This window comes from Gopherus evgoodei, chromosome 3 (genome assembly GCF_007399415.2).
Source record: "Gopherus evgoodei ecotype Sinaloan lineage chromosome 3, rGopEvg1_v1.p, whole genome shotgun sequence".
Classification (NCBI taxonomy): domain Eukaryota; kingdom Metazoa; phylum Chordata; order Testudines; family Testudinidae; genus Gopherus; species Gopherus evgoodei.
In genome coordinates, this window is record NC_044324.1 from 214047369 (window position 1) to 214191547 (window position 144179).

At 44.0% G+C, this 144179-nt stretch overlaps 1 protein-coding gene and 1 pseudogene across 2 annotated transcripts; one reads left to right on the top strand and one right to left on the bottom strand.

Annotated features, from left to right (window-relative positions):
• Positions 1-1880: 1880 nt before the first annotated feature.
• On the bottom strand, positions 1881-99785 carry SNAP25 (synaptosome associated protein 25). Of its 2 annotated transcripts, none has more exons than XM_030558007.1 (8): positions 99489-99785; positions 43958-44093; positions 41483-41524; positions 27883-27931; positions 16106-16223; positions 11642-11767; positions 8950-9094; positions 1881-3185 (listed from the first exon to the last, which is right to left on the bottom strand). In XM_030558007.1, the coding sequence occupies exons 2-8, from the start codon at positions 44027-44029 to the stop codon at positions 3117-3119; spliced, it is 621 nt and encodes a 206-aa protein (XP_030413867.1). In that variant the 5' UTR covers positions 44030-44093; positions 99489-99785; the 3' UTR covers positions 1881-3116. The 2 variants fall into 2 exon arrangements, with proteins under 2 accessions (XP_030413867.1, XP_030413865.1); XM_030558005.1 differs by lacking the exon at positions 16106-16223 and adding an exon at positions 15850-15967 and having other exon boundaries at positions 99489-99769.
• Positions 83376-84046, top strand: LOC115649441 (annotated as a pseudogene).
• Positions 99786-144179: the final 44394 nt, after the last annotated feature.

Consider the following 144179-nt stretch of genomic DNA (forward strand, 5'->3'; position numbering starts at 1 on the left):
TAGCACAGGCCAGTGAAAGTCTCCAAAATAATTCCCGTTTGAACTACGGCAGATATTTTAGAAAAGACAGTTAATCTTGATTTTAAAATCGCCTGTGATGGAGAATTCATCATTTTGGTAAGTTATTATTACTCTCACTGTTAAATATTTACACCTTCTTTCCAGTCTGATTTCGTTTAGATCGGTGGTTTTCAACCTGTGGTTTGCTGACCCTTGGGGGCCCATAGACTATATCTAAGATTTCCAAAGGGGTCTGCCCTTCTATTTGAAAATCTTTAGGGGTCCACAAATGAAAACAGGTTGAAAACCACAGGTCTAGATTCAACTTCCAGCCGTTGGATCTTGTTATACTTTTGTTTGGTAGGCTGAAGTGCCCATTGTTAAATATTTGTTCCCCATGTAGGTACTTACAGAGTGTGAGCAAGTCATCCCTTAACCATCTCTTTGTTAAGATAAATAGATGTTTTCCAATCCTTTAATCACTTGGGTGGCTCTTTTCCTAACCCTTCCAGATTATTAACATCCTTCTTGAATTGTGGACACCAGACCTGGACACACTAGTCCAGCAGTGGTTGCACCAGTGCCAAATACAGAGGTAAAACTACCTCTCTACTTCTGTTTGAGATTCCTTCATTTATGCCTCCAAGGATTGCAGTAAATCCTTTTGGCCACCGTGTTGCACTGGGAGCTCATGTTCAGCTTTTTATCCATCATGAACTGTTCAGAGTCACTGCTTTCCAAGATAGAGCCCCACCAACATGTAAGTATGACCTGCATTCTTTGTTCCTTGGCCCATATTAAAACACACATTGCTTGCTTGCCCAGCTTACCAAGCAATCCAGATCGCGGGGCATGAGTGACCTGTCTTCTTCATTATTTACCACACCGCCAATTTTTGCGTCATCTGCCAACTTTATCAGTGATGCTTTTATGTTTTGACAATTTGCTCACTTATTTAGAAGGGTGTTAATAACATCAGAACATGGGGCCAGATCTTCAGGGGGTATAAATCATGTGAATGTGGCTTTAGGACTCTCAACGTAGACACCCATTCTTGGAAATCTAAGCCTACGGTTTTGCGCATTTCCTGAGTCTGATGTAGCTCTTTAATTTTAGCATCATCTGATCCATAATAATGTTTGCCAGAAGTTTACCCTTTAGTGAAAGAAAGTGGGGGAAATTATCTGCACAAATGGAATGATAACAGATACTAAAAATAAAGAACTGCAAGAATGAACACAGCCAGGCATTTGCTTTCTTATATGTTTTGACAGAGGGCCATGTGAATGAATTGTTCATTCACGCAGAGCTAACAATAATTGGATTCCCCATAAGAAAAATACCTGGAAAATATACACCAAACCTATTTTTAACCATATTCATTGTCAGTAAATATTTAATCCTTTGTTAAAGGCATTCCTACCAGGCTATACAAATTTTACAGTTATTAGGGTTCTATGAATACTGCTATCTTAATAACACAAGGCCTGATCCTCAGCTGGTATCTATCAAGAACACTCCATTGACTTCAGTGAAGCTACACCGGTTTATATCACCTGGGGATCTGGCACATTGATTCTATTTTCTCCCCCAGAACAGGGAGACGGTTTCATCTCAGCATTCAGCGAGCTCCCCAAAACCAGGTCATTTAAAACTATAATCACATCACAGTTTGCTCGGTGCAAACCGCTTTTGTTCGGAATAGTTCCCTGTCACTTTAATTAGCATCCCCAATGGAAATCTTTTCTTGCCAGCCCTTACATACCAGTGATTTGCAAAGAGCCCTTGGACCACATCCCTATCTCCCTTTTCACACGTGGGTGGAAAATAACAAGGGATCACTGACACACAGGCCGACAAATGGATAATGGAAGCACAGATTCCGAGGTCTATAATTTTTAATAATTTTTAAACTAGCTACAAAATGTCAATCACATCACAAACTGACAGGAGACAGAAAGAATTTCATATTACATGCGGCAATAATATTTATCTCACAGTTTATCTAGATTTCATTCATGTAGGTTATTTTTTATTATTATTTTTCATTAAGTCAGCTACTAAACATCTTAGCGATTTGGTGTGCATAGCCCTAGGTAAGCAACAGAGAACTGTACTGATAACAAACCACACGAGGATAGTGACTAGTAAGATAGAGCCTTATAAAAAATTACATCTCTTTGCATCAATTCCTATGGTAGTCGTTTCCTCCAAAAGATAATCTTCAAAAGCAACAGACAAACCCAATATATTACACCTATTTCTTTTTGCCTTTGACATATTTTCAGCCAAAGGTTCAATTTTACTGGTAATGATGAAATGGTGAGTGCCCAATCCATCTTTTTTTCCATAATTAAAAAAAAATGATCATGGTTAAAAACTGTATATAGATCAACAAGAAAAAAGTGGCACTACTGCATACTTGCTGGTATAACACAGTCCCAATACCGAGCATGCTTTTGTTGTCGTTTGTTGATGTGCTACTGCCATGGGAAAAGTCTTGTTCAAGTAGGAGTCTAGAAGTCTAGTTATTTCTCATGCATAAATGCATAAATCACATCACTTTTTAGTGCAATGCTTGTTATAGTTATATAATTCCACATTGTCTTATCATGAAATTATAACAACAGATGACAGCAATGGAGAACAGAAGACAGTAAGGTTAAGTGATGCCCAAAGACAGGAGTGTGGCAGTAGCTCTGTGGAATGTCACAGTTTTACAAGAACAATACTGTATATTTAAAGGTTAACAGCACAGTTAGCATTCCAACATTGTTGTCATTCAGCAAACATGATAAAAGAAAAAGAAAGCAACCCAAAAGAGAGAGAATCTAAACAAACAAACAAAAAAAACCCCAACCAAACAATCCCCCCCAAACTTCAAAGTGAGCTCCAGCCATCAGATCAGCACTATGTACAACCTTTGGAAAGAAAGATATCGAGAAAAAAATAATTACAAGTATCATTTTTGGAAAGCTGACAAACTACACAGGACAACATTTACAATGGGGGCTGATATGTGCATGTGTGCAAACCTAGTAGGTAAATACCATGAGAAAAGCATGAAGAAACTGCCGTCCGGGACAGTGCTAGGAGGGAAATGCACTACATGGCATTTAACCACTGCCCAGCATCTTTGTTGCACGTTGGTTGGCGTCATCAATCCTGGTTTTGTTGGAGTCAGCCTAGGGGGAAGGAAGGAAAGAAACAACTGATTACATAGCAGAGAGAGAACATCTGCTTTGCTAAATATGTAGTGGAGTATGTCACCCATCCGGGCCCTCTCTGCTACCTACCTCTCTGCTTCCTGATCCTGGCCAACTCAGGAAGGAGAAGGTCAGAAATACCATGAAATTGGCTGTTCTTGTATTTTTGGGGGCCCAGCAGGAAGATTGGGCCCCTTTTGACCTTAAACTGTGTGATTCTGCAACTAATAGAAATCACCTGTTTGCATGGAAGTCCCACCCAAATTTGCAAGCCCAAGAGATTCAGGAAAAGCATCTCACATTTCAGGTTTTTCTCAGAGCTGCCAAATGCTAGGCCACATCCCTAGTGGGTGTGAGCTGACATAGCACCATTGAAGTTAATGCTAGGAATCTGACCCAGCATGAAATTCATCCATCAACAGTTGTAACAGATGTGCTGTTTTTACTGACGCAAGGCTGCGTTCAGCTTTGATATTATATAAGCATATGGGATGTCATGGATCTGGCTCTGCCCTGGCTGCATGCTGATCTAAAACTTCTCCAGGCTGCCTAACACTTTTGTTTTTGTTGCATTGCCAAAGCAGCAGAGAACCCATCAGGACAGAGAGCTAGATTGTGCTCTCATATAAAGCCATTGAGAAGAGATAAGTTTCTTTTGAAAATATATCAGACTGAATCCTCAGGCCAGAGCAGCACTTGCTGCACCTGTGGTGGGAAGGGAATAGGAGGCATTATGCCACCCTTTCACCCTTCCCACAAGATCAACTGGCACTGGTGCAAATTAGAGCAGCCTCAAGGCTACTCTAATTTTCACCAGCAGATAATAGCACAAAGGGGAATTGAGAGAGACCAAGGATCTGGCCCATCAGTTCCACTGCATGCTCTGGTGTCAGATGTATACAAGGACTTACAATGCTCCCAATCCTTTACTCCTCATATGTGGTTGCACCTCAAAATCCCATTGAAGTTAATGGGAATGTCAGGCAGGATTAGGTCCACAAAAAGAAGCAAAGAGATAAGATTTCTGGAGCCTCCTCAGACACTGGTTCTAAAAGAGACACTCAGCACACTCCCTGCAACACTTTGTAGAGCGCTCTATGTGGAAGGAAAGAGTCCAGGAATACAGGTTTCACCATCTTGGAGCTCACTGGAATATCATCATAAAAACAGGATGGCAATTCCTTTTGAGAAATGTAAATATCATTTGAAATAATCAGACTGGATCTTACTGAACACAGTGGGTTAAATTCATCTTTCGTATAACATCATTGTCGCCCAGTAATTTTGAAAATTAGACAATTCCCCTTTTTTAAGGCACTAAGGCTCTTTTTTTAATTGGATCCCCCTTTGACTGTGGGTTGTGGTAACTGCCCAAAGTGAGCTTTGGAGATAGAAGAGCATTATCGAAACGGAAGTCGAGCGGTGCAGCTGTATCCAAGTGGATGTTGCTACGTCAACAGCAGCTGAGGATCTAGTCCCAAATGTTCTTCAGTGTTGATAGCCCAATGTATATAGGTATGGGATGCAGGGTTGCCAGCTGGGGCTGTGTGTATTCCTGGAGGGTTTCACTGCATGACATAATCTTTAATTCAAGATTAATCTTTAATTCCTGGAGCCTCCAGGACAGTCCTGGGAGGCTGGCAACCCTCTGGGAAGGGTGAGAATGGCATTACTGCTCTGTTAGCATTCATTTCAAATGCGCAAGTGTCCATTTCATTTTATTAGCTCAGTATTGTCTGAATGTTGCTTTTCATGATGACTATCCAGGTAGCACTATGGTGACACAGTTCTGTCATTTCAAGGTCTGGTCCTGCTCCGACTGGTTTTGACGGGAGTTTTGTCCGTCATTTGTGTGGCCGGAGACGCGGGACCTGGGTTTATAAAGATTTCTGTATAGAACAAAACCTGGTGGAAAAATTGGTGCTGCAGTCTGAAATTATGGGTCTTTCTGGAGCCTCTTTCTGGCTCATTCGCAGGTACAAACATGCTGGGGAAGAGAACTTTTACCTCTCCTGAACAAACCAACCAGCCCTCCTGTTATGATTCTCCTGAGCAGAGGCTAGAGCAATGGGTTCTAGGCCTGGCTCTAGTTGGCTGTCCTTGGGCAAGTCACTTCCTTTCTCTGTGCTCAGTTTTCAGAGCTGCAAAATGGGGATACAGATAATCCAGCGAGCTAGATGAAAAGGCACTGGCTAAGAGTGAGGTTGTGTTATTTTACCACCTCTGTAAAGCGTTAGCTCAGCACTAGGCATTGTTTATTTTTCTTCACCTTTGATAAAGTTGAGCCATTAATATTAGACTCATCACCATGTTTTAGCCTTTGTAAACTGACAATGACATGGCAGTATTCTTTCTGTGCTATAGGTTAGAGAATGCCATGAATACTCCGATAACATTAATGCCTTGCTCAGGCACTTGTGAAGATTTTAATGGAGAACTCTGTACCTAGCTTTTGGAAAATGCATTAGTATTTCTGTGGTTTGCCTTTGTTTGTTAGCATCTGCTGCAGTCTCCAATTTTCTATGGCATATAAAATATGTTTTACTGAATTTGAGAGGTATGTACAGTTATCCCTAGTTACAGGTGGGGAAACTGAGGCACAGAGCAGCACAGTGACTTCTTCAGACATGGGCCTTTCAAGTTCTTTTTATAAGTGGCAAAATGGACATGCCGATAATCTTTTCTTTAGAGTCTGCTGCCTTGTGTCCCATAATTGATTTGATAAATGCTAAGCAGAAAGATATTTTTAGTACCATAATGAATGCAGTGCTACTTTGGTTTATCTGTGGGCCAGTCCCTCAGCAAGTGTAAATCTGCACAGGTCCTTTGACATCACTGGAGCATTTGTAGTGGATGTGGATTTGGCCCCAGGTATCTCTGGATATCTGCGTTTGTTCATGGCAAATGGTGTTTCTTTTCAAATGTTAGAAGACCATGAACAGTTTTCCAGGAAGAAACAGGAACAATGCTGGGGCAAGGTTATAGTTCATCAAAGACGCAGGCATGACAGTCTCCTTGAAAATGGTAAAGGCCATGGGTAGCCATTGAAGTCAGTGGGAGTCTTACAACTGATCTCAAGGAGGGCAGAGGTAGGCTGAAGCAGAGCCCTTTTGAAAACCCCACACCATATTTATGGCTCATTGTAACCCAAAGTCCTCTGGAGAATGTGTCAAATCTCCAGGACGTTCCTGAGTTTTTATATCTGGATCTCTGAGTTAAGAGAGGGAAACAGTAAAGGCTTTTATTTACCACTCTCCGTAGTTGGATAGGTCAGTCAAGAGCTCTGTCCTCTGAGGTAGTTTCAGGTTGCTCACAGATCCAGCTTAAGTCCAGTGCCATATAAGCACCCAGACCCGGCATTGCTGTGAACCTCTGCTTTTACAGAGAGTGGCAGCAAGGGGATTTTTAATGACTCCAAGTGAGCAAGGCTGCAGTTTCCCATCTCCTCTGAATAACAGCCCTTCAGCAGCACAGTGCCCCATACCACTAGGACAGATCATTAGTCCATTACTGACCCATAGGAAAGAGTCCTTCCTACTGAATTACCATCACCACTTCCAGGAGCACCTGGGTTTTCCATCGAAGTTGACCTGATCCAGCTTTGCTGGTCTTAAATCTCATAGCTTGAAGTAGGGTTAGAGGGAATGATACTGGTACTATTCCTTGGTTGTTTTCATGAGCCAAGGACTTGGTCAACTTAAGGATCCATTATTTTCTCTTGATCCAGAGTAGGGGGTTAACATGCTATATTTCTGTGATGCACTTACCCTGGTGAGCTGGGTGGTAACCTATTTTGCTGTGTTGGTCTGTATTGCAGGTGTTTGGTTAGAATGAAGGAACATGCTATGGATGGGAAAATGGTCTCCATTGACAATAAGCTTTAAGGAAGGATGCTGGGAATTTACGCAGAGCTCGGCGCACAGTGAACACTGCCTGGTGTGCAGATCCACTATTCAGAAGCACATGGGTCAGCGTTCTCAGCCAAAAGCTGAGAAACCAAGAATCCTGCCAAGTCAGTGCTGCACCTCCGGCTGGATTTAAATATCTGTGTTAGTTTAAGAAGCCAGATGGTAGCCTGTTGTGTACCTAGCTGTGTAAGAGGTTTGCACAGAGGGCCAGATCCCCAGCTGGTCTAAATCAGTGCAGGTGAAATAACGCCTGAACTACATCCATTTATACCAGCTAAAGATCTCGCCCCCAGGCTTTACCTATACAAAGTGCCTAGCCTATGTTTTCAACATCAGCCAGGATGTTTTCTAAGCAAGAACTGGATTCAGCCCAGCAACGGGATATTCCTAGCCAGTATTCAGTGCATCGCACATCCCATAGGCACAAATGCCACACACCAAAATGTCATCTGTGTTAAATCACCTACTGGTAAGGTTGTGTGAGTGTCGTGCTACTGTTGGCTGCTAGTATGCCACAGCATACGCTCCTGCACTTCATCTAAAAAAGCACGTGTGTACTATGCCTCCCATTTCCAAGACAGATATGACACATGCCATGCAACACTGTGATCCCTTCTCCTATCACAGATACGCAATTTTCATTCAGCACTGAGCTGAATATTAGCAATCACATAATGCCCCATGTCAGTTTTCCTCACTCCAGAAGTGTGAAGTTTTACAGGTGGTGCCGTGAGGACGGTTGTGCGTTTCTCAATGTATCCCAGTTCCCTTTCTTTATAAAGGTTAGCTTGCTCGTCTGAAGAAAACATGTCTTTTACATAACCTGACCCACCCTGATGTCCGTCACAGGTGCAGTCACTGTCATCAAATCATGAGGTCCTTCATTCATTGCTTCATGGGCTTGCAGTCTGACAAGGAACGTCACAAAGTGCTACATGTCCCCGAGTGTCAGGGTGCAGGAACAGTTTTTATAGTGGGGGTGCTGAGAGCCACTGAACCAAACTGTCAACCCTGTATTTAATGGAAACCACTTCAAGCCAAGGGGTGCAGCAGCACCCCTAGTTCCAGCACCTATGGCTGCGTGCGCATATGTCTTTCACTTGGCTCTCTGATTTAGTCAGTGGAAAAGCACATGCAGCCACTTCACTCCCTATTGGCCCCCCAGATAGGAGGCTCAGTAACACAAGTTATTCTGGCTTAGGTCAGCATTAACTTCTTGGGCCAGATCCTCAGATAGTGTAAATCTCCACTGAAGTCAATACAGCCACAGTGATTTACGCCACTGAGGTTCTGCCCCCTTATTTTCCTTTCAGTTCCCTTCGGGAGATCTGCCAATACAAAGGCAGGAACTATGTGGATCTTCAGATGTGAGGCTGCTAATGGATTCTTAGTTAAGCACGGAAGTTGTTGTCAGCTCTTTGAATGGAAAAAGAGACCCAAACTCCAAAGATCTGCAGTAGGGGTCTGGTGTTGAAATGGTGGCCCTGACTTTTTAGCAGGCATGGTTTTAATAGTGATTTCAAATGTAATATTGATTATTTGTATTGTAGTAGCACCCAGAAGGATTTTGGGGCAGGGGTGTAGAATCTGGCAGAGATCTGCCAGCTCCTGGGCCCAGCTCCCTCTTCCCAGAGCCAAAAAAATGGGTCTCTGCAGAGTAATTGCTGAAGGGTCTCTGTGGGGTTGGAGGTGGGGAATTGGCAGGATGCTGCAGGTGAAGGCTTGCTGAAAGGCGTGTGTGTGGCAGGGGCATTCTGTCTGGCACTACTGGGCAACGTGACTTGTTAGGATTAGTATGGAAAAGTTATTACTCCAAGAGGCAAGTCAGCCCTCACCTTCTCCATGATCCTGTCAATTTGGCGGTTCTGTGTGTCAATCTCGTTGCCCATATCCAGGGCCATGTGACGGAGATTTCCAATGATGCCGCTGACCTGTTCAAGGTTTTCGTCCATTTCGCCTTCTCGGTCGTCATTTGTTACCCTGTGAGCGAGTACACAATTCTTTTGAGTGGACATGGACTCAACCAGTCTGGGTACCTATGCAGCTATCCAGCAGCCCTCGTCTATTCAGCCCTGCCAGCTATCACCCATCCCGACATCTCTCTTTGCTCTGGAGCTGTTCAACCTTCCTCTGGGCCGTTCATCATCAACCACTCTAAGCCTGCCACTGCCAGAAGTACTGGGCTGTCACTACCAGCAGTGCTGCCTTTAGTGATGGTTCTTCTGAGCATTGCTACTCTTGGACTTGAGGTTTTGCCTATGAGTGAACAGAATATTTGGGAGCTACCTGTGGGGTGCTGAGCAAAGAGATCCCATCCACCTGTTACCTATGCCTAACTCATGATGACAGTGCTCATCTGGCAGATTTGAGCCTAATCAAAGCACTATGGAGGAGCTTTGGGCTTAAATGATGACTTTTTAAGTAATTAAAAAAATAAACAAGTGCATCAAATTTCTCTTGGATTCATCAGTGTCAGTATAAATTTCCCATTGCCCCCATTCAACCCATCTGATTTTTACAGCTTAAAGAGAAAATGCTAGCTGGTGGTAAGCAGACCTTGCAAAAGAACTCAGCTGTTGAGTCTTGAATTATGCATCAGCTCTAATAGTTGGCCAGTTATGCAGGGAGTCACTGGTCAGTGATTCAAACACTGGAAAAAGCTTGGCCTGCTTGAAAAGTCACTGCTTTTCACCATCTCTTGTGTTTCTTAATGGATCACAAAAGGTGGCAGATGGATAACCCTCAAGGCAGATGTCTTCCGTTTAGCCACAGAACAAATATTGCACAGGCAATGGCAACGTAAGCTTCCCATGTGATAGTCCACCTCTGTGTCACATACCTGACTGGGAAGGGACACCTTCTAGGGGTGAAAAGGCAAATGGCAGTCTCAGTGTACTTCAGTGGCAGCTGGGTCCCCACATCATAGAATCATAGACTATCAGGCTTGGAAGGGACCTCAGGTGGTCATCTAATCCAACCCCCTGATCAAAGCAGGACCAACCCTAACTAAATCATCCCAGCCAAGGCTTTGTCAATCTGGGCTTAAAAACCTCTAAAGATGGAGATTCCACCAGTTCCACATCCTCCTGTCCCATCACAGTACACACATCTCCCTTCATCACAGCATCCAAAAAGAGAATAGTTAGTAGCTGACAGAAGAATATTTACCTATTAATCCAGTTACCTCAGTCTTCACAGAGCAAAGCTTTGCGTACTAGTAGGCCTTTCTGGGGAGCAGCTGTCATTATGAACTTAACTGATAGCATTGCCACCTACATATCTGTTTTATAGACACTGTAATCAATATTTACCTACCACTGTCCCCTTAGCTAAAAGGGAAGGTTAGCAGGTGGGAAGTCAAGTCAGCACATTTTTCTGTTACCAGTAGATTTCATTTCAGCACCACATACCCAGAGGTGGCCATTACATGGCAACAATAAACTGCAGTTAGTGCACCACAGCATCCCAGATACTGCACTTTGGCCCCAGTTCAGCAAGGGGCATCAGGCTGTACGTAATTTTAAGCTTTGAGTAGTTCCACTGAAGACAATGGCACCACTCACGTGCTGTAAGTTATGCACTCGCTTGAGGGCCTTGTTGAGTGGGAGTCTGCACCGCTATTCCTTTAGAGAACATCTCCATAGCATGCAGCATGAGCCTTCCACCCCAGGCTGACAGCCTGGGGCTGGTGGGGCTCATGGTCCCATCCTAAAGATAGCTGGTGCAGGTGTTGCACCATGGGCTCTGGAGCCTAGGGAGCGGTGTGGACATCAGAGCCTGTGCTCCAGCCTCTAGCCCAAGCCACCACTTCACAGTGCTGTCTACACAGCCATTCTTGCAGACCTAGTGTGAGGTCTGCTAGCCCAACCCTGTCCACCCAGGCTGGGAGGTTGGATGTAGACATAACCTTAGATAGAAAATAAGGAGTTTTAAATCTGGTGGTGCACTCCAGTGCTGACGCTCAATGATAACCACTAGGTATCTTGGAACTGTAATAATAAACTGGCATTTACAGGACATTTTTCATCTTCAAAGTACTTTACAATCATTAATTACTTAGACTCCCCCCCCCCGTTTTTTTTCCGTTGTGTTGTGCCCATGCAGAAACCCATTAAAGGCAATGGGGACCATGTGGGCAGAGAAGTTGGCCTATGTGCTACACTTTGCAGGCTCAGCGCCTGAGTATTAGCAATTCTTTGGTCAAATAATTATTATCATTCGTCCCATTTACAGCTGGGGAAACTGAAGGAGATAGATTAACGGCCACTCAGTGTGGGTACATAGGGCCTGATTTTCAGATCAGCCGAGCACCCACAAGTCCAACTGATGTCAACAGGAGCGGCTGGTATTCAGCACCTCTGAAAAATCACAGAGTGCCAACTCTTCAGTAGAAAATGTTGGCCTAAGTAACTTCCCCAGTGCCACAGAGTGAATTAATGAAGAATACAGGATTTCAGACCATATGGAAGAAATCTAAATATATCAGCACCAGGGAAAATAGAAAGAAAACTGGATAACAAGGCTCACCTGCGGATAAAGCCACCACTGATGGCCATCTGCTCCCGCTCATCCACAACACGTGCTGGCTGGCTGGCTACAACCCCATCTTGATTATTGCCCCAGGCTTTTTTGTAAGCATCACTTGATTTAAGCCTATGCAAAAAAGAGGGTGAGCAAGAAAGCACCAAGTACAAAGAGACAAGTGCAAAAATCTTTACTTCTGCAAGCTAAGAGCTACATCAAGCAAATGAGTTTTAAGCTAGAGGGGCATTTATCGTATACCGATATATCATAAACCTCAACAAAACTTTTTTTTTCACTGCCACAACAACTAGAGTGCTCCGAGATTTAGTTTCCAATAGAGCGAATTGCAATTGTCGAGTCTGCAACATTGCACACTGAGGTTTTGGAACAATAAATAAATAAATAAATAAATAAAAATAACGATAACGGGGAGAACATTCAATTGTATTACAGCAATACGTGTGTACTTTGACATAAAACACAGAGAACACACTGGCAGACAGACTTAAAAACAAAACTGCCAAATATAGTGTGTACATCACATCACAGCAACACACTGGCTTAGAGAAAAATAGATTAGGCTAGATTTTAACACATTTTCATGCAAAAGAGTCCTTTTTTTCAAAACAAATCTGTGGCACAGTGGGCATCTCAGGCCCTAACCTTTCCAATGTTTTTTTTTAAATATATAGCATTGTGGGAGGAGGGACTTGTTTTTAGTGTTCGAGTCAGTGACTGTAATTTCATTCGATTTCTAAATAATATATCGGTACTTGGAAATAGTAACCATACATCGACAGTTGATGTACAAACCTTTGTCCACAGAGACAAAAAGTAAAATAGGCAGAAGTGGGATGAGTGCAGGCGAAAAGAAATACAAGCAAACTAGCATCAGAAAGGGAAATTCCTCTACACTGTCTTCATGCACCAGCTACAGGCATGAATAAGAAGTGACACATTCTCATTAAGCACAACTGCCCCAGGGGTTCATCATACTCTTAATGCACCAGCAGTAACAGCCTTCACAATGAACAACGCCCAGGCAAAAATAGATCTTGGCCTTCTTCAGGAACCTGAAACCTCAGGACTTAAAAAAAATTTGCCTTCCAACCGGTCATTTCTTTAGCTTTTGCAAACTTTCCAAGAGCCATTTTTGACTGAGTCGCCATATGAGAAAAATTAAAATCCAGGCATACCAGCAGTGGCAGATATTAAGATGTGCAGCATACTTTGGGTTGTTCTGACACTAAAGTGATCAGAGGATTGTGAGCTTTTTGGGTCTGTAACCAAAGAACTTTATTTTGTTCCAGAAACTGAGCCTGTTTTCAGCCAAGCTCTTGAGAATGACCAATTCCAATTTCCCCGTCCTGCACACGCCTATGACTGTGCGTGAGAAACAGCCCTGCAGCTTGCACTTTTGTGCAGGAAGTGAACAGACTTTAAGATGAAGTGGGGAGGTTCCTGAACTAAGCTTTAGATACTCCCATCACATAATTCCACACTCCCTGGATCTGCTAGGAATTTGTTTCGTGCTAAGATGAGTTACGTACCAAAAGGGTATCGATAAAACAGCGTTGAAGGGGATTTCCCGGAGAGTCATCAATTCTGCTGTTTTTACCTCTTAGAATTTAGTAAGACAAAAGAAACTGAGGGTTTTTTTGCTAGGTGAAATGTATGATACACCTTCATTTCTGGCAATGAATTGGGGAAATGTCTCTAAACAGGGCTAGTGATTATCACCCCAAATGCTGCACATAAGAATTATTGCTATGCATTTTCTTTTAGACCTGTGCCACCTGCAGAGAGTAAGATATCTCCAGTGAGTTCTTATATCCCACCCAGTGCCTCCTCCTACACTTTTTTTGCATGCCAACCTCCCATCCAAAATCAATGGGTGAAATCCTGGCCCTATTGCAGCCAATGGAAGTTTTATCATTGACTTCAATGGGACCAAGCTTTCACCCAATGAGAATTTTGGCTGCTAAAGGAAAGTAGGAATGGGCCCTAAATTAGAACACATGGTTCATTCAACGTTATTTACATGTAGCAGGGAATTATTATATGTGAAAGAGTCTCCTTGTTTATGGCTACCCAGGAAAAGGAATTGTGGGAACATGTTGTACTAGTGTTGGTATTTAGGTCCTTATGGATTTTTCTTCCTGCCAAATGGCACTTCTAATAACAGTCACCCTTTCTAAAGCAGTTGATTCCTGGCCTGACGTCTGTGAGAACTGCCGCTAAAAGCAATACGAGCCCAATTCTGCAGCCTTAAAATGTGAGTACCCCCACTGAATGGTCGTATCACTTGCTTATTGAGCCACTTGTGTTTGGCTCCATGTGATACTTTGAAAAAAGTAATCTCAATTAGTAGTGCAGTGACTTTAAAAACTAATATGTACCACCCCGAAACCTGCAGGATCCTTTCTGTATGCACTCAGGAGAATCCATGGTACTGCCATCACCGTGAAGTGGTAAATATTTGAGGGCCAAATTCTTAGGCAGTGTAAACTGACACAGCTGTGTGGGTGCCAATGGAGCTAAGCTGAATCACACCAGCTGATGATCTGGCCCTGAGTTTTTAATGGCTTTCCTGACAGATGATACAGTCAAAAAGTCAAGATTTACTGCAGTAGCCGATGGGATTTTCTGTACTTAAAGGGCTAACTTGTGGCATAGGGTTTGCAGAGGATTCCCTCCCCAACAGGAACTCCCAGAGGGATTGTACCTATCTCAGGTACAATGACTCCAGGAGAGCTGGAAAAATGTGGCTACTGATCTACCCAGTGAAAGGAAACACCATGTGCTCCTTCCCTGCAGCTCCACACCCCAGTGCAAAGGGGAGGCAGGGCTAGAACCGAAACTTCACACCAGTGCTAGAGTCCAGGTGGCAGGTAGCCCCTCACAGGGCATATGAGTGCACATGTGTCTCCTTGAGTTCTCTCCCTAACACCACCTCGTGAACCCAGGCAAGGTTAGACACGCTCTGGGGCAACATATATACCGGAGTGGGTATTTATACCTTAGTGCAGCACATCAGAGTAAGAAAATTGACTTTTGAAGTTCAACCACTGCATTTATGTCCCGTTCTCCTCTCCCAAACAAATACCAGGATTACATTTCCTCTCAAGAAATTAACTTTAAAAAAAACTCGGTGATTGCTAAGGGAAAAATGCCAATCCTGCTGTTCTTACTCAGGGAAAATTCCCAGGGAATTCTAAGGGAGATTTGACCAGTTTTGCTTAAGAATAGCAGCATGATAAGACCCCAGTTGTGAACTAAATCAAGCCCCTCAGAAGACTGTAACATGGTATAATCACCCAACCCTCAGTGAAACCTTTGGGTTGGTTAATTATAAATGTATTCTCCATAATCCTCTATTCTCAATATCCTTCAAATTGCCTGACTGCATGCTTGGTCTTTTATCATTGAGAAATCTGATCTTCCCAGTGTATCTCCTCACTTCCTCACCCACCCAACCACATATCACATTTTCTGCTGCATTTGAATTAAACTTCGTTGTACTTGGATAAGAGTTTCATTTGAGTGTGACGGCATGCAAGCAACTAGACACATTTCAACATTTCTGCTTAGTGTACGCTCTACCCAACGGAGAGAAATTTTGCATGATCAGTTAGTGGTTCTAAAATTTGATTTTTTGCAACAAGATAGTAAATACTGTAGGTTGAGATCAAATTGCAAAACAACATGTCTCTTTCAAGATCATGTCAAGGGAGATAGCTGCTGAGCAATGAGAAGATAGTGATTTCTCTTCCATAATTGTTAGAGATATTTGTCCCAAAGGACCTCTTCTGCATGTTTGAGCTATGAGTCTTAAAACTTTATTAAGCTTGATCATGACAATGTGTTTTAAAATTTAGGGTCTCCAGAAAAAAAACAGCCCTGATGTTACCATGATATTTGTCAGCTAGGTAGTAGTCCCACGGAGTACACTTTCTGTAAAATGTTGAAACTTTTATCATTAAACGGTGTTTACAGTAAAGCTTTCACTGCAGTATGCCTGATTTTAATGCATCTACAGTAATTCCCACTGAATTGTCTACACTATGAGATGAATGCATTGGAACCAGAATCGTTCTATCTGCATGCCACATGCTCATCCTGTCCATGTGTCTAGCAAGGATGAGTGTCACAAGGCTTTCAAGATCGGCCTTGAGTGCTCAAAAAGATTCAGGCAGGCAGGCAGCACCTACTTGTTACATGGACAGACACAAAGACCACAGAATTTTCCTAGGTCCGTCAAATTCTTTTCTGCTTCTTTCATGTCCTTATTGATTTGGTCCATTCCCTCTTCGATGCGTTCCAGTTGTTCTGATTAAACACAAGTATTTTATCCCCACAGAATGAAGCAGATGGAAAAGGACAAAGAAAAAAAAGACAGAAAACTTCAGACATTCACTGTGACAAAAAACTGGACACCACATAGCAGAGCCGGTACCCAGTACCTACTTGTTACAAGGACATATGAAAAGGCCACAGCATTTCCCTAAATCTTTTAAATTTTTCTCAGCCTCCTTCATGTCTTGGTTGATATGGTTCATGCCTTCTTCAACACGATCGAGTTGTTCTGGTCAGGACAAAGGGATGACAGCATGGAATGAATTGTATTTTTGTTGCTTGTTTGTTTGTCTTCAACAGAACATGAAAAATGACCATGGGAAACTGAATTAATAGCAATATTACAATGCATTAATCTGGGCTGATGCATTGCTGCTGGGATGTATGCCAAGCTAGATGCTGAAGTATGATGTCTTTTACTATCATGAGTAGAATAAAGCAAAACAAAGCAAAAAAAAAAAAAGAGAAAGAGATGTTTGAAATATATTAAACAAGATGTAATGATGTAGAAAGAAAACACGATCATAATCCTGAAAGTCCAGAAACATAATACAGTACATCCACTTACTAAGACACCAATGACATCCAAGAGAAAGAAAGAGATAGGGTTATCATCTTGCATTTATGGCCATTAATAAAAGAGAGAGTCTCATTCAATGGACAATACCTTAATTACTTACACTTACAAATGCCTTTGAATTAGACGACTGACAATGCAACTGGTTTGATTTGTGGGTGAGTAAGTGAGGGAACAGTTAGTAATGATGTTAGGGATGGGTATGAGCTGTCAAGTTAAAACCTAAGTCCGGGTATGCATTTTTGCAGAGACTGGGGGAGTTGAGATCCAGAAACTTGGTTCTGGTCCATCTCTAATCAGAAAATTCTTCTCTCTGGGATTCTGTTGTAAGTCAGTAGTAACGCTGCGGGCGTCAAGGGAGTTATGCAAATCTAGAGACCTGGACAGATGCTCATTGAAGATAATGGAAAGATTCCACTTGACTTCAGTGGGCTTTGTATTAGGTCCCTCAATGAAGTTCACAACAATTTGTTATGCCACTATAATTCCATTTAGTTTAACGGAGTTACTCCAGATTTGCATTAGAACTAGTCAGTGAAGTATCCAGCCCAATAATGTGGTTTATACAGACATTGACATCAATGGAGTTCTTGTTTACACTAGGGCTGAATTTGCTACACGGTTTTCTAGGTGACTCTGTGGCTGAGAATAATTTCACATAGTAATTTCTTAACTGAACTAAAGCTGAAAAGAAAAGGTCCAAATCAGCAATATGCAGTAATGTAAAATCCTAGGCCCAGATCCTTAGGTGCTGCAAATAGTCATAATTCCATTGAGATACTGGATCTTAACTTTGACTTCAACGGAGCGATAGCATTTTGCACCAGCTGAGATTCTGGGCTTTAGTTTGCTTTTAAAGGGAAAGAAGTATCATGTATTGGACAAAAATTGCTTTTTTAATCCATCAGAACTTTTAGTCAATTGAAGCAATCCTGGCTATATACAAATAAGGAATGATTAACAATGGTTAAAAAGGTTGAATTCACATTTCCTGCATTGGATCGAGAAAATACATCCAGACATTTCCGAGTGGTAGATCCAGGGCGGCGCTACTGTTTAGGCAGCCTAGGCAATCGCCTAGGGCGCCAGGACTTTTTGGGGGCGGCATTTTGACGGGGGGGGGAGAGTGGCAGGCGGCTCCGGTGGAGCTGCCGCAGTCGTGCCTGCGGATGGTTGGCTGCTCGCGCGGCTCCGGTGGACCTCCTGCAGGCATGACTGTGGCAGCTCCACCGGAACCAGGCACCAACGGACCCTCTGCAGCAATGACTGCGGCAGCTCCACCGGAGCTGTGGGATCAGCGCGGGGGGCGGCAAAATGGCTGTGTGCCTAGGGCGCGAGAAACCCTAGTGCCGGTCCTGGGTAGATCTGAGGGGAAAAAAGGACTAGAGAACACAAAAATGCAATAGAAGTGCAATGCGATGCCTGAAGTTAAATGGACCATGTCAACATAAAAATAATATATTTTAGAAATGAGAGCCCCGTCATGCCTCTACTGAAGTGAGTGGAAATCTTCTATTGGCTTCAGTAGGTAGAGGAGCAGACCTCATTTCTTCCTTGGGCTTCTGATAACATTTTGAGATTAAGGGTTTCAAAGACTCCTAGGGTATTTAGATGCCCATATCCCATTACAATTAATGTAATATATTTTAATTAATTTTAACAGGAGTTGGGCATTTTACCCATAATCTCAGCCCCAATTATTTAAGATGAAAGAATTCTAAACATTGAATTTACCATTCAGTATTTACACTATTTTCTTTTCAATTTGAAAGTGAAAGTAGGTGTGTCAACAGGCCGTATGTTGGTTTCACTTTTCTTGGTCTCATCCCATATCAGGATGTTCGTGTGTTTGGGTTCCCAGTGGTGCGGGGAACCAGGGCCGGCTCCAGGCACCAGTGCAGGAAGCAGGTGCTTGGGGCGGCCAATGGAAAGGGGCAGCACGTCCAGGTCTTCGGCAGCAATTCGGCGGCAGGTCCCTCAGCCCCCTTCAGAGGGAAGGACCAGCTGCTGAATTGCCGCCGAAGAATGAAGCGACGCGGTAGAGCTGCTTCCGATCGCGGCTTTACCTTTTTTTTTTTTTCCTTCACTGTTTGAGGCGGCAAAAAAGCTGGAGCCAGCCCTGCGGGGAACTGTCTGAATCTAAATTAAACCCTAGATTTTGGGGCCTAAATTACCTGACAGTGTTCTTTAGAAGGAATACACTTCACGGGGTTCAAGAATTAAACACTGATATGAAAACCTGAGCAACGTATTTCACCCCCTTTGTCAAATAAAACTGTTGAATGAAGAACCAAAAATAAAATGGGTGTTTTGCTTTGAGAAACAATATAATTTTGATGTTGAGGCTTAACAGAAGCTTTGTTCTGACAATTATCATTAGATTCCTCACATACTGAACTTAACTATCTTACTTGATCATCAGTTCTGTCTTAAAGTGGCACTTTCCTCGGAAAAGTGCCCACGTGATGTAAAAATGGCATTTCTGCTCACCTGCTCAAAGTCCTACCTGCTGCTGACTATTTGGCTAATGCTCTTTAGCTCTGAACAGCCCTTGCAGCTGTGGGAGTGTGAGCTGGATTCTATTCAGACTTATGCATCATGTCAAGAATTGCTAGCTAAGTCCCAGTTATGGGTTACTTATTACTGGTGGTGATGAAACAACTGGACTTGCTGATGCCAGACGGGGCTCTCAGTTAGAAGAACCATCTTTTTACTTGAAAATGTTGTCACGGCAATTGTTGAGAGAGGCAATCCATACAGAACCTTGTGGTGCCATTTTTACAGTTACTTTTCAGAGGATAACTGCATATATGTTCTTAACATAATTTGACCAATAGAAAGCATTGGGGTAAGGCAGCAAGGGTCAATCACAGATCAAATATGAATGATGAACCTTGAGAATGATCCTGCATTCCTCATGCAGGCAAACATCCTCTGAAGTCAAGAGTAGCAGGGGGCCTTTGAATGTTTACTCCCAAGAGATTCCCCATAATGTCCGGTTAGGCAAGGCTTAATAGAAGGGTGTATTTTATATGGCTCAAGGGCTTATCTTTAAATGATACTTCTCACCTCAGCTCTGCTTTAATTTATTATAGTTCAGTATTTGGGAGTGTGCTGCTGTTTGTGATTTCACTTGATGGCAGCCTTCATCAGAGCTTATGCTATTCCCGAGGAACCAAGGGCCACACAGACAATCTATCTTCCATTTAGGGAAACCTCATCAGTTCAAAAAGCCTGTATTGCACTAGTAGCCCAGCAGTCTCGATGTCTGACTGCTCCTTCTAAAACTGCTTGTTTAATTTAAACCCAACAGGCCAGATTCTTAGCTAAATTAAATCAGCCTAACTCCCGAGGCTTCAATGGAGCAATGCCAGTTTACACAAGCTGAAGGTTGGGCCACCAGGCAAGACGGATAAACAGAATTTTTATTCCATTACAGTGGAATAAAAGTGAAGTGGGGTTATTGTGGGTTACGTTGGTATAACAGAGCTCAGAATCTGGCCCAAACTGTTTTTTTTTATTGATACAGAATTTGATGGCTAACAAAAGATGAATGTCAGATATATTTAACTGTTTCCCCTAATCTACCATTCTCTCTATTGTACTAAATCAGCTGGGACAGAGGCTATGACAATTTGAACTAGCAAAGGGTCTGCTCCCAAGTGATTTAGTGTAACAGACTCTCCATCTCAAATGACTACAAATGATATGAATTCCAGCATTCCGGTCTGGAGATGATGGCCACATAGATCACCATGGCCAGAGCCTTATCGGAGAGAGACAAGGGTGCAATCTCCTAATAAGTGGAAAGAGAAGGCAGCTCTTGACACTGCCACTGTCTGGTCAGTGTGTGTCATGGATGAATCCACAGGATCCTCAAAGTTTTGTCCCACAGTGACCAATGTGGTACAGATGGGAGGGAAGCCAGTGTCCTGGCTAGTTCTTCAAAGCACTTCCCCGCTCCTGGCCAGCATCATTGTGTCTTGCCAAGGGGTAATTTAAGCCAGTTGTTCTTCTTCCAACTGTTGACATCTCTGTGACAGCGCTGGCGCCATCTGTGGAAAATGAGCTACAGCTGGGTGTGACTGGAAGGCTGTTGGTGGCAGAATTCTGGCATCTCACTCTCACTCCAAGTAGTCGCATGTAGGTACTGAAGGGGATAGGGACAAGGTCGATCCCTGTTGGACTCCTCAGGTGGAGTTGTCACTGTTCTGTCCTCTTGGAGAGGACTAATTGGAGCCTTTGTATTTATGCCAACACCTTCTCCAGCTCCACCCTGAAAGTGGGCCAGCAGTTCCTTTTGCTCAGCTGTGTCAAAAACTGCAAGGAGGGCAAGTAGTAGGAGCACTGAAATATGACCTCTGTTCGTTGCCATGTGGAGGTCATCCAGTAATGCTGCTAGGGCTGTCTCCATGCTGTGACCTGGTCTGAAGCCCAGTTGTGACGTAGCCAAGGCAGTGGCAGATGTCATAGGTTATTGGAGCTTGGTTGTCACTGCTTTCTCAGCAATTTCCCCTAGAAATGGGAAAGGAGACATGGTCTGCATCAAGGATTGGGTTTTTGAGGTCTGGTCAGCCCATGGCATTTTTCAATGGGGTTGACGGGTTCTCTTCTCTAAAGGGTTGATGAGTCCTGCTTGCTGCTGGGCAGATTTGTTCTTTGCTAGCTTTCATCATGCAGGAGAGGGCAAGGGTCTGTTTTCCAGGTGGTGGTAACTTACGTATTCTCACCATGTCTGATAGGGCCAAACACAGTCAGGCATGGTAGAGCAGCCAAAGCCATCTGCTCTGATGTAGATTTTTTTGCTTCATGGAGCTCATCTGGGTGATGTTATCTGTGGAGTAGGAAGAGAGCTTTTCCACAGAGGCCAGTGCTTGTGTCCGATGTTTGCATTATGCAATTGGGTTGATTAACCCTGTTTGCTTGGTACAAGGGCTCTTCTGGCTGTGCGTTTGTGGTTGCAGTGGCAGAGAAGGTTTGGCTTGTTTTACTGGGGCACTGCATTCCTAGTGGCTGACAAATGAGAGATGTAAGCATTCAACTGTCTTGTCTTGGGTGAAACCTTTGTGTTTCCGTGAAACCCAAGCCTTCCTCCTGAATGGTACATCCTGCTTTCACTGAAGTCAATGGGAAAACTTTCCCTGGCTTCAGCAGAAGCAGAACCAAGCCTGTTATCTCCTTCTGCAGCATACCATCAAGTGAATCACCGCACCATTTGTCAAGAATGGTAAGGTTGATATAGCCCTGTCTGAGGATGCTATCCAAGTATGGTGCTCCTGGGTGAGAAAGGGCACTCTCTCCACTTGGAAGGTGAGAACTACAGCTCTGGGAATGTTGTCATTCCATTAGGCTGATGGGTGAGAGCCAGGTTTCGCTTCATAGCCCCATCGCCCACTGTCAGCTTAAATTGCGAGGAGTGATATCAAACTACTTTTGAACAATTGTCCTATAACTACAGCTGCATTGTAACATATTTTTAAAGTTAGCATCTGTTGGAGAAATAGTTAATGAATGACAGCCATTGTCATTGCATAAACAATCCATTATCGCACCACACATTTGGAGTTTAAGATTTACATACAATATTTGAATGATTTGACAAATAAGGAAACTTCCATTTGTGGGTTGGGTGATCTGGCTTGGGCTGTATGGAGAACATTTTCAAAAGCACTTAAGTGACTTAATAGCCTAAGTCCCATTTTCACTTGACTTAGGGCCAGGTTTTTAAAAGGTATTTTGGGTGTCTATAGATTCAAACAGTGCCTAGAGGGATTTTCAAAAGCACCGTGACAGCTTACTCATGAGTCGTGACCCAGGGGATTTAGGTACTTAGCTGCTTTGGAAAATCTTACTAGCTGCCTGTCTGCCTAAATGCCTGGCCCTAAGTCACTTCTGAAAATAGGTCTTAGGCTGCTTAGTCACTTCAGCCCATCTCCTCAGTGGTATTCAGGTGCCTAATGCCCATTGATTGCAGACGTAATTTGGTACTTTCAGATGAAGTTTGGTTTGTAAAGCAAAATCTCAAGAAGCACCTTAAGGCATGTAACTAACACCTGTGATACAGGAAGGCCAGGGAGCAGTGAGAGAGTGGTGGAAGGGAAGTATATAAGCCCGCGGCTAATTAAGACGTGGTTTCCTGTAAACTAGGGAGGATTGCTACAGGTTAATTGGAGCACCTGTAGTCAGTTAAGACCCTGTTAGCAACCTAATAAAACCCCCTACTTCAGGAAGTCAGGAGAGGAGGACTGGAGCTTGGAGGTGTGCTGTAAGACTTGGAAGATCAGAAAACCGCAGTAAGGGAGACCCAGACCCCTCCCCCACTTCCCTCCTTTACTACCTTCCTGGGCCACTAGTGCAGCCCTTGGTGCCCCAAGAGCAAGGGCAAGGGGTGGCATCTTAGCCCCTCCACCAAGAAAAGCGCAGGACCTGCCATACTACATCGGCCATCTTGTCACACACCCTAAATGGAGAACACAAGAGTGCATTTCTTCCGCATGAGCAAAACATGAGCAAAACAATGTAGTATCTGGTGGCTTGACCCCGGGAAGGAGAAGCTGCAATCTTCACTGAAGTCAGTGGGTCAAACTCTGAGGTCCTCATACCACCTAGGCCTATGCGCAGAGGGAACCCTACATGCAGAGATCTCAGCATAAGAAAAAGGAGGTCCATTCACCTTTACTGCAGTGTCCGCTGTCCCCCCATGCCCTGCAGAATGCACAAGGACCTGTGAGGGCAGAGTGGGCAGGGTGGGAGAGTGGGGGAAGGAGCAAAATGTGCATCATTCCCCAGGAACCCTTCAGAGCTCAGGGAAGAAGATGATGTAATCTCAGGCCATGTTATATCCCACCCCTCTCCTCTGACACTACCATGCCCTTTTAAGGGGTGGAAGAAACAATTGCTGGTGGTGGGAGCTCTATCAAGCAGCTCCACTGGAGTCACTGGTGGGCTGATGGAGACCCAGAGCTGCATTTAAACCATGTGGCAGCTGGGTGGATGGGTGAGGGAACTTTAAGGATCCTCGGAGCCCATGGATGGGGCTTGCAGCATATTCCATAGAGGGGGGGAATGACTGGAATGAAATCTCCAGAAGGAGAACCTCCTCTCCCTTTACGCATCTTTCAGTGGATTTCCCCTGGAGAGGAGCAGTTTCTACATATTCCTTACTGAGGCTAATCCCAATGGCTTTGGAGGGAATATCTGGCCCCTCGGGAGTTTTGGGTACCAAGTATCTTTCTGCATCTATTACGGCCTGATCTAAAGGCCATTCAGATCATTGGAAAGATTTCGCTGACTTCAGTGGGCACTGGACCAGGCCCCTAGTTCTCATGGCAGTCACATTCCCTGGGGACCTATTAAAACAAAGGGCAGGGCGATGGCCCACCTTGCAGCAGCTGGCTGCAGGGATACAATGCAGCCTACTGGTCTGCAGACTAGACTGAACTCTTTCAGCCAAGAGGAGCTAGCCAAACTGCTTTTTACCCAGAAAACCATCTAAATACCTACTATTAAAAAGATGCATTGGCCTCTTTCCTCTGCAGTGATGATCTCAAAGACATTTGCTTACTGATGCCAGAAAGTGAGTTCTGCTCTGTGCTATTGAAACTGAAGCTGTCCCAGAAGAATGTCTCTAGTAAGATGTCTACAACATCAAAGCAAATACGTTGTCTAGAAAACCTACAAACAGAAAAATCCAAAGGGGTATTGAGTGGTTGGAAAGATTAGCTATTCTGTTAGCCACCCATTGGAAAGATCAATGTAATGTTCTTTGTCTAGATGGCACCTAATAATCTTAAGTAACTTGTGCCATCAGGTCAGCTGAAAAAAGATTACGCAGCTGTGTTAACAACTGCTTTCATTCATCTGATAATCTGATGAGACATCCGTGAGCTACACACACTGGAGTAACTGTAGGGTTTTAAAAGCCATCAGAGGTATATTTTGCCCAATTACACATAAGAAGTATATCACAATTCCAAAAAAAAAAAGTTGCAGCCATTATTATTAGAACGACACGCTGCTACAAATGACACAAACATAATTAAAATGCATTTAACATAGTGCCATGATTACTATATTTGGTTTGCAACATGATCAATCTCTTTTACTTGAGAAAGCTGTAATCTATAATTACCAGAGTAATTTACTGAAGCACTTAAAACATGACCATAACCATTTTAAGGAAGCTTTTATGTTATCTGAGTCTTTCCGGTTGTATTGACTGGCTGCGTACTTGATCATATAATGGCCATGTATGTTCAACGGGAATTTAGTACTGAGATTCCTGGATTATAAAGTGTCAAATGGCCCAATCCTGCAACCCTTATCTATGTAATCCTTGCTCAAGTGACCAGTCAATGGGACTACACACATGACTCAGGACTGCTTGTATGTATAAGGCTTTTCAGGAGCAGACCTAAATGGCAGAGGTCTGAAAACAAAGAATATTCAAGAGACAAAAATATGGTGAATGGAAAATAGCACTTAGATGATAATGTGCTATTTTAGCAGTTAGCCGAGTCAGTGGAAAAATCCCACTGACCTTTTCGGCTCAGGCTTTGTGGATATAGGTTGGGGTTTTCAAGGGAGCTGAACGTTGTTAGACACCAGAATCCTATTGAAATGTAATGCGAGGTAGGCTCCTGATTCCCTTAAACTATTTTGAAATTCCCAGTCTGATTCTAGTCTGGGTTCTTGTGCGTGGGCACAACTTTAATTAGCTGCACTTGAACATTTAAGATCCAATCATGGAGAAACAGCATCTGTCAATTTCCTAGCTCGTACGTGGATGTTTTAGCACTGCAGTAAGGTCTCAGCTGACTGGAATGAGAATTGCACGGATTGACTCATTTGGCTATTTACAGGTTTTCACTCACAATATTTGTGCTCATTGATTTATTTGAAAAGTGCAGTTCATTTCTATGCATCATAAAGGAGACATGTTATATATGCAGACACTATCTGTTTTGACACAGCTAAGCTTTGATTTCTGAGATCTCAGAGTCTCTTGGCTGGTATTATTCATGAAAAGTTTGAGCTGTGCAAACTTGATTCCAATAAAAATCGTATGTGAAAAAATGATTTATCTAATGCCTTAAGGATGAGACTCACTCCTGTGCAGAAAGTCTACATATGGCTTATGAACCACTTAAATTCCACTCAACCCTCAAAATTGGGCTGAAGTTGGACTTAAATGGTGCATAGATTTTGTGCTGCCCAGTAAAGAGGGGTGAATTCTGTACTAAAAGAAAACAGGCTTAGGAAGTATTCTCTCTTTGATCCATTCCTGAGACTCCCATTACAAATGTTGGTAGGAGCTCTGTGCGTGGTGGGAGAGGAGAACATATCCCTTATTTTAAAATGTGTTTTTCCTAAGATATGTTTCTGTACTTTATTATTCTGGATTTTACTGGTGTCTAAAGTAGAACTTAGTGAAACCCCAAAGCAGATGAAACTCCAATGAGTTTTGTCTGGTTTCGATGCAAAAAGCTAGAAAACGAGGCGCAGGTTCATTCTAAAAGGCCATGAACCTTAGCACACTTTCCAGTACAGTTAGTTTGGAGTTTGGAATGAAACACAAAACATGAGCTTTCACTTTGGTTTCAGATATTTCACACTGCTCCACTTAACGATCGCAGGGCAAACATGAGAGGCCTGAACTCAAGCAGGTATACATAATGGTTACGGGGCAAATCCTGCTTGTTTTACTTATCAGATAGTGTCAGTGGGAGATTTCAGCGCCCAAGGAATGTGGTATCGGCCTCTAGACTTCTACTTGCAGTGCCAACTCCTGCCTGCTGCAGTCACACCTGTAGCCCCTTTGACTTCAATTGAGAGTTTTGGATGCCCAAGGGAGGCATGATCAGAAGTAGTCTGTTATTAACTGAGGATCATAAACGATGTTTATATTATGGGCTTAAAGCCTTTATAAGACTTTTAGCAAAGTGAGACACAAGACAACAACTACAACATTGGTGTAAATTGGCCCAGCTCCAATAGGATCTGGTCCCAAACCTTCCTTGTGCTCTTTGGCATAATATTATAAGCACATTCCCACTTTTCCCTTTAAAGAGAAATACTGGCAACACCTCAGTCAAGAAGCCCCTCCTTTCATTCATTTGTGATACAGAGCAGCTTACCCAGGCATCAGAATTCCACAGTGAAACAACTGCCTTATTACCAGGAGCTGCAAATATTATACAGAGGTGGCTCTGTACACACTGGGACTCAGATCTGAAAATTCCCTTTTTAGACTTAATAAGACAGTAATTTCATGGTGACTCACTGATCAAATATATGAAATTTTGCTCTTTAAAAAAAAGCAAGGAGGGAAAAATATTTTCTATTTAGATTCCACTATAATGTTGCATTCATCATAAAAACAAAATACAGAAGAAAAGGGCTGTTATGTTATTTACTCAGTCCCTTAGTAATACAAGACTGTTCTGGATGCTTTTTTCTGTAGTATAGTGTTGTTAAGTGTCTAGAAAACATTCTCCACTAATGTTTCATGTTCTGTTCTATTCAAAGATGTACCGAAGCCTCACATTGGAGGCTGGTATGAGATAGGGCAGCAGGAATTAACCGTACATCGGGGAATTTTTTTTGGACATACCATTTTGTTGCTGCTGTGGGACTGCAGCAAAATGGATGCTTCTTAATTTTATTGAAAACATTCCATTTACTGGTCATCAAGAATACAATGGGCAAAGAATGTCATTAAACACATCCAACTCTGGTTTTGCCCATATCAGATCCATACATTGAGCTCCCTCCTAATCCTATAAACTTCTGTTCTGTACATCCTAATGAGCTATATTTTGCCATCACTTTTCATGAAGAACTCTCATTGACTTCATCTGATGTGCTTGTTTGATTTTTCTCTGTGGTTTGGGATTGCTGCCTGCTCTTGAATCACAGCTAAAAAGGGAAAAATCATACAGCGCCTGTGTAAATTATACTGTATTTGAAACAAAGTATTCAGGGACACATTCTCTCACATTTGTGCGTTGCTACGGCATGATCCAAAGTCCCCTGAAAGATTTTCATTGACTTCTATGGGTGTTGGAACAGGTCCCTTTACCTGAATGGGTGCCATATACACACAGATCAAAGGCAAAATAGCCCCCCATATGCTTATCGTAGGTCACTCTATTACACAAAGAGGTTAGAACAGTGACACTATGACAGATATAATCTCATACATAAATACACACAAGTGTGTTTTAAGAGCACTAGTGATTATTTATAATTGCCCATAATTAATACACTTCAAGAGTGTTTTTATTTTTTGACTGAAGCAATTTGAACTTACCTCCTTGCTCATCCAACATAACCAAAGTCCTGATACCAGCATCTTTACTCTACATTCCAGTAATGGAAGCAAGATGAGAAGAGAAAGAGAGAGAGAGAAAGAGAGAGATCAGTGAGGGAACAATTAGCCCTAGATTTGGGATTTAGGAAGACAAAGGAAAAACAGTGAAAAGTATGGTAAGGTCATAAGGGGCTAGTTGAATAATTGGAAGCCTTCATATGAATGAATACTGTAATGGAAACTGAGAATTCTCCATGGCGCCATAAGCCACTTAGTACACATTCGAGTACAGAGCTACTACAAAAAAATGGAAAATACCAAGGATGCATTTGGAAATTAACATTTTAGATAACAGTCATTATCTTAACAGAAGGTTTAATCTTCAGGCTCCACAGGAGGCCATGTACATGTTGCAAATGTGCATTAATTCCCCAGGAGAAACTGGTAAAGTATGAGGACTGGAACCAACTGTATGAAACCATCAAGACATATTACTCTCCCTCACTATGTATTAGGAAACCTTTCAGAAAGCTGGCTAATACTCCAGATGAAAACAAGCAGTCCTTGGATTTGTGACACAGTTGGTTCCTGAAAATGGTATTTTAAGTCAAAAACATTGTAACTTGAATTTCCCAAAGGAATAATGTCGGCTTGCATGTCATAAAATTGAAACTGACGTTCTAAAGTGAAAACACAATCACAATTTATAAATGTCGTAAGTGCCATTCGTCATAACTCGAACATCGTAAAGTCAAGGACTGCCTGTATGCATCATTTTTTGGCACAAAGGTTTAACAGATGTAGGGGCTGATCCAAATCTTATTGGAGCCAATGGAAAGTCTCCTGTTAACCTCAGTGGGCTTTGGGTCTAGTTTGGAGAGGGATTTTCAAAACAACTCAGTGCTGGCCTAACTTTGCTTCCAACTGAAGTCAATGGGAATTTTACCATTGACTTCCAAGGGAACAGTTAGGCCAATGCTAAGCCCTTTTAAAAATCCCACCTAAGTGTACAAATGGCATAGTGCCCTTTACAAACACGGCTTTTGCCATTATTGTCATCGATTTGGAAGGAGATAAATTATATTGTTGGTTTTCAACCCTAAACTATACCATAGACCAGAAAGGCATTTTTTTAATTACTAAGGATAAGCTAGATTCTTCCTGCTCAGTGCAATAATAGTCATTGCGTATAACTGAGGGTCTGAAAATGCTCATGTCTGTTGCATTTCAAGAGCAGAGGAAACAAGTTCTCTATGGTCCTACACTGTAATATTGACACATTGCCAGGAAATAAGGGCTGCCAGCAAGGGGCCCCATGAAACTATTTTCTGCACAGTTTAACTGCCTACTTGGTATCTATTAACTGAGTATCACAATACGCTGGTGAGGGAGATAAGGATTATTAACTCCATTGTGCAGCAGTATAAGGAGATTGAATTCCTTGCCCAGGATCCTTGCTGTTTTGTAGCATGACGAATGGTGTCAGTTTTCAGCAAAGCCAGCCACTGCCAGGCTTAAAAATGCCAACTGCAGTGAAAAACATCCTTGCCAAATACTGGGCTGCCCAGGCTGACCCTGTAGCCCCTATTCAGGTGAGACTGGTAATGTGCATGGGAGTTGTGCCTGAAGAAATACTCCATGATTTGCATTTGGTGGCAAGTCCATCTGTTCAAATCCTTTCACGGAGGAAAATGAGTGCAACTTTCTTCTGCCTACCTGACCATAGCTGCCGTTTCTGTTTGATCAAAAATTTCTACGTTTATTACCAAGGAGGCCTGTTCCACAGGCTGCCACAGGGTTAATATAGAAGCAATCATCCAATAATTTATTAAATGAGTGCACAGCGGATATATTTGTGTGCATTCCAGGCCTGATGCAAAAGCCACTGAAACTAAGAGGAAGGTTCCCGCAGGTTTAGATGGGAGCTGGATCAGGTGCTAGGTGATAATCTACTCATATCCCAATATTCTTTTATCATTTGTTTTCAGCTGTTTTTCCTCCACACATGACTAAATGGCCCACAGTTTCAAATGAGCTCAGCTCCCTTACAGGGACTTAAAGAAGAGCCAGATTTTCACCCAGCACCTCACAGCATGATGCTGTGGATGTATCTACACCACAGGATGTGATTGCAGCATATGTCATCATAAATGAGCTCCTTTTAATCTAGTTAGTTCACAAACCAATAGCAGCACAGGCTTCAGTGTGGGCTAGTCACTTCAGTAATTACCCAAGGTCCTGGATACAGCCTGTGCTGCTGTGGTACACGAGCTAGCTAGATTAAAGCAAGCTTGGATAGGTTTCCAGGTGCTGCGCTCACATTCCAGTTTGCAGCACAGAGAGACAAACCAAATGACAGTGTCAGTTTGTTACAGACATCTCTGGCCAGATTTTCTAAACAGCTCAATGTCCAAGATGGGCTGAGCTTTTTTTTTGGAGACCTCCTCATTGATTTTGGTGCCAAAACACAGATGAGTGTCTTCAAAAATCCTCAATATCAGCAAACTGAGGATTCATCTGAAAATGTGAAACCATCCTTGATTTAGAAGAATGAACACTCACATTCACGTTAATGGGAGCAGAGGGCAGTGTGGAGTGCTGTTGGAAATCCCATCCTAAAAAATAAAGGGCAAATGGGATTTTGGTCATTAGAAAGTTTGTGTAAGAAGGTGACAAACTAAACCATATGCTTCTAGGGTAAGTCTGACTTTGCCAGGTTTCAGCCCAGAAGAATATTATAGCAAGTGGGTCATAAACCTTGAAAACAGGTTTTTAGAATTGGAAGTGCTGCTGACACTGGAGTGAGATAGCGACTTATGATTCAGAAACCAAAAATGCTCTCCAAGCCCACAAAAAACAACCACGAGAATTCCACACATGAGCCAAAATTCACTGTAGAGGTAAGAGGGTGAAACTCTGACAACATCCATTGAGTTGCACCCATTTATGCTAGTGGTGAAATTATCCTGGGCTTAAGGTCATGAAATTTGTACTTGTGTAATAGATGCATTTATAAAGACTCCAGGCACAATTTTATATTCCTTGCACAATGGAGCTCACATTCAAGGCAACAGGATATTTAGTTTCTTGATAAATGCAGGATCAGATTCTTGAAGGATCTCAGACCAGAGAGATATAGCCTATACACAGGACATGGGTCTCCTTTTGTTGAAGTAGCATAAAAGCAGGTTTTCCAAGTCTTGCTAATTAATTAAAATATGCAACTGTCTCTTCTCAGTAATACTTAGACTACCTTTGTTTTCCCATTGTACTCGAGAAAAGCATTTGGACCAACATGCTTTGCCATAGCATTATTAAAACTTGAACATTTTATATGTCTGGTCTTCAAAAAAATAAATCATCAACTCTAGGGCTTTTGTAAGGTATTGAACTGGTGGTTCTGGAGGCTGCAGTCCTTTGTTTATCCACAGGACAGGTACATCATGCGCAGCAGAAGGGCAATCTCCTCAGTACATTTCTCAACCCTGACTCTAGGAATGATTAGTTCAGTCTCCATGACCACACAGTCTTGGGTCTCTGCTGGGAATGCCAAGATGCCAATTAGTGCAAATTGCCACAGTATTTTTTGCGATGTGGACATATATCCACTAAAGACTGGCCTGACACCACCAACACATTTCACATAAGCCACCAAACAGCCATCAGATGGTATTGACCAAAGTCCCTTTCACAAATGGAACTTCTATGGAGGCCAATTAGAGATATTTGAATGGAAAAACGATGTCGTCAAGCACTTGAGCTGCATTTGAACTGGTGACTGATTAGTTAGAAATTAATTGCATTAATAGAATAGAAAACAAAAAATGTATAAGAGCAGTAAGTTCTTATTCTTCCATTATTCAATACTGCTAAGCTCCAGCATTCTAAGTACTCATAAAGTAGCCTTTTCATGAAGGGGCTCGTTCAGCAAAGATTTTAAACACATGCTTAACTTTAAGCATGTGAGTCAACCCATTGCTTAAAGTGAGACGCATGCTTAAATGCTTTGCTGGCTCGATTTCCTGATTAGAAAAGTACAATCTGGAGTGGCGTATGAGTTTAAAATCTATGGGTCAAATTCTGCTCTTGGATATATCGTTATAAATCTGGCATAACTTCAATGTAATCAGTGTAACCAAGAGCAGAATTTGACCCTGTCGGTGACAATGACATACACTACCCTCAATCTTTTGTAATGTTAACAATAGTTTTTTATTATCTGCTGATAAGTATGCCCAGTGGTCGGTGATGGGATGTTGGATGGGATGGGATCTGAGTTACTGCAGAGAATTCTTTCCTGAAGTGCTGGCTGGTGAGTCTTGCCCACAAGCTCAGGGTTTAGCTGATCACCATATTTGGGGTCGGGAAGGAATTTTCCTCTGGGGCAGATTGGCAGGGGCCCTGGAGGTTTTTCGCCTTCCTTTGCAGCATGGGGCACGGGTCACTTGCTGGTGGATTCTCTGCAGCTTGAGGTCTTCAAACCACAATTTGAGGACTTCAATAACTCGGACATAGGTTAGGGGTTTGTTATAGAAGTGGATGGGTAGGGTTCTGTGGCCTGCTTTGTGCAGGAGGTCAGACTAGATGATCACATTGATCCCTTCTGACCCTAAAGTCTATGAGTCTTATTACAGTCAGATTCAAAGCCCAATGAAGTCAATGGAAAGACTCTCATTGACGTTTCCACAGCACTTTGAAGGTGAAATGCACTGGTATATAACTGCTAAGTATTATCATTATATGGCTTAATTTCCCAAGGAGGGAATGATACTGGGAAGGACAATGTAAAACTATTCAAAAGCCCCATCAATCATTTCAGAAACAGAATGGCCCTGATTCTTCCTTGCTTTGCACCTTGTGCAGACATTAACACCTGTGCTAAGTGGCTGCAAAATACACCTTTTCTGATGGTCTACACACTTCTCCTTTGCACGGGTGCAAAGGACAACATAAGGTGCCAAGCACTGAGGAAATCTAGCCCAGAAAATATATCAGCTAGTGAATCAGAAATACAGCAAATGTTTTCCATACGTTTCAGTAGATACATTGAAAAATAAATATATGCTTGATCATGACCAAACCTATAGCAGACGTAAACATCCAGTTAAATAAAGAATTCTGTTTCAATCAATATGGCTTATAGACTTTGTTCTGAATAAATTAATGCAGACAATTATCTACCAGGACAGGCTGACATTGCTAGCAGTTCACAAAGACGCTAAAGAAAAGTGTCAATACCCTAAAGACAAAAGTCTGGCTAACAAAGCATTTTGTAGCATTATAGTATATTTCCTCAGCCCCTTTTTTGAGTTAGCAGTAGCTCTGTGCAGTGCAGTGTTGTCTCTCTAGGTCTGAGTAAAGGAATTACTCACTACAGGAATTCACCTGATAGTCCAGAACATCAGCTAGTGTAAATCAATGTAGTTCTACTGAAGTCTGTAGGCTGGATCCTCAGTGGGCAGAAACAGATATAGCTCCAGTGAATTCAAGGCAGCAATGCCAGCTTACACCACTGAAGGATTTGGCCCTGCATACTTACAATTGACACCAAAATTCACCTATTCCAAGGCCAGAGGGACCATTGTGTTCATTGAGTTTGACCTCCAGTGTAACACAGGCCAGACAATTTCTCCAAAATAACTGCTAGGGCAGATCTTTTAAAAAATGTCCAATTTTGAATTAAAAATAGTCAGTGGTGGAGAATCCACAATGATCCTTGGTAAGTTGCTCCAGTGGTTAATTACTCATCATCAAAAATTTACACCTTATTTCTAGTCTGGATTTGTCTAGCTTCAGCTTCCAGCCACTGGATCACGTTAGACCTTTTTCTTGATAGACTGAGGAGCCCATTATTCAATATTTGTTCCCCATGTAGGTACTTCTAGGCTGTAATCAAGTCACTTCCTTTAACCTTCTCTTTGTTAAGCTAAATAGATTGTGCTCCTTGAGTCTATTGCTACAAGGCATGCAATATAATCTTTTAGGATCCAGCTTCATTTTTTGGCAGATAACTTGCTTCCACAGAGATACATTAACTAAACAATACTCTTTCTTGACTAGGGGCCCAGTCCAAAGCCCAGTGACATCAAAGGGATTATTGCAGTGGACTTCAAAGGCCTTTGGACCAGGCCCTACATTGTCCAAAACATTATTTTATGTGGTGCTTGTTAGGATACCATTGAGGAACATTCAGAATGAAAGAGTGATATCATGCGGAAACATTTCCCTATTACAGATGAAGGCATGTTAATGTATATGAAAATCAGTTAAAATAGTGACCCTACATTAAACATCCAGCTTGAAATGGCATCATAGGATTATTCAATGAAACATTTATACCCTACAGTTTCCATTCTGAAATGTCAATGAGCTTAAATGTAAAACCAAATCTTATAACAACATGAGAAAACGGCTTCATTTGGTTTGGGGTTTACAAAGCAGCTCTAATGTCTGCATAAGAAAAGTGAGTGTCCTTGGTTTAAGTTTAGAGGCGAGAGAACAAGGGTGGTGTTGTAGTGGGAATCTGCTGTAGACCACCAGACCAGGAGGATGAGGTAAATGAGGCTTTCTTCGGACAACTAACAAAAGTTTCCAGATCACAGGCCCTGGTTCTCCTGGGGGTCTTCAATCACCTGGACATCTGCTGGGAGAGCAATACAGCAGTGCACAGACAATCCAGGAAGTTTTTGGAGAGTGCTGGGGACAACTTCCTGGTGCATGTGCTGGAGGAACCAACTAGGGCCATGCTCCTCTTGACCTGCTGCTCACAAACACAGAAGAATTGGTAGGGAAAGTAGAAGTGGGTGGAATCTGGGCAGCAGTGACCATGACATGATCATGGCAAAAGGAAGAAAGGAGAGCAGCAGAATACAGACCCTAGACTATAGAAAAGCAGACTTTGACATCCTCAGGGAAGCCTCCCTTGGAGGCTAATATGAGAGGGAAAGGTGTTCATGAGAGCTGGCTGTATTTTAAAGAAGCTTTATTGAGGGCACAGGAATAAACCATCCCAATGTGCAGGAAGAATAACAAATATGGCAGGCGACCAGCTTGGCTTAACAGAGAAATCTTCAGTGAGCTTAGACACAAAAAGGAAGTTTACAAGAAGTGGAAACTTGGACAGATGACTAGGGAGGAGTATAAAAATATTGCTCAAGCATGCAGGGGTATAATCAGGAAGGCCAAATCACACTTGGAATTGCAGCTAGCAAGGGATGTGAAGGGTAACAAGAAAAGTTTCTACAAGTACGTTAGCAACAAGAAGAAGGTCAGGGAAAAGTGGGACCCTTACTCAATGGGGGAGGCAACCTAGTGACAGATGATGTGGAAAAAGCTGAAGTACTCAATGTGTTTTTCGCCTCAGTCTTCATAGACAAGGTGAGCTCCCAGACTGCTGCACTGGGCAGCACAGTATGGGGTGAAAACCTAGACATGCACAAGTCCATGGAACCGGTGCAATGCATCCGAGGGTGATGAGGGAGTTGGCTGATGTGACTGAAGACCCATTGACCATTAGCTTTGAAAACTCATGGCAACTGGGAGAGGTCCTGGACAACTGAAAAAAAGCAAATATAGTGCCCATCTTTAAAAAAGGGAAGAAGAAGAATCCATGGAACTACAGACCAGTCAGCCTCATCTCTGTTCTCGGAAAAATCATGGAGCAGGTCCTCAAGGAATCCACTTTGAAGCACTTGGATGAGAAGGTGATTAGGAACAGTCAACATGGATTCACCAAGGGCAAGTCATGCCTGACCAACCTGATTGCCTTCTATGATGAGATAACTGGCTCTATGGATATAGGGAAAGTGGTGGACTTTAGCAAAGCTTTCGATACGGTCTCCTACAGTATTCTTGCCATCAAGATAAAAAAGTATGGATTGGATGAATGGACTATAAGGTGGATAGAAAGCTGGCTAGATCGTCGGGCTCAAAGGGTAGTGATTAAGGGCTCAGTGTCTAGTTGGCAGCCGGTATCAAGAGGAGTGCCCCAGGCGTCGGTCCTAGGGCTGGTTTTGTTCAACATCTTCATTAATGATCTGGAGGATGGGATGGATTGCACCCTCTGCAAGTTTGCAGATGACACTGAACTGGGATGAGAAGTAGATATGCTGGAGGGTAGGGATAGGGTCCAGAGTGACCTAGACATATTGGAGGATTGGGCTAAAAGAAATCTGATGAGGTTCAACAAGGACAAGAGTCCTGCACTTAGGATGGAAGAATCCCATGCACTGCTACAGGCTGGGAACCGATTGGCTAAGCAGAAAAGGACCTGGGGATTACAGTGGACAAGAAGCTAGATATAAGTCAACAGTTTGCCCTTGTTGTAAGAAGGCTAATGGCATATTGGGCTGCATTAGTAGGAGCATTGCCAGCAGGATAGAGGGAAGTGATTATTCCCCTCTATTTGGCACTTGTGAAGCCACATCTGGAGTATTGCATCCAGTTTTGGGCCCCCCAGTACAGAAAGGATGTGGACAAATTGGAAAGTCCAGTGGAGGACAGCGAAAATTATCAGGGGGCTGGGGCACATGACACGAGGAGAGGCTGAGGGAACTGGGGTTATTTAGTTTGCAGAAGGGAAGAGTGAGGGGGGATTTGATAGCAGGCTTCAACTACCTGAAAAGGGGGAGTTCCAAACAGGATGGGGCTCAGCTGTTCTCACTGGTGGCACATGGCAGAAGAATGAGCAATGGTCTCAAGTTGCAGCGAGAGAGGTCTAGGTTGGATATTAGGAAACTCTATTTCACTAGGAGGTGAAGCACTGGAATGGGTTACCCAGGGAGGTGGTGGAATCTCCATCCTGAGAGGTTTTTAAGACCCGGCTTGAGAAAGCCTTGGCTGGGATGATTTAGTTGGAGTTGGTCCTGCTTTGAGCAGGGGGTTGGACTGGATGACCTCCTGAGATCTCTTCCAACCCTAATCTTCTATGATAAGCTGCTAAGCAATTTCTTCCTGGGATTTCTGCAGTACCGATCTTGTTGATTTATTTTCCTCCTCTATTTTATGGCTAGAAACCAACTCCCTCCATCCCCTATAATAATAATTGATTTTCTCGAAAGGCCAAGCTGGTTTCATTTGGAAACCATGGAAGAAACATTGTCTTTTCCCTACTGGGTTATTCTGTATTTAATTATTTAATCAGCCCAGGGGTGAAAAGTGGGAACTGGAAAACATGAAGGATTGTTGGCTCCAAATTGTGCATGACTATAGCTTAGTTCCAGTCCTTCTGCCCCCATTAATTGCTTTTTTGGGACATAAACCCTGCACAGAAGCACTATAAAATATATAAATCTACAGCACATTATTACAACAATGGAGTGTCTCAAACTTAGCTTGAATAATCGCTGGTTGTTAGATATACTACATGTTCTGTGGGTGTTGTCAGTCTCCAGTTCATATCATGGACGAGACTGTATAGTCTGCCCTGCCAGAGGGTAGCTCGCTGCCCCAGAAGCAGACATGGGATGAATGGTGTCTCACTCACAGTCCCCTTCTTGCTTCTGCCATTGCTCCAGGGTGGGTAGCAATCTGCTCCTGGCAAAGAGCATTATAAAATATAGACCAGTAATGCCCTTCTTTCTGTTTCGCCTTGGTGCATCTCCCCTGACAGGTGCATTCTGTGCTTGCCACTCCTTGCCCATCTACACAGGGAGTGGCATCCAAACAGAGGTTGTTATCTATGTCCCATGTTGCAATGTGGATAGCCCATGCAAAGCAGTAAGGGAATGTTCTGCACCCCTACAGGGTATCAGAAGAGAAAGTCTCAGTCCTAGGTATCTGGAATACTGCTTAGAATTGCTAAGACAATAAGTTCTCTAGGGCAAGTAGTGTCTTCTTGTTACATGTTTATACAATGCCTAGCACAGTGGGGCCATGAGTGGGGCCCTCAGGTGCTACCATGACACAAATAAAGTATATTACCACTGCTACAAAAATATAGATGGATTTATTTTCCTAAATAAGAATATCAGATTTATCATATCAAGAGAATATAATCAAGAATCTTTGTTTTTCCTTCCTAAACACTAGACAAGTTCAATGAAGCAAGTTGAACTCAATTATAATTGGATTTTTGTCTCTTATTAAATCAGACTAGCGCAAGTTTGAGTTCAAGTGCACATGCCCTCCATCTATTCAACTTAGCTTGCTAAAACACTGCAATATTTTAAAAATATCTGGAAGTGCGGTCAGGGTAACCAACCAGCTGTTAGACTGTGGTAGGAAATCTGAAAGGCCTTCTGTAGTCACCTTAATGGAAATGATGCTCAGATCACTGTGAGAGATTTCTCCTGATGTCTCAGACTAACCAGTGCTATATTTAGAAAATTCTTTGACTGAATGGGAAGCTCCTGTATAAAGACAAATAAAAGACAGATCCTGTGATCTGCTGAGCTCTTCCCAAGAAGTGCTGGGCTCCTATATGGTCTGATCAGCAAACTCAATAATTCCAGTCTTCTTCTCATGGAGATCGATTGCTATTCTTTAATATTTGCATTCCAGTGGCATTCACAATAGGCTAGTCCATCCATGCAGGGAGATACAGTCAGTGGAAGGTCACTGGATTGAGATCAAGACACATAGGTATGATACTGACTGACTGGGACAAAGCATTTGCTATCCCTGCGGCCTTTGTCTGCCTCGGCTATTTAAACTTTTTGGGGCAGGCCCTGTTGGTTCTTCTGTGTTTGCGAGTTTGTTTGTGTCTACTCCATTTCAGTGGAGTAGAAAGGTTGGAAATGAGACTGGAAAGGCTCAGGGGTAGAACTAGAAACGAGGATAGCGAGGGATTGATTGCATAAGGCATGTTCATTGAGTGACACGGTTCCGCATGGGGAACTGTTAGTTAAATTGGAAAAGATGGGGATGAATATGAAAGTTGTAAGGTGGATAAGGAACTGGTTAAAGGGGAGACTCCAGCGGGTCGTATTGAAGGGTGAACTGTCAGGCTGGAAGGAGGCTACTAGTGGAGTCCCTCAAGGATCGGTTTTGGGACCGATCTTATTTAACCTTTTTATTACTGACCTTGGCACAAAGAGCGGGAATGTGCTAATAAAGTTTGCGGATGACACAAAGTTGGGGGGTATTGCTAACACGGAGAAGGACAGGGATACTATTCAGGAAGATCTGGACCACCTTGTAAACTGGAGTAAGAGTAATAGGATGAAATACAATAGTGAAAAGTGCAAGGTCATGCACTTAGGGATTAATAATAAGAATTTTAGATATACGTTGGGGACGCATCAGTTGGAAGCGACAGAGGAGGAGAAGGACCTGGGGGTATTGGTCGATAGCAGGATGACTATGAGCCACCAATGTGATACGGCTGTTAAAAAAGCAAATGCGATTTTAGGATGCATTAGGCAAGGTATTTCCAGCAAGGATAAGGAGGTGTTAGTACCGTTATATAAGGTGCTGGTGAGACCCCATCTGGAATATTGTGTGCAGTTCTCGTGTCCCATGTTCAAGAAGGATGAATTCAAACTGGAACAGGTCCAGAGACGGGCTACTAGGATGATCCGAGGAATGGAAAACCTGCCTTATGAAAGGAGACTCAAAGAGCTTGGCTTGTTTAGCCTGGCCAAAAGAAGGCTGCGAGGGGATATGCTTGCTCTATATAAATATATCAGGGGGGTTAACGTTAGGGAGGGAGAGGAATTATTTAAGTTTAGTTCTAATGTAGGCACGAGGACGAATGGGTACAAACTGGATATTAGGAAGTTTAGACTTGAAATTAGACGAAGGTTTCTAATCATTAGGGGAGTGAAGTTTTGGAACAGCCTTCCGAGGGAAGTAGTGGGGGCAAAAGACTTATCTGGCTTCAAGACTAAGCTTGATAAGTATATGGAGGGGATGTTATGATAGGATAGTTTAATTTGGGCAATTGATCTTGGATTATCACCAGATAAGTCTGCTCAATGGTCTGCGGGGAGATGTTGGATGGGATGGGAAGTGAGTTACTGCAGAGAATTCCTTCTTGGGTGCTGGCTGGTGAGTCTTGCCCACATGCTCAGGGTTTAGCTGATCGCCATATTTGGGGTCGGGAAGGAATTTTCCTCCAGGGCGGATTGGCAGGGGCCCTGGAGGTTTTTCGCCTTCCTCTGCAGCGTGGGGCATGGGTTGCTTGCTGGTGGATTCTCTGCAGTTTGAGGTCTTCAAACCAGTTTTGAGGATTTCAATAACTCTGTCCTGGATTAGGGGTTGTATAAAAGTGGATGGGTAGGGTTCTGTGGCCTGCCTTGTGCAGGAGGTCAGACTAGATGATCATATTGGTCCCTTCTGACCTATGACTCTATGAAGTGGCAGAGGGAGGTGGTAGTAGAGGGACAGGTTGGTGGGTTATGGTGGGGTTGTTTCAGAATAGGGGAGAGAAAAGCATTCTTGAATTGTAAGGGAACAAGCCGAGAGAAAGAGAGAGATGAAGTAGGTAGGAGGAGAATTCTAGTTGTTGTGATTACTGATCAGTAGGTGTAGGACTTCACAATACAAGGCCCAACTCCATTTGAGCTGGAGTCAAAGGCAAACCACCACTGATTTCAATGAGGGTAGGAAATGAAGGCTGGGGCTTATGCCAGTTTATAAACTGTAACTCAAGGCCATTTCCCTCCCTTTGTGTTTGCTTGGGATTCCCATTTTTGTTGTTGATGCAAATCAGGCAAGAGGGTCAAAGATGCCCTGCAATACTAAGCTCGTCAAAGTTGCTGACTAATTAAATGTCTGAGGGCCATAAACAAAGTCTAACAGCCTTGTTTGAAATCATAGGTCAGTTGACCAGGGGACCTGACAGCTGATTGATGGCACGAATCCAGTGTCCCGCATTACAGAAACCTCCACCACGATTAGGATGAATCGGCACCCGACTGAACTACCCTCTCCCTCCCAGAAGGGCCCCACCTGGTGAGGATTGAGGCACATTAGCAGGGTAGAATGAGCAAGCTTCCACTACCACTCCCAGTGCTGTGGATGATCAGAGGCCTTCTGTCTCCAGGGCTTTCAATCTGCCATCTTTCATGAACCCTAACATCCCCTATTAACAACATTCTAAGAGAAGATAAAGAAGCATCGCCTAGATTCTGCAGTGACTGGGGCTCTATAAAGACCTGAAATGGATGAACAGATAGATAAGGAGCCAATTGCAACACCGTATTTCTCCCCGTTGACTTCTGTGGAGTTTATCGGCTCCCTGCAGCTTTATGCCAGTGTGTGTATATCGGGCCCATGATGACCGACCAGAGGTCATGTACAAAGGGTGTTTCATTGCTTTATCTTGAATATTTAAATTCAACCAAAATTAAAATATGGACCGAATACAGTTCCCATTAACTATAGTAGCTAGCCTGCAGTTCAGCTGAGTCTTTTGACTGCCTGATCAGCTTTATCAATGGCTGCACCACATCTTGTCTGGACTAATTCCCAGGAACACTGGGAAAGTAATTGGATGTTTTCTCACCTTTCAAAAGTGCCCCATTTTAGATGGTCACAAAAACCTATGGAGATACCCTTGGTGTGTGAAGTATTGGCAGGTGGCTCAGGCATTTGCTTGTGTTGGGCTTTCCCATACCTCTATCTACAAAGGAAAGGAGGGTAAAGTGTAAATCCTTACCTCTTCAACAAGCTGCAGCATACGACGGGTGCTTTCAAGTGACTGGAAAAAAAAAGAGCAAGTTAGATTTGGCAAATGCCGTTTCCGTCACTAATGTATAAACGCCATGAATAGCCTCATACAGAAGCCTTTGAGTGCTTCTTTCCCCACCCTCTAATAGGCAGATTACAGCAATCCCAGCGTGGGAGTGCTAGATGGGAAGACGGCATTTCTCCAGGGCCTGGGAGGTAGCCGGAATTCTGCAGCTAGCAGTGCTACTGCTAGAGAGTGCTAACAGTGATGAATGCTCCCAGAAGAGTATATCCTAGCTTTGCCCTCCTTCTCCATCTAAAGGTGGGGCCTGGGCTCTGAGACCTTCTGCCCTTGCCAGGTTTCAAAGCTTGGGCTTCAGCCCAAGGCCTAACGTCTACACCAGGGTTTCTCAAACAAGGATCGCTGTTTGTGTGGGGAAAGCCCTTGGCGGGCCGGGCCGGTATGTTTACCTGCCCCGTCCACAGGTCCAGCCGATTGTGGCTCCCACTGGCTGCGGTTCACTGCTGCAGGCCAATGGGGGCTGCTGGAAGCGGCGGCCAGTAAGTTCCTCAGCCCGCGCTACTTCCAGCAGCTCCCATTGGTCCACAGCAGCGATCTGCAGCCAGTGGGAGCCGCGATTGGCCGAACCTGCAGACGGGGCAGGTAAACTCACCGGCCTGGCCCACCAGGGGCTTTCTCTACACAACCGGCGACCCCTGTTTGAGGAACCCTGGTCTACAATGCTATTTTTAGCTCTGCAAGTCTGAGTCAGTTGACCTGGGCCCTGAGTCCGGTCCTGCAGGTTTTTCTTTTCAGTGTAGCCATACCCTTCGATCCTAACTCCTCCTTAACTCACTCAAGTATCGCTCCCGTTTTTTCCACCACCAATACCCTGGCAGTTGAGATCAGCTGGAGCACTTGAGCTAACCAACTCTTGGTTTAAACAAGGGCAGATTGGTGGCAGGGCATTTTCAAAGAGGGAACCTTGATGCTGGGATTTTTTTCATATTCCAGTATTCTGAGCCTGTTGACCTACAAGGTATGGTGCTAGACGTATGTTTCCCCAAGTGTCTGAAAAAAGTTTAGGCCGGAGTGGGCAGAGTTCTTAGCCCTGGTAGGGGGGTGAATTTTGTTATTTCATTGCATTTTGATCAGTCTAAATAAATAAATACAGAAATAAGCAAGTGCAGAACTGGGCTCCCCTAAGAGTCTAATCCAAAGCCCACTGACATCAGTGGCTCAGCACTAGTCTAAGGCCAGGTCTGTACGTACGGCGCTGCAGCAGCACCAGTGCAGTGCGTCTGGTGATGATGCTGCACGCCAATGTCAGCCTAATAAAACGACCTCTGGGAGTGGCAGAAGCTGTGTCAGTGGGAGAAGCTCTCCTGCCAAGATAGTGCTGCGCACAAGAACACTTACGTCGGTTATGCTGACGTAGGCTGTGGTGTAGACCTAGCTTAACTCTGCTCCCTCTGAAGTTGGTGAGAGCTTTTCCGCTGACATCAGTGGGAGAAGAGATAGGTCAACCTAAAGCGCTTTAGAAACCTCTTTAATATTTTTGGTTTTCATTGAGTTCCCCTTTCCCCCCAATCAATCTTTTTTCTCCTCCTCAACAATATGGCAGATTCCACAGAAAAGAGTTAAAGGTGGAAGTGCAAACCCTGAAGTTAACAGAGCCATTCAGGTTAACACTGTTTCAGTATCTGCTCTTCCTCAAATTCATCCCCTGTTCAATGGGCCTGGGACATCCTCAACACTCAGTTATGGACCTTCCTCATAGTCCTCTCCACTGGTTCCATTCACTGCTACACTATTATAAAAATCACTTCTGTGGTTTCCATTTAAAATGTCCGAACTACCTGATTTGATAGTTTTTGCTTACACTTAGGTTTGGCAAATTAGATGAGCCTCCAGAGAAATTAAATGGCAACTTGTCTCCCTAGGATCTTTTTATCTGATATTGATCCTAATATCAGAGACAAACTCATCCAAAGATGATCATTATGATAGGCAAAGACACACACAGATCAACACACATCTGCACGACTGGCCTCTAATGATATCTAATGGTCTAAATGACTCTTGGACAGATAGGGTGGGAGTTTGATACCCAGGCCCATGGTCCTTGTACCTATCTGCTCCAGAATCACCATGACTCATTTTTTATTCCAAGTTAGCCATTTCCTCTCCTTTCCACAGAGGTCTCAGCCCAAAATGTCTAAGAAAATGGACCTAATTCTGCTGTCACCGACACAGTGTAAATCCACAATAATTCCATTGATTTCAGTGTATTGATACTAGTATTGGTGACAGCAGAATTCAGTCCAGTCAAATTACACGCGTGTAAAGCAGAATCAGCTGCTGAAGCACTTTGCTACAGCTGTGCACATTTCTGGATGTAGCCTGTGGACAGAAAGAAGAACCTCAAGTGTTTCCTCCCTCCTTGTTTGCCATTAGTTTTACCTCATCCGCCAGCTGGTCAGCACGCCGCTGCATTTCTTCCAACTCATTGCGCATATCAAGTTCTTCTGCCATTTTAGCTGCGAGTGTGTCTGTCGAGGCTTTAGATCAAGAATTTGTGTTTGTTTTGCCTGTGAGCCTGCAAGACAGCAAATAGGGAACAAATACTGGGGTTAAACTTGCTGCTCTCTGCAGATTTGTGCTTAAATGTCCATCCCCTCAAATGCTTTATATTAGTGCTCTTGCCAGCAATCTTTCATCAGGGCTGATGAGTCTTACAAACAAAAGAGTGCTCGTGGATTGTTCAAGGTGATATTCTATTCCTAGGCTATTAGTCACTCTCTTGTATAGGAGCACAGATGGATCCTCGCAGCATTCCCTACAGAGAAATGAATTCATTTATATTTTCTACCTGGCACACTTCAACTGCCGTTAGAAGGGATGACTTGTAACTAGACATGGGCTCGAGCTGTGTTCAAACTTCTCTGAGGTTGAAAGGGTTTAGCCAGTGGCGGCTCCAGGCATCAGCGCTCCAAGCGCGTGCATGGGGTGGCAAGCTGCAGGGGGCAGCCTGCCAGTCTCTGTGAGGGAGGCAGTCAGGCAGCCTTCGGTGGCATGCCTGTGGGAGGTCCTCCAGTCCCACGGATTCAGCGGCAATTTGGTGGCAGGTATGCCGAAGCCGCTGGACCGGCGGACCTCCCACAGGCAAGCTGCTGAAGCTGCAGGACCGGCGGACCTCCCACAGGCAAGCCGCCGAAGCCGCGGGACCGGCAGACCTCCTGCAGGCAAGCCACCGAAGCCTCGGGACCATTATTAGGTGTGTCCTGCTCTCTCGCTCCCTTGTAAAGTTCACCGCCTTGCAACCTGTCTTTTCCAACTCTGTTCTCCTGAGTAAGCCCCATCCCCTTGTCAAAGGATCCGGGATCAAAGGATTGAAGGCTGGAGCCTGGTTAGGAAGGCTCTGCTAGGCTCAGCATACAGCAAGCAGCCCACACTCCAAACTTCAATCAAGCAGGCACATGGCAAGCAACAAGCACACAACAGCAGACCACAAACTCACCCCAAAGGTCAGACCTTCACACCTTCACCTGCAGAACTCCCTGGCCAACCCCTCGTTTGCTGTTCCTCGGCTCCTTTCAGAACAGCTCCTTTCAGTGAACCGTGTCATGCAAGAATCTCCGTGGGGACCAATTTCTGCCCTGGTTTTATACCCTGTGCCACTCAAAATGGAAAATATGAGTCAGGGCAGCCTTTGACCCTAAGAGTTTGACAGCCAATAAACGATAGCATCTGTCTATAAAAACTAGCCATTATATATTTATGATGGGCTCAGTCCTCGCTCAGACAATATTCTCACTGAAGCCAATAGGGGTACGGACTAAGGACGGCAGGAGCGGGCCATAAGGCCCCAGATCACAATATCTGCAAACAGGGATGCTCCAGAGAGGCAGGAGCGGATGGGATACCCACCCCCTTCTCAGGCAATGAGCCTGTGCTATAAATGCACCTTTAAAGCTGCTGAGGAAAGGAAATGTGCCTGCTTGATTCACAGAGTCATGGGTAGATCCCCCAGTGTAAACTCCTCCAAGCTCACACAGACTGAGCCCCTGCAGTGCACATAGGGGCACAAAAGCCTCCTCTTGGGGGCTCCCTGCCTGCTGCCCCCCACTCAGAAGAACCACACCACTTCCTCTGCACTGAATGGAGAGGGCCAGCATTTGCTTCATCTATCAGAGACAACAGCCAGGCAGGTGTACGAACTAGCATTGGGTGGAAGGAGCTCTGCACAACAATAGCAGTGCCCCACGGACGGCAACGCTGGTGTTTGCTTTGCTAACACATGTCAATTAATGAAAGCCGAATGAAAGGCCATTGGCTGGATGCCGACACAACTGCTGGCTCCCATTTCAGCAGAAGGCAACAAACCAACCACCCAAAACTGTTTAAGTAGCAATCAGCCAATATATGGCAGTGAGTTAAACTCTGGTTTGGATTAGACATCTTTTCACATTAATCCATCTAGTCTTTCCCTCTCCCTCCTGCTTCTTTCCCAGCGACTCTTCTGCAATGAGACAACTTTTCCTCTGCATAAATCAACTTCTACTTGAGCCAGAAGCCATAGCCTTCCAGGCAGCGGCGGCTCCAGGCACCAGCACGCCAAGCGTGTGCCTGGGGCGGCAAGCTACAGGGGACGGTCTGCCAGTACTTAGGAGGGCGGCAGTCAGGCAGCCTTCAGTGGCACGCCTGCAGGAGGTCGCTGGTCCTGCGGATCTGGTGGCAATTTGGAGGGTGAACGCTGAAGCCGTGGGACCGGCGGACCTCCCACAGGAGTGCCACCAAATCCGCGGGACCGGCGACCTCCTGCAGGCAGGCCACCGAAGGCAGCCTGCCTGCTGTGCTTGGGGCGGCAAAAAAGCTAGAGCTGCCCCTGCTTCCAGGGATCAGAAGGCTAAGGATATTTGCTGCAGAATCAAGCTCTATCTGCTTACGAATATGTAAGAAAATCAGCCAGCTGCTTATGTTTCCTCTGCAGCTTCTACAAAGGATTGTTGTTATATAAGGGGGGAAATGTATGATCTTCATGCTTTTACATTAGCTATGCTCTCACTTGAGGTTCTCTTGCTTTTTTTCATTCTAAGGCAGGAAGAAATCCATCTCAAAGAGGAAACTGAAAAGCCAGCCACCAAGCAACTGGCACAGCATTCTGTTTACATCAATCTCAAACAGTGAACACATCGCAACATCCCTGCCTGAGGGAGGCTAACATCCTGCAATGGGTCACATAAAATTTAGACATTTCCAATATATCCTGGAGTAGCGGCTGGGTGGGCAGTGCCACTTGGCGTTTTGGATGACTGGGCAATTTTCACCAGCATTAAGGCTCGACTGCAAGAAATTCATCCATGGGCCTAGCAGATGCAAATGCCTGGCTTAATGGCATGGTGAATATTCAGTTTGACAGCAGACACTTTTGGGATGCTCATTGTCAGCAGTAAACAGGTTTCATCAAAAAAATAGGGAGCACATTAGGGATTAGGAGCTCCATGGCAGAGACACATTGGGGATCCTTCTGCTTCCAAAGAAGAACTCTGTGAGAGTGACTAAAGCAATCCTGGTGTTCTTGTCGGGGCCAATCAGGCCCCAGCCCACACAGGTTCTCCTGGAGGCAGAAACACTGTGGTTCCACTGCACTGGATTTAGATGGGCTGTGTGCCTAGAGTGCAGTGCCCTGAGGAGTCACTTCCTGCCCAGCGTTTACGCGGGAGTGAGGAAGACAGGCAAGTGGTCAGAGGAAGTTGAAGTATCCTCTATAAAACATCTGCTCTGTAGCCCAAGTAGAGGACTCCTTGTCTATGTCTACAGTATCACAGTAAGTCAACCTATGCTACACAACTCCAGCTGAATAATGTAGCTCGAGTCGACGTATCTTAGGTTGACTTACCGCAGGGTCTGCACTGCAGCGGGTCGACAGGAAAAACTCTCCCATCAAGTTACCTTACTCTTCTTGTCAGGGATAGAGTACAGGGGTTTACTGGAGAGCAACCTGCAGTCGATTTGGCGGGTCTTTACTAGACCCGCTAAATTGACCGCTGGTGGCTCAATCTCAGAGCGTTGATCCCAGCTGTAGTATAGACCTGCCCCTTGACTCCTTTCTCACCATGTACCTGGGGCACAGCTCACTGTTTGGCTTGGCATGAAAGCTGGTCAGAGAATGAAACTTCCATTCCATGGGAAATTCCAACATATCAAAATTAGTTTTTTTCCCAAATCAGCAAAAGCCGCCAAAATTCTGAAATTTTCCATGGAATGAACATTCCAATTCAGAACAATTTCATTTGTTGTGTTTTGAAATGGTGAACACATCACATGGAAACGCTGTAATATAATGTGAAATATTAAATGCTATACATATTCAATATATACAAATATAAAATATTAATTTTAAAACTATTATATGATATATAAAAGTCTAAATGAATCAAAATGACAGACAAAATGAAATGTTTCAGCATTACAGGAATGAAATTAGAAAGTTAGAATGATTCATTTGTAGTCTTCCCATAGACAGTTTCATTGAAATCAAGGATCCTGCTAAATATTTAGATTGTGATGAAACTGCATTTTCTAGTGGAAAACTCTTCCGTCAAAAATTTCCCAGCAACCTCTACTTAACACCAAAGATCTGACCTAAAGCCACTGAAGGCAATGGACCATGAGATCAGGCCCAAACACATGTAAAACAGTCAAGGGTACAAAAGCCAGAAAGTGTTTCTGGATTTTCAGTGCCATAAAAAGCTTGGAATAGGGTTTCTCTGCCTGACCTGTTGGCCCTAGTAATGATCTGAACATGGACTGGAAGCTTCTCTCTCCATTATGTGAGGGTCTCAGTATGGGTCGATGCAATAGGAGAACTTGGGGAAGAATCAGTTCTCACTTACTGCCCCTCATTATTTTTTCTGCCTGATTTATTCAGCTGCTATACAGCTGTGTAACATTCTTTACAAACTTGGGGCCAGGTCCTCAGCTGGTGTAAGCTGGCTTGGTTCTGTGCTTGGTGAGGAAAAATGTGGGGCCTTGGTATGTCATGGTCCTGGCGCCCCACTCCTCCCGTTTTACTTTATTTACATGGATGTTTTAGGGTCCCTTAGTAGAACTGTATCCTACTCCTTCCCCCCCTCACCGATCCCATCAGCCCTAGTTCCATTGATTTCAGTGGAGCTATGCAAATTTACATTAGCTGACTATCTGCCCCATGGTTTGTTTCAGCATTTTCAAATATCTCACCCTGTTGGAGCAAGGAGTTAGGTAATGCAGGGAGAGCCTTCCCTTCTGAGTAAGGGCAGTGCACCCTCAATGCATATTACTTTCGAGACATATACTATTCTTTACAGCTCTTTGTGGCTTGTCTCCAGCTGGCTTGCTGCTAATCAGCTTTGGCGAATCGTTATCCCATGACATGTGAACATCAGTGGGCTCCTGTGCTTTTTCAGTGAAGGGCACTGGATCTCAGAGCTTTGCTTACTCTAGGATTTCTCCTCTAGAATTTCTCATCATTGCTAACAGTGTTAGCCCTGGGGGGGAGCACTAGCGGAGACAAGCAGCTGAGAATTCTAGCCACCATGTTGTCTATACCTGCTCTTAAGTGATCCAGTGCTTAAAATTCTCGCAGCTGCCTGCACCTTGGTCTACACTAGCATTGGTGGAGTTGCAAGAGTGAATTTTAAGGGGGGAAAGGTTAATCTGGACACAGCCTAGGAAGTGATATGATTTAAACATTCATATGAGTGGGTGAAGAAGAGACTAGAATCTGCTTTCGACCTATTTGGTGCAAGGAGATAAGGGATGGTCTAGGTAATACTTAGCCCTGTCTCAGCATGGGGGGACTGCACTAAATGACCTATCGAGATCCCTTCCAGTGCTACATTGCTATGATTGGCATTGTGTTCCTAGCATGGGAGATGCTAGATAAATAAGATGCTGCAGTGCTAATATGGGACCAGTTTTAAACCCCTGAGCATACCCAGTGTAAACTAGGTGGTAAAGGAAGCCTGAGCAGACTGATGCTGAGCTGAGTTCTTGGGCACTTAATAAAAAAATAATTATTCTATTTATGAATCACCATAATTTCTAAACATTGCACAGGTAAATTAGTTCTCTAGCAGACATCTCTCCCCCCAATCTGGCTTTTGATTATAGCACTTAATGATCACGAATGAGCAGTAAGTTTGGACGGTGATGAGAAGTAGAAAGATATGGAGCCTTTGTGACTTACCCTTAGAATGATAGTTTCTGATTAATAAATCTCACCATGTTTACATTTAGGAATAGATTCATCCCATTTTACATCAGCCTAGAAAACGTCAGAGGTTATAACTTCAGAGGTGTTTTGTTGCAAATGATGAAACTTGACAGGTTGATTGAAACTGGGTGGTTTTTTTGGAAAGCACTTAGAATGGATTGAGAAACACCACAAAGCCCTCTTACAGACAAGCCATTTTACATCATGTTTTAGTCATAAACATGAGTGCCCTACTGCGGTGCTGATTCAACTTCATTTACAGAAAACCATGCCCAGTAATCAATACAGGCTACTCAAAGCCACACAATATGGTACGTAATTTGTCTAGATGCAGGCTGAAATTGTGTAGATTTTGAAGCTGATACTGGTTACTGCCCATATCTTTGCAATAATCTTCCTTAAGCACAAGGGATACTATACATTGGGGATGGGATTTTTTAGTTAGATACCCAACACCCACCGAAATTCAAAGGGAGTCGGGTGCTTATCCCAGTTTAAGCTAAACTAAACACTGATGCCAGGTAAAATCCCTTCAGCTTCATTAGACATTGCAGATTTGATTTATGGAAGCAATTATTCTCCTACAATTTAGATTAATATTTTCCCTCTTGATACCAGATACTGTATTTCCGATATAAAATAGCAGGAAACCGAGGGTTAAAGAGAAAGTAATGAAGAAACTGACTAAGGCGAACACATTGTCTATTTCAGTTTGAATGCTGCATTTATTATATTACAGGTAAAGTTCAGATGCCATATAGAATCAGGTAGCTAGAATGTTTTATCTATGTGGGGTTATTCTGAAGCTCTAAGGGAACCATTATATATCCCTGAAGAGGGAGAAATACAATAGGTGACCTTTAAAAGGAAATATTTACTTTATTGGGATGTAAACTCTTCAACACAATAAATATAGGAAAATGAAAATGCAGCAATTTACCATGGCAAAGTCAACATCGCAATAAAGCAACTGTTTCTTTTCAAGCACGCTCACTGCATTAAAGTGTAGATCTATTTTTTCCCCTGGATATTCTTAGCTAGAAGATGACTGCATTGGCATACTCTACAAAGAACACACACACACTTCTATATATATATTAAAAAAAGGGAAGACTGCCAATAACTATTCTTTATATAGAGACTTTTCTTCTGTAGCGTTAGAAGAGTCTTGCAAAGGTGGGCAAGCATTATTATGCCTATTTTACAGAGAGGAAAACTGAAGGACAAAGAGATTGACTGACTTGTCCAAAGTTACAGAGCAAGCCAATGGAGAAGCCCAGAATAGAACCGTTGCAAAAATAGGGTTCAAACCAGAGCGCTCACATTTCTCCATCCCAGCCAGCTCCCATTGCTACCTTTTCAAATGTCACTAGAAAAGCATTGGGGTCATCAGCAGGCCCCATTTTACACAGGGTTCCGGTTACCATTCCCCATACTGGGACTCACCAGAGGGAACATGTGCTTGCTCCCTGATAAATTCCTGCAAGCTCCTCTCTTGCGCTGCTTGCTGGGCCAGCAGGAATTCTCTCTCCAGCTGGCGTGACTGTTGGAAAGATTGCATGCTCTCTTGCAGCTCCTTCTGCTGGCCCACCAACCGCTGCAGAGTCTGCTCCATCATCCGGGCACCCAGTACTCTCTGAGGCCACCACCAGAGCAGTCCAGCTGCCGGACAAGCCTCAGCATGTCACAGGGCATGGCTCCTCTCCTGCCTTCTCCCCGCAGAAATTACACAGATTCCTATGGTTGTACCTTCACCGTATCCTTTTATTTTAAATTCCCTCCTCCATTTCCACAACAACCTCCATGCAACAGTCTATTTACAGCACCAACAGTGCTTTTTGGCCCTCTCCCCCAGTACCTGAGGGGAACAGACATCTCTCTTCCATGAGACCTCTGTGTTACAGGGCTTAACTAGCCCTAAACCCCTCTCTCCCGTTTTGGGACTCCCTTCCTGCCTCTTTATCTGCCTTGGGCTGATGGGCTAATTGGTTCCTTATCCCATTCAGCTGGCCAGCCTGGTTGCCTAATGACCTCTGTCAGCTTCCTCCAGGGGAACTGATAAACATCTGGGTGATCAGAGTGCAGGCACACCCTTTTGCTCTCTGCACTCAGTCACAGGGCGACACAGGCTGATTGAAGAATGCCAGATAAGAAAGAGAAACTGTAGAGAAGTGAAACTATAAATCAGAGGGATCTTTTCCTCTCCCACTCTGCTGCTGAGTTATGTGTCTACAGTTTACTTTCTGCATAACTGCACATGAAGGGTTTCTATCCTTGGAACAAGGCCGCTGTATGTTGCTTCACAGGAGCCCCAACTGTGGGGGCTGCTCCAGTGACATGTGGAATTAGCACATCCACCTACCTACTATGCAATTATTGTCTCCTCTTCAGCTAGCGCTGCCTACTTTTGGAGCTCTGCTGGCTGGCAGGTGGGGAATACTTTGTGCCACTGCCATCCCTCTCAAGGCAGACTTTCTACTGTGAGTGCTGGGTTATACTAGAAGAAGCCAGCATAAACTTGGGACTAAAATCTAGCCCAGAGACTGTCCACCAACCCCTTGCAGTGAAAGACTGTTTTGAGACTTCAGGAATATGAAGCTGTCGGGAAAAGTCCTTTGGACTCCAGCAGCTGCTGAGAATGAGCATTCCCCAACCCACCTTTTCTTATGTCCAGGAGACCCAATTGAGTCAAGGAAGAATAATGCTACTGCATCAGGCTTCACCTTGTAGACCTGCCATTCCTTGTCCTCAGAGCCCTGCCCATCTGAATTCCAGCTCAGATAGTGTCTTGAGAACGTTATGCCTGAAAACACATGCCATGAAAACACGTGCTATTACAACTAGTGGGTGCTCTTGAAATTCTCCCCCACAGTTTATAATTCTTCACCAGGTTTTAACATCTGTCTACTTGCAGAAGAGTCCTCAGAAGGCCAGGGTTCCTAATGGTTAGTGCACCTGGTTTCCAGTCTCTCACCTCCCAACAGGCAGGGCCTTTAGTCCAGATCCTATCCCTTGTATGTGGCTTATCCTTTCCTCAGAGTTTTCAACATCCCTTACCCACCCCTTACTAGAGATTTATGCCCTCCCACAACAGGGAAGTTGGTAGGGGAGCCAGGCCTTCCCACTCCATTGAGCTCCAGCCCAGGGTCCTTTGAGATACAACAGTGTACCCCAGAGCTGCCTCCCTGGGTCACTTCCTACCATCCATCTCTCCCAACGTCTCCCAGTCCAATATAAGATACCAAAAGGAAAGAAAAAGAGTTACACCTTCATCCCCAAATGGGTTCAACCTCACAGAGAGGCTTCTTTGGTGTCCTTGTTCAGGAGCCCTCAGGATAGGTAGATAGGTTGGTCGGTCTTCTTCCTTGCTCTGCGCTGAGTGGCTTCCTTTTAAGCTTCCTCTCCAGCTGGAGCATGCTTTGCACGCCTGGAAGGGCAGAGCTACCTGGGCCCCTTTTTGTCCTTTAACCTCTTTGTGTCCAGATATTTCATGATCCCATTGGACAAGACTCGAGAGGCTTATAATTACAAGCACTCTTGTTTTGTTTGTTTTATTGCATAAAGTGACTGGTTTAGGCTGGGATGTTCCAGAATATGCTCCTGCCTTCATACTGGTAGCAGGCTGTGAAATACGTGTCAAGCCACTGACCCTTGGCTGTGTGAAGTCTGTAATGACTTTAATCGACATAAATGTTTTTATTTTTCTGGCAATTACAATTTGCATATGCTTAAAACGAGAGGTTTGTAATCTACCAGATGCTCCCCAGGTCAAATGTCCTTGAGAACGCCCTTTAGATGTATTTGTAAAGCTTAAGAGAGTAGCATCCCTTAAAGCTGCAGTCCTCAATTCACCATATGGTCAAATGTGGAGGAGGCTGCTGTACTGAAAGATCTTTAACATTGCTTGGATTTTCTGCAGCGTGCCACTAGGGACTCTGATCTCAAAGGTGGAGGTAATCATTGCTTTTTTTTCCTAGTAAAAAATAAATGTCATCATCATGAAAACAGTCCAGCCTAAAACATCTGAACTAAACAATACTATGTGGCGAGAGCATGTTCTATCTGAGGTATGGAATTGTTCTTGCTATTCAGATTGTTCTACTGAAGAGCCAGAGACTCCCTGATTCTTTCCACAAGAATTTAGATTCTGTAACACACGAGGAAAACCCATTGACCAGATAGGCCCTTGATGTGTTTTAACTGCTCTGAAAGCACTTTTAGAAACTATCCAGTCTGTTCTGTAATGAAAAATTCTATCTTAAGATTTATGCTTTTGCTATGAAGCATTATTAACAGACAGGCTGTTTAGATATTATATTTAAATAAATAGATATAATATGTGAGTTCAAGATTTTGAGTAAAAATTGTGTTATATAAAAACTGTGCCATGCTCATTGCCTGGATTGTCTAGGATCCTGCCGTTTTTTTAGGGAAATTGGTATTATCCAGCAATTCCAAAGAAAGTGCGTTTGCCACGGATACATTTCTGCTTAATTCAAAGCTGCAGCATCTACATTTTAGCAAATTTGTGCTAATGTAAACACTTGGGACCCTGTCTGGACCTGCACAGGTCAACGAAGTATGTGACTAATTAATCTCCGTCTGCCTTAGAAAATAGTAAAAAGTAACAACCACTATGAGGAAAGCCTCGAAAAGGAGCATATTAGAAAAGATTGGAAGAATGATCTCGCAGACAGGAATTCAGGAGATCTGGGTATAATTCCCAGTTTGGCCACAATCATCCTGTGTAGCCTTGAGCAAGTCACTCGATCTCTTTGTGCCTCAGTACCCTCTCTGTAACATGGGGATAATAATACTCCTTTTCTCTCATCCTTCGTCTGTCCTGTCTATTTAACTGGGAAGCGCTTTGGCTCAGAGTCGATCTCTGCCTAGGTGTAAGCACTGAACCTAGCACAAGGTGGGCCTAATCTCAGTTGAGGCATCTAGATGCTACTGTAATAGACATTTTAAATAATAGCAGGGGTGTGATATGTCCCCCATGCTGCATCTTTCCCCCAGTTACTGCCAGAGGAGCACAAGGGAGCACAAACCTAACTGGAAAGAGCACTCTTCCTTCAAAGGCCAAAACAAAGATGTTTGCTGAAGCATAAATAGATGGAATAATGACATCGTACCCAATATGTTGGAAAAATAAATTCAAAATGACTTTTCCTATGGGGTTGGTGTCTACACAGTTTTTGTGCAGTTAACGCCATAACTATATCAAAACAGATAAAGTTAAAGTGGTCCAACCCTAGTGTAGACATACTCATACTGGTATAAATGTACTTCTATTGGTATAGCTTATTCTCATACAGGTATGCACCTTTGTACTGGTATAACTGCATCCGCAGTAGAGGGTTGTACCACTTTAACTATCTGACAGTTATACAAAAAAATGTGCAGCCCTCTGTGAAAATGTAGCACCAAATATTGTGGCAAGAGTTCTCCCAAAATCTAAGGGAAAGAACAACATGATACCTACAAAAAATTGACAATGGTTAGGCTGCTGTGGTGCTGCGACCACTTTTCTATCATGCTGATGTTTCCTTATACTTCCCAGACTGTCTGTATCCATCTGTGCCTCTTGCTTTATACTTAGATTGTAAGCAATTTTGAGCACAGACCGTCTTTTTGTTCCATGTTTGTACAGGTCCTAGCACAATGAGGTCCTGATCCATGATTAGGGCTCCTAGGTGCTACGGTAACACAAATAATATATAACAACAACAAATACTTCCCCATACCAAAAGAGAGACTTTTTATATTGGGTTCTGCAGGGAGCAAGAGAGAGGGGAAAGAGACGTCATTGGCACTGGAAGTCTCCAAAATCATGAAGCTGCTGCAACCTGTAGTGAAGTTGGGCCTGTCTAGGGGTTCTCTGGAGCTAAATATAATAGATGATATGTCATGATCACTCAGTATTACCTCAGACTGAAACCCTCCGTGAAGCTGAAACCTGAGATATGCTAGGCATAAGAAGGATCATCACCTACCCCAGATCACTGTTTTATAAATGCATGGTTGCTGTGGAATATGCAAGTAATGTTGACACAAATGCTCTTAGCTCCTGGGACTTGCAAATAGAGGGGCCAATGAATAACACATCCCACGGCTTTTTCCCCCAGGCACTGAAATAGGATAGAAGTGACAGCTGAAAAAAAGTTGCTTTTGATATCTTGGAGCTTAACAATAGGACCTAAAATGTACACCCAGAGCCATGTCCCCCACATGACAAGGCAATTCATTGTTGTTCTGCCAGTGGGCTGATAACACTTGTGTTTTATAAGGATTAAACAACAGCGCAGGTGGGTGATGTGCTGCAATTCACACACTAGTTTTCTTTAGCTGGCTTCTGTGTGGAAGATAAGAAAGCTGAGGACAGCCATTTTGTCATTCTTTCACCTCAAATAATTGATTTGCTTTCTGTAGATTTTTCTGTTAATCAAAACCTTTTGAAAATAAACCTTTCAACATTTTACCTCTTCACAGCCATTTCTCACAACTATTTACCCACTCATTTTTTTCTGTCAGCAACAAAACAATATCACAAATGAACCGTGCTGAAAGTGACAGACCTACCACAGTAGTGGAAGCTAAACAAAAGAACCACCACAGGGTGTGGGGCATTCAAATGGTCATAGGTGCAGTTTATTTCCAGACAGCGGATAAAATTAAAGAAAATGTCCTGACCCGTCCTTCCAATGAACAAAGTTTGTTTGCTTTCCTTACCCAGAATTTAACCTGGAAGCAAATGAAATTTCCTCAGCTAGAGGATGAGATTTTCAAAAGTCCCTTAAGTGATGTAGAAATACAAGTCCCCTTGACGTATGGGATTTGTGTTCTTAAATCACATAGGTGCTTTTGAAAAACTCTTCCCCCTAACTGCTAGAGCAAACAAAAAGAAACATGTCTGGCCTCAGGAAGACTCTTTCTCTCCTTTTGATTATATTTCCTCTAGGAGAAGTCATGGCTTAGTCACACTTCTACTGCTAAGTCATTAAACCTTGTTAAAGAGAGCACTAGTAACAAGGGATAAAATCCATGCTACACTGAAGTCACTGGGAGTTCAAGTCTGGAAGTCACTGGAGAGATTAATAAAACTGGAACTTTTCAGCTTGGAAAAGCGACGACTAAGGGGGGATATGATTGAGGTCTATAAAATCATGATGGGTGTGGAGAAAGTAAATAAAGTAGTAGTATTTACTCCTTCTCATAACACAAGAACTAGGGGTCACCAAATGAAATTAATAGGCAGCAGGTTTAAAACAAACAAAAGGAAGTATTTATTCACACAACGCACAATCAACCTGTGGAACTCCTTGCCAGAGGACGTTGTGAAGGTCAAAACTATAACAGGGTTAGAAAAAGAACTAGATAACTTCATGGAGGATAGGTCCATCAATGGCTATTAGCCAGGATGGGCAGAGATGGTGTCCCTAGTCTCTGTTTGCCAGAAGCTGGAAATGGGTGGCACGGAATGGATTACTTGATGATTACCTGTTCTGTTCCTTCCCTCTGGGGCACCTGTCATTGGCCACTGTCAGAAGACAAGATACTGGGCTAGACGGACCTTTGTTTTGATCCAGTATGGCTATTCTTATGTTCTTACGATGTCAGGGGGCAAGGATTTCACTCTGGTTGTTGGATGGCAACATTCTGGTAACAATATATCCAGGACAGTCATGAGAGAGTGTGTGTGTGTGTGTGTGTGTGTGTGTGTGTGTGTGTGTGTGTGTGTGTGTGAATGGATGGTTCTTATCCTCACTGGGTGCAAGGCTGGTGCCACTGGTAGGACTGTGGTCCATGAGGCAAAAGTCATGATCTTGCCTCCTTCAAAGGGCCTCAAAAGTATCTGCCTGATGCTCCAAAGATCATGTGACTGACCACCTCCATGTTGGTCAGTGGAGGTGACCCAGCTCTGGCTGGGTGCAAACGGGAGCAAACTCTGCATTCTGCCAGAAGATGAAGCAGCAGCCAAGTTCCATCAAATTTCTGGAAGTTCCAGAAGACATAAAGTCTCCTGGAGTGCCCACTAGGGCAATGCATCTGTCTTCTGCACCCCAACATGGGACTGTGCTTTAACAGGCCCAGTCAAGTCCTTTATACACAACTGTTCATGTGGCTGATGTGGTTCTGGAGTTCATCTGTGAGTTCTCCTAGCTGGCTCCTGCACGGAGGAGATGTGCTGAAATCCAAATATTCTCATGTCTTCTACATCTTTATTAATCGTTATGCAAAACATTTGGATCACCTTTCTTTTTCTTTTGCATAATGCAACGGATCTCTTCTGGTTGTGAGAAAATGAAAATAAATGACAGAGCAGAATGTGAACAACGAGTGAGGAAGACGAACGAGAGAGTGGTATTGTTTCCAGTCAGTGCACTGTACACGTGTCTGAGCCAGTCCCATGTAAAGGACAGCGCACCTCAAAGAGTCTGACAGTCTTCATTTATGTCATGCAACTTGAACAGAAAAAGACTATTCTGCAAGGTGCTGAAGGACCTGTCCCAGCCCAGAAAGGGCTCAGCACCTGTTAGCATCAGACTATGCTCTTTTTATAACTGGTTAAGCTATGCCATGTTATCTTCACTGTTCAAGGTACTCAGTGTGATATGCACGGTGGCAGTCAACAAGAAAGTCAGGTAATGGAGGAGCAGGTAGATTACACCCAACAGCCTATTGAGGCAGATTTCTCAAATGCAAGGAATTCCTTGATTTGACGCCAGAAGATAATTGTATAATACCCCAAATTAACGGTGCCAGTGACTACTCAGACCCCCAAAGGCACTTCCGGCAGTGTCTCTGAGTCAAGAGCACTTTGGATACATATCATATAACATCAGATGAGAGAACTGCAGTATCTCAACAAAGTCGGCTCATTCTTTTGCTCTTAATGCTGCCAGTCTGGATGCCTTGAAGCTCAGTGCCCTAAGAGCCAGAGTTGCTGATGTTATTCTACCCTCTCAGGTTAAGGTCCCCATTCTGGATCTTCGTAAAACAAGAAGAGAAGGCCCACTGGCAACTGATGAGTCAGAAGAAAATTGTGCTTCGACAGAAGGACATTAGATAGCAGCAGTTGTTCAAAGGAAATCCAGGAGCCTAAGTCTTCATTGCCCTACCCTTGCACAGTCACCATGCTTGTGCAAAGTTGGTGCAAAACACTATCAGAGCAGAAAGGTAGCATTTTACCTCTGCCAGCTGTAAACAATGATACCAAATGCCAGGCAATGACCAATCAAACCCCAAATCTTTTAGTGGCGTCCAAGACATGCATGAAAGTAGAGTAAGATTCTGTACAACATCAGCCAACAGTATGGCTGATATAAAGAGAAACCAAACAATGTTACAGGGAGGCCAGAGCATTTGTTTGCATTCAACTCTGTGGCAGGATAGACCTAATTACTGCAGTTTCTGTGTTCTAGAATCCTTTGATGAGTCCAAATGGACATTCTGTGGCAGTTCTATTTTAATTAACAGGTAAGATTTTTAATTAATTAAATAGGAAAATGAGTAATTGTGACACTCTGTATCCCTATGTCCACCCCTTTTACAGGACTATGATAAATTTTGTACAAAGCATGCCTTGTGTGAGGTATTATTTGCAAAACATTTGCTGATCATTACTGCCCAGGCAAAATGTGTGAGGCAACATTTTATGTAAAGGTATATGATTATGATGCTACCAAGACATATTCTAAATCTGGGGACACAACAACAAACCAGTTCCTCAGAGACAAAAGGCAAACTGATGCCTCAGCCAGGTGTCAATGAAATCAAATAGACTATCACTTGGTTAAGCGGCCATTCTTTGGCAGGTAAAAGGGCACGAGTGAGAAATTTACATTTTGGCAAAGAAACAGCTAGAGGTTCCTATCCCCACTGACTTTCTGTCTCCTGAAGCCCAGCTGGAGACAATTCTCAAAGAAGAGGAAAAAGTAGATAGAATGGGGGACAGGCACCCCAAATCAACTCTTCCTTCATCGCTACTCATGACAACAACAAACTTGAAGGACAAAATAATCCTCACTGGATTAGGGAAAGGAATTCAGCCAGTCAGACTGCTAGAACATGTGGTGAGAGAGACTTTTGCTTTGAATTCACTTAGCTTGTTAAGTTAGGTATTAATTGCATTTACTTTTATTTTCTCGTAAGCAATTCTGACTTTTATGCCTCCTTACTTGTAATCACTTAAACTCTACCTTTCTGTTGTTAATAAACTTGTTTTATTGTTTTCTCTAAACCAGTGTGCTTGGACTGAAGTGTTTGGGAAAGTCCGTTTGAGATAACAGGATTTGTGCAGGATTTCTACTGATAAAATGACAGACTTTATATGACTTTGTGTTGCACAGGAAAGGGCTGGGCCAAACAAGACGCACATTTCTGGGGGAAACTCTGGGACTGGGAGTTTGCTGGTGTTGCTTTGTAGTGTAATTCAAGAGGGGATGGCCACTGTCCTCATACAGTATAGCTGGGAATAATTTCCATGCTGGTGGCTGTGTGTGAACAGACCAGGAGTGGTTGCTCTCTCAGCAAAGCAGTGTAAAAGTCACCCAAAGTTGGATAACTGAGGGGACACAGGTGTTCAAGAGTCCAGATTGTACCCTGGATAATGTCACAGTAATACAGTCAGTAAAGTAGCCCTGTGTTCTGTATTTTGATATTAAAGTCACTTAATTTTGTTCTGTCCCTTCATTTTCTGTCCTGATGATGCATTATTGCATCAGAGAAGCTGTCAGGATGAATCTAGTGTTGTCGGGAGCTGGCTGAGGGGTAGCTGGGGATTTTGGTATATAGGGAAGCATTAGAAGACGTTTGGAGTTGTGCGTATTACATAATAGCTAGATATTTGTGCTAAAATGGTTGGCAGTAAGATGGTTAACTATGTTGACATTTAATTGATCATGTCTTAGATTTCAGGGTCCCGGAGATAAATATGGCAAACCACACCTCTCCAAGACATTGTTTCAGACTCTTTATGGAGTCAGGAAGACAACAATGCATTGGTTTATACTTGGTTCACATTTACAATGTTTTCTTTGCAACAAAAAGGGCTCAAAAACACACACTCAGCAGTATGGCACAAATAGACACTTCTAAGAGCCTGGCTATGCATGTTTAGAATGTTGTGTGACATTATCTGATTAAAATGTGACCATGTAGAGCATTGTTGCTACCACTATTGTATAACTGCAACACATCTTTGCTCATGTGGAAATGCCAACAAGGTGTTTAGCCAGCATGCTGTGAAGGATCTATTCAAGTGGAATGGCCCATCAAAGAACACTTAACTCACAATGGAAGATGCCTATCTACACTTAATGAACTTTCCTGTGAATGTTCTAACTGGAGTATGGGTAATGGCTTCTGCTATGACTAAACGAATCATGCATGGACATGTGACTTGCCCATGTGACTCCAAACACCATCTTGTTACCTGTAATTTTCCACAGTAAGAATAATGGGTTTCCTGTCCCTTGGTAGAAGCTATAAAAGGCCCTGGAAACATCTCCATTTTGTCTCTTTCCTGCTCAAACCTCTGGACTATGAATTTATACTAATGGAGCATTCTAACCAAGGGACTGAGCACCTTCCAAAAATTTGGAAGAATTCAGAGACTTGACTTAAGCCAGCAGTTTATTCCATCATTGCTACAAGCCTGAACCAAGAACTTTGCAATTACTTTATGTATTTGATTCCTTTAACCAGTTTTAACTCTCTTCTTTCTTTCTTTCTTTCTTTTAAATATTTAGATTTTAGATACTAGAGGATTGGAAACAGTGTGATTATTGGGTAAAATCAGAGTTATATATTGACCTGGGTATGTGGCTGGTCCTTTGAGATCAGAATAACCCTTTTTTTTAATTAAATTGGTTTTATAAAACCACTAATCATTAAGTTCAGTATTTTTGGTGGTGATCCAGGACTGGAACACCTAAGGAGACTGCATTTTTGACTTCTTGTTAGCCAGTGTGGTGAGACAGAAGTTTACTTTTGTTGCTGGTTTGGTATATTTCACGGGAGAATAACCACCAGCTTTGGGGTGTGTCTGCCCTTTTCCTTAGCAGCTTGTCCTGAATTTAGTATTCTCGTTGTTATCTACAGAGGCGCGGTCACAATTTGATAACCATGTATTTGTTGGAATAAGTGATTAATAAGCCCGGTCCTTTCACCTCTCTTGCCCAGCATTTATGTTAAATTGGCAGGGGAGATCATGAGATGCACTGTCAATATGCTGACAATCCCAAGCAAATCATGTTTTTCTATTCAGCAGACATAATGGTAATTCCCAGCTGTCACAGTGTCTGAGGGAAATTGGAAGCTGGTGAAAGGAATCTAGGCTCAGTCTAACTCTAGGAAAGATGGAGGTGATGTTAATAGGAAGAGAAACTATTTTGGTGAATTGGTGTGAGCTAGGATCTCACCTTTTACTGCAGATATCTGCTTCTGATGGTCACCTGTGTGACTCCTCAGGGATTTTCTGACCCTGAACACCTAAATAAGCAACAGTGGCCAGAAATTCCTTTTCTCTCTCTATCCTGTTGGGTGAAGTCACAGCCACAATGATCCATGCTTCCAGCACAGCCCGCTGCCGTATTGAAAGATGCTCTCCATGGGGTTTGACAGTGACTGAAAATGTCCATACAATAGACAACATCCCACATTCCTTAATGAGATGGACCAAAGACAGAACAATGCTATGGACACTTCGCTGGGTTCCTAACCAGATCTGGATCTCTTCCAAGGTGGGGGCCCCAATCTTCAAATCTCTTTATGGGCTAGGCACAGGCTATCTCAGAGATCTCCTGTAAGGATCTGGGGACTAGAAGCCAAGTTTCCAGAGCCTGGGATGGCTGGTGTTCTTACAGTGCCGCCAGGAGGCTAGAGACGCAGAACCAGGGAGCACTATAGAGAGTAGGCACCACAGGAAGTGCCGCCGAAAAGGCCCAGAGTGACAGTACCCTGCAGCCCTCTGATTGGCCAAGGAAGTTGCCTGGGAAACCACACAGACTTTGGACTGCTGCAGTGCCAGACTTTCCTTGATCTCCAGCTTCTGACTCCAGCCTAATTCTGCCCCTGATCCCTGCCTCCTGGTTCTATCTCTGAACTCCGGTCTCTGACTTCAACCTGACCCTACCTCTTGCTTACAGGACCTGGCTCTTGCAATTCCTCCAACTCCTGTTCAGTGACGGCCATCCCCACTGTGTGGACCTCAGCCCGGCTGTGACTGCTAGGCCAGACTGCCTCCACCCCACTCCCTTATTTCCCCTTTCCATAGGGCCTCTGCTCCAACAGTTATGTCAGAAGTGACCACTGTGGCGGTCCCTTCTACTACCACAAATAAGATCACTTTTCGGTCACAGGGCAAAGACATCTCTGTGCTCAGGTTTTTCTCCTAAAAAGAAAACTACACGCCTGCGGTAGATCCACCGGAGCCTGGTCCCGTGGCACGACTGCGGGAGGTCCACTGGAGCCACCTGCCACCCTCCCGGCAACCGGCAGAGCGCCTCCCCCCCCCGCGGCATGCTGCCCCAAGCACGAGCTTGGAGTGCTGGGGCCTGGAGCCGCCCCTGTCTACACTGCAGCTGGGAGGCATAATTCCCAGCTCAGGTATATAGACATGCGGTTGCTCTGCTGAAGTGAACACACTATAATACAGTGGCAGTGTGGATGGTGGCTGAATCACTGCCCTAGGATGTCAGATGGGATTGTACATGGTAGGCTAGCCCAGGTTGCCACCCATGTTGCTATGGCCACACCACTATTTTTAGGTGCTCACTCAATTAGACCTAGGACATGGGGCAGGGGACTGGACTCGATGACCTCTCGAGGTTCCTTCCAGTCCTAGAATCTATGAATCTATGTACATCGGCCTGAGCTGGGAGTTACACCTCCCAGGGGCAGTGTAGGGTTAGCCAAGCTGATGGTGCAGTGCACCATCTTGCGGTAATGGAGTGCAACACAGGAAATAGAATGGGCACAAGAGATGAAGCCCATTTAAGCCAACATAAGCCCTTTCTAAATGTATCCACAAGAGGTTCATGTCCCTAAGCAGGCACAAACAGAAGCACCTGACTTTGTCTCCAGTCTAGGGGCACATCCCTGGTGCTGCCCACTAGTTTCTCCCAAGATGGTGAATGTGTGTTGATAGAAAAGCAAACAACAGTGGGGCAATCTAAGAGGCTCCACTCCAGAACATTCCAACGTGCCCCATTAAATGTCTTTCCTGTTAGAAGACTTTAGGTCTGGCTTCTCCCATCTGAAAGTCACTTTGTGCTACCTATGGACCAACTAAGCAACCGGTTCTGCTGCCTCCTGCCATGGAAGCCTTCCCACTGGCATGAAGGGAGAGGAGGGGCCTGTCAAGGGAAAGGAAGATGGGGGACATGACAGAGCTGGATTCTGCTATGCCTGATTCTCCAGTGGCCTACGGTTGCTCAGGGAACTTACATCAGAAATGCAAGTTAAAGCTGCAGGGAGGCTTTGGGAAATGACAAACAGCCCCTCTCCTTCAAAAACAAAACTAAAAAAAAACTCTGGAAAAATATCTCCAGCATTTCTGAAATAGCTTTTTACCGGGCCTAATCCAAAACCCACTGAAATTAATGGCAAGATTCCCCTTGATTTCATCGGGCTGTGGATGGGCCTATATAGGCTACACAGTGGTGTAAAGATATAAAGGATTAATTGACCATTATTTGTGCATTTGAGATGATCTGCTACTTTCATCAGTCAGACCTCCAGGGATTCTGTCTCTCTATATATTCATTTGTTCGCATAGACAGATGACAGACAGACAGACATATTAGAAGGGAGAAAGCACGCAAGAAAATCTCTGTATTAAAGTGTGGCCTATACTGTTAAGAAGTTTGAGCACCCCTTCCTTATTCTAATAGTTTTTCAGCTCTGACTTTGTTTATTTCAAACCTCACTGCAGAGCCACAAAGCACGAAAAATTCCAGATCAGATCTTCAGCTGCTGTCAATTGACTTAGCTCCATCGAAGTCAGTGGCACTACACATGTGAGTCATTGTTTACCACTGTGAGTGAGAGGTTCACAATCTGGCCCCTGAGCATGCTGGAGCTCGTTCTGAAATACAGCCTCTGATTTTAGCTCAGTTGATTATAGGAGCAAGGGACAGGCTTTAGCTGCCCAGCTGTCTCACTGGGGGGACATGATCTGGTTATTAGATGGCTGCCTCCGAGCACTTACCCTCACACTTAATTTCAGGTGTAAATACAGAAGCACAGTTAATTGTGGGGATAAGTATTGCTTTTGGATCATTAGACCCAGGTTGATGACTGTTTAAAAACATAGATTTCCATATACATACATAAGTCGAATACTGAAAGCATCTGGCATTTCCAGGCTGAGTAAAAATTATATTAGCCACAGGAATATTTAATAGTGCCCCACAGCCTTGTGATACTTACTCAGTCATTTCCAAGGCACACTGCTGCTCTCTGATTCATACTTCTGACGAATACCTAGCTGCCTCTCACTTCTCAGTACTCAGTGGTATAAATATGAATAGACCAAACACACGCACACTGGTTTTCCCTGCTGCAGAATAGGAGAACTTGTCATTTTTTATTACTGTTTCTGAGGTTGATTTAGAAGCCTCCTCTTCCACTGAACTACATTGTCAGCCTTCATAGGCTGATGGAGAGTCCCATGCACAAGCTTTAGTATGCCAAAGATTCTTCATTCTTGCATGAAAAGATTTGTGCTGTATTAATATAAAAGCACAACATCTACTCTGGGGTTTGGGGTGTTTGTCGGTGGCATTTTTCAGAAAACTATTCAGCTAACCAACAACAGGCTGGATTGTGCCTCCAGGCCATCACTTTCAATCACGTGATCGGCAGATGAATCTGCAGCCTCTCCGTTAATTTACGTTCAAATTGTTTTAACAGAGGATCAGAATCTTTCCTTTTGCATATAAGATTTTACTTAGTTGCTTTCATTCCATTTTGCACATGTTCTTGTGGGAATTAAGACCCTCAAAGGCATGCACAATGATCCAGAACGGTGCTGTCCTCTCTCAGTAAAGCAGCCCAATGGGTTTATTTGTTAGTTTAATGTTTGCCAAATTTTTCCTGGGAATTTTGCCCCTTTGGTTCACCTTTGTGATTGCATTACAATTGATACCTTGCACTGAGGCCTAATCAAACCGCAGATGTTGCCCTGAAAGAAAAAGAGTAAAAGTTACCGCAGCTGCTTTTCTTTCCCTGACAAAGTCTATATTCATTAATTACTGAGATGAAAAGATTAAACGAGGCAATGATGCAATCTTCAGGGGAAAACCCAGGCGCACATGGACTGTACTGAGACGGGCTGCTCATGCCCTATCAGGTTCAGTTTAACAGTTGGCTATGGGATTAATTTAGATCATGTAAATACAGTAAATAAGAACTGACTCTTAGGCCTCGTCTACACTAAGGAGAAAGTCAATCTAAGCAATGCAATTTGAGTTAGGTGAATAGCGTAACTCAAATCGACATAGCTTAGACCTACTTACTGTGGGCTCCACACTATGCAATGTCAACGAGAGATGCCCTCCTCTCGATCCAGTGGAGTACAGGAGTCAATGGGAGAATGATCTGTGGTCAATTTTGCGGGTCTTCTCTAGACTTGCTGAATCAACTGCCAATGCATCGATTGCCACTCGTCAATCCCCATGTAAGTGTAGACGAGTCCAATGTCCCAGCAGTGTGACAAAAGTGGATGGCAATGTACTCCAAAGGGAAAAGATGAAGCAGGAATCCCCATAAAACCTGATAAATGCTCAGTGCCTAAGTCTGCCTTGAGAAATGCAGGTACAACTGTTGTTGACATCCAAAGGGGATCTTCGTTTCATTCATTTTTATAGAGCACCAAGCTTTCTTATCAACCAAAGAAAATGGGGAGTTTCACAAAAAACAATACCCACCATGTCTAAGTGGTGCAGAGAGAAGCATCCCCAGGCAAGGGAGTTACTCAGAAGAGGACATGCAGAAAGGAATGGCCATGGTATGACCAAATGTCTCCTCTGGCTGAGAAGAAAAGGTGGGGATGTGAAAATGGCAGGAAACTTCATTGTAAGCAATACACTTGCCCAGTCAGAGAACAGATAAAATACCATGTGACTTACAGCATTTGTCCAATCAAAACTAAACAACTCATCTCAGATGTTGGATGGTGAATGACAGCAGTGAAGTGGCTCATGAACAATCTACAGAATTATTCCAAGAACTAATTCAGCAAAGAGATTCAGTTAAGTCTGAAAAAAATTTGACCAGCTCTGGACAATTTGCAAAAAATGCCGAAATCTGTCAAGTAAATGAATACCAGTGAACTCTTTGCTTAGGTGTCCCTATAAGTTAGCCAATGAAGAGACTGTGTCAGTGGTAGTGTTTTCAGCCTGGGGCGCAAAATGTGCATTGTATATCTGAGGGCAAAGAAAGTTTGCTTCACTGACTATAAAAGATCAAATTCTTCACTCATTTAAACCCTTAAAAATCTCACTGATGTCAGTGGGAGCTACATGGATGTAAGCAGTGTCAGAATTGGGGCCTTTAAGACCAGAGGCATTATAAGGAGTGATGCGAACATGAAGGAATAAAGCATTTCTTACGTTAGATTAATAGTAACAGCTGTTTTGACTTTTTAAACTATGGAACAGTGCTTGTTTTACAAGCCCATAGACCCCTAAAAGACATCCAGATTCATACTTATTATGCCAAATTTGTTCTCTTTTTCCACTGATGTAAATCCAGAGTCAATCTGGATTTCAATGGAGTTATTCTGGATTTACAAAAGTATAAATAGACTTGGCAGAATTAGATTTTAAAAAATATTTTTGATGGACAAAACTGATGTTTAATTATAAGCATTTTAAAATATTCATCGATTTAAATTTTCACAGTTGTGCGAAATTATGAATGATCAGACGATAATTATTTAATGACAATAGACACCGAGATTTAAAAATATAAAACTTCATAACCAAAACACAAATTGTCAACAATATACAAAGTCTATTGTCAAAATATACAAAGTAAATATTCTTAAATTAAACTCCAATAAGTTCTCAACTAACGTTTTTCTTATTTTGCCTATCTGTAAATTTTGATTATCGACGGAAATATTTTTTCATCGGTTTGCATGTTCGGTGAAATTGATGTTTACTGACATTTACCAATAAAAATGTAGCCTAAGTATAAATGAGAGCAGAATTTGGCCCAAGGACAGAAGGCTATCAATAAAACTGTCTCCAGAGTGGCATAAAACATGAGTCCTCTACTGGGATTAACAGGCATCCTTGCTTACAAAGCTACAGATAGAAACCACAGGGCAATCTCCATGACAAATCAGAGCTGAGCGTGCCCAGCTTCTATCATACAGCATGTCTGGCCAGGAAAACAATATGACTGCAAATGCGTAGGTATAGGAATGGTAATGGATACATATGCCAATCAATAAAGAGGGTGAGAATAGAAAAGCAATATAAAGAGAATCAGTGTAATGTTAAAGCTGTGACTTCAAGCACTCAATGGTGAGGAAGTTCTAAAAGGTAAGCTTGCTCCAGTACCAGTAAACTGGCTAAGTAGCACATATATGATATTTTTCAATCCTCCTTCATTTGCAAAACTTAAACCCTAGCATATTACTCTTTGATCTAGTTAGCTAGCTAGTTAGCTATGTAAATAGCCTCATCAGCCCCCATTACCACAGAAGTTTGAGTTCCTAACAAATAACTAATATTACAACTCTTTCCCTCTCTCCTCACACTGAAGAAGTAGTTAAGAGGTTCCTTTCTCTTTGATTGGCTGTTTTATATTAGGTGTAGGTGAGCATGGAAAGCTGAGTCAAAGAAATGTTCCGAAACTGGGGAGGTTCTTATCTCTTGTGGGAGTGAGATCCATAGCTTAGGTCCTGTCCCTGGGAAAGTTTTGTCTTCTATGCTCACAAGTCTCTCCCAGTTGGCTAATAGTTTCATTGTTCCAGTGGAGCATAATTGTTATGGGAAGTTACGGTTGCTGAGGAAGAGCAATCTTTAATGTGGCTAAGGCCAGTCCCATCGAAGGTTTTGAATATCAGGAAAAAGACTTTGAATTGGACTCTGTATTCATCAGGGAACCAGTCCAGAAAGTGGAGCACTGGGGTGATGTTCTCCTGGCAACCAGCATTGCGGAACAGACTAGCTGTTAGGTTATCAATGAATATAGTATCATAAAATATACCAGGGGTTCTCAAACTGGGGGTTGGGACCCCCCAGGGAGTCAGAAGGTTCTTACATGGGGGGGTTGCAAACTGTCAGTCTCCACCATTTAACTATGGTGTTAAATATATAAAAAGTGTTTTTAATTTATAAGCAGGGGTCGCACTCAAGACTTTCTAGGTGAAATGGGTCATCAGTACAGAAATTTGAGAACCACTGAAATATACAGAATGTGCAATGCAGCCAAATTAACATTGACTCAGCAATCTTAGTGCCCAATCTTGCAACATGGCTAAGTGCCAAGTCTCTTCACAGAACTGGGCCTTTACCCTTGATATTGCTTTGATTTTAGTTTTTTGAATGCAATTACTTAATTTAATTTTGACATTCATAAGCTGGTGTGGGTAGGGATAAGATGAACAGCTGCACATATGTTCTGTGTAGCATGTTGCTGAACATATGTCATGCGATGAAAGACCTTGTTTGTAATCCATGCACACAAAGCGGCAGAGATAAAAGATAGCAGTGGGGACCTTCCCTCTGAATTTCCTTACTTTTGTGGGATTAAAATCTCAAACTTCATTTATTTCATATTTTGCATATTATTTTCTTTTGTCTTCCTTTTTGCAACTCTCCATGTAAATCCACACTATTGTCTCTAAGTAACAGATAGATACATATTTTGTTGGGTTGCAAAGATAATGGCAATGCATTAGGAATTGTGCATAGATGAAATGCAGCATGTTGATACATTGTCTGGTGAAGTTATACAAGCACTGTGCAAGGCTTACAAATAATAGCTGGGATTTTCAAAGGGAAATCAATGGGATCTGGGCAGCAAACTCCCTTATACTCCTTGAAAATTCCAGCATACAGTCCCAAACCCATGACTCCTTAGCACTTAACACCATAATCCTTATTTACACAAAAAATCTGATTGATTGCCAATTGACTAGAGCTAGTAGAAAACTGTAAGTGTTTTCTGTACTTTTAGCAAAAATTTTCAGGCTTTTCAACAATAGCAAAAAATACTTTACTTTTCCTTTGTTTTTGGTTTTTGAAAACCAAAAAATATTTGAGGGTTTTGGTTTTGGTCAAAAAACTGGAAAATTTTGGAAGAAACAACAATTTTTCCCACAAACAAAGGCCTGTTTGATTAAAAAAAATTTCTGACCAAACAATATTGATCAGCTGTGCTACTGACTTCTGTTGAACTCACATATGCAAAGTAGCAGAATCAGACCCTAAATTTCTATTGCAGCAATGGAAATCGAAAGCAGACATCCCTTTTCCTCATATGTTACATAATCTAGATTCCTGTGGAAAGAATCAGAGAGTCTCTGGCTCTTCAATAGAACAATCTGAATGACAAGAACAATTCCATACCTCAGATAGAACATGCTCTCGCCACATAGTATTGTTTAGTTCAGATGTTTTAGGCTGGACTGTTTTCATGATGATGACATCTATTTTTTACTAGGAAAAAAAAGCAATGATTACCTCCCCACTTTGAGATCAGAGTCCCTGGTGGCACGCCGCAGAAAATCCAAGCGACGTTAAAGATCTTTCAGTACAGCAGCCTCCTCCACACTTGACTGTATGGTGAATTGAGGACTGCAGCTTTAAGGGATGCTACTCTCTTAAGCTTTACAAATACATCTAAAGGGCGTTCTCAAGGACATTTGACCTGGGGAGCATCTGGTAGATTACAAACCTCTCGTTTTAAGCATATACAAATTGTCATTGCTGGAAAAATAAAAATATTTATGTCGATTAAAGTCATTACAGACTTCACACAGCCAAGGGTCAGTGGCTTGACATATATTTTCACACCCCCTACAAGTATGAAGGCAGGACTGTATTCTGGAACATCCCAGCCTAAACCAGTCACTTTATGCAATAATGCAAACAAAACAAGTGTACTTGTAATTATAGGCCTCTCGAGTCTTGTCCAATGGGATCATGAAATATCTGGAGACAAATGAAGAAGCGGCACTGCCAGATGACCTCGAGCGGAACAGAGTAGAGGCGTGTGATTTATTGTAAGGAATCAGAGGGGGCGAAGGTGGGAGTGCATGCTCGACTTTTAAATAAAATAATCCTGTTTGTGAATTTATTGCAGTGAGGGAACTAGGGTATTTGCCAGGGAAAATGGCACATCTCCTTCCTGTAAATATAAGTTTATTGCAAACCATCATCGTTCCTCTCAGCCCTCCTCTCAGAAGACCCTGAGAACTCAGCAGTATCTCTCCTTAGTGTCAGGTCAGATTCAATACACAGTACTGAATACAATATATTGCCTCTCTCTCCTGCTGCTTTCCCTGATTCTCGCTTGCAATCAGCTCCTCTGTCAGTTCTAACACAGACACTATCCACCCAGCATGACCTCCTACCTGACCTGGAAAATGGAGGGGGAGGAGGGGCAGCTGCCTTCACAATATCTTCTCCAACCTCCTGCAGATTCCCGGGAGGTCCCTCTGCGAGTCTGGGTGCTGCGCCGGGGAGGGGGCAGAGACTTAAAGGAGCTGTGGAGGAAGTGAGAGGGGCTTGTCGGGGAAACAACCCCTTCTCTATAGAGATTTCATTGGAACCCTCCTGTAGGGCTCAGGGGGCAGCTGCTGTGAGGTGGAGTTCTGTCAACCTGGCTTCAGCCAATCCTCAAGGAGATTTCCTTCCCCAGAACACCCTCAAAGGGGTTTTTGTCATTGGAGAAGATGGGCTGGGTCTGAGCGGCTACGAACCCATGAGTATAATTGCTAGTTAAATATTCAAGGACTGATTTGTGGGTGTCAGTCTGGGTCTAAATTCTGCAGTTATGACCCACTGTTAGGGCGCCCATGCTAACTTCTGCGGTAGTGACTGTAATTTCTGTGGCGGCAGGGAACAGATGCAGAAGGAGAGGTGTCTGTTGTATTAAATCTGATAAGCATAGCCATACAGGGCATATAGCAGTAGCCATTAAATATTTAATGCAGCAAAACATTTTGCTCTGGACTTTGTTCTTAGCTACAGCAGAATTTGTAGTTTGCTGCAGGATCGAGTGCTGGAGAAATTCGAGTGCCTTTCTTCACACTCCTGGGGACAGTCTGGGAGCGTGTGGCAGCTGGGAGGGCTGCTTATGGGGGAAGCGGTACAATCTACTCACTCTTGCTCTTCCCATTAGGGAGTGTGAAGCTGCATAGCTGTTAGCAATTACTTTTCTGCACACTGCATCGTTACACTGGGTTGTGGTTTTGCTCTTTATATACCAGAAACAAAATGAAGAAACCACAATGGTCCAGCTGGCACCTAAATCACTATGTTCACCAAATATACACAAACATGCCAGACCTAACTGCATCCATCCTCCTGCTGTGACTAGTTTCTGGCAGCTTCTAAAAGATAGAACACAGTGAGTGCTACTACTAGGTAATTCACAAATGCTTTAAAGGGATACTACTCTATTCCTATACATGACGCATTTCTAGGACTGCCATTTTGTGCGGCGGTGTGATACAGCAGGTTGCAGATGAGACACATACACCATGCTCTCTCTTGTGGTGACTTTGCTTTTGATCTTTTGACTCACCCCAGGAGCTCAGTAACAAAGCGAGGGATTGAATCCACTGCTCCTGAGCATCAATCCAGGGCCATAGCCAGAAGGCCATCCTTCCCATCTAGTCCATTGTGCTCTAAATACTGCCCCTTGCTGTTACCACTCCAGAGATACAAACATGCCGATTGGCAAGCTTTCCTTAGGAGCGAAGAGGTGCATGTAGATTGAGAGCAGCAGAGGAAGGCAGTGTAATGCAAAATAACTGCAAAGACCGTCCTGTTGTACAACTGAAGGAGGGTGGAATTCCACCCCACATACTCACACTGATCAGTACTTTACTCTGCAAGTCGTTCCCACTGATCCCAGAACCCGCTGTAAGCCTGACTTTTTGTGGCGTAAGGTACTAAAGGATACAGAGACCTGTCTATAATTTGCTGCCGTGAAAGCAAGCAGCCCTGTTTTATTTTATTACAGACTGATGACAAACTATACAAGGATTTTTTTTTAAACCTCCTTTAAAAATGCCATGCAGCCTATCAGTCTCCTTTACGAGATGAAACCTTCAATCTCCCTAGATAGAAGTGTCCTGAAAACACAGCACACACTTCCCTGGTTTTATGGACATCCATTGTGAAGCCCCCCAACCCCTCCAAAAATGTATATGAGGTTTCTGGTGTCATTATGGTTTTTTAAAATCAAACCACTAAGAATTTATTGTGCTTTGAGGGGCCAGTGAGATTAGAATCTCCTTTACCGAAGAAATCCCAGGTCAAGCAGAAGCAAGACAGAAGTTAAGATGAGCAGAGAATTCACCTCACTTTGTTCACTTGCTTGGGAATAAACATTCCTCCAAGAGCTAGCTCTTACTCCTGCACATAAACAGAACTAGCAAAACGATCTATAATAACGCCATCTGGTGAGAATAATATTACTCCCTTTTCTCAGAGAAAGAACAAGAAAACATGTTGTATATCTAGTTTCCATAGACTTGATATTTCTCTCTACTGAGTATTTCAGAACATCACCATCTAACATCTTATATTATTCCAATATTAATGTCATTACAAAATGTTCATAGACTGAAGCTCTCCTGTGCTTTTACAATACAATCATCTCAGGTAGCACACAACCATGCTTGTGTGTCCTTTGGTTTCTTTGTGAATTTTGGGCTGCAAAACTTCAGGCATGGTCCAAGGTGTTTGTAAAATGGTTAAGAAAACTGACATCTGGTTCTGGACACAGAGCTTCTTGAGTTATAATCACAAAGGAAAAGGATTGAGTTCCTGTGAGGTGAGCAAATGTCCACAGTTCCATCTGAACATTTCCCCAGTGTCCATCTGTACCAGATAGGAATTCAGCATACGTAATTTGGCTGCAACAGCGTCAGTGACTATTAGCATTCTGCATGCATACCCTCTCTCTCCTTCCTGGGGGAGAGAGAAGGCCCAGCAGCATTCCTATTACAGTGCTTGAATTGGTGGATCTCATCTTTAATTCCTGCTTTCACACTGCCACTATCAACCCATCTCTGGCCCTCTATGTGTACTTTTCTAATCCCACATGTCTCTCTGTCATGTTCAGTCTCGGTGATCACGAACCCATGAACTTTGGACCTTTAAAAATCAAATCCTCCATAACAATTTTCTACCTATAGGATGTTACCGTGGAAATCATCACAGTTCTTAGCCTTTTCCATACTATCCACCTCTCATGTTACAAAAGAAACAAGTTTTGAGTTTCCCCCATATTTAGCCTTAGAGATATGAAAGGTGGTGGTAACCCCCCTGAACTTGCCTACAACCACCAGGTTCAAAAGCCATGGCATTTATTAATGTTTTCCTTTTGACCAGCCAGGATATTTTCCAGCAATGTGGACAAATGGGGTCTTGCTTAGTGGCACCCCGTAGTTCTGTCAGTTTCTGGTCCAACACAAGTAACCTGTTAGACGAATTAATTAGTTCCTCAAATGAGTCCTCCATATTGTCCTGCCCTGCTCAAGACAATCTACTTAAGATCTCAGCAACTGATAATCCTTTCCTGGTCTGTGTTTAATTACAACATTGCATTTCTCCATCATTCTTTTTAGCTTTGTGGGAACTGCCACAATTTATTTTCGCACAATTGCCACCAAAGATAATATGGTCAGACTCCTGTGTAAGCCCCCCCCACACACATATTGAGAAAAGTATGCACAGCTGGACATCTCTTTTGCAATTTATGCATAGTGACGTGGACACATGAACCACTGGCTTCTCTTTTTGCAGTACACTTCCCATCCCAAGTCCTAGATGGGATGCATCCATCTGAACTGGTAGAAATTTTTTAATCAAAAAGTTTGATCATTGAAAAATGGCCTCATTTTCCAAAATGAGAGCCCAAAATCAGCATTATCAATTATTTTTAACAAAATATACCTGCTTTTTACCCAATATTTTTTCATAATTTTGTAAATTAAAAAATTCTATATAGTATTTGACTTTTTTGTTTGCCAAAAATCCTCGCTCCCACACCACTTATTCTAAATTTCAATGTCTTCAATTTAAATTATGAAAAGATATTGAAAAAATGCTAAAAAAAGATTCATAAATATCTTCTATGAACCTTCCAAAATAAAAAGAACTTCAGAATTTTAATTTTTTTAATCGGGTTTTCAATTTTTGTCCAGCTCTGTTTACATCGTAGTACAGGTTGAAACGCTCTGGTCCGGCAACATCTATGGTCCAGCATGATTTTATTTTATGTTTTTTATACTTTATCTACTTATTTTCTTGTGCCAATACAGTAAAATTGTGTAACAACACTAACACTTTGTTATGAAGAGAGCCGGTAAGCCTTGGCTAGGTGGAGTTGCAAGCATTGTTTCGTTTATTTGCCTCAGCGAGATAAAAATAAAGAGACTTGCTCGATACATATTGACCTTCCATGGTTTGGCAAATTCTCTGGTTTGGCACTGGTCAGGTGCCGAGGGTGCCAGAGTAGAGAGGTTCAACCTCTATAGCAATGGACCTGCACCGTAGCTATGCCAACATGACTCTATAGCATAGACGGAGCCTACACTGACAGAAAGGGTAGTTCTGCAGCTGCAGAAACACCAAGCGAGGAAGCAGTCTTCCACTGCGTGGGGGTGTGGATTTTTCCCACCTGTGAATGACATAGCTATGGTTGACAAAGATTTTACATTTTATTTTTCAGAAGTTTTAACATATCCATACCAACAGATTCAAATATAATGACAAAGAAAACACAACAGGAGTACAGCTGTTACAATAACACAGTATCAAATATTCATATATAAATACTCCTGCACATTATGAAAAGTAATTCCCTACCAATGCCCACCAAAAGAAAAAGGAGAGACACATCAGAAGCCTAGTCTACCTGGAGTCAGTTTGTAATGCTTTCATGAAAGACCAAGTGTCTTCGTCGCTGGATCTTGTGCCTCTACAGATTAATGTCAGTTTTTCCATGAAAGCGGTGTTGGTTAGCACAGTTAACCAATCAAACAATATGTGTGTGTGGAGGGCAAGGGAGGGAGGAGGGATAGCAGATTACCATTTTCATAAAATGACTCTTTTGGCCACTATAATTCCTGCAGCAATCCATTTCCTGGCATGACTCAAACAGGGTAAGTTTTAGAATATCCAAAACACAAACATCGGGGAAATCCTGACCCCAGTCTCCTTAGATAAAGCATCAAATACTTCCTTTCCAAATGTGGATATACTTTGACATTCAAAGATTATATGAGACAGGTTTGCATTGGGGCTGTCATATCTCTAACAGTTTCTATGAGGGGTGAGTCCAGCTGTATGTGAACACTCAGGGGTCCAGTAATATCTATTTAGAATTTTGTTCTGAAAGAAACGCAAAAACAGAACAGGATTTTCTATAGATATTGTAAAAACAATGAGGAGTCCTTGTGGCACCTTAGATACTAATAAATGTATTTGGGCATAAGCTTTCATGGGCTAACACACTTCATCAGATGCATGGAGTGAAAAATACAGTAGGCAGGTACAAATATATAGCACATGAAAAGATGGGCATTGCCTTACCAAGTTGGGGGTCAGTGCTAACGAGGCCAATTCAATCACAGTGGATGTGGCTTATTCCCAACAGTTGACAATAAGGAGTGAATATCAACGGAGTGAAAAAAAAATTTGTAGTGACCCAGCCACTCCTAGTTTTTATTCAGGCCTAATTCACTCTATGCATCTGATGAAGTGGGTTATAGCCCATGAAAGCATATGCCCAAATAAATGTGTTAGTCTCTCACGTGCCACAGACTAACACGGCTACCCCTCTGAAACCTGTATACATTGTGTCAGACATTGTCCCACCCATCAGAGGAAATGGAGATGATTAGCTTCTTCTCCCATTTTTATTTTATGGGATAGTCAATAAGTTAAATCAAGGAGTTCAGCCATTTGCGTACGTTACCCACAAAATGTTTCTGGCTAGCATACATTTTAAGTTGCACTTCACGTTGGGTGTTATTTGTGGCCTGCCAACAATTCCTCAGCTCCTTCATAATTTTGACTCAAAGCTTATTGTAGAAAGGACCTTGCTCTGTTGGCAGCTGGTATTTATCATGAAGATATGTGAAGGAGGCTAAAACTGTTCAATAATATCTTTAATGTTTAACATGCCCTTGGTTAGCCAGGTGCTTTCTGAGCTATTAGCAAATTTTAATCTGATATTATTCCAATCAACCTAAATTTTAAGTGCAGACCAGACCTTGGTGTGCTGTGATCTTCCTTTCAGAGATCTCTTAGTGATGCTAAAACTCCTGCAAGACATAGTATGATCTCAACAGGGAAATCATCACCCTCAATATCTTTTCTTGCTCAGGATGGTACTCTGGTGGCTGCATCTCAAGTGTCTATTGCTATTTTTGCAGAATAGGGCTTGGTATCCTCATATGGGAGAATGTGACCAAAATACCTTCCTGAAATTGCAATATTATTTTTAATGGCATCATCAGATGACTCTAAATAATGCTAGATTCACATGTCTTGTGTTTTTTTTGCTTCCAATGAAAGTTCTAGTGCATAAGTTTGCTGGCAGGTATGTTTGTAGAAACAGCAAATTATAAGTGACCATTGGAGGATATTCCTAGAAAGCAAATTTGGAATTTGTAATGGTAAACAATTTCACTCATGATCTTAATGCCCCCTGGCATTAATGCATGGCATTGCAGGGGGGGTTGCCCCTAACACTCCCTGCTGATTACTTCTTTGGCCTCTGATGGCCTGTTTCTGTCCATGAGTTAGCCCTTCAGCTAAATTATGTCTAGTTCTAACCCCCTTCCAGGTAACAGAAGTCCAACCAAAAGTTCACACAAATAAAAGGGTCTTTCACCGCCTTGGGCTCCTCTTCAGCCCGCTCTATGGGCTCAGTTCCCAGCCCCTTCTGGGCTTTGGGATACACCCTGACTTCTAGGCTCCTTCCCTGGAGTCCCTCACTGTCTCAGCCCCACTTCCACATCCTACTCCAGGGTTGTCCACAGGAATCCAGGCACCTCCCTGTGGTTCCTCCTCAGCTTCCTTCTGTGTTCTCATAAACCTTTTTTATTAAGAGGCCCAGGTGCTCACCATACTAACACCTGACCTCCTTCGTCCCTCCTCATCAGGCAAGGATACAGTTAATTATGGTACCAGTGGGGCTAATTGAACTGTGCTAGGGTAGCCCCAGGCCCCTGGCCCCTAAAAGGGGCAGGCCACTTTGCCACAGTAACAAGGAACTTTTGTACCAACAATCTGATTCTAAGAGTTACTGTCATCCAATCAGGGAACTGAAACATGTTATGTGACTTTCATGTACTATTAATAGTAGGCAACGCAGCTCGAATTTTGAATATGTGCAATGAACAATCTGAGGACCAAAAATTATTTGCAGAAATTACTCAGCAAATAACTTTGACTAACAAGTAAGCCTGAGAAAATCATGATCCAGTGGCAGGCAATTCATGAACCAGAATAGAGGGGAAAACTCACCACATAAATGTTTCAGTGCTAATCACTCTCCCACTTCAACAGCTGAGTCATGCTTTAAGTATCTCTCTTCAGATGGTCATGTGATTACTGTGTTGCTGATAAGCAAATTGGCTAACCCACCCACTGCTTCTTAACAGCTGATTAATCAGGAGTGATTCATTCATATTCAGCCATTTCAGAATGATATCCTGAGCAAATTCTCACTGACATGAAGGCAGGAATCCTGGCTTCACTGAAGTCAATGGCAACCTCCCCCCAATTGATTTCAACAGAGTCAGGGTTTCACCTGAAGTGTGTAATCAAACTTTTTTTTCTGCCTCCTTCAGGCCAATATATGTACATATTTATGCATTTTAGAGGGGCCAGCTCCTCAGCTGGTGTTAACCAGGATGGCTCCATTGACCTCAGTGGTTTTGCACTGATGTGTGCTGGTACTGAGGATCTGGCCCTTTGCTGGTGATTGTGAGTATATGTGTAGAATTATTCTCCATGCACTTGTAATTACTCCTTTTACAGTACACATCCCAGGTACATACTGAGCTTTCTTTATAAAGGAAGAGCAATTCCACAGCCCGTCTTTTGTTCTTGCATCTTGAGCTAAAACTGCACATTTTTCCTTTTCTTCTGTCAGGTTTTTTTGTAAACTAAATGGGCCAGATCTTCATTTGGTATAAATTGACATAGCTTCTTTGACTGCAATATAACTACACTGAATTACACCACCTGAGGAGCTGGCCTTAAATACCTAGTCATAATGACAAAATATCTACCACTTTTTTAAATTGTGTGTGTGTGTTCTGACAATGTGCCAGCCCAGCAACATATCTCACTAACATTTGGAGGAGGTCACCTGGTTGCGAGATCAGACTTGGAAATATACCTCTGGCTGATGGGAAATGGGTACAATTTGTTCCTAGTCTTCCAACCATCAAAGCCCAATGCTTGAGCAAAATGCAAGTGCTCTTGGCACATGTGCATAGGTATTTTGGACTGAGACGAGGTATATGATGCCAGGTGTCACCATGGAGGGGGAAAAGAACATCCATTATCTCTTATAGATAGGAGTAAACCTATTATACAAATATCATCCATTTCATTAGAAGTAAAATATAGTACTTCAATCCTGGTTGTTACTAATTCTAATTCCCTTACTCATATTAGGTGGCATTTAACTCCAAGGTAACACCACTCATTAACTACTGTGACAAAATTCCTCCTTTCCCTTGGTGGGTCCTCCGCTTATTGGCAGATTTGCGCACCTTAGTGATCTTCCCCTGTGGTGGAACTCACAGTTTGAGTCAACTCCTCCTGCATCTGATCAGGAGTTGGGAGGTTTAGGGGAACCCGGGCCCGCCCTCTACTCCGGGTTCCAGCCCAGGGCCCTGTGGATCACAGCTGTCTATAGTGCCTCCTGGAACAGCTGCATGACAGCTACAACTCCCTGGGCTACTTCCCCATGGCCTCCTCCAAACACTTTCTTTATCCTCACCACAGGACCTCCTGGTGTCTGATAAAGCTTGTGCTCTTTAGTCTTCCAGTAGCACAGCCTCTCACTCTCAGCTCCTTGTGCCTCTTGCTCCCAGCTCCTCACACACCCACCACAAACTGAAGTGAGCTCCTTTTTAAACCCAGGTGCCCTGATGAGCCTGCCTTGATTGGCTGCAGGTGTTCTAATCAGCCTGTCTGCCTTAGTTGGTTCTAGCAGGTTCCTGACTACTCTAGCGCAGCCCCTGCTCTGGTCACTCAGGGAACAGAAAACTACTCATCCAGTGACCAGTATATTTGCCCTCTACCAGACTCCTGTACCCCACTGGCCTGGGTCTGTCACACTACTCAATGGAGATACTATGCAATGTGAATAAAGTCATCATAATCTGACCCATAATGATTATGGTGAGCCATCTAGTTACTATTAGAGCAGGTCAACATTTTAAAATTCAACTAAATTATTGAAAATATTGCCTTGACAACAATCAAAATGCTTTGCCAAACTATTTGTTTCTTCAAAATGTTTCCATTTTGATAAAAATACAAAATGAAAAAAATAGTATTTTTGTTTCCTCTTTTTTTCAGTGCAAAATAAATAACAGTTCTCCCATTTCCCCACTTTCTCTCACTTTTATTTATTTTTTTCCACTGAAAACAAGACAAAGAAGTAAAAAAGGAGAGAGAAAAATACTGTTTTTCCTGCTGAAATGAAATGTTTTGGAGTTTTTGAGGAAAAAAAAGAAAAAATCTTTTTACATTTTGCATTGGAAAATGAACAATTTCATGAAAAAAAACTGAATGAATTTTGTTTTAAATTTGTCATGAAATATTTACCTTTTTCCAGCCAACTCTAATTACTGCTAATCAATTGCTCTTGATTCTCTGCGCTGCTGTAAGATTAATTCTTAATGAGACAACTTACTAACAGGTTTGGAACAAACTGCAAGCATCCCAGGCCCATCTTCCTTATCACAGCTCACTGGAACTTAAAGGCTGCAAAGACACCTGCACTGGAAGATTGTTTACAGCTACAGATTAAGGACCATACTGTCAATCCCTTCCGTCTCGGAATGTTGCAAAGCCCGCTCACAGTAAGCGGATTTTGGCTTCTTTCTTTGTGTAATTGCTCTATTGTGCCTATATTTGCTTGTTGATATTTGGGGGGCATTTCCTGGGGAGGGGAGGGTCTTCCACCTTTTTTTTTTTTAAATTTCCCTCCGGAGAGTGGATTGGCTCTTGGCTGTGCAATCCTCTTCTCTGCGCATGAGCACACTGCCAATAAAAAGCTTAGAAGCCTGCTTTGGGTTTGATTTTTCCTTTTGCTTGCGGGTCGCTGCCTTGCTTACTTCAGCCATGTGGCACTGGGGCACTAGGTGTGGGGCTGGTTTGTGGTATGGGTGTTCCAGGAAGGTTTGTGGTTTGGGTTACAGAGGAGGTAGGGGTGGCGGGGAGGAACACTGCTGCGCAGTTAGTCACACAAATAGTTTTTAACAGCCTGGAAGTCAGAGTCACAAGGTCGCTACTAAACATAATCTTCCAAATAGCTATCATCTTCTCTAATGGAACTACACTGTGACCTCGTCCAGACTAACCCGCGGCATCGGCGGGTTAAAATCGATTGCTCGGGGATCGATATATTGCGTCTAGTCTGGACGCGGTGTATCGATCCCCGAGCGCGCTTACATCGATTCCGGAACTCCATCAATCCGAACGGAGTTCCGGAATCGACACGGAGAGCCGCGGACATCGATGCGGCGCCGTCCAGACTGGTGAGTACCTCGATTTTAGAAATTCGACTTCAGCTACGTTATTCTCGTAGCTGAAGTTGCGTATCTAAAATCGATTTTAATTCCTAGTCTGGACGTGGCCTGTGAGTGACTGCTTACCAGAGCAGCTTTATGTGATCACCTCTATTATATGCACTTTTTAGTCTCTTTTTCATTTTGTATCATGGTTTCCACTGAAGCAACACTTTAATTCAAAGCCTTTTCCCAAAACACGTCCAGGATTCTGTACAGATATCTATGTTTGCAGCCTTAGAAATATGATTCTTTTTCCATCTCATCTGCTTTTTCAGTTAAAGAAAAAGTCCAATTTTTCCCTTGTGACACTTACACATGGTGACTTGCTTTGATTTCCTGACTGAGAGTTGTATAGGAAATGTGCATTTCCAAGGAGTAGATGGCAATATTTACCACTTCACTCACCAGTCTCTCTCTCTCTGTTTAAGAAACAACTACGCTGCTATTATACAAAGGTTGTACTCTGCAAACATTGGCTTCCTGCAGACATCCATGTATATGTAAGTTGGTTCCAGCTGTGCCAAAAACTAATGGCACAAGGGGCTAATTCACAGATGGGAAACTTGATGTCATGCAGACATGTAGCTGGATTTTGTTTAAATCTGCCAACTATGCTGTAGTTTATGCCTCTAGGCATAGTCCTGAGCAAGGGGTGATCTACACACTGCATAGTGCTTCGTAGACACCCGTCAGAGTCTTCTCATTATACTAACAAACCCATCTGGTTGGGTAGAAGCAACACATAGTGTCTTTGTTCACACAAGTTAGTAAGGATATAAGAATATCAAAAGACAAACAGACAACCAAAACCCCAAATTCTACTTCAGGCAAACATACAGGCCCAAATGCTATATTACCATCACTAGCAGAGCAGCGGGGAATCTTTGTTTTGACAGGATGCATAGCTCTGTGGAGATCATGTTTAGCAGAAAGGTCTTGGGACTCTGCCTTGTAGGTTCTGTAAGGTTTAGGGCTAAGGAAGAGAAATTCTGGAAGTTTACAAGCATCTGTCCAGGTCTCTTTGTTGGTCAATGCACTGGCCAGTTTAGGAAGCAGTCTCAAGGGATGCCAGCTTCATCCTACCAGGCCATAAAAATGCTTTGCAAAGCTAATTGCCTAATGCCCAAAACAACACACTGAATTCAGCGGGAATCCTTCTGTTGACATCAGTGGGAGTTGGCCCACACCCCTGTGATGAGAGAGCAGATATTTCTAGGAATCTGGCTGAATAATGGTGACCCCAGATTATGATGCTGAGCTAAAGTAGAGGATTCTGATTAAGCCAGAATTGAAGCTAAAATCAGACCCAGTGGGAGAGAGCCCTGTATACCCTAATAGATTAATACCCTTTAGAGGCTCCATTGCCAGAAATTCAAGTATTAAAGATTTTTACTAAGTATACATAGTGTTTTTTTGGAACAATATCAGTTTCCTAAAGCAAATTATCCTGGGCCCTATTATAATAATATTAACTGTAGGGTAGAGTGTTGCAACATCAGTGAACAGGCTGGATTATGGTAATCTAGTGCCCTGGAATCTCCCTGAACAAGGCACTCAGAACACGTACCAAAACCAGGAAACGAGGAGACGATTGTATGGGCAGTGGATGGAAGAAGCAGAAAAAAAAAAAGAACAAAGGGAATGTGATGGTTGCGCTGAACAAGAGTCACAACCATCTGCTTTCATTCGAATAGGACACCACGACCAAGGAATGCAACAGCTGAATTTGGAAGGAAAGAACTAGTGCATGGCCAAAACATAGGACCTCTCTGATTCAGACAAGAGAAAGCACTTCATGTTACCAGTAAAAACATTCTCTGGCAATAGTGACATCAGTGTGTTCCTCAGTGAATGGATCAAAGTCATCTCCAAACCTTCTAAAAAGAAACAATAACTGAAAAATGCAGACTTATGTATTGCATCAGGGACAAAAGTGGCACTATTTAATAGACTTCAATCCTGAACAGGTAGCACCAGATACTTGCACATAGAGGGAGAGGAATTTGCAGGGAGAGATGGCTCCATTCATTATGGACAGACTGTCAAACTTGAGTGTTCAGATACTGGCATGGCATTCTCAAGACTGATTATTTGAAAAATGAATAAAGAGACAGCATTAGTGGAGGCAAAAGATCCAGCATCGCAGCTCCATAAACGTGTATTCTACCTTAAAGATACAGCAAGAATGTACTTGTGCCTTTCCCAGGAGAGAATAATCCAGTTTCACAGTGACTTTGGCAATGGGGATCAAACCTGGGACCTCTGATCTAAATGGCACATCTTTCTTAGCCAAGGCTGTAGCAGGCTAATCAGTTTCTAAGGGGTGACAGAGTGCCTGTCCAAGCAAGCAGGAGTTGCCTATAAAAATCAACAGTTTATATATCTACCTTACCAGACATTAAGTACCGATTCCTGCAAACATCCTCCTTACAGAACTCCCTGTGAAGTCCATGGGAGGTCTGAGTGGCAGACAGATTACATACTTAGGTCCAAAAAAGGAGGTTTAGGAAAATGTCCCTGGAATATTTTGGCTACAAATGGAACATGCACGCACCAAACAGCAGGATAGCCCCAGCCTCCAAATGTGTGGATCCAACTGATTGCATCTGCCAAAATGGGCATGCGCCGATTTGAGTCTGCACATAGTCACATGCAAAAGCAAACTAGATAGGTGGGCTTCCAGCTGCTCATTCTGCATGTCCAGATCCAGCTGTTGTGGCTCCACATGAGATGCATGTCTAATTTTGCATGCAAAGCAATGGGCAAACCCATTCAGAGGTGGGTTGGTGTTGGCTAAAATTTTGACTCCATTTTTTTACTCGGGATATATGGTAAATTAGTCTAGAAGGGAAAAAGGCCAGAATGAATAATAATAAAACCTACTGAGCAAAACAATGTACACAATTTAACCACAGTAATCTAGGAAGTTTGTAACCCAAACACTACTCCTTATTTAAACATAGGTCCAATAGTAGTATAGCCACAGAAACCAGGTTGCTAGCAACAAATGAAACACTAACCATTTAGAAACGATATAAATAACATACAACTAGTAATTGTCATTGCACATGCATTGTATGTAGTGGGAGCAATCAGCATGTAAAGATACACTCAATACAAGAAGATTTCTTTGTCCTTGTCTCTTGCTGTTTACAGTCTGGATGCCTTGCTAGATAATTGGGAGATGTACAATAAGACTTTGAGGTGGGATTTTCAGAATTTCTCAGTACTAGCCTGGGTGGTATGGATCAGCATTGACATCGTACTCACCATCAGTACCCTGTCTGGGGTGGAGAAGCTAATGATCCAACCAGCAGACCAAATTTGGTGATGAATCCTGGTCACGTGCCACTTGAGACAAATTGTGCATACCCTAAGAAGTGCTGGCCTAACTGCTCCTGTTAAAGCCAATGGGAATTGGATTGCAATGGAAGTGGAGTTAGACCAATACTGAGTGCTTTGAAAATCTTGCCTTTAATCACTATAGCAGAAACATTCTGCCCATGTTCATTCTCAGTCCCATGGTGCTGTGCAGTGAGATGTCTTCTGGCTGTTTCTCTCGGTTAAAAAGATAGCTTCTGAGAGCTACCTTTTTTTTGTAGGAGAACTGTGCAATACAAGAAAAGCCTCAGGAGGACATTTTGAGAAACAGCAAAGAATAATAGGACTCTAGAATCAACTTGATAAGGAAGAATGTAATGATCAAGTTAATGGATGGTGCAGAGAAGAGCAGTGGAGTTCAGTAGAGCATAGGAGTGGATCTGAAGCAGAAATGGAAGGTAACATGGAAGAATGAATCCTGGGGCAGCCACAGAGGTCAGTGCCTAATCCATGGAACAAAGGTACCATGACAAAAGGATCTTCTGTATGTGAGAAATGAGCAGAGAGGACGTCAGAGAGAAATAGAGTAATCAAGGCAGAAGGGGGAATGAATTGCTGAGGGCCAGTAAGTTAGAGGAGAGAGCTAGTACATCAAATATCTAGCCAAGAGAGAAGGAAAGTCCAGTAGTTGGCTCTCAAACAGGACATGCAAGTCTACCATCTACCAGTTGAGGAGGAAGGTGTGACTTTGCACAAGGAGTGTATTTTGAAAAGATCAGGAGAATACTTTTTCTAACCATCTGAAAAGGAGCAGCATCAAAAAACCAGCTTCATTTCCTCCTCCAGAGGTAATTTAAAAAAAAAAAATCAGGACTACAAAACACCATTTCCACCTCCCACAGTCAATGTCCAAGATGCAAGATCCTCCAACATAGGTAACAAGTTTATTAAAATTACAAGTAATATCATGACATGTACAATGTAATACAACTAACCATAAGCCATGATGACATTTTTATGGACTTTTAAATCTATGGATAAAACAGGAAGGCAGGGGTCATAGCCAATCAAACCAAACCAACCCCAAAAATGACTGCAATTCATAGAACTCACAAAGTTGAGCCAATTTGTCACCAGCTCATTTGGTTGTACAGTGTCCCCCCATTTGCTACCCTTCATCTGCTTGTGTCTTTACACTGTAAGGCCCTCAAGGCAGGGATTGTCTTTTCTAGAACGCACCAAACACAATGGGGCCCCTGATCCTAACTGGAACTGTGGGGTGCTAACACAACATCAGTGTTTACTACTATCACAGTGATGTGATCTGGAGAAATGAGAATAGGGTTGAGATTCAGGCAGTTCTGAGTTGTACTACTGGTTCTGCCACTAAACACCATATGGCCTTGGCAAGTTACTTCACCTTTCTGTCTCAGTTTCCCTATCTGTAAAATAGGGGCAATCCTAGTAACCTACCCACCTCACAGGGCTGCTGGAAGGATTAGTTGGTTAATGTCTGTACAGTGCTTTGATCATATAAAAACACGTGTATTATTATTTAAATTTCTCCCCTTGGATCCATGAGTCCTTCTCTTCTTATGTGTGTGGCTCCCTCACTGACATCAATAGGGGTAAAGCACTGTGGAAGAGAGGGTTGCTTTTTGCCTTACGTTTTCAAGAAACAAAAAGGCTACACAGCTGATGCCCTCTGAGAACCTGAAGTGCCACTAGCCTGTTCTATAACCATCTGCCAGATTGCTTGATATACCAGCATTAAATGCCGCAGGGGCTAATCTGGCCATTTGGACACTACAGTAATGAACATCCACTTCACTGTCCATGCAGTCCTTTTTCATTCTTAGTCATTAACGTGTTAAATAGTAGCATTGTCACATTCAGCAAATGATTCTCAGAACACGACCTGTGAAAGTTAGCTACCTGCTCCCAGAACAACAGCCTCATAGTATTAAGAACAGTCAATCATTGAGAAACGAACGACTAGAAGATCTGATGACTGCAAAATCCCCTGCTAATAAAGAAAATAACTTTAAAGAGGCACCGAGCTGTCCCTACTGTGTTACATTAATGAAGTTGTCTATATAGCATTTTAAATTATACTCAGCACATTCTCAAAGCCTTAAGAGATTTTTTTCACACTGTCTTTTCCCTGATGTACTCATCTCAAAAATGTACTAAACTGACAGGCCTCCACAACAAAAGCTACCACATCTGAGAACCATCCAATCTGGCATTAAAACACCCTCTTATGGTAGGAGACAGAAATGTTTTTCAGCCAGGGCAGAAGTGGGTGGCAGAACCCAAGAAAACATTTCTTAATGCTAAAGAGGCAAGGTGGGTGAGGTGATATCTTTCATCGGACCTACATCTTAATGCTAAAGATTTTAAAGAAATCCATGAAAAGGCTGTGCAGAGATAATGTGTATATTTCAATCATTTTCATACAGGTGAGCAAATACTGGGAATGTTTTCTGGTGGATATTTGCTGCAATTCAACAGTGGATTTTGATTTGTGTTCACACCCCTTTTAGGTTTGCTTTCTGAGAGCCTTCAAGCATTGGCGTGTCACGTGTATGAATACTTGCAAAAAGCAAATGTTAAGCTCAAATGCTCACAGAAAGAAAATTTCAACTTGTATATTCAACTGCAGTGTTCTCAATTTGGAATTTGCACTGTGTCAGTTAGTCAGGGCTGGATCCGTAGGTCCTGATTCTTTCTTACACAAATGGGTTTAACACCACTGTAACTCCATTTAAATTAGTGGCATTAACTCCTGAAATATACCAGAGTGAGATCAGAATCAGACCTATACATATTTCATCCTATTTTTCCCTTCCCCCATTAGTTTTTCCTTATGCAACCATGAATATAATACATTCCTAGCAATATTTAATAAAAGTACTTTGTCTTGCTATTGCACCTTCCTTCCGACATTTTCAAAAGTGGCTAAATATTCTGGGTGTCTCAACTTTTGGGTGCCCAACTTGAGACAATTTAAAGGGGCCAGATTTTAAGAGCACATGTATGCTGCACTTTCTGAAAATCCATCCCCTTTAAAATGTCTCAGGGTGCCAAAAAGTGAGGCAGACAAAACAAAATCACTTTTTGAACATGTAGGCCAGGGGTCGGCAACCTATGGCACACGTGCCAAAGACGGCAAGCGAGCCAATTTTTAATGGCACGCTGGAGCCTGCCAGGACTCCAGCGTGCCACTAAAAATCCTGCCCAGCCCGGTGCGCTCTCCTCTGCCCTCCACTTCCACTGCGGGGGCAGGGGGCAGAAGCATAGCCGTGTGCACGGGGTGGGCAAATGGCCCCACTCTCCCGGCATGGCAAGCCGCTGGGTCCGCGCTCCCAGGCTGGAGCGCGGGGCTGAGCACAGAAAGCTACTGGCCCCTTCCCCGCCTTCTCCCCTCCCCTGGAGCCCTGCTGCCGCGTGCAGCGCTCTGGGGGTCGGGGCTGCATACTCCCACGGGCAGCGTTTGGCTCCGCTGGGAGACAGACACACTCCCCGCTCACCCAGAGGGGCGAGGCTGTGTGCTCCCGCAGAGCAGTGTACCTAGCTCTGTGTGGAGCCTCATGGTAAGGGGCCTAGGGCTGGGGGGGTCGGATAAGCGGTGGGGGCAGTTAGGGGACAGGGAGCAGGGTGGGTTGGATGGGGGGGAGTTAGAGGTGGGGGGGTTGGATAGGGCAAGGGAGTCCCAGGGTTTGTGAGGGGGCAGGGGGTGAATAGGGGTCAGGGCAGTCAGGGGACTGGCAGCAAGGAGGGTCCTGGGGGGGGAAGTTATGGTGGGGGGTCTCTGAAGGGGGTGGTCAGGGGACAAGAAGTAGGGGGGTTGTATGAGTTGGGAGTTCTGGGGGTCCTGTCAGGAGGCAGGGGTGTGGCAAGGGGTTAGGGCAGGCAGGGAGTTGGGGGGTTGGATGGATCGGGAGTTCTGGGGGTCCTGTCAGGGGGCAGGGAGTGGTTGGATAGGCATGGGAGTCCCGGGGGTCTGGCTGCTGGCCTAGGTGAACAGAACCCCAGACCAGCAGCGGGCTGAGTGGGCCGGCAGCGTAAGATCAACATTTTAATTTCATTTTAAATGAAGCTTCTTAAACATTTTGAAAACCTTGTTTATTTTACAATATAACACTAGTTTAGTTATATAATATATAGACTTCTATAGAGAGACCTGCTAAAAAACATTAAAATGTATTACTAGCACGCAAAACCTTAAATTAGAGAGAATAAATGAAGCCTCGGCACACCGCTTCTGAAAGGTTGCCGACCCCGATGTAGGCCATTATTCTCATTTTTACAGATGAAGGAAATGAGGCTCAGAGAGTCAAAGTAACTTGTCCAAGGTCACACACAATTAGCATGTGACAGACCCAGATCTGAATTTAGATTTCCCGATTGCCAGTCTTATGCTTTAATTACTAGACTAGGGTTCCTATAACAAAATAGTTGGTACACACAGGCCCAAATTTATTTTAACAGCAATTTTGTTGCTTGCATTTCCTTCAAGAACAAACTATTGCAAACAGAGATGTTTGTGTCTAATAAATTAAGAATAAAATTTCACTGTTCACATGATTTGTAATATATTGGATAGTCCAAGAACCAAACTCTGAGCTTTAACAGATGTAGGGTATATTTCTGAAGCACTCTCTCCAGCTGATCAATTGCAATTCCCTGCTTTCTGAAGAAAGGAACTTCTCCTATTTGCCTTTGAAATAATAGGCAAAATTCCTACCGATAGGAATGAAGGCAGGATTGGACCTAAAATATTAATACTGACAAAAAACAAGGCAAAGCAGAATGCAAATTAATCCTGTAGATGCAACTAAAACCTTTTTTCAGGAATCAGTTTGCAATAGCTTTCCTTTAAAAAAGGTTAAGTATATGAGCAACATTTGCATATGATGTATCTTAACCCTTGAGTCTGTTGGGATACACATGGTATATAGCAAGTAAAAAGGCACGTATTTGTTTAATTTACAGTAGAAATCCATAATGTTAATTTGTTTTTGTTTTAAAACATTCATCTATGAATAGTCATTCCCCTTTTGACAGATCAGTTCTGTTGTTCAAATAGATTTCTACTGTAGGTCAAGCAAACTCATAAGCAGAGTGATAAATTGGCATGTGTACTGGTGTCATTATAAACTGTGATTTCCTTGGGGGAAAAAATTAATACAAGCAATTCACGTATTTTACAAATGATTGATTTATTTGTATGAGAACAAATGAAATGACCTGTTTGGGTGCACTCATATCACAACCCAGAGAAACATTCCTCAGAATTTCTTCTAATTTAAAAGTATTTCAGATCCACAAACATTATAAAGAATGGCAGCAGCTGAAGCTATATAGTACTGAGAGCCTTTAGAATACACCCCACTCTGATATCTATGTGCCTGATCCAAAGCCCACTGAAGCCCACTGGTGTGTTTCTGTTGACTTCTGTGGGCTTTGGATCAGCCTCTGCAAGAACTGAAGATGTACACCATCCCTCACGAAACACTCCACACTTTGCAGAATCAGGCTATCATGGTATTAGATTAAAGCAATCAGCATAGAATTACAAATATGCCCTAGCAAATGCTCTGTAGCATACTGGTAAAATATATGCAGTGCTTCTGTAGTGTTTTTAGCGGTAATATGCACCTCCCTGTTAATTGGTAGGTTTTGGAGCAAGAAATGGCAAATCGTGCATTAATGTCAAAAATCACATATGTAAAACATCCTTCTGTAATCATGGGCTAGCAAACACATTTTTGTTATTAGCAATTACACACAACTATGATAATTATAATATTGCCTCTACTAGTATATTTAGGGCACTATAATTTTGCCATATTAAAAACAGAAGGAAAACTATAATTATAAAAAAATACATATAAAATATCAGTTCCCTTGCTTCCTGTTAGAAATGTATTCAATGATACATTTTTTCTACTTCAGCCCTCCGACAGCTGAGTCACGCTGCTGGTATAATGAGAACTGGTGGGAGTTAAAGGGTTAAATGTATTTTTTTTTAAAGATCTGGTAATGTGGCAGTGATACAGATTATCATTTAGAAGATATTTGTCAAATCTTAATAACGAAAAATGGCAAAACTGAAGAATTAGACAGGACTAAAACTGACATGGAAAGTCAACACAAGGAATCAAAATGCATTAACCTTTCTAGAGGAACAGATTTACTTGTGTATGCATGTATTTATAGAGTCCTAGGGTCAGATTCTTGTCTCTGATTTGACCTTCTGAACACTTGGGTAAATCCAGCGGCATCAGCTGAAACTCAGATGGATTCACATCAGTAACTGAGAACTGAATCTGGCTCATCGCCATTAACCTCATTAAAAACGTTCAGCTGATATCATATACCACAAGACTGCAGCAGAACCCCAAACTGAATTATAATCTTATTAATCGGTATAGTGTGTGTATATTTCTTCACCGTCATTTTCTTCCTACCATCATCATCATCACCACCATTTATAAGAAATATAAACTTTTCCAAATCTTTCTGTTAAAGAATAATATTTGAAACTTCAACTTCACGAAAATGTTAATGCAAAAAGAGTAGGATTTTAGGACCAGATTTTTAAAGGTATTTAGGGGCCCAACTCCCAAGGAAATACCTTGAAAAGTCTGGGCCTCCGAGCCTATGACTAAACTACCAATGCATTTAAAACTCAAGAGCAGCTATTGACTGAAAAAGAATGTTGTGGCCAGACTGTTGATCAATTTGAGCTCTGTTAAGTTACACTAGCTGAGGATCTGGCCCAATAACTAACCATTGCTTGAAACAATAATCAAAGAATAACTGAAAACCTAAGTGTTCCCCAAGTACACAGCCAGAATAGTCAGTTTGGTCAATGCCAAAAGAGGATTCAGCTTCCAAAGGAACAGTGAAACATCCATGATTAATTATAGGTAATAATTGGAGATATACCAACCTCCTAGAAGTGGAAGGGACCAGATCATTGAGTTCAGCCCCCTGCCTTCACTAGCAGGACCAATTTTTGCCCCAGATCCCTAAGTGGCCCCCTCAAGGATTGAACTTACAACCCTGGGTTTAACAGACCAATGCTCAAACCACTGAGCTATCCCTCTCCCATAATTACTTTGTCTCTCTTTTTTTCATTTGGATTAGAATCCGACCTCCTTTCTTGCAGAAGATGAGATACCATATCTATCATTAGCATTGAAGAAAAGCTATAAAACTTTAATAAATGCTATTCTTTTTAGGACTACAGCATAACAATACATTTCAGATGAGGCATACACAGATCATTCTGTTGGCCCTTTTAAAATTTAAATTGCTAAAATGTGCAACAAAGCCCTGTTGTAAAGATGAATGGTGTGCACAGTTTCCATTAGGATAATGTATTCAATCAGTAAATGTTGCACTGGGGAATGGTATCTTTTAGTTACCTGTCCATCCCCTGCTCTCATTATTAAGAAGTTAAAATATTGATGGCCTTATCATTTAGGACCTCATCCAAAGTCTACTGAAGTCAATGGGAGGTGTCCTTGGATCAGGCCCCTAGTACACTGCAAAAGCATTTCTCTCTTTAGACCATCAACTTAACACTCCTGTGACATTTGACCTCATAGCTGACATTTCATTATAATGTCTGCTGATTCCTATTTGATTATGGTTGCAGACAGCCATGCTCATGACTGAAAAGGTGATTTGGAAATTAATATAATTACATTCTTCAGGCCAAAATGGAGTTCCATTCCAAAATGCTAAAGGAAAGTGGCAAAAGACAAAGGAAAACCTAAAAAACAGACATTTAAAAATGCTTTAGGATAAGAAAGGAGACAAAAATAGCACTGATAATGCAAGGGGCCCTGCCATTTTAGCTATGGAGAATGACTATCATCATCCAAGATCAGGAGAGGGCCAGTAACTTCCAGTCCTATAAATCTGCCTTCAACTACGGAGGAAAATGTTAGAAACAACAATGAGACAGGACAGGGCAAGGTATGGAAAGTTGTGGTCCAATTAAGTATAGACTTCACAAAAAGAAGAACATGAGTAAATACTTTGGAATGAAGGAACAAGCAGGAGTTGACGGGATAACACTATGAATATAATGTATGTGGACTTCAGGAAAACTCTTACTGCAGTGCAATGCAGCAGCCTCATCTGCAAGGCCAATAAGTAAGAAACAGATGGTTATCAAACTTGGGGGTGCTTTGGGGCAATAGTTAGGGATGAAAGGTTGGTGGCTAGATGGGCGAGTACTTTGCTGAGCTACATTTTTTGACAATTTATGGCCAGGGAAGCTCACATCTGACTTTGCTCAAGAGTAGGTCTGCCAGCTCTAGTGTCCCCAGCGGGGTTTGCATTTCAGCCATGGGTGAAGCAATGAGACGTGTACATAAAGTTCTATTCTTAGCGTAGATCCAGAGTCACTCTACTGACAACTGTGGAGTTACACCAATGAGAAACTGGAGGGTCTGAGTGGGAGGTGTCTAGTCCACTGTCTTTAGAGCAGCTCATAAATCTTTAAGATGAAAGATGTTTTATGAAAGTAATATTGGTATCATCACTTGTGTTACACTGCTGGTAAGGTATTCCTTTAAAAAAGTTTTTGTTTAAGATAAAATAGAGACAGACACTAAAAGAATGTTGGTGATCTCTCTAGCGAATGAAGCATCTAGTCGTACACTCCTGTGTGGCCAACAATTCACTGATCTGAATGGGAATTGTGCCCGGGCAAATACTGCAGCATCGGGCCCAAAGGGAATCAGTTACAAAATACAGAAATAAGGCCCCAGCACAGCAAAGCACTTAAGCACAGGCTTAATTTTAGCATACTCTTAGCTCACAGAATTTAAAGACATGCTTGAAGTTAATAATGTGCTTAAGTGTTTTGCTAAATCCGGGATTAAATGATCAAGGCGCAACTATTTCAAATAATATTACAGAGAAGTAAGGGAGAAATTCAACAGACAATATTTAGTGGAGTACCATTGCTAAATAAGAGATGTGGCTAAACTAATTAGCTGCACAGCTTCTTCTTTCTCTGAAATACCTTATGTTCCTGGGCTCAACTGGAAAAGAAACGACTAACAAATTGTAAAAAAAAATTCCCAGTTCGAATTTGGTTGTCTAAGAATCTGACCCTGCTCCCACTGAAATGAATGGCAAACTTCCCATGGACCTCCATGGCGCAAGATCCGACCCTAAATGATGTTTTAATTAAAAAGGAGCCACAGTACTAGTTACTATGCATTGGCTGCACCTTATCAGTACAAATAAGAGTCTTATTAAAAATTGTCTTTTTTTTTTATAGAGAGAGATTTTATTTTCTAAAGGCTGGTCTATGCACAACTTTTGTGTCACTTTACCTATATTGGTGAAGAAACACTTAAAGAGGTACAACCCCTTAGTGTGGATGCAGTTATACTAGTATAAAGGTGCTTATATTGATATAGTGGATTCCCCTAAATTTAGATATAATTAAAGCAGCACAAAAGCTGCATGCAGACCAGGCTTAATTTGCCTTAACAATACAGTGTTACGGCTGGATCCAAAGCTAATTTAAGTCAGTGGGAGACTTTCCATTGACTTTGGAAAGCTTTGGATCAAGTCCTTACTGCTTAAACCTACAGCTGCATGTTTACTCTCAGTTTTAGGGAAGACGCTCTGAAAAAAAATATCAGTTCTTTTTCTCATTAAAGAGAAAGTCCTCAGGGTGATATTTTCGAGAGGACTCAGCATCAGACTAGCTCTGCCCCCACTGAAATTAATGGTAAAACTCCCAAGGAGTTCAGTGGCAACCACCTTAGGCTAATACTAAGCACTTTTGAAAAACCCACCCTTCTATTCACTCCAATTGACACAGTAAGTTAAATAATATTGATCTGATTTCTTCTAGGTGCTAGGCCCCTATAGTTCTCATTGAGTTCGAAGGGAGCTGCAAACAGAGTTCAGCACCTTTGAAAAATCTGGCCATCTATTTTTTTTTCATTTTCTTTCTTTCTTTCTTTTTTTTTTTTGGATGTGTGTCCATCATCCCTTTACAAACTGAGTCTCCTGAGTCATCAAACACGCAGGGACTGTCCTCCTGGCTGACCTCTGTCTGCACTATGCAGAGGTACCAACAAATTTTTGTTTAAAAAAAATGCTTCATTCTCATTTTCACAGCCTGCATCTCTTGGCAATGGGACGGGACATTGTGGAACTCTATTTTGGCAGCTGTGCGTTTTAAAGGTGGAATGCAAGAGTCCCTTGAAACTCCAGAAATGATGCTCCCTTGTCTCTGAATAAATAATAAGACCATCTGTCTGCATAGTTACTCTCATATTTTATCCTCCCCGCACCATTTGGTTTAGATTTGCATTGATGCTGGTGTTTTGTGTTCTGAAGAAATTCCTTCCCCTAATGTTACAAAGAGGTTGCCAAATATTTGGGACTAGGCAGGCAGGGGGCGAGATTTCCCCCTCCCCGCACACACTCCTACTGCAGCATCTTCTTCCTTCTCAGCTAATGCAATTGAACTTAGGAGTCTGGGGTTTCTTTAAAGACACGCAGTGCTCCTGAAAGATTTCCCAGCCATGTTTTTCTAGCATCTGGCAAAGTATTTTCAAATATGATTCGGGCACAAAAAGACAGTAAAAGCAGCTGGTGGGACACTGCGAAAGGGTGTCAGAATGTTTGTGGACTTCAAAAATAACTCAGCCCAGGACCGGATTCCTGACCCTCTTCAGAGAGGCAACACTTTCGTTTCTCCCTTCCCCTTTTCCTCTCTCTCCTAACTCCTTTTGCCTTTCCTGTTCTTCTTTTGCTCGTTTTCACTCCGTTTCTCTCCCTGGATCGGTGTGTTCCCTGCTAAGCACACTGCGGTCTCGTCCTCCCCTCCCTGGCAGTCACACATATCCCATGGCCCCTGAACAGACTTGCTGGACTCCCAGCTCTTGCCAGGAAGGGGCTTCAGTAATATCATTCTACCCTGCCAACCACAGCTCCCGGCCAGAGTCACAGTGCCAGTGAAGGATGAAACTGCCCTCATGTCAGCACTGAGGTTTGAGCCACATTTTCTGCCTCTGGCACTGGCCAGCAGGGAAAAATTACAGTGCTTAATTTGTAACAAAAGAGGTGCCCAGGCTCAATTAGGTTCAGGGGCTCAAGCAATTTTTTCACTTTTATAACTGAGCTGGCAAGCTCAGGGATGGAGGGGCTATGAACTGCCACCCAGAGGTGCTAGGGGTGGAGGGGAGCTATGAACTGCCAAGCCCAGAGGTGCCAGGGATCAGCCCTGCTAGCACAAATTAAATCCTGGAAAATTACCTTCCCTGCAAGGCACTGGCAAAGCAGAGCTCTCCCTCTACCCCTTTGGTAGGTACATTTCCAAGCCCTGCCTGCTCTGCGTAAAACCAAGCTGGAGCATGTCCAGCCTGGAAGGGACAGCAAACCCGTTCTGTCAATGCCAGTGTCACCCACCCAGTGCAGGCAGCAGATAGAACCCAGCCAGGACATGGGCAATTTCCTGCCGGATCCTGCGTTTGTCCAAAGGCTGGAGCAAACCCAGGGTAAGAGGGGCAGGGGGCTCTCCCTGCCTCCTAGCAGCGCTCTTTGATCTCCCACATCTTCAGCGTAGCTGCCCAGTGCTGGGTTTACAATAGTGTCAGTGACGCCATGGAGCCAGGCCCATGCTCAGAAGGGGCCCTGGCCTTCTCTGCTTCCACTACACCCCAAGACCCCGCCAGCCTACTGGGTCCCCCTCCAATTGCTCCTCTTGGCCTGTCCACTGGCCAAGGGCTCCTCTTCACCCCCTGGCCCCATCTGCCGGCTTCTGTCTGCCTCCTGGCTGGACCTCAGTGCCCCTCCAGCTCCAGGCAGTCTCCACTTTCCACCACCTGGGGGCCCCACCTGTCTTCCTGGAGCTGAGCTGCCTGGAACTGGTGCAGAAGCCTAGGCAGTCTCAACCAATTGGGGGAGGGCAGTGTGGGGGGCTTGGCTGGACCCCTCCAGGCAACTGGGTTCTGAAAAAGCCCAGCTGAGGCAACCCTGGCCTGGTTGATCACACCAGTCCTGAGGGGCCAGAGCAGTTCCCCACCCTTGGTCCAGCCCTGGTTGTGCTGCCGGCTGGGAGACAGGGCATGCAGAGTGGGTCTCTGTGTGCTGGGCTGTGAGGGGATGGGAAAGATCTCTGTTAGTGGGGGCTCTGTGTGGGGTGTTGGGCAGCAGTGGTGATGGGCAGGGCGCTGTGCATTTGTGGCACAGTCGGGGGGGTGCTGGGCATAGTGAGTCTATGGGGGCTCTGGTCCTAGGGAATCGGGGGGGGGGTGTTCTGGTGTTGGGCAGCATTGGCCCACCCCAGAGGGGAAGGGACATGCTGGCAGCACAGAGCCAGGCAGGCCATTGTGCATCTGGCAACTGCTGGTTTGTAAATAGTGCCCTTGCACTGGGCTGGGAAGAGCAGGGCCACCCCTGCCATGCCATGCCATGCCCCCGGCCAGCCCCTCACTCCGGGGACCAACCCCCCCATGCCATGCTCCATTGCCCCCAGGGGGGGCTCACAGATATGTTCGGTGCCAGGCCCACAAAAGGTTAATCCGGCCCTGAGCCTGCCTGGCAGATGCAACTGACCCTAAAGGGGTTGGTCAGGGTGATGCAGAGTGAACATGGGATGGGGGGGGGGGTGCTGAGAGCCATTGAAGCAAACTGCAAACCCTGTCTATGGTGGAAACCCCTTCAAGCCAGGGGGTGCAGCAGCCCCCCCTAGTTCCAGCACCTGTGCATGGGCTGGTGGCGTTCCCCTGGAGGCCCTCCCCCCTTCAGCCAGTCTCTGGCGCTCCTCCAGCCCCCCCCCCAGGAGATTGCCTCCTCCTCCGCAGGAGTCAAGGCAACGTGACGTGCATCACCTCGCCCGGGGTTTCCGAGCAGCCCAGAGAGAGACGCTCCCGGGAGCGAGCCCTTAAAACCGTGACCGCCCCCGCCCCCTGCCTCGGGCGCACTGCAGAGCCCGCTCGCCCCCGCCCGCGCGCTGCGCTCCTGCCCCGGGAAGCGGCCCGGAACCGGGGCAGCCCCGCGCCAGCAGCGCTCCTCTGACGCAGCCACGCGAGAGAGCGGGCGGGACAGCAGCCCTAGGAAGCCGAACCGGCGCTGCACGCCCGGTCCCTTCTCCTAGCCTGCGGGGACGCCCCCTTGCTGACCCCCCCCCCCGCAAAGTTACCCACTTCCCTTGCAACGGGCCTGGGGCTCTGCCCCCAGGAAATGGCAGGGTTTGGGCTGCAGCCCGGGCAGTCCAGCAGATAGCTTACATAAGCTGGCACGCTCTGCTAGCAGAGCTCTGCAGTGCCCAGGCTGCAGGCTTGGACTCCCCCTTCCCCCTCCGGGCGCCCTCGCCTGGGTTGTGTTTCGAACAAGATAAGGGCTCTGCCCCAGCACGACTCTGGCTCAGGACACACAGGGGGCCCAGGACACATCCGCGAACCACAACTACTGCCCGGTCCCTGGTTCGAGCCCCGGATTAGCAATTAACGCAGCTCGGTGCGAGATTGCACCAAGGACAAACGAGCAGTCCGGGGTCACACGCGTGGGCGCGCACACTCGTGTTATGGGGCCCCCGAGCACGGCTCGGCGTGCAAGCCCCTGCGGGGGGAGGAAGGCAGGTACTGCTGGACTCAGAAAGGGGGCGTGGGGTGGAGGAAGGGAACTGGCGAGCAATTTGATTTGGGCAAACGGCTCAGCTGCAGGCGGCAGAGAAAGGTATAAATAAGACCCGGACGGGCGCATCCCCCGGCGTCCCCCCCCCCCCCCAAGCCTGCTGCTGTAGAGGTGGGTGTGGAAGGGCGAGTGAGGCAGGGGGGCACCCCCAGCACTTTGCAGCGCATGTCATAGGGAAGCTGCTCCCTTTGCACCCCCCCGCTCTGCACCGGTGGTCCCCGCCAGCGTCGCTGTCCCAGGTGCTGAGCTGCACAGACCGGACTCTGCCGCTCTCCGAGGTGCTGAACCGGGGCTCTGCCTCTGCGGCCGAGCGCCGCTGTCCAAGCTGCTCACCCGGCCGCCGCTGCAACGGGCACAGGGCGGCTGACCGGGGATGGAGGCTGCTGACCCCAAGGAAACAGAGGCGCAACCTCCTCCTTATTCCCCAAAGGGGAGGAGGGAGGCTAATGCAACCTCTCTCTGTTCTCCTGTCCCCCCAGTGCAGAAGAGCCAGCTCCATAGCCCCTTGGGTGGAAAGGCGCCACGATCAATCCCAGGAAAATAGGGCTTTATAAATAGCTTCGCCCCCTTCCGTGGGCAGAAAGAACCTGATGCGGAGGTTACTGCTCTCCTCCCAGCCTGCAGCAGCCTTGCCTGCCCCGTGCCCGGGGCTCTAGGCAGGAGACAAAGGGCTCTGTCCGGGCGCGCTCCCTTACCTTGGCTTCTGCGGAGTCCGGTGCAGGCAGCCCGGCGGCGGGTTCTCAGCCCCTGGGCTGCGGCTCCTGCTGCGGCTGCGGCTGGGAGGGAAGGACAGTCGCTCCTGACCTCCCCAAGCCTCCTTCTTCAATGGAACCGGAGCTGTGCCCTCATCAAAGATGGCCGTCCCTTCCCACGTCAGCAGCTTTTAATAGACATCTATCAGGGGGTGGGGGGGAGGAGAGGAAGCAGGGGGAGGAGGGGTGAGAGTGGTCTGTGGGAGCCTGAGTCGTCAGAGGCTGCTGCTTGCACTGCAATCCTTTGCATTTCCCCTCCGGTTAATAACAGAGAAAACTGGCCCCAGAATTAGCTCCGCAACCATGTGATGGGCTGTGATCATCCATGTGCGGCAGGCAGCCGCTGGTGTTCTGGGGTGTGTGTGTTTGTGTGTGCGGGGGGGGCTGCTGAGCCAAGCTTTGCTTTAATCATTTGTTTGGAGGGGGAGGGCAGAGAGAGAATGCAGTGGTGATTTGTTTTCGCCAAAGGGGAGGTCCGAAGAGGGTATCCCTGTGAAGTCTCTGGTACTCCATATATGGCCAGTCTACGTGGGCTGCTATTTTTGTATGTGATTTCTTCTTCTTCTTTTTTTCAGAGCATCATGTCAGGGGGGTCTCTATGTATTAATCTGATCATTTTCCCCCTAAAAGCAAAACCAACCAAATAACTAGATTTAAAGACACACGACATAGTTGATCATTTGGGGGAAAGCATCATCAATTAAAACAAACCCACCCCCAGCAGGGATAAAAATGGTTAATCCCTTCCAAGAGAAACAAGGTATTATTTATTATTAATTAATGGAACGATCATTTCAGAGCACATCCTATTTGGAACAACTCTCTTATTTAATTTGAATTTTAAAAGTGGAAAACAAAATGCAGAGAAGAGTCCTTTGGTTTCATACAAAATTTTGGCTGTTTTTAAATAAAGTATTAGGGTCTCCCTCTTGCCATCGACTATAGCACCCATCTTATTCTATACAGATTTATATGATTTCTTATGGAACCAGACAGACCTAAAATTAAAACAAATATCAGACAAGAGGCTTCATTAATTTCCCAGTCTCAGACATTCTTGTAACCAGAAACCATTTGGTAACTGCTCAGTGCACACATTAAATCCTGACACTCAATTCACAGGCTTTTTTAATAAAGTGTGGATAATATTGAGTCAAAATGCAATTCCCAGATTAGGGATAATTCTATGGCATGGTAGGGAAAACCCGGAGAGAGATTAAATGCTATGCAGCTGTATTTGCATCTCCTGTTATGGTTGTCTGCTGGAATGAGTGGGAGAGAACAGAGAAATGCAGGTGATTTCTCCTCCCATGCTCTTTTGTGCCGCACAGAAAAACGTGATTATCGATCGTGCTTGGCAATCGCAGCAGCTCATACCCCCTCCCACAAAAATATGTCCTCGTTTAAATAAGACATCAAAAGTTTGCTAATTATACCACAAATAATTTCTCAGCCAAGAAGGGCTCTCTGATACATGACAGTATCCAGTAGTCTATGCACACGAAAAACAACCGGTCAGGTTTAAGGTTTGTAAGAATATCATATAAATATATTATGACTGTGTAGATCTCAAGTATCCAGTTAAGACATTTGGACAAATATCCCCTTTAAAACTAATTAATAAGAAGATTTATTAACATCAATGCCAATTTTGAAAAGCAAGCCATTTTCCATCCAGTTTGTGTTTGTATTAACATTATCTATTGTTTTGAGTAGGTAAAGATTCCAGATGTCTAGATAAAATCCAGAATGTCAAAAATCCAGAGTCTGCAGATACATTTATTATGGTTTGTAAATTATCAATACAAATCTAAAGTAAAAAAAATTAAACAGTCTATTAGACTTTTTGAAATGAAATTTGATTTCCAGTAGAGCAATGCTAATCATTATGAATAATATGCAATAATTAAGATTAAAGAGGTGGAACAAAAGGCAAGTTATAAACTGCTGCTTTGCTTAGGTCAGTAGCACTGCAAAATCCTGGTTGGTTTTGGATTCATTCCAAAGAATGCCTTTGAGGAGCATTACAGTCCATTAGAATTAAACCCTGGATGAATTTGGTCCATTATAACAAAAGTAGGGGGAGGAGACATGGAAACAGTGCTGATGGCAACATAAAATTCAGTTCTAGAAAAACTAAAAAAGTCCAACAGCAGCCTTTGTGACCCAGGAGAAAGGAAGGAGAAATCCATACAAAATGTGCAAAAAGTGAGATGTCACAGATGGGGAGTATCATTATGCAGACAAAAGCGTTACTACGAGGTCAACTGTAAGAAAATTGGATTGGGATATAAAATGAGCTTTCAAGACCCACTGAACCACACACATATTTTAATAAAACAAAGTGAGACCAAATAATTAACTAGACCATGAGCAATGACCAGTGATCCTAATGAGAGTAACTGTCTTGTGTTTATGTCTAAAGTTATATGGGTAAGGGATACGTTATATGTTGTTCTCAAAGGTGGAATAATCTGTTCTGAGAGATACAAGGAGGCAGCCTTTTGCAGCCAAGCACTAAGAATTCTATTGAAAGAAATGCTACTAAGCAAATTTTAGCTGATTCAGGAGCACTCGTCTGATACTTGGTTTTCAAAAAAATGAACAAGTGGGATGCATGCCAGTTTATCACCTCTTTATGATAGTACTTAAACATTGATTTCATACTAAGTATGAGAATGGATAGAAACAAAGCCTAAAAACAAGGTAGCAGGAGAGACGGAAGATAAGAACCGAAATTTGGTTGAAGAATGATTCAGCTCCCTCATCGTTATTCAGGAAAATATTCAACAAGCCGAACAGCTAGAACATGCAGGCACAATCCATGAGTAATGAGAAAATGAACATGCTTTGCTGGATGCAAATGTACATTATATTAACAGGATTCCTACGTTATTGTCAGCCAGTCTACTGAGGATATTGAATGTAGAACCTGTAGCAAATTGATAGTGTGAAAACCACTTTTGTTTCATACACGACACAAAGCTTTCATACATCACTCAAGAAATCAGAAAGATTTCTAGGTTTAAATAGTGGAAGTTATCCAGCTGGTTAAAAAAACTCAAAACAAATAATCTCTCTCTTCATCTGCAGCATCCAAAAATGCTTGTGTGCTGCAAGAGTATGCTGGGTAGAATTTTTAACAAGGAGGTTTTATATTTTGTGATTGATATATATATACACACACACACACCAGTGCCCGTAAGACCTGATCCAGAGCCCACTGATATATGCCCACATTTTCCAAGCCTAGAAATTTTTGAAATGCCTTAAACAAATATCCTGTTGATTGATTGATTGATTTGTGCTTGAAAATATATAGGCTGGTAATAGAGTCTCCTGACTTACTTGCCAAAATAGAGAGACAGTTTTTCTCCTTTGGAATGTGAATTTTCACAGAGGATTTGAATGTTTGAAGACACACGGGCTACCAGTTTCCAAACCTGGGTGCATAAAATTATGCATCTAAATACATATTTTGGCACCTAGATGGAAGTGGCCGACTTTTCAGAGCTGCTAAGCAATAGGAGCTGTCAGTGCTCTGAAAATTGCGCTATTTTTATTAAGGTTGTCAGATACTGCCTTAGGTGTTTAACTTTATACATCCAAATTTGAACATTTTGCCTATAGCGAGTAATGTCTGTGAAAGAATAGCCATTCAACTCCCCTTATTTTTAACTGTCTCGTCAATATGATGAACCACTTACATTTGATTTGTGCCTGATTATTAGAGGAGCTGAGCATTACCATGGGAGATGTGAGTGATCAGGACATCTCAGGATCAAGACCTTTACGTCCAATTTATAGCCGCTTTGTATCTTACATTGAATTTGTCGGAGAGACATAAATGAGAGTAGCAACTACCTACAACAGGCTGCATTTGATTAAATTTTCAGCCCTGACTAGATCTGAGCTGCATTGTTTTCACACCTTCAGGATTTACAGATATAGACCAACATAGTAAAACCATATTTTTAAAGAGTGAATCTGTAATTCTACCCAGCTCATTTGCATACCCAAGATCCAATTCAACTTTATTTGGTGAAGATTTAAAATGAAAGAGATTTAAAATGAAAATTCTAATGTACAGTGTGATCTAATGCCCAATGAAATCAGTGAAGAGATTTCCATTGACTTCGCTGGACACTAGCTAAAAAAGAGGAAGGGCACTCTAGTAACTAGGGCACTAGCTTAGAACTTGGGAGACCCTGGTTCAAGTCCCTGCTCTACCATGGACTTCTTGTGTGACCTTGGGCAAGTTACTTAGCCTCTTGGTGCCTCAGACCACAATATGTAAAATGCACTGTCCTCCTTCCCAGGGGTGTTGTGAAAGTACATTAAAGATTGTGAGCAGTTCAGATACTATGGTAATGAGGACTACATGAATCCCTAAAATAGACAGCTAGTTCTGGTCCCTAGTCTCGCCATCCCTACTCAGGCAAAGCTTCCAAAGACTTCCATGGGAGATATGTGCTCAAATGAACTGTAGGATGAGGACCTTACCTACCATATCATTGCTAAGATAATTTCAATATGGAAGACTATAGACAAGAGTGACAAGGTGGGTGAGGCAGTATCTTTTATTATAGGCGAGAGTGGTATTAGTTCATAAATGGCAAAATTTGCTTGTGGTGTGGAGGGAAGGTCAGCACAAACTCCTCAGCTCCCAGGCCTCACAAAGCTGCTCCATGGGGGTTCCCTTGGCAGGGACAATTACACCAAGCCCACGGCCCAAGTAACTTGTCCAACTAGCATGAATAGCAGCTGTGGGGGGTGGGAGGGTGCTGTGTGGCAGCCCTGCGTTGGGAATGGATTTCATGCCCCCAATTACTCTGAACTCACCCTGCACAGGGTCTGGATACACAGGCTCAGTGCAGACTGGAGTGACTTTCACACAGACAGTAAACCTTTGTAATGAAGGATTGCTGGTTGAATATTTACCAACGAAATTAGTGCATAGTGGTAGATCTAACTTAGAGCTTTCCAATGATGTTAAACTTCAGCACTGGTTATTCAATATTTCTCAAATGCAAATAAACACATAAAGGAGAAATGACCCTAATGCAATCAAAGCAATGCCGGCACACCATCAAGACAAATAATAAACTACTCATTCATTACTAACATCAAAAGTGGGCTTGTGACAAATCCCACTAGCTATTAAGGGAATGATATACACTGATAGATGAGGAAAGGCAACATTGCTCTCTATTTCTCTCTGTTTTATTTAAGAAGTTGTGGAAAGAGGTGTGTGTGTGCGTGTATGTGTGTGTGAGAGAGAGATGTTTAAAAATCTACCATTTACGATAAAAGAAATAATATTTTTATTATAAATTCTTCTCCTTTTATGTATGGGGCTTTAACATGGGACAACATTTTCCAAAACACCCAAGTGACTTAGGCACTTAAGTCCCATTGACAGTCAACAAGATTTAGGCTCCTAGGTCCATAGGTGCTTTAAAAATGCTTACCCATAATCAGTTTTCAACTTTCGGTGATGGGGCAGGAAGGCTCCAAGCTTAACAAACAGACTTTCAAAGGCTGGAAATTCCGATAAGCAAAAACCTAGAGCGGTGTAGTGGGCTATTATTGTGAATCAATTTCATCATGGGTTTCCTAGGGAATATAAAACGGGCAATGAAACAAAAATCTTATTTCACATGCCTAAACTGAATAATCACGTGGCCATGTGACGGTAAACCTTGCCTGTCCTCACACCGCTTCTTTACCATTTATCACTGTTAAGAACTAATGAAAAGGTTGCACAAAGGGAGCCATTTGCATTTGGACAATAATGTTTACTGGCCTTACAAGCCCCAGGAACTATATTACGTATTCTTGGCTGCCATCTACTGGAATGTTCTCTCTAAATTAACTATTTACATATATACAAACATACAGCACTCCAGTAACAGTCACCCTGGCTGGCTGTGTCAGACCTAGAATGTAGATTGTGAGCTGCCTGGGAAAGAGGCCACATCCTTCCATGCTTTTTCAAAGGCATCATAAATTAACTTAGTAATAAATAATAATCTACTTCTACTGCAGAACCGTAATATTTTAGTGCTTTCCATAAGAGACAGTGCTGTATCCCAGAGGAAGCAACTTTAATATAAATACCAATTAAAACCAGCTGTGATTTGTAAAACAATATGGAAGTGTGCAAGACTTGAACATTTCTGCATTGTGATAGCCCCTTAAAGTGGGATTTACAAAAGCAGTCTGTGTTGACCAGACTTCCGTGACTTCAATGGGAATTGTACCTCTCATGCACGAATAAATAATAAAACCACCGAGCTCCTATATAGAACTTTTCATCACACTATAACCTCTAGCTCCTGGAGTGTCTTTGGGTACTCACTCAAAATAAGATGGGTCAAATTTATCTATGGAATAAGTGAACACAAGTCCTATTGACCTCAGTGGAAGTTGTATGACCTGAGGTCATATCTGAATTTGATCTCATGTATCTATAGGAAAAGTGAATTTCTGGAGGCAGCAGATGTTTAACAAGACCGAATAAAAAGGTATACCTAGAGCTGATGTCACAGAGTCTACCAACTTGCATTTTTACATAGATGAAAATAAAATCTTGCCTCATGCTGGTTTGAAAATAGTTTAATATATATTCTAGTATAATGCTAACTAATGAGACTACTTGTCCAATGACTGTATCCTGATTTCATACCTCAGCATCAGATAAAACTATCCCTTGGATTTATTCTGTGATTAATCTGACTGAATATGCAAATCCCTACTTTCTGATTGGCTTATCCAAAGTAAATAATCATTTTCCATACCTCTAGACTCATTTCCCCTTGGGAGTACTAATTTAAAAAAAGCTGATGATGACATTCATTCACATAGAAGGTCAGATTCTGACTTAATTGACTTCAGTAGAGTTATTTTGCATCTGCATTGCTCTAACTGAGATCAGCTGCCCTGGCTCCTCCTAAATACCTCTGGACTGAGCTGGTATAGTTGTTGTTGATGGAAATATCGAACTGTTTGGACAGTCTGCCAAGTTCTTAGCCTCAGTAACATCTCCCAGCAGTGAATTCCACAAGCTGACCACAGGCAGCCTAGAAAAAGCATTCTCTTCTCTTTGCTCCTCATTGTGAGATTACGGGACAGAAGGAGCAGAAGCCCTCAGAGGCTTCCACTAAAATGGCAGAGAAACAGGCCCTCTGCTGGTAAAAACTGGCTTAAAGCCACTGACTTCAATAGATCTGTACCCAATTACCCCAGCTGAGGATCTGGCCCTCATTTTTACCCACCTCTGCCTTGGTATTCAGCTGCATTGTGCACCCAGGCCTGCGGTGTGCCCTCATCACCTCATGCATGCTGGTAAGCAGCAAGCCAGTGGGATAGGCAACCTGTTCCACTGTGGGGCTTGCCATTTGCCATCTTTGACCACAAGAAATGAGTTAGTAGCATGAAAAAGTGCTACTGTTGCTGCATTTGCTCCTGCTCCTTTTCCTTGCTGTTTTCTTTTCACAGAGGAATCTGAGTGAACGTGTGTGGGAGGCTGGGTGGGTGTTGGCAGTTGATCGGAGTGCATTTCATGCTCTCCTCTTCCTTAAACTGGGTCATCCTCATTTACCCTGTTCCTAGCCTTCTCCTTTGTTATAGAGTTTTTTTCCTTACAACTGCCTTCCTGTTCAATCCCTCCTCCAATACTCCCCACTCTTCCCTTTGCATCACACAGGGGGAAAGAGTTCATTTCATAGCTCGTTCTCTCTAGCCTAGAGGAATCCAGAAGCATTTAACAGAACAGATCGGTAAGTGTCACCTGTTCTGGGCATATTATAAAGCTGTTTTTTTCTTTCACTGTACTCCTTGGCTGGCATCATTTCCACCCTTCCCTTCTCTTCCAACGATCTCCCTGCTGTAACAGCAATTGCTGCTCTCTAGTCCTGGAGTCAAAATTCAGTTTGAGGCTAAGTGACTCAGCAAGCTGAAAGCAAGGTAGTGGGGGGGGGGGTTTAAATTGGAGCTCACAAATTATTGCGATGAGGAGGATCATGCATGCATACAGAAAAAAAAGGATGGATATTTTATTGTAGATACAATGTTGACTGTGATTTCAGGGCTTTTAGTAATTCTCAAGGAAAAGAGGTGAAGATTTTCAGCTTATTGCAAACCAATGTCTGGGTCTTATTGCTCACCACTAACAGGGCTATGGATCTCCACCAGCTTGCCAGGCTCAGAGTCTGAAAAACTCAAGAGACCCCAGTCCAGCAATGCCTGTGCTTGCTCATAAGTATGTGAATAGTCTCAGTGACTTCAGTGAGGTTTGTGTTTCGGCGGGTTGGGTCCTAATCACATGCAACAGGATAAAGAAAATAAAAGTATAGAATATAATCCTATGAACCCTTCCCCAGAAATGCAGGGAAAACTGGAATCCAGGCTTAGATCTAGATGTGTGTCTCATGCCATGCCTGTATCAGTTCAATGGCCCAAGCCCCAAATCAAAACACTTCTGGACTTTGGGTGGTGGGGAATTCAAAATCCAGCTAGAAACTTTGGATCATGCTTTGGATCAGATGGGCCCAAGCAACATTCTTAGATCCAGAATATGCAGTTCAGAAGGACATGGTGACTATTCCTAGCCAATATGCCTGACAAGATTTTATTAATCTTTTCTCAAGAAGAAGGATGTGTTGGGCTTGTAACACACCCTAAAAGAACTAAAAACCTCCTGTCCTCTTCATAGAGCCCATCATATATCAGGAAAGGTTGTCAGATAGCTGTCAGGAATACTCTGTTGTTAATCTGAACTTAACCTGCTTTGATTTTAATGCATCAGACCAGACAGGCTACTTTTCCCTGTCAGTATTGGAGAGACTCAAATTCTCTTCTCACTTGCTGTATGGCAAGGCAGAATGGATTAGGAACTGAATGGGGTCTCAGGAGGCCTGGGTTCTACTCCCAGCTTTGCCACTGAGCTACTGGAGGACTTTGAGCAAGTCACCTCTTGGTTTCCCTTATCTTTTCCCCCCACCTCTTCTATTTAGATTTTAACTTCTTCAGATATGGACCGTCTTTTAGTGCGTGAATGTATAGCACTTAGCAATGGGACTTGCTTGGTGCCTCTGGACACGTCTATAACACAAATAACAATATATCATGTAAGCTGTTCCTGAGTTTTATTGTTTATCTCTTCAGGAAAACAGGCATAACACAAAATGAGAGCTGAGAAAAATACTGATTGAAAATTGGGTACAAAGAATGCAGTATCAGAGGGGTAGCCATGTTAGTCTGGATCTGTAAAAGCAGCAAAGAATCCTGTGGCACCTTATAGACTAACAGATGTTTTGGAGCATGAGCTTTCGTGGGTGAATACCCACTTCCTCAGATGCATGTCTAAGATGCAGCAGACACTCTATCTTAGAATATGACTAGAGTAATACTGCATTAAAAACCATGTTCAGGTTGCATGATTAAGCACTCAAAAGTCAGAAAATGCCACAATGGAGATTGCCCATGTGGTCTTGTGATGCTCAGAGATTAGAGTCAGGACAGCCTCCACGTTGCTTACATTTCAGTGCTTCCCATTTTGTTTGATTGGGAGCTGACTAAGAATGTTTCCTCTTTCCCACACACCCAAGACTACAGCAGGTGACCATTTTCCAGGACACAAGAACTGTATTTAAGATTGACTAGTGGGGAGGTTTCTCTTTATTAAAGAAATGGAAACATTCTGATATTAAAATGTTAATCATGTAAACTCCTTGATCCCTCTGGAGACCCATCATGACCCTACCGTATCCTCCAGAGTCACAACCCACATCATAGGAAATTTGTTTAATATCACTCCAGAAAAGAGAGAAAAGTTAAAAAAGGAGAAAGCACAGAAATCTTCTGTTGTGACCTAATTTCTATTCTCAGTTTACGTGAGTATAAATCCAGAGTAACTCACAAGGCTTAAAGGGAGTTACTCTGGATTTACAGCACTGTACATGAGAGAAGAATTTGGCCTTATGAATGTCCAGTCCACGATTTTAAATAGGATGTTACAGCTTGTGCTTTTTCTCCACATCCATATTAAAATCTGAAGCTGAGTATAATCCATGATGGTATTTCTCAGTCTGCACTGGGCAAAAAGGCCATTTTTATACCTCTTTTTCAAACCAGCAAAAAGGCACATTCTAACAGGTTTACTTTATGCATGAAGCTTTCCCCATGCCTCTCCAATAGTGTTGGGAGTGTGAACTGAATGGGAGTGAAAAAAGTGCCTTTTTTCCTCCTCTATGGAAAATTTACATAAAAGTGAAACATGTTTTGCAATTTTTTATTTTTTTTTGCAAATTTCCACCAGAATGTTTTGGCCTTTTGTCAGAAAATCAAAAACTGATATTTTTTCAGGGTTCAGCAAATGGAAACAAATTTTTTTAGGCTGGATACTGAAAATACTTCTGTCAAAAACTACAAAAAAAACTGAGCCCCCTCCCCCCAGTTTTCAATTTTGAGCTTTCCAGTGGAAAAAATATATACTTCTCTGTGAAAATTTTCATTTAACCAAAATCCTATTTTTCCCATAAAAATTTTCCATGAAAAATGTTTTGACTAGCCCAATTCTCTGTCCAATATGCATAAAACAAACTCTTGTTGCGTAACTGGCATTCACTCAGTCCATGAAACAGCAATGCATACTACAGAGATTAGTCCAGGAGGTCTCATCTTAATGCCTCAACTACATTTTTTACATCACATAAGTACCAAACACTTCAATGTAATTGTACTGGATAATCAGTGCCAATGATAAGCCCTGTACTGGCCTAGCAGGGGCTCCTGGAGGTCAGGATTTCAGTGATTAGTGGAGTAAGGAGAAAGCTTTTACATTGCCTGATTGCATTGTCTTGTGGGCTTTCAAAGATTAAGAAAACAAGAAAAAAGAGACTAAGAAAACAAGTTAGGGGCCTGATTCAAAGTCCATGGGAGTCTCTTCATTGATTTCCGTGAGCTTTGAATCAGGTCCTAAGGCAGCCGTAAGCATCTGAAGGATGCTTTGGATTGTTATATGAAATAGTTTGTTTAAAACTAGAGCATTAATGACCAGAAATCTCTCTTATGGTTTGGCCACTCTGGCCAAGCAGCCACCTATGATCCAAGGGCCTGATCCAAAGCACATTGAAAGCAATAGAAAGACTCCCAGTGACGCCAGGCCCTGGGAGAGCAGTTGGCTGTAGGTTTATAAGGGATCATGCTGGGTCTATCAGGAGTGGAGTGATAGGGAGATGGAGTTCACCTCTGGGCTGTCTGGCTGCTGGCTGTAATTCTAGAAGCCTCGCTTTGGAAGCTTAGCGTTGACACAGCTTCAGCAGCGAGGCAGGCCTTATTTCTGGTATATTCCTTTGTAGAGCTTTAAAGCTATATTCAGTGTCTGCACAAGTGACGATGCTTGTGTGTGCATCCAGTAAACACTGCAAGACAAAATGGTCATAGCCTCTGGACTGCCGAACTTATCCCAGCTCACAGCCATCACTCGTAACTTACGAAGAGGGGGCTGGGGAGTCCAAAGTCATAATGTATTTGGTTTGTTGTGAGCTCACCCCTCCGCTCATGAAGCTGATGTATCCGCATGCAGGGCTAGATTGTCACTTGGACTCTGTGCCCGTGCAAAGGAACCGGAACCTTCTTGTAGGCCTCTACACAAGCTACTTGGGTCCCGATTCTTAAGAGTGAGAAGAGCACAATCGACCACTGAAGCAGCTGGGTCGGAAGTGGGCTGGGAATGGGTGAACCCTGGGTGCCATCTCACCTGTTCGCTGGCTACAGCAGCTGAGCTGGCACAGAGGGAATATATCAATTCATTGCTGGTAAAGGCTGATAGTGCATTACTATGCTCCTGGGAGCAACGAGGAAGTTGAGAAGCATTGTGGCTAAGAGGGTTGTGCCACCTAGGGCTGCTGCTGGCATGGGGCAGTTCCCAGCCCAGTCCTTACTCAAGTCTGTGCCTGAAGTCACAATCTTACAAGCTTTTCCTTTGGCACCTGAGATTTGTTCTCCCTTAGGTTTTGATCTCCTAGCTACCCAGGAGCCAGGAAGGAAGCACTACACCAGTGATGAAGGATCAAGACTTTTGAGTAAAGTAAGCCTTGGGCTGCCTCTCAGCTACTAGAAACCCTCCCAGAGACTTGTGCTCTCTCCAGGCTATCTGGGTCTCAGCTGCTGACCGATGCCTGACCCTTGAGGGAAGCAGGCTGCTGGCACTTTCAACAAGGCAGGAAAAAGGGAATCTGCTGCCCGTAGAGGAGCAACCAAAGCCTGGGAGAAGGTCTGAACACCTGCTGGGAGGGGAAGCAAGATCGGAGCCAACAGATGGCCACATCCTCTGCACTGAAAGGGTTAATGACAGCTAGGTGTTCACCTGATTTTTAAAGGGGAATTAATATGTGAGGATTTGCGGTTTAATCTTTATAATGGATTTAAGAGTATAGAAAGCTCAGAGGAGCTTTAGAACAACAGAAGAGGCTTTCTGACACTCTGATCAGCATACGCAGGCCGGACAGCAAAAAACATAGTAAATAATCAACAGATAAGAGGGCACATGGCCCTTTAGTTCTGATGCACTGTGGTAAAAGCAGATCAAAGATCACAGCAAAGATGTGGCCCCCTCCAATAGTTCTACCTTTCTTCCTTCCGCTTCCATCACCACCTCTTCATTTCCCTCTACTTCATCCATTCAGCTTAGCTGTGGACACTAACGTGTCTGCTGGTTAACAACCTTTCCATGGCTTGCAGCCTGCTCAGTTCCTAGACTTGCCCACCTGCCATTCCAGCTGCCCACCCAAACCTGCTCACCACCAACCTGCCTTGGAATAATCTCTCACTCCCCCTCCAAAGCAGGTGAGCTGTGGTTAGACTCCTGGCTCCATCCTCCCCCATTCCTGTCCACTGCCCAGAGTATTCGTGCCAGCCTGGGGTAGTAATTTATGGTTAGTGTAGACTAGGAGAAAGGAGGTGAGGAGTTTTGTGTTGGATGGGTTCATCCAAGTCCCAGTGCATCTTGGGGCAGTACAGCAGTTCGCTCACCAGCCCTCGCGCAGAGCAGTGCCTATGCCAAGAGCCTAGCCTAGAGCAGCGTTTCTCAAATGCAGCCACTGCGGCCACCAGGGGCTTTTCTTGCTGCCACAGCCTCTGGGGGATGATAGGGGTGGGAGGAAGCAGTGGGCCCTCCCCCAGGGCACCTACTCCCTTCTGAAGCCCCAAACACAGTAGGAGCAGGCAACCCCTATGAGTTCTCCACCTTCCCGGGGTAGTGGGGATCGGGCTTCAACCCCAGGCTATCAGAGAAGTCTCAAATATCAAGGATGCTGGTTATTCAAAATGTCTTCCTGCTATGTTGTCCAAGACCCAGGTGTCATAACTCTAGTCCCAGATTTGGACCTTAGCGTCCAAAATATGGGGGTTAGCATGAAAACCTCCAAGCTTAGTTACCAGCTTGGACCTGGTACTTGCAGCCACCACCCAAAAAATTAGAGTGTTTTGGGACACTCTGGTCCCCCTGAAAAACCTTCCCTGGGGACCCCAAGACCCAAATCCCTTGAGTCTCACAACAAAGGGAAATAATCCTTTTTCCCTTCCCCCCTCCAGGTGCTCCTGGAGAGATACACAGACACAAGCTCTGTGAATCCAAACAGAGTGACTCCCCCTCTCCGTTCCCAGTCCTGGAAACAAAAGCACTTTCCTCTTCACCCAGAGGGAATGCAAAATCAGGCTAGCAAATCCAACACACACAGATCTCCCCCTGATTTCTTCCTCCCATCAATTCCCTGGTGAGTACAGACTCAATTTCCCTGAAATTTCCCAGAAAAGAAAACTCCAACAGGTCTCAAAAAGAAAGCTTTATATAAAAAAGAAAGAAAAAATACATACAAATGGTCTCTCTGTATTAAGATGACACATACAGGGTCAATTGCTTAAAAGAATATTGAATAAACAGCCTTATTCAAAAAGAATACAAATTAAAGCACTCCAGCACTTATATTCATGCAAATACCAAAGAAAAGAAACCATATAACTTACTATCTGATCTCTTTGTCCTTACACTTAGAAACAGAAGATTAGAAAACAGAAACTACTTCTCCAAAGCTCAGAGAAAGCAGGCAGATAGACAAAAGACTCAGACACAAACTTCCCTCCACCCAGAGTTGAAAAAAATCCGGTTTCCTGATTGGTCCTCTGGTCAGGTGCTTCAGGTGAAAGAGACATTAACCCTTAGCTATCTGTTTATGACTTCCTGCTATGTTGTCCAAGACCCAGGTAATGTAGAATACACACGTGTTCCACACCAAATTAAACATCCAAGCCTCTCAGGATAGCTATTTCCTAACCAGGCTCTCATAGAGGGTTCAGTTTTCAGCCCCGCCTCACACCTAAATGTGAATTCATCCTTGCAAAAAGGGGGTCCATGATTCCTAATTTTAAAGGGATCCATGATTTGGTGCCCAATGACTCACACCTTGTACCAGTTTAGTGCATTTTGTCCCACAGTTCTGCAAAGGAGCACACATCGTGAGATCACTACGATGCATTCCAGCTATTCTCTGCTTTCCAAGGCTCTAGGTGGCCACGGAAAGCCAGGTGTAAGTTAGAACAGCCCTGAAACGCCTTTGACTGTTGACAGAGGCTATGCTGGCCCTTGAACTGCCCCAGAATACAGAAAGCACAGAGGAGGATTAAATCTCCTTTTGAAACATGTACCCTTCCCCTAACTCTCTGCGCTGAGCACAGAGGAGAAACAACTGAAAATTGGCCGGATGCTCCCATCCTATGGTGTAAATCAGGAGTGTTCTGACTTCAGACAATGGAGAAGCACTGCTGTAAAACTAATTGCAGCAGAGAGCATTGTAAAACTGGAGTCACTCCCTTGTAAGTCACAGGCATTACAGCAGATTTGGACCAGTGTAACAGAGCAGACCCTAGTGATTCTACAGAAGGCCCCCCTATGCACATACAGACTGTGCATGCTGTACCAGTGCCATCGCCTTGTATTTCATCTCTGGTGTTAGGCTCAGAGATGTAAATCCAGGGATGCCGAACACCACTCAGCACTGCCCAGAAACATGTCTAGCATTTAAGACAAGTTAGCAATTGGCATGCATCAGGGTTTGCTTTTTTCTCCACAAATAACTATAGCGCTGACATAACTCTTGTCATAAACAGATAGTTAAGGGTTAATAGAACAGAAGTACTTCATGTCTCTTTTGACTGTAAGGGGTTAACAAGTTCAGTGAGCCTGGCTGTCACCTGACCAGAGGACCAATCAGGGGACAGGATACTTTCAAATCTTGAGGGAGGGAAGTTTTTGTGTGTGCTGTTAGTGTTTGGTTGTTGTTCACTCTGGGGGCTCAGAGCAACCAGACGTGCAACCAGGTTTCTCTCCAATCTCTCTGATACAGACTCTTATGTGCTCAGAGTAGTAAGTACTAGGTAGATAAGGCGAGTTAGGCTTATGTTTGTTTTCTTTATTTGCAAATGTGTATTTGGCTGGAAGGAGTTCAAATTTGTATTTTGCTGAAAGGATTTTAATTTGTACTTGTATACTTAGGCTGGGAGGGTATTCCCAGTGTCTATAGCTGAAAGACCCTGTAACATATTCCATCTTAAATTTACAAAGATAATTTTTACTGTTTTTTCCCCCTTTCTTTAATTAAAAGCTTTTCTTGTTTAAGAACCTGATTGTTTTTTTATTCTGGTGAGATCCCAGGGGACTGGGTCTGGATTCACCAGGGAATTGGTGGGGAGAAAGGAGGGAAGGGGGAGAGAAAGGTTAATTTCTCTCTGTGTTAGGATTACTTTCTCTCTCAGGGAGAGTCTGGGAGGGGGAGAGAGAAGGAGGGGGGAAGGTGAATTTTCCTCTCTATTTTAAGATTCAAGGAGTTGGAAGATCACTGTGATTCAAGGGTAACCCAGGGAGGGGAAGCCTGGGAGAGGCAACAGTGAGGGAAAGGATTTACTGCCCTTGTGTTAAGATCCAGAGGGTCTGGGTCTTGGGGGACCCCGGGCAAGGTTTTGTGGGGACCAGAGTGTACCAGGCACTGGAATTCCTGGTTGATGGCAGCGCTACAGGTTCTAAGCTGGTAATTGAGCTTAGAGGAATTCATGCTGGTACCCCATCTTTTGGACGCTAAGGATCAGAGTGGGGAATTATACCATGACAACTGTAGATTCAAAGCATGTAATTTCTCCTGCATTCCTTGGAGGCGATTCATTCATTCCCGTGTAGTATTTTACTCCACTAGGGCAGCACAGCTATGATTATGTTTAGATTTCACTATTATCATCATAAGTCGTGTGTGTGAAGCCTCTATAATAAATATTGCAAAGCAATTTTTCCCTCCTTTGTTCTTGCCTTGTGTCCATGGATGGCTTGGTGCAGAGCCAGAAGTGTCAGCTCTTCTCTCTAGAAAAATTATAGGATGTGACTTGTTTTACAAGGTGAGATTCTCCCCCCTCCCACCCACCCTAAAATTCTGACTGATTTGTTTTCATTGTACAGTGGCCTTTCTGGTGTTGTCAGAAGAGCGATAGCTTAATCCTGATAGGTCCTGAGCACCTGCAGCACCCACTCCCCTGGGTGGAAGCTCTGGATGCTCAGCACTTCTCAGGACTCCCTAGTCAAGAGAACAGCATAAGCCAAAATCATCCCTGCACTGGGGTATTCATCAGTTCAGGAACAGAAGAGAGTCAGTTTCACAGCTTAGTGGTAGCAAGGACTTGCTTGGGCCCTGGTGCAGGCGGGGTGGTGTGGTGCCCCGGAGGGCTGCTCTGAGCTGTATCTCTGTTTCAACAGCAGAATAGCAAGGGAGTGAGAATGTCCTGGCCACATCCCCTCCCATCCAGACATGGCCCTTCCCTACTCTGGCCCACTTCTCCCTTGCCCCCAACCACCCTAGGAACACCCCCTGTGCCGGGGACTACTGGAAATAGTATACAGCTGGCAGAGCTGCTCCTGAGTCTCTGCCCTGGGGTGTTCACCAGGGGGCTCATATGTCTGCTCCACTGCACCAGCCTAACAAGCATAAAATGGCAGAGGGCAAAGATGGAGAGGGTCCAGGCAAGCTCTATGATTGTGTTTTGGAGAGTTCCCCTGTTCCTATGGGTCTCTTGGCACTTGGCCTCTGCGAGTTAGGTACATGCATATCATTGCTCATTGTTTTCTGTCTGACTAGAGGAGAGTCTATCTGCAGAATATACCCTCCAGCGCCTCCTTAAGATCTCCCATACAATAAACCCTTGTGGTTTGCAAAGTCTGATTCTACCTCACTAAGGCAGCAATAGTCTCGAACTGGAGAAAAGTCGCTTTCAGCACAGGAGTCCTTCATTTGGTAGATATCAGCATCATTACACACACACTAAGCTCCTGATCTTCCAGCACTGAACTCTGCAGGAGTCAGGTTTGCCAACCCCAAGCATTAAACAATCATGAGTTGGGTACCCCCAAATCATACAACTGACTTAAACATCACAAGATTTGAAAGACAATGTACAGTCCTTGGAGGGCAGTTTATTTGCTTTCTGGGGGGCATGTTTCCAATCTTATCTCTGCTGTCATGAGGGCTAGAAAACTTACTTTGTTTTAAATGACTGCTGAAATTCTGGAGTATTCACATGAATCCAAGAGCTGGAGCTTTCGGGGAAAAAACCACCAAATATCAGAAAGTTCATGAAAGAAAGCAACACTGGAAAGTTTTGTCACTGACTTCAGTGGGTGCAGGATCAGGCCCTAGATTCTCTACCTGATTAGAGTCTGTCTTATGTGGATGGGTCTGCTTTCCAGCTGATGTATGGTCACTTGCATGCTGGGAAGCTGTAGGAGCTATTCAGGAGAACCCCTCCTGGTGGTTTCTCTAGGGCAGTGCAGCTCTGCCATGCCCCTTACCCTGGGCTTTGCCATAAGGGCACAGGGTCTAGCCTTTCACAGTGATTATAGTGTCTAGCATCTTCCTTTACTTTGATTATTAAAAGCACTGCAGTACTCTCAGCAATGTAGCAGCCAGACTATGAGTCAACACTGCCTGCCTACCAGTGCAATGTGCCCAGCTGCTTTAGACTGTCAGTTACTCTCAGTCTGGGCCAAATAATCAGATCCTTCCTTACGATGAAGAGTCCCTTGCCCCTTGAGTGGCCCCACAGAAATCAAGGGATGGAGGTGGAGCTCAGAATGAATAAAAGCATTAGAATTTGCATGTGGTGAGATTATATTGTTTTTGCTGGTAGGTTTCTTCACACATACAGACTTGTACAGAAGACACCACAGCACAGGTAGATGTTGAAGGCAGCAGCACCCTGCGTATATTAGTCTACCACATACCACTTGCTCATTGAAAAGGAAATTGATCTAGTTTACCTGTATGAAAAAGTGCTTGAGTTTGCATTACTGACATTGTTCTTTTTCTGCATAGAGCCAATGGGATCCCTGCCACGCTATGCACCAGTTCTATTGCTTATTTGGCAGACACAGTAGTCTTGCATGGTATAAGTACAAATCTATAATCAAAAGGAATTCTCCCACACACCAACAAAGAACAGATTTACTGCCCAATGCTTATCCAAGGTGTTGATTGAATGTGTTGTTTTTTCAAATTCTGCATTTTAATCTTTTTTCCAAGACAGCTAATGATATATCACCATTAGATTTCTGTGCATGGGATGGGGGATGTGGGAAAAGAAGAGATCTGAAGAGAATATTAACAGTATTATTGAAAATGGTCAGTCTCAACATCTGACCTATTTCGTGATCAAATGAGGTTTGTCCTTCTGTGCTGAGGTTACATTAGATCTGATTCAAAGCTCATCTGTTATGAGCAGTCCCTGGATTCCTTAATTCATTACATTCTGTTAACCCCGCACATTTAAACAAGCCCTGGGAAACAGCTGTATGCCAGGAAAATGCAACATCCTCGTTGTCACTGTAAGGGTGTGGACTCACACCTACGGCATCTCCAGCTGGTCTCCATGGGAATTAGCTCTTCCAACATCCTGGAGCACCCCCTGCAGGCTGGTGATCCACCTTATTACTGGTCCCCTTGTTCTTCCCAGCACCCTGGTGCCCCTTTCTCTGAGTTGTTGCCCCCCTGAAAATACCCCCACACTCTGGGTCTCCCCACCCAGGGGAACACCCAACCACTAACCCCACCTCACCTCAGTATCAGGTTACTGCCAGTCATTGTCTAGCCCCTGCACCCAACTGCAGTATCAGCCACTCATCACTGGCACAGTTGGGTTTGGACCTGCTGCCTTTACCTACCCCTGGGCTGCCCTCTGCAACCCCCAGTACCTGTTGGCCTTCTGCTAGGTCGCAGCTTGGGGCTTTCCAGGCTGGAGCTCCCCAGTCCTTTCTCCAGCCCTGCTCCACTCAGGTACCCTGTCTCTAGCTCCCCACACCCAAGCCCTTCTCCCTCTACAAACAGAGAGAGACTATTGAGCTCCTGGCTCCCAGCCTTTTTATACAGGCCAGCTGTGGCCTGATGCGGGGTGGCCCAGTTGCGGCCGCTTCCCCCATCAGCCCAGCTTTTAAAGCTGCAGCCTGCTCCAGGGCTGCTTTTACCACTGCAGCCCTCCCAGGCAGCAGGGGGGGAAGACCACTCTGCTACAGTGACCCCAAACTTCATCACTTCAAAAATCAAAATGTAATGATGAATGATAGCTTCTCTCTTTCTCTTTAATCCAGCCTATGGAAGTAGGGGTAAATGGCAGTTCATCACAAGACCAGTGTAGGAGGGCAGCACCCCTGCAACAGAATGGGAAAATGATTGCAACTCAGTGACCTCTTACTCCTATGTACAGGAGCATTGACAGCAACTATCCAGGCCTTTGAGAATGATAGCTCTTCTATAATATTGTATAGGTTGGTTTAAAACCTCCATAAGAAGGTTATCATTCTCTTGTGTTCTATAGGACTTTCCCACAGAAGCATTATTAGGTTTTTAAAACAAACAAACAAAAAATTCACCACAATCTGAATGTAATACTATATCATTCTGTATTATTTGTAGGACAATAGTGCCTTTGCCAAGCATCATGCAGGGGGCTGCAAATATGCACAGAAGGAGTCAATCCCTGTCCCGTAGAGTTTGCAGTCTAAATAGACAAGACTGACAAAAGGTGGGCAAAAGGGAGTAATCGACCCTGGTCTGAATGTGGATTGACTTTCAAACCAAAGAATAAGGGTTTTTAAAAAGCCAAGAGTTTTGGGAGGGATATAAGCCCTCATGCTCAGGGCATAAACTAACTTCCATGTAATGGAAGCCAGGGAGAGACTGATCCTGGGGTAGGTTATCCCATCAATACCTACTGCAGGTGGTGCTGACACAGTCAGAGAGGATATAGGGTTTGATGAAGGCTGCTGTGATCCGGTATAGCAATTCATAGAATCATAAGACTGGAAGGGACTTCGAGGGTCATCTAGTCCAGTCCCCTGCACTCATGGCAGGACTAAGTATTATCTGGACCATGCCTGACAGGTGTTTGTCCAACCTGCTCTTAAAAATCTCCAGTGATGGAGATTCCACAACCTCCCTAGTTAATTTACTCCAGTGCTTAACTACCCTGACAATTAGGAAGTTTTTCTTAATGTCCAACCTAAACCTCCCTTGCTGCAATTTAAGCCAATTGCTTCTTGTCCTATCCTCAGAGGTTAAGAAGTAGAATATTTCTCCTTTCATTGTAACAACCTTTTATGTATTTGAAAACTGTTATCATGTCCCATCTCAGTCTTCTCTTTTCCAGACTAAACAAACCCAATTTTTTTCAATCTTCCCTCTTAGGTCATATTTTCTAGACCTTTAATCATTTTTGTTGCTCTTCTCTGGACTCTCTTCAATTTGTCCACATTTTTCCTGCAATGTGGCACCCAGAACTGAACACAATACTCCAGCTGAGGCCTAATCAGCGCAGAGTAGAGCGGAAGAATGACTTCTCGTGTCTTGCGTACAACGCTCCTGCTATGTTTGCATGTTATTGCTGTGTGCTCTGCGATAGAATCAACCAGTAGGTTGGCAACTTGTGGGGGCTGAGCCAGCCCCCCACAATACACTGCAACATGTAGACTTATCCTGCTGCTGAACACACCATCAGAAACAAACAAATAAATAACAAATCAGCCTGTATTGGGATATTGTCCCTGAGAGGTCAATTGAAAAGACTCCACACATGATTTATGGTCTTAGCAAATTGGCTGCAACTTCATTAAATGATAATGGAACATATGCAAACTAGGCGCACAAAACAGTGCAGTGCAATGACTGTGTTGCCAAATGTCTGTCGCCGGCCTTGTCAGATGGGGGCCCCAGACAGACCTTGTCCTATGGGCTACAGCTTTACCCCTGAGCGTGGAGGACAGCGTGGCATCAATGCGTGCATCTTCATTAGAGAAAAGCGTGTTGAGGAGGCAAGTGATCCGGCTTAGACATTCACCTCAGCATAGATGCAAGGACCCTGGAGTGTCCCCCAAAGGCCTCCTTCCCCAATGAATAGGGAGATGCTGAGTTTTTTCCATTCTCTCCCTGTCTTAGGAATGATTCGCTCCCAATATCATAGTAACAGAGCATCTCATGGCCTGGAATGTATTTACTTTTACAAGACCCCTGTGAGGCAGGAGATGCTAGTATCCTTGTGACAAATACCCAGCTTTGATCATAAAAAACAACAGTGATAAGGAGGCTCTGGAATGGATGCTAATGATTACTCCTCTGTGCACAGTGTCTTACTTATCTGAAACTATTTTACTGTCCCTAGTAAAAGAGCATGCAAAGAAGCCTACCCATGTATTTGACTTCACTTACAGGAGCAGTCCCACCTAAATCAAATGCTTAGCTCCTTTCCTCCACCCTTTGTCCATGGCCAGGCATATGTGTATAAAATGTCTTTGCAGCATCGCTCTTAGGTGCTTACATAGCCCCCATTAGCATAGTGTCCCTCACAACACCTCTGTGAGGCAGGGAGATGCTCTTATGCCCATTTGATGGATGGAGAACTGAGGCACAGTGAGAATAAGACCCAGATTTTTAAAGGCTCCTAAAGAGGCAGATACGTACTTAACTCCCATTGATATCCAAAAGCTCCTAGGCTCTTAACTCTCAATTCAGTGTGTCCATTCACAGGCTACCATTGTGCTTCAGGTCTGTTGATGCAGCATTTTACATAATGTGACGGGTCTATCAGGCCTTCTCTGCCTCTCAGACCGAGTGACCAACAAGACAGTCCTCCAGAGGCCTAGCAGGGTCAGGAGGAAATATTGACCAATCAGGAACCAGCAGGCCAGTTAAAGAGGCTTACCTGCGGTTGCTCAGGAGCAGAGGAAGAGTTCCTTGCAGCTAACCCGGAACCAGGCCAGGGGGTCTTGCCCTAAGTACTGCATTTAAGTGTTTGCATCTGGAAGGCTTCCCCCCGACCCCCTTTGTTTCAAGGTACAGAGAGCTGGATCCTGAAGTGCTCTTTTGTTATTTGATTGTTTAGAGACTTATGCCAAGCTCACAGCTCAGGCTTACCCTGTCCCAAGCAAACATGCACCACATGTGGCCCTCAAGGAGGCACTGCAGAGCAGCCCTGCCTTGCTCACATAACAAGCATATAACGATTAGTTACATTAGTTACATAGACAGATAGTTGGGGTTGGTCCTGCTTTGAGCAAGGGGTGGGACTAGATGACCTCCTGAGGTCTCTCCCAACCCAAATCTTCTGTGATGCTTTGAGTCTATGATTTAAAAAGAGGAATGCATGCAAGTGCTGACTTTTTATGAACACAGCCCTATGCTGTCCAGACAGCCCTCACACACGTGCTCAGCCTTTACTTACACAGGTAACCCCGCTCACATTACTGGGACGAGTCATAGGAGTCTGGGCTTTCACAACTGAGCCAATGATTTTTAATATGAGTATTGCCACTCGAGTGTTTCCCTTACAATATCAGGGGTGGGATTGCCAAAAGTGCCTAACGGAATTAGGTACCCAACTAATTTCAGGGAGAATGAGTCACGTAAGGCTTTAGGCCCCTTTGAGTATCCCAGCCTTATTGTTGTATGTCACTGTCACATGATCTTAGAACTTTTGAAATAATGTTGTTTTTTCCTAATTAATTTTGTCCTTTGTCAAGAATTTCCTATTTGCTCTGATGGAGAAGGAAATCCAGCAGAAGTGCTTCTCTTGCCACCTGTCTCCCCCAACCCTCATCAACATATTTTACTATATCTCTAAGACTATTTACAACCCTAAGGATTATTTGTTAGAGAATTTCCGGTGTTTACTCCACTAATATAAGGGGATTAAAAAAAACTGTTTAGCCTCTACCTAGAACAGTATTCTTTAAGGCAAACTAAAGAACTGCCTTTGCACATTTGAATATGTAGATTTCAGGATACTTCAAACTCTTCCTCAATTCATTTACATAAACGTGGAACTGGGCTAGCTGGGAAACTGGGATGATCAAATAGGGAATATGCAGAAATGGAGGAAAAAATGGCAAAATCTAAGCTACCCATCTGTAGCTTCATCTGAGCTACTGTTTCTGTTCACACAAACACACAGCGCTTATTGAAACCATTATACAGAACATTCCTAACTTCTTAATGGCTCTCATCCCAGGCCAATAAGTCAGTGCAAGATGTTCTTCCAAATGGATCAGCCTCTCTTGGAAGGGAGGAAAAAGAGCTGGGAAGAGACCAGGATGTTCTTGGCTCTGTCTCAGACTTTGACTTTCGGCAAGTTGCTCTAGCTGTGCCTTGGTTTCCCCACAGCTGGGGGGAGGTTAAAATATTTCACTTGTGTGGCAAAATCACGGGTTCAGATAGAAGGTGATCTATGAATGCAAAGTATTATTATATGAATGTGAAGTTAAGATCAGGGGTACATCAACTCATCTAGAGATTTGCCTAGTTTTACAATAGGCTACGTGAAAAGCACTAACAAAATCACTATAAACTAACATTTCAAACAGACAGTGACTTGTTTATACTGCTCTATAGACTATACACTGAAATGTAAGTACAATATTTATATTCCAATTCATTTATTTTATAATTATATGGTACAAAAGGGGAAAGTGAGCAATTTTGCAGTAATAGCATGCTACGACACTTTTGTATTTTTATGTCTGATTTTGTAAGTTTTTAAGTGAGGTGAAATTTGCAAGACAAATCAGACTGCTGAAAGGGATACTGTAGTCTGAAAAGGTTGAGGGCCACTGCTTTAGTCAAACACAAGTTGTTGCTGTCAATACAGAAGTAATTGGGTGAAATTTGGTATGACACAGAAGGTCAAACTGATTGAATGGGCTCTTCTGACTTTAAAATATGAGTCTATGAACACACAGACACTAGGTTTACAGTGACACTTCAACCTTCTCTTCGGCTTTTCACAAACTAGTGAGTTTCAAAACAAATGGATAATCTAATAAGAGTGTCCACGCCTAGAGACGGTTTTACAATAACTGAGACTTGTAAGGGGAATGACCACAAGACCAGGCCAATTTATTTAGTGCAGTGTAGCATATAGGATCCAGTGTAATAAGTCTTTTACAACTGATCATTTGCTCATTCACAAAAGGAAACAATTCTTCTAATCTTTTTTGGTTAAAGTGAATGAGTCTGGGCCTCTCTGCCAGAAAAATAGCTCACCCAGCATTAGATAATAGCATCCCTGGGACTGGAAACAGAAATCTTTTTCCTAACCAAGCCATTCCTTTAACTGGGCAAACCTGCTAGTTTGTTACTGCAGGATCGCTCTTGACAGCTGGGTTGCTAGCAATTTTTTATTTTAATTCAATTTTTAAAAGCATCAAGCCAGATTCTCTACTGAGTCCAGCTTCTGTTTAGGGGCTGTTAGCAAGCCAGTGATGTTTCCCTGTATGACCCTTAGACTCAAGTCTGAGCCAACTGGGGGCTGTTCTAAAGTGCACTTTATTGCTGTGGTCCCATAGTGACCATACACCAGCTGGAATAGCCAGAATAGGTCATGCTTCAACCACTCTTCTCTTCTCCCACTCAGCCAGGGGCTGTGGAGAGGGAGTCAAGCCCACTAGGGACTCTTCTACATAAGAGCAAAGGATTGTGGGCAGGATCCACTCTCTTTGTACCACAAAGGTAGCAGCATGGGTCCTGCTTACACATTGTTTTGGAGTGGAGTGAGCTGGCGAACAGTGCCACATAGAAAGATCTTCATGGACTTTGCAACCAGGTAGAAGGCAAGGGAGTAAGTCACATTTTGGGCTGAGCAGCTGTTAGCTTCCAGGAAGCTGTCCCATTTCACATCAGGATAACAGCTCAACCCCTTTGTACAAAAAGGCAGCAGCAAAGAATACAAAACGAATGTGTTTCGCCACAATCCAATTTTCCTTTCATTCGCTTAATCTTCATCAGGGGCTGGGCAGAAAACTGCATTAGGATGATATTAACATTTTCGGCTGCAATAAAACAATTATGAGAGTCATGCATGTGCAGTGATGCACTTTATGGGATTAGACACTGTTATCAGAGTCTACCAGAAGGCATAGGAGCAGGTTGACCAGGGCCAATACAGTTTGGAGCTTTTCCTATTTTGAATCCCGACACTAAGAAAAGACCTGCGTCCCCCAGCTTTGGAGGTGGAGGGCACTGGCTCAGAGAAAGCCCATCATCCACCACAGCTCCTCACCTGCACTGCTACCGTGCAGCAGACCAGAGTTCAGTGGCAGCCGTTCTCTTTCAGAGGTGCTGGCCAGAAGGAAGATGGGTTGAAAATCAGGGGAAAATTTATGTGAGGCCTAGGCAGGACATCAAGGACAACTGCCTCTCACTCTACAACGATGGTCTTCATCCTGCTTCTGCTGACATCAATGAATAGCAGGAGACTGCTGGAATAAAAGAGTAGCACCCATTTTAATGATGTTGGCAACTTACTGGCTGAGTGAAGGATTTGGAAGAAAAAGGGCTCAATTCCCTTGGGTTTTAGGCAGGCTCATGGTGGAATAAAGTATGGTGAGGATCCCTGGAGGTGGCAACTCCACCCCAGGAAGTCATGGGGTCAGAAAGTGCCATGTAGTTGCTGTGTAGAGGTCCAGCCAGCTCAGAGAATGAGTGAGACTTGACTGCAAAAGTGCAGAGCATGTGGCCAACACCGTCTGGTTGCAAAGGCTGCGTGATATCCATAACGGAGACCAGAGCTCAGCTGTGGCATCCCCCCCCCTCTATTTATTCAGAACCCCCTCGTCACTCTTTCCTGGCTCAAAGTTCAAGGCACAAACCATAGGAGTGCTAGAGGCAGAGGATGGAGTTACATTTACCACAGAGAGCCTGGCCGGGGATGTCCTTATTCAGCAAACCCCTGAGCTGCCTCTGGTGCCGGGACTCCTGGGAGGTCCTAGCTATTCCCAAAAGCTGCTGTTCAAGGGAGAGCTCAGATATTCTGGAAAGTCAGATAGATGATGATGGAATAGAATTGAAATTAGAGAAGGAAGTGACCATAAGGCTCTAATCTTTGCTGAGGCCTCAGGTGCTACCATAACAATAATAACAAATAGATAATCTAGTCCACCCCCGCCCGTCCTGTGCCATGTAGGATCCCTTATGCTCCAGTCCTATTTTAAATACTCAAGTTCTGAAACTTCTCTGGGATCACTGTATGCAACAGATAGAATAATTTGGGATTGGAGGCCAGTGGAGGTGGAGGGGTTACAATGTTTCTAATGGACAATCAGTTGCCTTCAGCAGTATTTGCTTTCTTTTAGCATGCCGCAGGCTGCCACCATGCCTTCTACATCTCACCCATACTTGGCTGAGGCCCCTTCACATATCCTGGTGTTGATATGCACTGAGATAATGCACTGCATTTTCCTGTCTTTTCTAGTGTCCATGTTGATGACCTTTGTTGTTCTCACTTGATTTCCTCCATTATAACTACTCTTCTGCTTTGGCTGTGAAATCCCTCTCTCTCCTTTGCGGGTGGAGGATGTAAAATCCCATGCTCCGAAGTGCCAGTGGCTTCCCAGAGGCACTCCGCAGAAGGCCCACAGGCTGGAGAGCCTCTTTTCTGAAATCCCCCATCACTCTCCCTGGATCTCCACAAGCCCAAGAAACCATTTGTCTATTGGAAGAGGTAGGGGGCCCAAGAGTCTAATCCCTCATTGGTGCAGCGAGCCCAAGAATGCTTTGTCCATTTGAATCTCGGGAGCCCAGTACCGGTGGAGGGATCTTTACAATTGGGAGGCTAATCAAACCAGCATTAAATCTCTGGGGAGAAGAAATAGGACCCAGAGAAGGCCATGTTGCTGGGAAACTGAGGCATTCTTGTTCTTTACTTGAAACCGACAAGAAGGAAAATACTTTTCTAGAGCCTGGCAAACATAAAAATGCTAGATACTAGGATCGAGCTGAATAAAATCATCTGGCTTGACATTTGCATCTAGGGATACTTGAAACACCACAGGAATCAGAAATGCACTGAGGAGAGGGATGAGACTCAGAATTGACAAGGGTGCGCAAAAGCCGCTCCTCAGAGTGCCGAAGGAAGACAGGCAGCAAGGGAGCTAAAAAGAAATCAAAGAAACGAGCGAGAGAAGATGCTCCAGTTGCTAAGCCCACTCTCCCTTTCACTTTGGTATGTGTGTGTAGGGGGATGCAAGGCACTGGAATCCGGCCCAGAACAAAGCACCGACTTTGGAGCTGTTCTTAGGAATCTGGCAAACAGCTCGTTCTGTCTGAGAGCTAATTGGAGCGAGATCAGTAAACAGCTTCAGCAAGCCAGGCAAATAACCAAGTGGAGAAGTTGTGGGATAGGGCAAAAGAGAAAAGATTTTTTAAAAAATGTAACAGTGCTGCCCCCACACCTTTCGTTTGCATTTTATTTTCATCAGGACAGTTGTGTTATGGGGCCAGGGGCAGCTCCAGGTCCCAGCATGCCAAGCGCATGCTTGGGGCGGCATGCCGCAGGGGGCACTCTGCCAGTTGCCGGGAGGGCGGCAGGCAGGCTGCATTTGGTGGCATGCCTGCGAAGGGTCCGCTGGTTCCGCGGCTCCGGTGGACTTCCCGCAGGCGTGCCTGAGGAGGGTCTGCTGGTCCCTCGGCTTCGGTGGAGCCGCGGGGCCAGCAGACCCTCCGCAGGCACACCTGCAGGAGGTCCACTGGAGCCGTGGGACCGGCGACTGGCAGAGCGCCCCCTGCAGCATGTCACCATGCTTGGGGTGGCGAAATGTCTAGAGCCACCCCTGTATGGGGCTAAAGCTCCAGGCAGGAAAAGAGATCCCTGGATTTTGCCAGTGTATCATTTCAGGGGCTCCTTGTGGGTTTAGCATAATCTCACATTCTTCTCCACATCCCTGCCCCTATTTGCCCCCACCTGATTCTCAGCTGGTGTAAGCTGTCACAGCTCCATTCAAGTCAATTTACAGCACTCGAAGGATCCACCTCTTAAGGATGACAATGTGCCTAAGGACTGAGAATGCCTCCTCAGGGCCCAGGAGGAGTGTGTTACTACACTGCAGCCTGTTCCTTCCTGCAGTCTAGTCCTCCTCTACTGGCTGGTGTGGGTGTCACATGTCTTGCCTCTTCCCTGATGCCCCTTCTGGGTTCCCATGCATGCCCGGGCTGGGGGGACTGCAGTGCTGCTGGACTCTTACATGGGCAATGCACAGGGGGGAAACGTTCCATGGAATCTCCTTTACCCCCCACTACACCCTTGTATAGAGGCCTGGCAGAATCAGATGCTAACTGAACTGTAGGGAAAATCCGTTGGTGCCACAGATGCAGTGGCAGAAATGCCAGTGGGCTTCATGTCTCTGAAGAGTCCCTGAGAAGGACGTTTATTTATAACTCCTACTGTTTATGCTGTGTGTTTCTCTATGCAATGCTTTGGTATAGCTTTCAGATGGAGAACTGCCTGTCCTGGGTGGATACCAATAGGATCTGTATTTAGTCAGTGCAACCTGCTAGCTTAATCTTCACCGTTTATACTAGCCAGCTGTTTTGTTCTTTCTTAAAAACACATTGATCCTAAAATCATAGAATCATAGACTTTAAGGTCAGAAGGGACCATTATGATTGTCTAGTCTGACCTTCTACACAACGCAGGCCACAGAATCTCACCCAACCACTTCTGTATCAAACCCCTAACCTATGTCTGAGTTACTGAAGTCCTCAAATTGTGGTTTGAAGACCTCAAGGTGCAGAGAATCCTTCAGCAAGTGACCCATGCCCCACGCTGCAGAGGAAGGCAAAAACGCCCCAGGGCCTCTGCCACTTTGCCCTGAAGGAAAATTCCTTCCTGACCCCTATTCTGGCAGTCAGCTAAACCCTGAGCATGTGGGAAAGACTCGCCAGCCAGACACCCAGGAAAGAATACTCTGTAGTAACTCAGATCCCACCCTATCTAACATCCCATCACAGACCATTGGGCATATTTACTGCTAATAGTCAAAGATCATTTAATTGCCAAAATTAGGCTATCCCATCATACCATCCCCTCCATAAACTTATCCTCATAGCCTTGAAATGTCTTCAAGATACGTTAGTGCTGATGAAAGGTGGCAGATTGACAGCTCTGGTGAAAGACGCTATCTGCATCTCCGGAGGAGGAGTACAATGCCAGCTTCCCCATCCTGCCCTGACCACGTCTCATCCTTGTCCTGGTATGTCCATCCCTAGATGTGAGAGGGCAACTTGGTCTTTTTACCCTTGGCCTAATCAATCAGATTACCTCAAGGATGCCAATTGGGTGATGTATGTGGATACTTTTCCTTTTGGAACTATACTGAGGCCAACAATCCATTTCTCAGCAGCTATCAAATGAAACAACTTTTGGTCATTACTGACTGGGGACAGATTTGAAGCACTGACCTAGAGGTGAAAGGATTCATATTCCATTACTCATTCCCTCTGGCCTCCCCTCTCCACACACAACACTGCAATTTACAAATAATACAGTCACCGTATTGGACAACTAGAACAAATACAATGGGATAGATCCTCAGCTGATGTACATGGATGTAACTCAGTTGACATCAGTGGAACTATGCTGATTTACACCAGCTGGTCCAGGGGCCGTAGTCTGACCTAATGAACTTGTATTGGAAACATTTTTCATCTTCTGTTGCTTTTAGAAGGCAAGACAGGTAAACTGCCATCCTGACGTTCTGTAAATAGATGCCCCCTGCCTGGGAGCGATTTGAGTGATGGTACAATTTATTTAATGCAGGGACATAAAATGAGGAACGCTTTATGCCACTTAAAGGGGATTTCACAAACTGTTTGCACACTTTATATGGGAAACGGCATAAAAACAAGCCACCCACAATGTGTAGTATAATAAATAACAAATCAGCCTGTATTGGGATATTGTCCCTGAGAGGTCAATTGAAAAGACTCCACACATGATTTATGGTCTTAGCAAATTGGCTGCAACTTCATTAAATGATAATGGAACATATGCAAACTAGGCGCACAAAACAGTGCAGTGCAATGACTGTGTTGCCAAATGTCTGTCGCCGGCCTTGTCAGATGGGGGCCCCAGACAGACCTTGTCCTATGGGCTACAGCTTTACCCCTGAGCGTGGAGGACAGCGTGGCATCAATGCGTGCATCTTCATTAGAGAAAAGCGTGTTGAGGAGGCAAGTGATCCGGCTTAGACATTCACCTCAGCATAGATGCAAGGACCCTGGAGTGTCCCCCAAAGGCCTCCTTCCCCAATGAATAGGGAGATGCTGAGTTTTTTCCATTCTCTCCCTGTCTTAGGAATGATTCGCTCCCAATATCATAGTAACAGAGCATCTCATGGCCTGGAATGTATTTACTTTTACAAGACCCCTGTGAGGCAGGAGATGCTAGTATCCTTGTGACAAATACCCAGCTTTGATCATAAAAAACAACAGTGATAAGGAGGCTCTGGAATGGATGCTAATGATTACTCCTCTGTGCACAGTGTCTTACTTATCTGAAACTATTTTACTGTCCCTAGTAAAAGAGCATGCAAAGAAGCCTACCCATGTATTTGACTTCACTTACAGGAGCAGTCCCACCTAAATCAAATGCTTAGCTCCTTTCCTCCACCCTTTGTCCATGGCCAGGCATATGTGTATAAAATGTCTTTGCAGCATCGCTCTTAGGTGCTTACATAGCCCCCATTAGCATAGTGTCCCTCACAACACCTCTGTGAGGCAGGGAGATGCTCTTATGCCCATTTGATGGATGGAGAACTGAGGCACAGTGAGAATAAGACCCAGATTTTTAAAGGCTCCTAAAGAGGCAGATACGTACTTAACTCCCATTGATATCCAAAAGCTCCTAGGCTCTTAACTCTCAATTCAGTGTGTCCATTCACAGGCTACCATTGTGCTTCAGGTCTGTTGATGCAGCATTTTACATAATGTGACGGGTCTATCAGGCCTTCTCTGCCTCTCAGACCGAGTGACCAACAAGACAGTCCTCCAGAGGCCTAGCAGGGTCAGGAGGAAATATTGACCAATCAGGAACCAGCAGGCCAGTTAAAGAGGCTTACCTGCGGTTGCTCAGGAGCAGAGGAAGAGTTCCTTGCAGCTAACCCGGAACCAGGCCAGGGGGTCTTGCCCTAAGTACTGCATTTAAGTGTTTGCATCTGGAAGGCTTCCCCCCGACCCCCTTTGTTTCAAGGTACAGAGAGCTGGATCCTGAAGTGCTCTTTTGTTATTTGATTGTTTAGAGACTTATGCCAAGCTCACAGCTCAGGCTTACCCTGTCCCAAGCAAACATGCACCACATGTGGCCCTCAAGGAGGCACTGCAGAGCAGCCCTGCCTTGCTCACATAACAAGCATATAACGATTAGTTACATTAGTTACATAGACAGATAGTTGGGGTTGGTCCTGCTTTGAGCAAGGGGTGGGACTAGATGACCTCCTGAGGTCTCTCCCAACCCAAATCTTCTGTGATGCTTTGAGTCTATGATTTAAAAAGAGGAATGCATGCAAGTGCTGACTTTTTATGAACACAGCCCTATGCTGTCCAGACAGCCCTCACACACGTGCTCAGCCTTTACTTACACAGGTAACCCCGCTCACATTACTGGGACGAGTCATAGGAGTCTGGGCTTTCACAACTGAGCCAATGATTTTTAATATGAGTATTGCCACTCGAGTGTTTCCCTTACAATATCAGGGGTGGGATTGCCAAAAGTGCCTAACGGAATTAGGTACCCAACTAATTTCAGGGAGAATGAGTCACGTAAGGCTTTAGGCCCCTTTGAGTATCCCAGCCTTATTGTTGTATGTCACTGTCACATGATCTTAGAACTTTTGAAATAATGTTGTTTTTTCCTAATTAATTTTGTCCTTTGTCAAGAATTTCCTATTTGCTCTGATGGAGAAGGAAATCCAGCAGAAGTGCTTCTCTTGCCACCTGTCTCCCCCAACCCTCATCAACATATTTTACTATATCTCTAAGACTATTTACAACCCTAAGGATTATTTGTTAGAGAATTTCCGGTGTTTACTCCACTAATATAAGGGGATTAAAAAAAACTGTTTAGCCTCTACCTAGAACAGTATTCTTTAAGGCAAACTAAAGAACTGCCTTTGCACATTTGAATATGTAGATTTCAGGATACTTCAAACTCTTCCTCAATTCATTTACATAAACGTGGAACTGGGCTAGCTGGGAAACTGGGATGATCAAATAGGGAATATGCAGAAATGGAGGAAAAAATGGCAAAATCTAAGCTACCCATCTGTAGCTTCATCTGAGCTACTGTTTCTGTTCACACAAACACACAGCGCTTATTGAAACCATTATACAGAACATTCCTAACTTCTTAATGGCTCTCATCCCAGGCCAATAAGTCAGTGCAAGATGTTCTTCCAAATGGATCAGCCTCTCTTGGAAGGGAGGAAAAAGAGCTGGGAAGAGACCAGGATGTTCTTGGCTCTGTCTCAGACTTTGACTTTCGGCAAGTTGCTCTAGCTGTGCCTTGGTTTCCCCACAGCTGGGGGGAGGTTAAAATATTTCACTTGTGTGGCAAAATCACGGGTTCAGATAGAAGGTGATCTATGAATGCAAAGTATTATTATATGAATGTGAAGTTAAGATCAGGGGTACATCAACTCATCTAGAGATTTGCCTAGTTTTACAATAGGCTACGTGAAAAGCACTAACAAAATCACTATAAACTAACATTTCAAACAGACAGTGACTTGTTTATACTGCTCTATAGACTATACACTGAAATGTAAGTACAATATTTATATTCCAATTCATTTATTTTATAATTATATGGTACAAAAGGGGAAAGTGAGCAATTTTGCAGTAATAGCATGCTACGACACTTTTGTATTTTTATGTCTGATTTTGTAAGTTTTTAAGTGAGGTGAAATTTGCAAGACAAATCAGACTGCTGAAAGGGATACTGTAGTCTGAAAAGGTTGAGGGCCACTGCTTTAGTCAAACACAAGTTGTTGCTGTCAATACAGAAGTAATTGGGTGAAATTTGGTATGACACAGAAGGTCAAACTGATTGAATGGGCTCTTCTGACTTTAAAATATGAGTCTATGAACACACAGACACTAGGTTTACAGTGACACTTCAACCTTCTCTTCGGCTTTTCACAAACTAGTGAGTTTCAAAACAAATGGATAATCTAATAAGAGTGTCCACGCCTAGAGACGGTTTTACAATAACTGAGACTTGTAAGGGGAATGACCACAAGACCAGGCCAATTTATTTAGTGCAGTGTAGCATATAGGATCCAGTGTAATAAGTCTTTTACAACTGATCATTTGCTCATTCACAAAAGGAAACAATTCTTCTAATCTTTTTTGGTTAAAGTGAATGAGTCTGGGCCTCTCTGCCAGAAAAATAGCTCACCCAGCATTAGATAATAGCATCCCTGGGACTGGAAACAGAAATCTTTTTCCTAACCAAGCCATTCCTTTAACTGGGCAAACCTGCTAGTTTGTTACTGCAGGATCGCTCTTGACAGCTGGGTTGCTAGCAATTTTTTATTTTAATTCAATTTTTAAAAGCATCAAGCCAGATTCTCTACTGAGTCCAGCTTCTGTTTAGGGGCTGTTAGCAAGCCAGTGATGTTTCCCTGTATGACCCTTAGACTCAAGTCTGAGCCAACTGGGGGCTGTTCTAAAGTGCACTTTATTGCTGTGGTCCCATAGTGACCATACACCAGCTGGAATAGCCAGAATAGGTCATGCTTCAACCACTCTTCTCTTCTCCCACTCAGCCAGGGGCTGTGGAGAGGGAGTCAAGCCCACTAGGGACTCTTCTACATAAGAGCAAAGGATTGTGGGCAGGATCCACTCTCTTTGTACCACAAAGGTAGCAGCATGGGTCCTGCTTACACATTGTTTTGGAGTGGAGTGAGCTGGCGAACAGTGCCACATAGAAAGATCTTCATGGACTTTGCAACCAGGTAGAAGGCAAGGGAGTAAGTCACATTTTGGGCTGAGCAGCTGTTAGCTTCCAGGAAGCTGTCCCATTTCACATCAGGATAACAGCTCAACCCCTTTGTACAAAAAGGCAGCAGCAAAGAATACAAAACGAATGTGTTTCGCCACAATCCAATTTTCCTTTCATTCGCTTAATCTTCATCAGGGGCTGGGCAGAAAACTGCATTAGGATGATATTAACATTTTCGGCTGCAATAAAACAATTATGAGAGTCATGCATGTGCAGTGATGCACTTTATGGGATTAGACACTGTTATCAGAGTCTACCAGAAGGCATAGGAGCAGGTTGACCAGGGCCAATACAGTTTGGAGCTTTTCCTATTTTGAATCCCGACACTAAGAAAAGACCTGCGTCCCCCAGCTTTGGAGGTGGAGGGCACTGGCTCAGAGAAAGCCCATCATCCACCACAGCTCCTCACCTGCACTGCTACCGTGCAGCAGACCAGAGTTCAGTGGCAGCCGTTCTCTTTCAGAGGTGCTGGCCAGAAGGAAGATGGGTTGAAAATCAGGGGAAAATTTATGTGAGGCCTAGGCAGGACATCAAGGACAACTGCCTCTCACTCTACAACGATGGTCTTCATCCTGCTTCTGCTGACATCAATGAATAGCAGGAGACTGCTGGAATAAAAGAGTAGCACCCATTTTAATGATGTTGGCAACTTACTGGCTGAGTGAAGGATTTGGAAGAAAAAGGGCTCAATTCCCTTGGGTTTTAGGCAGGCTCATGGTGGAATAAAGTATGGTGAGGATCCCTGGAGGTGGCAACTCCACCCCAGGAAGTCATGGGGTCAGAAAGTGCCATGTAGTTGCTGTGTAGAGGTCCAGCCAGCTCAGAGAATGAGTGAGACTTGACTGCAAAAGTGCAGAGCATGTGGCCAACACCGTCTGGTTGCAAAGGCTGCGTGATATCCATAACGGAGACCAGAGCTCAGCTGTGGCATCCCCCCCCCTCTATTTATTCAGAACCCCCTCGTCACTCTTTCCTGGCTCAAAGTTCAAGGCACAAACCATAGGAGTGCTAGAGGCAGAGGATGGAGTTACATTTACCACAGAGAGCCTGGCCGGGGATGTCCTTATTCAGCAAACCCCTGAGCTGCCTCTGGTGCCGGGACTCCTGGGAGGTCCTAGCTATTCCCAAAAGCTGCTGTTCAAGGGAGAGCTCAGATATTCTGGAAAGTCAGATAGATGATGATGGAATAGAATTGAAATTAGAGAAGGAAGTGACCATAAGGCTCTAATCTTTGCTGAGGCCTCAGGTGCTACCATAACAATAATAACAAATAGATAATCTAGTCCACCCCCGCCCGTCCTGTGCCATGTAGGATCCCTTATGCTCCAGTCCTATTTTAAATACTCAAGTTCTGAAACTTCTCTGGGATCACTGTATGCAACAGATAGAATAATTTGGGATTGGAGGCCAGTGGAGGTGGAGGGGTTACAATGTTTCTAATGGACAATCAGTTGCCTTCAGCAGTATTTGCTTTCTTTTAGCATGCCGCAGGCTGCCACCATGCCTTCTACATCTCACCCATACTTGGCTGAGGCCCCTTCACATATCCTGGTGTTGATATGCACTGAGATAATGCACTGCATTTTCCTGTCTTTTCTAGTGTCCATGTTGATGACCTTTGTTGTTCTCACTTGATTTCCTCCATTATAACTACTCTTCTGCTTTGGCTGTGAAATCCCTCTCTCTCCTTTGCGGGTGGAGGATGTAAAATCCCATGCTCCGAAGTGCCAGTGGCTTCCCAGAGGCACTCCGCAGAAGGCCCACAGGCTGGAGAGCCTCTTTTCTGAAATCCCCCATCACTCTCCCTGGATCTCCACAAGCCCAAGAAACCATTTGTCTATTGGAAGAGGTAGGGGGCCCAAGAGTCTAATCCCTCATTGGTGCAGCGAGCCCAAGAATGCTTTGTCCATTTGAATCTCGGGAGCCCAGTACCGGTGGAGGGATCTTTACAATTGGGAGGCTAATCAAACCAGCATTAAATCTCTGGGGAGAAGAAATAGGACCCAGAGAAGGCCATGTTGCTGGGAAACTGAGGCATTCTTGTTCTTTACTTGAAACCGACAAGAAGGAAAATACTTTTCTAGAGCCTGGCAAACATAAAAATGCTAGATACTAGGATCGAGCTGAATAAAATCATCTGGCTTGACATTTGCATCTAGGGATACTTGAAACACCACAGGAATCAGAAATGCACTGAGGAGAGGGATGAGACTCAGAATTGACAAGGGTGCGCAAAAGCCGCTCCTCAGAGTGCCGAAGGAAGACAGGCAGCAAGGGAGCTAAAAAGAAATCAAAGAAACGAGCGAGAGAAGATGCTCCAGTTGCTAAGCCCACTCTCCCTTTCACTTTGGTATGTGTGTGTAGGGGGATGCAAGGCACTGGAATCCGGCCCAGAACAAAGCACCGACTTTGGAGCTGTTCTTAGGAATCTGGCAAACAGCTCGTTCTGTCTGAGAGCTAATTGGAGCGAGATCAGTAAACAGCTTCAGCAAGCCAGGCAAATAACCAAGTGGAGAAGTTGTGGGATAGGGCAAAAGAGAAAAGATTTTTTAAAAAATGTAACAGTGCTGCCCCCACACCTTTCGTTTGCATTTTATTTTCATCAGGACAGTTGTGTTATGGGGCCAGGGGCAGCTCCAGGTCCCAGCATGCCAAGCGCATGCTTGGGGCGGCATGCCGCAGGGGGCACTCTGCCAGTTGCCGGGAGGGCGGCAGGCAGGCTGCATTTGGTGGCATGCCTGCGAAGGGTCCGCTGGTTCCGCGGCTCCGGTGGACTTCCCGCAGGCGTGCCTGAGGAGGGTCTGCTGGTCCCTCGGCTTCGGTGGAGCCGCGGGGCCAGCAGACCCTCCGCAGGCACACCTGCAGGAGGTCCACTGGAGCCGTGGGACCGGCGACTGGCAGAGCGCCCCCTGCAGCATGTCACCATGCTTGGGGTGGCGAAATGTCTAGAGCCACCCCTGTATGGGGCTAAAGCTCCAGGCAGGAAAAGAGATCCCTGGATTTTGCCAGTGTATCATTTCAGGGGCTCCTTGTGGGTTTAGCATAATCTCACATTCTTCTCCACATCCCTGCCCCTATTTGCCCCCACCTGATTCTCAGCTGGTGTAAGCTGTCACAGCTCCATTCAAGTCAATTTACAGCACTCGAAGGATCCACCTCTTAAGGATGACAATGTGCCTAAGGACTGAGAATGCCTCCTCAGGGCCCAGGAGGAGTGTGTTACTACACTGCAGCCTGTTCCTTCCTGCAGTCTAGTCCTCCTCTACTGGCTGGTGTGGGTGTCACATGTCTTGCCTCTTCCCTGATGCCCCTTCTGGGTTCCCATGCATGCCCGGGCTGGGGGGACTGCAGTGCTGCTGGACTCTTACATGGGCAATGCACAGGGGGGAAACGTTCCATGGAATCTCCTTTACCCCCCACTACACCCTTGTATAGAGGCCTGGCAGAATCAGATGCTAACTGAACTGTAGGGAAAATCCGTTGGTGCCACAGATGCAGTGGCAGAAATGCCAGTGGGCTTCATGTCTCTGAAGAGTCCCTGAGAAGGACGTTTATTTATAACTCCTACTGTTTATGCTGTGTGTTTCTCTATGCAATGCTTTGGTATAGCTTTCAGATGGAGAACTGCCTGTCCTGGGTGGATACCAATAGGATCTGTATTTAGTCAGTGCAACCTGCTAGCTTAATCTTCACCGTTTATACTAGCCAGCTGTTTTGTTCTTTCTTAAAAACACATTGATCCTAAAATCATAGAATCATAGACTTTAAGGTCAGAAGGGACCATTATGATTGTCTAGTCTGACCTTCTACACAACGCAGGCCACAGAATCTCACCCAACCACTTCTGTATCAAACCCCTAACCTATGTCTGAGTTACTGAAGTCCTCAAATTGTGGTTTGAAGACCTCAAGGTGCAGAGAATCCTTCAGCAAGTGACCCATGCCCCACGCTGCAGAGGAAGGCAAAAACGCCCCAGGGCCTCTGCCACTTTGCCCTGAAGGAAAATTCCTTCCTGACCCCTATTCTGGCAGTCAGCTAAACCCTGAGCATGTGGGAAAGACTCGCCAGCCAGACACCCAGGAAAGAATACTCTGTAGTAACTCAGATCCCACCCTATCTAACATCCCATCACAGACCATTGGGCATATTTACTGCTAATAGTCAAAGATCATTTAATTGCCAAAATTAGGCTATCCCATCATACCATCCCCTCCATAAACTTATCCTCATAGCCTTGAAATGTCTTCAAGATACGTTAGTGCTGATGAAAGGTGGCAGATTGACAGCTCTGGTGAAAGACGCTATCTGCATCTCCGGAGGAGGAGTACAATGCCAGCTTCCCCATCCTGCCCTGACCACGTCTCATCCTTGTCCTGGTATGTCCATCCCTAGATGTGAGAGGGCAACTTGGTCTTTTTACCCTTGGCCTAATCAATCAGATTACCTCAAGGATGCCAATTGGGTGATGTATGTGGATACTTTTCCTTTTGGAACTATACTGAGGCCAACAATCCATTTCTCAGCAGCTATCAAATGAAACAACTTTTGGTCATTACTGACTGGGGACAGATTTGAAGCACTGACCTAGAGGTGAAAGGATTCATATTCCATTACTCATTCCCTCTGGCCTCCCCTCTCCACACACAACACTGCAATTTACAAATAATACAGTCACCGTATTGGACAACTAGAACAAATACAATGGGATAGATCCTCAGCTGATGTACATGGATGTAACTCAGTTGACATCAGTGGAACTATGCTGATTTACACCAGCTGGTCCAGGGGCCGTAGTCTGACCTAATGAACTTGTATTGGAAACATTTTTCATCTTCTGTTGCTTTTAGAAGGCAAGACAGGTAAACTGCCATCCTGACGTTCTGTAAATAGATGCCCCCTGCCTGGGAGCGATTTGAGTGATGGTACAATTTATTTAATGCAGGGACATAAAATGAGGAACGCTTTATGCCACTTAAAGGGGATTTCACAAACTGTTTGCACACTTTATATGGGAAACGGCATAAAAACAAGCCACCCACAATGTGTAGTATAGGGGCTGGTTGCTTGCATGGCTCTGTGTGGTAGTTGTATTGACACAGTCTGCTCCCCTCAGGCCAGACCCTGCCTTGAACACCAGCTGATTCTGTAGACCATTCAAAGATTGCACCACCATAGAGAGTCTTCAGGTGGCACAGAGTCACTGCAGTGCTTCTTCACCACAGTGCAGTGGCTATGGCAGGAGAAGAGCAGCACAGCAAGAAAACCCTTATATCTAGCAAATTCCAGCAGCTAAACTGCTTTGTAGGTCAGTCACTGGCAGCTAGCATAGGTTAGAGCAGCCTTTAGGCTGCTCTAATTTATGTCAGGGCCTGGCCAGGATTGGGGTGGGTACAAAGCTAGCAAAAGCACCTCTCTGCCTGATCTTGTAGCCATCCAAACACCATGCCTCAAGACTTGTGCTAAGTACTCCTTGGCCACACCAGAGCACTGGGGCCTCTGCTTTTCAATGCTGTTCTCATAGCAGAGACGAGGAAGATGCATAATGGCCAATATACAGAGATAATGAAGCAGAAGGCCATTACACTATGATGGCAATGGAGATACTGGCTAAAAACAATCCTTTTGCAGATTACTTCTGCATGGTGAAATTCAGAAGAAAGCCAGCATAAAACTTATGCACCACTCTCACATAAGCCCTATTTTGAGAGCTAAGTGGGACTTAAGCATATACCTCATGCTGGCCCTCTGCACTGGGTGCATTTCCCCTGGTAATGTAGATAGGACCAATAGCAGTGGCATCTTGTGGGCAACCAGTGGAAGTATTAGGCTGCACGGTCAACTTTTCTAAGCTATTTGCATTTTTGCCCTTAATATTCAGTTATATTTGCTTGTGGGAGATAAGATTTTCTTTCCTTTCTACCCCTTTGGATCCCTTCCCCCATTTCAGAGGAGCTGTCCTTGCAGGCCATGCTGGCAAATATTGATTTATTTTTTCAGTAGTCACAAGGGAGAGAGTCTCCATTTCCCCCCTCTGAAGTCGCAAAAAGAACCAATGCTCTGGCGTTAGAGTGGTGGGCAGTATCCTTAGCAGATCCTTACCTTTTCGGATGCAAATGGAACCAGCCTGCAAACAGAGCTGGAATTTCTATCTGCACAGAGACACCCACTCAGAACATTTTGCAATCTGTTTCTCTTTATAAGTGCAGAAACAACAGGGGATGCCATTGAAAAAATGCAGCTGAAATGGACAGTGTGCTCCAGGAATGAAACAAACACGCTCCAATCATGTATCCAGCACCTGCATGCGTTTGTTCCATCACCTTCTAATAAAACCCTATTAATAAGGAAGTAAAATATTTACAGCTGCAATGCCCTGAGCCACGCGGTAAAGTGCAGATGACAAAGAGCAGCAGAGTTGGTTGCTGCAATGAAACTGTAACCCACACAGCACTAGGTTGAACAAATCGCTGCTGCGTGACAGAATCGATTAGTTGCAGCACTGATTTGGCATATGCGACACTATTCTCGCTTTGTCTTTCCTTCCCTCTAGTGCAGTGTTGAATGTCAGGAACCTGACTCATTCTTCCAGCGCTGAGAAAAAGAGCTGAGCGCAGTTTGTGCAAGGGGGGGAGGCGGTGTTGGTTGTGGGTCTCCTTCTTCGCGACAATCGATGTGACACGCAGTATTTTGGGGCCCCTCCTTCCTGCCCCTAGACTCACTACCCATTTCTAGTGTTTCTTTTTAGCCATCACACCATGTTAAAACATGATGGAGAAAATCAATGCATGACCTTTCCCACAAAGGAGCTGTTGCTAACAGAATAGTTAGTGTCAGGGCAGCAAATCGAAGAGACAAACATATGGTAAGGGTTGGATTGTGATCTGCCCCAGCACGGGACCGTGCAAAGAATCTGCCATCCGGCTCTGAAGCCTGATAGATGGCATGGTTTTCAGAGATCATGACCACCCATAGTTCCTACTGAATTGAAGGGGAACTGGATGAGCTCGGGAGAAAAAAATCAGACCATGTGAATTCTTGGTCTCTTATTTCTGACCGGCAGTTTTGTAGGCACAAGTTGCTGCTCCATATGCCAGCAGCCATTTGACATGTGCAGAGGGATTTGCAAAGTAGAGGTGTATTTGGACCCTCAGCCAGGAGTGTGACAGCTGAGCTCTGCATGTGAGAACAGTCAAAGCTGAGGGTTGGCCATGCAGGGGCTTTGGGAATCTTCATCTGAGTGCCCAGCTGCCTCAATGCCTCGACTCTAATGCTGGCTACCGGCAGCTGTCACAGCAGGGAATGCTACCCAGTTACGGCTATGCCCTGTGGTTGCTACATGTAGAAACATCCCTCTGCTGCTCTAGGACCCAAGCATGGCACAGGAAGCCAGGAAGCGTCTCTGTAATGGCTACTGAGAAGCATACACACAAACATAGGAAACACACAAGACATCAGAAGTGCCAATGCAGTTCAGACGGGTAGGGGCAACCCCTGATACCATGTCTGGGCTGGCTAGCTGCCAGGGACATGCTGCAGAAAAATAGCGTTCACTCAACAGGAAAAGGGCCACAGACGTGTACTTTGCCTTCAAACAACACATTTCCAGTCAAAATGCAAGCCGATACCAGGCAGAGTTATTGCTAGTGGCATCTCAGATCAGAGAACGATGTATTGAGCAGGCTCAGAGTCAATCACGTGATGGTAATTTCTGATCTCTGATCTGCACATGAGACTCTGAATTGGGTACATAGGACACTTTTCATGAGACACGGAGAGAGACAGGAACAACAATGAGCAGGGATCAGACACACACATACCTACTCCGTATTCTGCTGCCCACTAGAAACCCATTCTATACGATGGGTAAGGAGTTAACTCTCATGCAGATTTGGCTGGTATTTAAATGATGGTTCCAGTCCACATGATGCAGAATTTCAGCAGTGTCCGAACAGGGGAATGAGGCTCAACCTAATGCTAGGAAAAGATCTCCTGGCCACACAGGTATACAAGGGACTTATTTATGTCAGCTGTGAGGGTAACCCACCCACTCTTTCCCCCCTGGCCACCATGAGAGGACGATGAGCCTGCTATAATCTTGGACAGCAGGCTCATGCTCTTAGATTCAGAGGTTCCAGGGGCACTTCATTACAAGTGACATTCATTGTGTCAAAGTTGTGTGTTTGATCCCCACATGGGCCATCATTTGTAATGTTGAACCTCTGGATCTAAAGCCATCAATCTCTGTCTGAATTAACTAACCCACGTCAGTGGCCAAGATTAGAGGGAGAGCAATAACTTCCCAAGTGTCTAAAAAAGCAACCGTGCTGCTCATCCAGTCTAGTACTGGCTCACGCCCATGCACGGCAACCTCTCGCAGCAGCTGGCACAGGGAGAAGTATGATGGCAATGCATCCTAAATGCAGCTGCAGAAATGGCTGCTGTACTTCTCTTTAACTTAGAAACTGCTGCCCGGCTGTGTCAGATGTCACCTAGGACAACAGAACATGGCAGCCGGGGCCAGCCTAAGAGATGGAATAAGCATGCCCAATGGGCAAGGGAGGGGAAATGTCTTGGGAGAACCAAAGATCTCTCATGCAAATCAGCCAACACGGAGGCTCAGGGTATGTCTACACTGCAGCTAGACACCCGCGGCTGGCCCCTGCCAGCTGACTCAGGCTCACAGGGCTTGGGCTCAGGGAGGTTTAATTGTGGTGTAGACTATAGGACTCAGGCTCAGGCTCCAGGACCCTGCAAGGTGGGAGGGTTCCAGAGCTGGGACTGCAGCCTGAACGTCTACACTAAAATTAAACAGCCCCTGAGCCCAAACTCTGTGAGCCCAAGTCAGCCGGCACGGGCCAGCCACTGGTGTCTATTGCAGTGTAGACATAGCCCCAAAGTCCTTGCCAGTCACTTCCCCTTAGCTGTACCTAAGGATCTTAGGTTGCAAGGTTGTTCTTGGCCAAGAATTTTCCATTGGCCCATCCTCTACTAACCATCTAGATATGGGCTTCCAGAAGATGAAGTCTTTACTGGTCACATTCTTGTGTATGGTCTCCTAGTGCTTGCTGAGTCCTTCCTCACAGAATGCTAGCCCTTCCCATGAGCTCTCAGTGGCCGAGCCTCTTCTAATTCCTGGTTCCTCCTGCACTGTAGGTTCCCGATGATGAATCCCAGGAAAAAATTAGGTTCAGTTCTGTTCATTCTGCTGCTGTTGTTACAAGTTAAGATTCTTTCATGAATTGTCTGCCGAGTTCAGATTTGCAGTCTGCGGTTCTGTTGCTTAAAATAGTGGATGATTTGTATGGGCAAGGAGCAGGATTCATAGATTCCAAAGCCAGAGGGAACCATTATGGCCACCTAGTCTAACTTCCTGCATAACACAGGCCATAGAAAATACGTGACCAGCTGCAGCTAAATTCAGCAATAAGCCCCATTGTTTTCCCAGTTGCATCGCATTGCAGCAGAGTATAACTACTGCAGCAGCTACCAGGGAAACTAAACAAATGGAGGTTTCTATTGAAATGAATATGGACGTGAATAATACACTTAGTACAGTATCCTTAGAGTTATTTATTTTATATCAGACTCATCAGATGTTAAAGTGCCTCACAAATGTTCATCGTGCCACAAAATTATGTACAGAAATCGTGTACTTGCAGTGTAAAGCTGCCATGGGAAACTGGCTGTTTTGGTAGCTGCTGGGGGTTCCATCATTAGGTTTCAGAGTCAACACACACTATGCTGAAGGGGAACAGCTAACACCTATATTTGCGCTATTGTTTCAGGTTGCCTTCATGTTCAGTAAGAGAACTCTGCACTACTTTACCCTGGCTTCCCTTTTGGAAGGTTTTCTTCTCAACCATAAGGGCTAGAAAGATAGGGTCTGATTCTTTGCTGATGTAAATTAATGTAGAGCCATTGACTTCAGTGGAACTATGTGAATTTGCACCAGGCTGGTTTTGTGATTAAGGCAATGGATCTATTGACTTACATGGCTGCTGCTGGCTATTGAGTACTTTTGAGGATCAGGCCACTCATTTATGTGCCTAAATATGGACTTAGGAATCTAAGGGTATGTCTACACTGGCAAGTTTCTGCGCCACAAGTTCTACCACTTTTATTAAAACACTGGAATTAAACTGCTGTTGCGTGTCCACACTGCGATCCTTGTGACCCTGAAGCGTATCCACGTTAGCAGCTCTTGCAACGGCAAAGACAGCA

Excerpts from the sequence above, each read along its gene's own strand:
- SNAP25 (XM_030558007.1), bottom strand. The coding sequence starts at position 44,029 with ATGGCAGAAGAACTTGATATGCGCAATGAGTTGGAAGAAATGCAGCGG. Across the intron at positions 27,932-41,482 it reads TGCTGCAGCTTGTTGAAGAG|AGTAAAGATGCTGGTATCAG; the intron begins GTAAGGATTTAC and ends ACTGGAATGTAG. Across the intron at positions 9,095-11,641 it reads AGTGGTGGCTTTATCCGCAG|GGTAACAAATGACGACCGAG; the intron begins GTGAGCCTTGTT and ends ACTCGCTCACAG.